The 111235-nt window shown below is 39.8% G+C and overlaps 6 protein-coding genes and 2 long non-coding RNA genes across 10 annotated transcripts; 5 read left to right on the top strand and 3 right to left on the bottom strand.

The window, feature by feature from the left end:
- The first annotated feature begins 46825 nt into the window (after positions 1–46825).
- Positions 46826–50333, top strand: baalcb (BAALC binder of MAP3K1 and KLF4 b). The gene is made up of 4 exons (XM_070849798.1): positions 46826–46911; positions 47164–47386; positions 49432–49631; positions 50130–50333. Exons 2-4 carry the CDS (start codon positions 47206–47208, stop codon positions 50292–50294), a joined length of 546 nt encoding a protein of 181 aa, XP_070705899.1. The 5' UTR covers positions 46826–46911; positions 47164–47205; the 3' UTR covers positions 50295–50333.
- A 91-nt stretch (positions 50334–50424) lies between these two features.
- nme6 (NME/NM23 nucleoside diphosphate kinase 6) lies at positions 50425–54302 on the bottom strand. The gene is made up of 6 exons (XM_070849531.1): positions 54233–54302; positions 53894–53989; positions 52561–52663; positions 52235–52274; positions 51572–51732; positions 50425–51468 (listed from the first exon to the last, which is right to left on the bottom strand). Exons 2-6 carry the CDS (start codon positions 53984–53986, stop codon positions 51317–51319), a joined length of 549 nt encoding a protein of 182 aa, XP_070705632.1. The 5' UTR covers positions 53987–53989; positions 54233–54302; the 3' UTR covers positions 50425–51316.
- On the top strand, positions 54034–57046 carry LOC139218005 (uncharacterized). The gene is made up of 3 exons (XR_011585640.1): positions 54034–54045; positions 56141–56300; positions 56585–57046. It is a non-coding gene; the product is annotated as an uncharacterized lncRNA (long non-coding RNA).
- Positions 57047–61454: 4408 nt separating this feature from the next.
- LOC139218197 (uncharacterized) lies at positions 61455–63788 on the top strand. Its single transcript, XR_011585649.1, has 2 exons — positions 61455–62029; positions 63353–63788. It is a non-coding gene; the product is annotated as an uncharacterized lncRNA (long non-coding RNA).
- Positions 63789–65408: 1620 nt separating this feature from the next.
- On the top strand, positions 65409–71646 carry eif2b4 (eukaryotic translation initiation factor 2B, subunit 4 delta). The gene is made up of 13 exons (XM_070849284.1): positions 65409–65470; positions 65964–66001; positions 66081–66252; positions 66426–66635; positions 66727–66809; positions 68139–68230; positions 68382–68496; positions 69785–69861; positions 69996–70098; positions 70197–70324; positions 70635–70812; positions 71014–71194; positions 71313–71646. The coding sequence occupies exons 1-13, from the start codon at positions 65449–65451 to the stop codon at positions 71510–71512; spliced, it is 1599 nt and encodes a 532-aa protein (XP_070705385.1). The 5' UTR covers positions 65409–65448; the 3' UTR covers positions 71513–71646.
- Positions 71647–72036: 390 nt separating this feature from the next.
- On the bottom strand, positions 72037–75452 carry atraid (all-trans retinoic acid-induced differentiation factor). 2 transcript variants are annotated; one of them, XR_011585632.1, is made up of 8 exons: positions 75354–75452; positions 75035–75168; positions 74193–74261; positions 73726–73797; positions 73503–73624; positions 73303–73403; positions 72290–73190; positions 72037–72257 (listed from the first exon to the last, which is right to left on the bottom strand). XR_011585632.1 is itself a non-coding variant. In XM_070849286.1 (7 exons), the coding sequence occupies exons 1-7, from the start codon at positions 75450–75452 to the stop codon at positions 73086–73088; spliced, it is 702 nt and encodes a 233-aa protein (XP_070705387.1). In that variant the 3' UTR covers positions 72037–73085. The 2 variants fall into 2 exon arrangements, 1 of the variants encoding a protein (XP_070705387.1); XM_070849286.1 differs by having other exon boundaries at positions 72037–73190.
- A 765-nt stretch (positions 75453–76217) lies between these two features.
- On the top strand, positions 76218–101883 carry snx17 (sorting nexin 17). The gene is made up of 15 exons (XM_070849442.1): positions 76218–76956; positions 81194–81268; positions 82994–83111; positions 84713–84777; positions 87200–87310; positions 88996–89086; positions 91582–91669; positions 94942–95011; positions 95612–95704; positions 95996–96199; positions 98573–98701; positions 98902–98979; positions 99335–99409; positions 99505–99546; positions 99666–101883. Exons 1-15 carry the CDS (start codon positions 76897–76899, stop codon positions 99783–99785), a joined length of 1419 nt encoding a protein of 472 aa, XP_070705543.1. The 5' UTR covers positions 76218–76896; the 3' UTR covers positions 99786–101883.
- Positions 101884–102870: 987 nt separating this feature from the next.
- znf513a (zinc finger protein 513a) lies at positions 102871–110884 on the bottom strand. Of its 2 annotated transcripts, XM_070849805.1 has the most exons (4): positions 110759–110884; positions 109491–109625; positions 105588–106358; positions 102871–105420 (listed from the first exon to the last, which is right to left on the bottom strand). In XM_070849805.1, the coding sequence occupies exons 1-4, from the start codon at positions 110796–110798 to the stop codon at positions 104465–104467; spliced, it is 1902 nt and encodes a 633-aa protein (XP_070705906.1). In that variant the 5' UTR covers positions 110799–110884; the 3' UTR covers positions 102871–104464. The 2 variants fall into 2 exon arrangements, with proteins under 2 accessions (XP_070705906.1, XP_070705907.1); XM_070849806.1 differs by lacking the exons at positions 109491–109625; positions 110759–110884 and adding an exon at positions 107249–107480.
- Between the last annotated feature and the right edge of the window lie 351 nt (positions 110885–111235).

Genomic DNA, 111235 nt, shown 5'->3' with positions numbered 1-111235 from the left:
TAAATGTAAATATTCTGTGGACTGCAGCTAATGTATGCTGTAGAAATCTGTACAGTAGGTGCAACAAGGAAGATGAAATTAATTCTTATGAAACATTGAAATGACCAGCCTCCTAAATGCATCACAAAACAATTAGGTCAGACCAGTCAATATACCAAGTGAGTATATGGTGAATATATGAATATATAAGTGATATGTATTATAAAAATTTAAAATAATGATATGAATTCATTTTTTGGACATATGATAGTAAATTAAGCATCTCAGGTAATGATATGACACATACAGTAAGTCAATCAGTGATAAGGAAGTAATGATATGGTGAAAAAAAAAAAGGAAAGAAAAGGAAAGCCACAGTATGTATTTTTCTAGTAATACTTAGCCAATCTAAACCTGGCCTCAAGCAGTAGAGATGGAGAACGGCAAGTACGGTTTCTCATTAGTTACGTGTCTTTTCCACAGTCAGTGTAAATGTAAATAAGGAACACTCTGGAGAAAAAAACTGATAAAATAAAAAATAATAATAATGAGAAGCTGAAATTGAAAATTGTTTTCTCAGTATCATATCGGTATTTGCCAGCACGGCATAGTGTAATATTGCAGACCATAAATTAAATATGTTTGACACTGGCCAAGGGTCGCAATCTCATCAACTGCGCCCTAGTGTAGGATTTTATTATTCTGTATCAAAACACGTTTTAGAGGGGAAAAAAAGCTGAATAAACGACAGTTCGTCCAAGGACAAACATCAAAGTGTTTATTTATTTATTCCTAAGCAAATTCACCTTCATATAGTAACTTTCATACTTAAGTCGATTGTTTTTCCATTGTATGTATGTATGACTGACTTCTCAAAGGGTTTTTCAAATGCAGCTATACTTTAAAATCCACTACCTTGTTGAAGTCCAAGATAACATGTTGATAAAGAAATGTGTAGCCTTTTTCAACCCTGAGCTCATGTTGTACTTTGATTAGTGGACCTCATCTGTGCAGCTTACATGTCCTTTCATGATACAAGGTCGTTGGTGCATCATTGAAGAGGGAAATTACAGTTATAACTAACCCCAGAAGACAGCTGATGATGTGTTGAGTAAAATTTATAGTAATTGGATGTAAAGATTATGCAAAGGATGAATCAAGAAACCAGATCTAACATGAGTGACAATACTTGTCATGTTGGGGTCTGTGCTGTGTAAAAAACGTAGCACATACTGGTTGGTTGTCTCCTCTATGAAGGGCTCATTGACTTTTTAGAGTAACAGCAGGTAATAAAGCATGGTTGTGCCTGAAATCACTACCAACAAAGTTCTATAAAATGTAATTAGCATTAACCAGAAGTCTATCCAAATGTAGCAGACAGACAGACAGACAGACAATATAACTTTGACAGCAAGATCATTCTTTTGTGATTCCAGTTTCCTTGTAGTTGTACTAGTTCAGTTTAAAGTTTTCATTTTTAGCCATGCTGGCAGTAAATGTTCATCTCATGCCATCATGACAAAATTTGAATGTGTTAACTATTTCAATATTTGTGACACCAGCACCATTGTTTTGAAGCCTGAGTGACGCAGACAGTGGAGTAAAATCTGTTTCTTACAGTCTTGGACTAAAAGCAAAGTCAAGTTTGCCCCAGAGCCTGAAATCCTGTGTCTGGATGAGAATGGAGGCATAGAGGCAACAACTGAGGTTGTGATAACACTTTATTTATCTACCTTTATTTAACAAATAGTACACATAACCTACCATTAATTTCACTTTCAGCTGAATGAGGTAATCATTCAAATCTGCTATTAATTATCAAAGTCATTTGTATGAAGTAGACACAGCTTAAAATTGTGATGTCTGTTCTCTCTCCCTTGCAATATTCAGATCAATTAAAAAGGCCATATTTTCCAGTCATATGGCCAAATGACATTTCCCAATTGATTTTTATGGCCGCAGTCAACACTGAAGAGTTTAGCCATTATTCTGAGTGCCATATTTGTCGGGCGTGAAGGTTATAATAGCTTTTATCAAATGGACTTCTCGCTTTAAACAGAGCGCAGGCTGCTAGCCTGCACACATACATCTTGTACTGCTTATCAATAACTGATTTATTTTGCGTCTCGAACAAGGACAGAATGTCAGCAGATATTTACTTGCCAAAAAATACTCATCAAATTAAAATCACTGTACTGTTGTGATCACAGAGGACACTTTTTATGCCCTCCTTGTGAGCATAGCTAGTGAGAGAAACCAAGAGGTCAAACGATACAGAGAGAGTGTGAATTATTGTTGCTTTTTTCCCATCAATTTGCAGTCTTTGCAGTAATTACACTAAACTAATTACCCAGGTGACCTGAAGTTGTACATTAGAATGTTTGCTCCCTCTAAAATATCTTGCACTGTCTGTGGGTGCATGGTGTCTTTTCAGGAACAATAGAACTTGCACTCTGCTGGCACATGAGCAGAGCAATGTCAAATATTTTTTATTCTCTCTGGCCTGCAGAGCCTTGAGAGAGAGGCTATCTCCTGCAAAATATGAGCATGATGGCAAACCTGTAAATGTCTGTGAATCACTGCATCATAAATCTCTTAACTTCAGATAGGAGAAGGAGGATGAGGCACTATCTCATGTGTGACATGTCAATTATTCCTCCCTCCCACCTCCACCTATTTCATATGTGGCTATTTGCCATAAACACAACCGACCAACAGCTATTTCTGACATCTTGAATCTAGGCCTAAATACATTTTTCAAAACACATGATTGATGTACAGTCCACCCATCCTCTTCACCTGGGGCCAAGATTACTCTTGATCTGAATAATTCATCCAACCTGTTTGTAATCTTCACCACTTTAACTTTGAGGCCCACTGTTAAATTGGAAAACCTCAAGTTACTAGCCACTCATTACTTCCTCTGCTTTCCTCTGACATGCAGACAGCTGTGATTACAATTAGATGTAATTGCATCTTTTTAAAATGGATGTGGGAGGCTGTCGATATTGACCAGCAGGCAGTTCATCAGGGTGAAATCACAGTCAGCCAGTGAGGTGACTGGTGTCGCAGCAACACACCACATCAAAACTGCCCCGTCTAAAGGCTGCTTAAAAAATTGCTGCTCTTTGCAGTTTGCTGTAGGTATGTGAGATGCTTGGCTGTCATTTTGTTCGCAATGCTGACAAGAGGAATGAAATTCACCAAGGAGAAATATAGTGACTTAATACTTCACCCACTCAACCTTGCCAAACAAAACTTTTGACGTTTATTCTTCTGTGATGCAATTATGGCATACATTTAAGCAGTGCTGTCAAGTCCATTTAAGACCATGTGTCACTTCCAATAAAGAGTTGTTGTTGGGGAGAAAATGAGTATTAGAGAAAATAAATTCTCACTTCCATATACTGTGATCAAAAAAATAATTCTGCAAAAAGAAATTTCTTCTCCAATGTAACAAAATTCCTTTTGATCACACTTATTTGGCTTAATATTAATCACCCCTGAAGCAGCTGCTTGGTGTAATTGATCAGTGTGACATTGTGTGATGTCCTGTGGCTGTGATATGACTTACTGCTTGAACAGGAGGAGGGCCATTTGGGATGAAGTATAATTAATATGTTGATGATCACATATTTTATCCCTGCACCCACATTTCTGCTGAGACAGTAATCAATGGCCTAACCAGAGGAGTCATATATTACAGGACAATCAATGAGTTTGTACCCTGATTCAGTGTCGCTATCATAGATAAATATTGTAGAGCAGTAGCTAGATTCACAAACATGCAAACCACCTTGACCTTTATGGCATCTGCAGTAGATCAAGACATCCATGTTTCTTACCTTTGATTTGTTGTCTCCACTTCCTGTTAGAAACAGGCCTTTGGTATGTATTATTATCTACGACAGCTAACACTAGCCAGCTCCTAATCTGTTGTGTTCCCTTAACAGATGAACAATTACAGGATATGAATGAATTCTAATGCCAAGTGTAAACAGATAAACAACCCCATTAACTTGAATACCTCAAGGGATGAAGACATATTAATAACAAGATGCCTGAGAGATGTAAACTGTACTTTATTTAATTTTTTTGTAAATTTGATGCCCCTTTTTTCCATTTTATGTGGATAGTATTGTTTAAAAAACCAAAAGCTACTATCATAAAATACCTTACCTAGATCCAGTGTATGAGTGGAACAGGTCAAAGCATTCCAGGTTGAAAAATAAGTGTCACAACCTGTCTTCAGACACAACACACTAACAACCCATCACATCAGTAATGCCTGGGTGACATGTGCAGAGGAGTGCTACTTAGCCCCAAGGTCAGGCCTCAGCCTTGAGTCACCTCTGTAGACCCCCCAACTAACACTTGTAATTCTTCTGCCAAGGGCCATGATTTAAGACCAAGCTGTCACTGCAATTCAGAAAAGTGCCACGAATGGTTATGACCACGGCAGATGCTGACCCAGTGTTTGTGCCTCAAAAAATGATGATAAAAGTCCCAGAACAAAAATGCAGGACTAAACGGCGATAAAGGTTTGAAATGTCTTGTATGTGAGTGTGCATAGTCTTGCCTTTGTGTGCATGAGTGCCCAAGCTCTTCAACGAACATGGTGCCAGTGGTGTAGTCCCGTGACCTGCATGTCTGAGCATTTCTATGAAGATATATTAGCAACCTTGTAACCCTGACAGCAGCCAGTCATCATCTGTTAGTGTGAAGCTCATCCCTCCATACATCTGTGGATCACATTAAATATTCCACTGAAAGTCCTTCTGAGCATCAGCCACTTATTCGAAGAGTTGTGGTTCAGGAAAAATTAACACGCTGAAAATAATGAGCAGCATAAAGAAGTCCACCCTCACAAAACTATACTGTAATCAGCTGTTGAATCAACATGGGGAAAAGGGCAGTATTTAGCCTAAATGTCTGCAATAAAAAAAAAAAAAAACATATCTGTCGCATAAATTAGAGGCTAGTTCCAGAAGAAATAAGCTTTCACGTTGCTTACAGATAATGTGAGGTCACAGTGATGGAAATTACTACAATTTAAACAGTCTGTTTGCAAATCCGGAGTACAGGTCAGATGGGCTGAACATCCATATAAGGCAAACAGTGAACCTGTAATGAGTTATTTTATGTCACTTGTGCGTGTAAAGTAAATACCACGACTAATTGGACTAAACCACCCACATTCCATTTATTTGGGGTTGTGTTTATATATATATGTAAGTCCAATATTCTCTCTATACATGTGACCCCTTTTACGTACATATAGTCATTTGACCTGTTGTTAATACTAGTACAGTGCTAATTGGGGGCATAGATATTTGTAGTTTGTGCCCGTTTGGAACGGGTGATTTTGGAGTGTGTGGCCAGTCGGCGCTACCAGAACTGCCTCTCACAGCATTATAGAGAACTGTTGATCAATCAAATGAACAGATGTTGAGAAAACCAAAGAACACAAACACACACTGGCAATCCTAGACTCTGGGAGGGCCTAGGCAAAGAAACCAGTGAGGCCCACAAGTACACACACATATGACAAATTAGTAAAGGAAGAGGAACATGTAAATACGTAACATCAAATGCACAAACACCAACTAGCAATAGTGTTCATTAGAAATCTTTACAGATTGGACCAGATTCAGAAAAAATTTGGGACAACTGGAGCCAAGAAGATGGCTGATTCCAATTTAGATGCAGTTTATAAGTCACTTAGAAGAAATCAAAGAACACACACACTTACCCACACACACATTCACATACAGACAAAGAATTCTTCATTTATAGTTAGATAAAAGTACTTCCTCTTCTTCAATATAGATCCGGACCTTCTCTTCTGTCTTATTACATCAAGGTCACATATGAAGTATGTCTGTGTTGGTTACTGACAGGCTCTAATTTGTCATTTCCAATCACTGATTACTGAGTGCGATCAATAACTGCCTCTAGCTACAGTAACTTCTTAACAGACTGAGTGCACCTGCATAAAAATGGAAGGCTTTTGTCGAGGCTCTGCATCAATAGCTGCTATTGATTTATTGGTTTTCCATTCTCTTTTTGGGTGCACATTCTCTCCACTCTAATAAGCCCCCCTCAAACAAACACACACACACACACACACACACACACACACACACACACACACACACACACACACACACACACACACACACACACACACACACACACACACACACACACACACACACACACACACACACACACACACTTTACTTAAGCAGTAGCCACCATGCTGAGTCATTTGACGTGGCAATCTTTCCTGAAGTCTATTAGGACTGCCAAGACGACAATGTCAAATAGGGGAAGAAGTTCCTCAAGGGTTGTTCTCATTTGTTCATATTATAAACACTCTCTCATTTTGCTATTTTTGCTTGTCGAAGTATTTAAATGTTTGGATGAAACAATCAAACAAACTTGAGCATGCATAAATATAAAATTACAAAATGTATACTGTTATTTGAGTCTTTTCAAATGACTCTAACCCAAATTGGAAACTACTCTGGCAGAGCGGGCAATTATCTTGCAGGAACCCCAAACATCAAGTTATTCATTTAAATTTCATACACACAACATACTTGCATAAAATGAAAGCTTTACCATCACTAAACTGCACCCTATGCTCTCAAAATGCGTTGGTGCATTTTTATGCCTCTGTGTCGGCCACAACCATGACCAGAGACATTATGTTTTCAGGTCTTCAGTCCCATTATCATGAACGCAAAATCTCAGGAACCCCTTAAGGGAATTTCTTCAAATTCCCCACAGAAGTCCATTTAGACTCAAGGATGAACTGATCAGAACATACTTTTGTGGGAAAGTAAATAGATGTTCTCCACAATCTTGAACAAATTAATCAATGTGTATGTAAGGTGCTAATAATGAAGTAGCATTATTTATTAAAGGATATCCATTATTAATTCCACTCAGGACTCCACTCATTAGGTATGCATAACAATACTGTACATCAAAGAAGGAATCACTTCTCATTTGTCTGTGCTGACAGCTGTTCAATACCAACATCCACAGCAATGACAAGATGACAAAGCATCAATGTTATTAATGGACAGTGCCAGTCTGGTTGTGGTAGTGAAAGACCTGATAAATCCACTTGTCAGCTTACACTACACTGCCCTACTGAGAAGCTTATTTCACAAATGAAATTCCTTGAAGGGGATCCTTCAGCATTACAACATCAGCCTTGCAGAAATCACCCCTATCTGTTTACACATGACCAAACCCACAAGCAGCATGCAGAGTAGGAGGAAGGCAACATATTTGTATCTGATGATATGAATGAATCAAGCCACTGTGTGTATGTATGAACAAATGTATACATCAGTCGGTGCACTCTGTGCTCAAAATGACTCTCCGTGTTTGTGAGTGAACTGCTTGCTTGCTTCATTGACTTCACCACCCTGTATGGAAAATACTGCAATTGCAAAATATTTTAAAGTACGCGGTCATCCATTTTCAAAGTCAATAAATGCATTTCATCTGCGTGTGAACAGATACATTTCATGCACTTCTGCAAAGTGAAGTTGCATTAATTACTGTTTGCAGCTTTTTTGAACAAACCACTTAATGATGGATTATGGCTGATAAATGTTAGCTTATTGCAGACTTAATGGTATCAGCATATGTTAACAAGACAGTACAGAAATGCCAAAGATTGTTTGAGGCAACTTGGACACAAAAATAAAGGAGGGAAGTTGTTGCAGAAAAGTAAGAAAATGTAATATTGCAACACAGCACACAAATATAACAAACGCTGATGACTTTATTTTTCCAACTGTAAAATATCTCATTCAGAGTACATTTTGTCATAATTCTTTAAAAGCTAAATTTATTAAAGAGAAACTTTCTCCATTACCATCTGGTTTCATATCATCGTAATGTGGGAAGTATATACAAATGCACAAGGTTATACTTTCATCCATGTCGCTTACAGCCAGAGCTCCCCAGTCGTCATCCAACTCATTGTCCACCTGATGACACGTTTTAACACGTTGGGCTGTTCAAATGAACGACTGACTTAACAGTAACATTTTAGTAACGTTTATGTTAAAAAAAGACAAAATATCCAATTTTTTTAAAACTCAAATATTCTGTATTGGTCAGGTTGAACCACTTGCTGTTTTTTGTACAAAATTCGTTTTTTTATAACAGGTAGGTGGAAAAATCCTCAGAAAGTTACCTTATTTTATAAACCTGGCATGTATTTTTTCTGGAGCAGCAGTGAAAGCACAGTGCATGCAGCCACCACACTTACATTCCCACTCTGTCTGAAAACTTATTTGTCCTGGAGAATCAATTTGAACCAGCTGTCTTCATGTTCTAGCCGACTTCCTGAAGCGAGAATAAATAAACATATTTAAAGTGACAACCTGCTTGCCTGTCTCTGAATGCAGTGGCTATGCTTGGATTGAATTGGCGGCTGGCAAATGAGACTGGCGCTCCAGTACAGAGGCCCCTGATTGGATGACAGATGGAAACTAAACCTTATTTTTTTTTACTTCCCAATCTGATGCCTTCTTCCTCACCTTCATTTGTCCTCTTTTCTACTTTATTATTTCTTTTTTGCCTTATCCTGTGTGTCCTCCAGAACATATAAGTAAAAATAGCTTGACCTTGTCATGTGTCACTCAGTTTAGTGTTTCTGAAGGTGATCTATCTATTGATCTCTGTGCTACTTGATGAATGTTGTAAACCTATACACGGGTGTTGAAGGTCAGTAATGACATCCGACTGAATGACTCTTTAATGGCGCAGACTTTACAATGTTTCATTTATCTCCTGATTCATTTGTTCAAAGTGGAACAAGATAAATCATGTTATTGTTGCGTCTGTGCTGTATGATGACTGCTGGGAATCACAGAATGAGCTTTTATGTACTGCAGTTTATCCCAACAAGGGAAATCAATGTAACAAGGAATTGCCGAGTAGCCTTGCAAAATCTCCCTGAGAATTCCGCTTTGTGATAATTTATCCTTGATCTTATTTACACAACTAGGAAATGTTTTGTAGAAGAGAAAACGTGCAATGCAACAGATTTGTGAAAATTACTTCTGACAGGTTCCCTGAATGTGAAAATTAAATTAAATTCCCGACAGGCCGCTTGGACAAAGACATTGTTTCCTCGAGTGTTAGCTCCCAGTTTTGTCTTTATTATTTCTTGATAGCCTCAGAAGAAAATATTACTATTCACACTTCAAAGCCACAGAGCTGTTAAGCGGACAGTGGATGCCAATTTCCCAAACAAATTATGCCATATTATCCATCCCCTGGATGAGGTAATAGCACCATTTGAAGTAAATTACCTGAATTGAATTAGATTGCTACCCCAAGGATGATATAGCTTTTACTGTTGTTTAATGAAAATTGTTCTGCAAAGCAAAAGCGAGGCCTGCTGAGGTGTAAATAATCATGGAGTGCACACTCATAAAACATACTGCTACTGCTGTGTACAGTTTCAAGCAATATTTCACCAAGACAGCATGTAAAATATACAATTTAATGCACATGTACTCATTAGATTGATTTAATATTATGCTATATCCAGGCTTCATAACACAACTTATCTCAACAGTAGCAGCATTGATTTAGATCCTAAATGTTTTATTTGATGAATTGACTCAACTCCGATAATTAAAATCATTGTGGAAATATATTCTCCCTGTCTCCAGTTTTTAACTCCTTACCAAGTCTGGGAAGCCAATTTCATGAAAATGTGAGTCACATTATTGATTATAGGATAATAATGAGATGTCTGGCTAATGAACAGTTGAGTCAGTTAGATCCTGATCCTGAGCTCTGTCTCTTTTTAAACTGAAACACAATTTTGATTAGCTTCAAAAGTAATATGATAACAGGAAAGACTTTGAATGGTTAAACATGACCTTATCTTTTCACCTCTTGAGAGACGGTGTGTTTATGAGAGGTGATTGCTTCAGACGTTGCTTGATAGAAGTACAATGAAAAAGAGATTAACTAAATTCAGCTCTTTTATTGCACAGCTGAGCCACCAATCCTCCGTGGTTATCAAAGTGTGCCAAAAGGATTGGCTACAGTTGGAATTCACTCTTATTCCCATTTTGTTGCTATTTTTAGGGAACAGGGTCACAGGAGCTGTTGCTTAAATGTACTGTATTGTTCCCTTGATGGCAGCAGTGCTGTTGTCAGTGCCTTTTCTGGCTTGGAAAGTTGTATTTAAAAAACTTTACTCTAAAATAAGAAGGCTGGTGAGACTTGAACATATATCCATCTTCATTATCAACAAATATGTAGTTATCACTAAGAGACTATATGTAAGTGAAAAGCCTGGTTAAATTCTTGCTTTTATCTAATTGTACAGCATCAGTGAGCAAAGCAGTGCAACACAGGAGTCTCTACAAACGATGTTATATATAATATGTATAATAACATTTTATGCAAAAACTGACACAGTTTCACACTATATGTTAAGTTGACAAAATAGTCCAACTTAAAGTTAAAGTCCACTTACTAGCTTTTTCCAGAGCTGTCAATCATACCCAACCAAAGACTCCTCTTTGAACAGAGGCAGGACAAACCTGTGTGAAACCTACATGATGAAAATTAACCATCTAGGTGTCATGCTGACAACTGAGCCATCTCCATGACAACTAAAAACACACATCATCTACGTAGGAAGACTTTGAGGTGAAATTGAAAGCTGGAGAAAATAAGTGTACCTTGAATTAAGTGTACCTTGGCAAAGTTGTGTTACCAAGATCAAAAAAGATCCCCTCACGACATGTTGTAAGACATTTAAAAATACTCAAATCTTTAATTTCTGGACATAACATGTCTTCTACTTAACCGAACAGTCCGTTCTCTGTGTATGTGTGCTGCAGGCTTCAAGTTTCCACATCAAATTTGTGTAAGTTACATATTGAACCAGGTTTGGTTTCTAAACCAGATGTGATGTTAAAGAATCATGCTTGTTCATGATTTTGTAACATCACATTCTGATTTAAAGTCAGTACAGAGAACCATTTTTCCTTCAACAGATGATTTGGAAAACAGCAGTCTAGTTTGAAGCTCTGCACATACGTCATTCTGCCTAGTGATGCTCAAACATCCAAATAAAGTAACATTAAGCAGAACACATTTCAAAGTGGAGGTGGACTCTTATTAAGTAAGACTTGTGCAGCTGTAGCTCCTGAACCTATGAATTTCATATTGTATTTCATTCTTTCATTCTCGTATTTCAAGTATTGATTTTTTAGTAGCAGTTATGCCAAGGTAAAAATAAAAAATGAACCATGCAGAGCCATGCATCGTAAAAGCCATGTGTAGGTCCTGTATTTACTTATTTATCTAATGCTGCTGAAAACAGGCAGGTTACTGTTCATTATAGTGATGAAGTGTCTTGCTCACTGAGCATCGATTATATTTCAATATCTGACACTAACTGTAGGAAAGCTCATACTTGTAAGTGTGACATATGTCTTCTCTTCTGGATGCTCGGGTTAGGAGGTGGACAAAACAAAACAAGCAGTCCCTTGATAGTAATTATGCCTCTTTGCATGATCAGTCACAGCAAGTTGATAGCCGAAGCCTCACAAACCCTGGACAATAATGGAGGTTGATTGAAGGACCCATCTCCTCCTCTGGGATCTAATTATTAATTATCATCTGTCTGGGAAACTTGGAAGGGTTCAGATTTCATGGATTCTAGTGACCTTGCACACTGATTGGCGGCTGCCTGACAGCGGCTGTTGGTGGTGCGTTAACTGTAGCTGATGTGTTTCATGCCAGTTGATGTGCTCAGACGAGGGACTTGTCACAGGCACTGACAGAGCTTCTCACCTGTGCCAACACAGTAAAGAACCATTATTCATAGCTGTGTCACTCTCACAGTCGCACTCACACAGGCAGCAATCAGTGTGAGTTTAGATTGTGATGCAACAACTTAGTGCACTATCTGGACTAAAGTTTAATAGTTAAACAAGAGGCACATAGTGTAATGATATCTTGGTCACAGGTTGAAATTCAGTACTGAATACCTCAAAAAATGTTGTACTACAGAGTTAGTACAAGTACAGATTCTGTGCAGTCTGTCTGTGCATTTGTAGTAATTTAGACCCAATTAATTCGCACTTCTGTAATCTGAATGTGATCTTGGTCACTTCTAAATGAGTATAATTATACCTCAGTATACCGCTGCAGCTTATGCAGATATCAGCTAAACTCATTTAGAAAAGGGGCTGCTCTGAAAGGCTGGTTACAATTTCATGGTAATAGAATTTAAATTTTTATTAATTTGATACTGTCCAGCAAAAACAGACGTGACCAACAGAAAAAGATTTCTGTATCAATTTGAATCTAAGGGGCAATTTTTTTTATTATTATTATTTTGACTATTTAATTATCAGGTTAACATAATGTTTTTATCCCATCTTCTGCTATCATATGCATCCACATCTCTTAGGCAAATATTGTACTTTTTATTGCACTACATTCGTCTGACCGCTTTAGATACTTTTCACATTCAGATGAATCATTTTTCATCCCCTTCCTGTCCAATGAAAACCATGTGTCTCCAAATATGAAGCACAAAGTGTTACCTTTTAAGCTGTATCTATTTAAAACCTAGAATTAGCTTGTCACAAAGCCAAACGCGTAGAATACGTGGTTCTTACAGGACACATGTTGATCTTACAGAATATAATGCATTGCTGTAGATAAAACTATCCAACAGTGTTTCATTTCATTCAAATGAGCACAACCTTAAACATCCACAAGAGTAAAAAGTAAGACTTTAAGGATACACACAATGCATTGTTAGGAGAAATATAAACTGAATTTGTGGACAATTAAAGCTCCACGTGGTGGCTTTCAGTTTAATTGGTCCAGAGTACAGAATACATGATGAATGAGTTTTTTAGAGGTGAGTCATCATCACATTTTTGTGATGGTCAACTGGTTAACCAGGAAGAGACTTCGCCTTTGACATGATCAACAAAGACCTCTGAAGTAGAACATGACTTGGCATTAACATTTTTGCTGATTTTTAGCTTATGTTGGTCCTCTCTCTCACTTGTGTACACAACTTAATGATGGAGCCAGATGTTCATTTGAAAGCACCACTGAGTTGTATCACAGAGCAGCCGCTATACTGGTAATTACCATCTGCTGAGGATCATACCACTATGTCGATCTTTAGAAAAATCCATATGGTGTTGCCATAGCAAACCAGATTGGTCAGTATAAAAACTTCTCACTCATTCTGACCAAATGGTTTGGGGCAGAATGGAAATATGGATGATGCATTAAAAAAATCAATGCAATTTTGCCAATATATACCCAACACAGCTTCAATATCCACAAGGTAATATTTAATGTATATTTCATAAGGCAAGAAAAAATGGGGAAATCTATATTGTAAACTAATTTGACAGTGATGCTGTGAGACTGACTTTAAAATCATATCATACAAGCAACACTTATTCTGTGCTTTTTGTGTGACTTTGGTGAAATCTCACCTGCACACCTGGCTCCTTGCATTGCCCATATTAAGGGTTTTTGTGGAGCACAACAGCCTCTAATCCACTTTTGCTTATATTTTGTTCTCTTGGGTCTTACATCACTCACATGCGCAACATTGCAGGCTTTTTACAAAATTTGCTTCATCCGTCAAATAATGTGTGTCTGGATTAGATGAGACAGGCGGTGTCACTGCAATAGCAAAAGCAGCTCTGCAGTATCAAAGCCCAACCTTGTGTGATTCACCAATAATATGATAATAATTATAATACAAAGCTTAAAAGTATTGTTACAAAAAGCCTTCTGCTTGCTTCACTGGTCCGAGAGATTGGCCCCAACACCTCAACAGACACCAGCACCATCATTGCAAAAATAATGGATAGCTCTATGCAAAGCCCCATTAGCGGATGCGCTCACACTAATAATGGGATCCTGTTACTTTCTATCCCAGTAGCTGTCATGTAATGCAGCCGGGTCTTTGATCTGAGCTCAGTGTTTGCACTGGACCCTCTAATTGGTCTTTGATAGGCCCCCAGCTTTGATCGTGTCCTGCGGGCAGAGCAGCTCCCAGTTTCTCAAAGAATTAAAATAACAAACCGTATCAGTGATTTTGGCAGCTATCATGGGTGTATGTGTCCTTTTTGTGTAATCATAATCATTGTCAAAGAATGTCAGACACCACTCTAACTTCACCAAAGTCTGATTTTGAAGTTCTGAGTGAAGGGAAGTCGGTTATGGTTGATTGTGGATGGTACTTCAGAGGCTGATATGGCTTCAGCGCCATCTCAAAGTGCCCGGCTGTCAGCTGGGTGCATCTGCCAACCTCTGGCCAAAGGAAAAAGTCATATTCATGCTTTATTGGAACCGTTAAAACAATGCATTGGCTCAGAGTGGCTCATAAACTGTAAAATATTTACAGGTCAACAGACTTTGGAGCAATTGTAAGTCATCCTTGGTACTGTTGCAGTTGATGTGAAGTAGAGAATATGAATCTGATTAACAATAAGCTGCTAAAGTTCAGGTCTTTCTTTCTTGATCCCAGTGCTTGAAAGTACACAAGAGAGGCCAGAAGCAGATACACTTCTGGTCTGTCTCATATAATATGTGGAATATGGATAAAATGCCAGACTGCCGAACTTTATCTGATTAAACAGAAAGGTTAAGGTGTCTTTTTCAAGAGTGGGGAAAAACAGGAACAAAGGTAATACCAAGTGCAATCCAGTCATATATTTACCATGTCAGGTTGTCAAGCGCATGCAGGGAATCGTTCTACATTCTGTCCGAAGGTTTGTATGAGGAATTAGTCTCAGCAAGTCCATAATTTACAGTGGAAGAGTGAAACCAGTCCATCATTTTGGTGCTACTTTTTAAAATTTATCACAAGACTGCAGTACAAAAGTACCTCCAGTACAGCCATAAAGACATCTATGGTGCAATTCATTTCCTTTGTTGTTGTTGCTGTTGAAAATCTGCCAACTTTTGGATATTAATCACAATGGTCAGTGTGAAATTTATCTTTTGTAATAAAAAGCAAGGCCCAGTGGTAAAATGCATCTATTGGCATCAAAGCAGAGGGAGCAGCTTGTGAATACAAATTCCAATATCTATTTTTTTTTTTTTTTTAATTCGTTTGTTCTGTCATTTATCAAAGAGAAACATGTTTGATTTCTGTAAAAATTCAGTGTTTGTCACATTCTATTGCGTAAGGTGTTGGATATTCTTACATGTGTCCTTGTTAAGAGCGGTGCGCAGAATAGTACCATCTAATACATGGATACTGAGATGTCATTACTGTTGGACTGTTTGAATAAGAGTAGACCAGCATCAACAAACACAGAACTGCCAATGCAAATCTGTTCACTCTGTTCCAGAAGGTTGTAGCTACTGCTTTGACAAAATCTTCACTTCTGTTTGGTGCGTTTCACTTAAACAAAGGCGCGTGGAGGATTAAGCAATGACAGGAATGCTTTACAACTTGATCAAAGGTGTTTACATTATTCATATATAATCAACTTATTGTATGCGTCTTACATTGCTGGAATCTCACCAGACATACAGTAAATGTGAATTAGAAATCAACCAAGGAGCTAAAAGCATACGATACCACACTAGCACTATGACTGGCTGCCAAATAATCTCATCAGAAATATTTGTGAATTTGTGACTAAAGGCTTTCTTGGAAAGTAACCTTGTTTTGAAGCTAGCATGAGTCTCGAGATTATGAAAGTAACCAACCAAAAATATCCAACCCCCTCGCCTCAGGCTTTCCTCTAAAGCCACTCCCCTGCAACATTCGTACAGCCTGACTGACCAGTTGCTGCTACCACGTCTTTTGTTTGTTCTGTACACAATCACTGACTGACAACTTCTTTCAGCTTTCCAGTCTATCACATTAACAACTCTGTCAAATACCACAATTATATAAACACAAGCAAAGTATCCGTCGCAAGCATAGCGTTACCTTTAGCTCAGAGTTACTGCTCACTCGGCTCAGAGGCTGTGCTTTGTGCTAACAAGCTCGACATTCAGTCATGGTATACAGATTTGGTAACCACAGCTCTTTCTTGTTCTTTGGCTCGGTGAATGTGTGCTTCACTGAACTCATTGGTTTTAGCCTTTAAGTCTTTTTTCTTTTTGTCAGACTATTTCATTTATTGTTTGCTGTCTGAATGTAATGAGAATTTCAAAAAAACAAATGCTTCTAAATGCATTGCATACCCTGGATTTAAGGATGTGGCAAATTTATTGAATTTATTGGATAGATATTATATAGAATTTATTTTGTTTCACCTGCTCTCTATACAACAATCTATATATAAAGGTCATCTACAGGGAACAGTCCTGTTTCCTGAAATGCTTCATCAGTTTGGGATAGAAGAAGGTGACAGTACAAAACTGGTGTGTGAACAAGGTGGTAATTCAAAAGCGTCATCCATGTTATTTATGATCCTCAAACTTTAAAAAAAAAAATAACAGTACTGTTGTTTAGTAAGAGGCTTAAGTCTTGAGAGAAGAGGGATGGGAGGAATGCCTTATTTACATGCATAGTTTACAATCTTCAGAGAAGAGAAGAGATGTTTGGTAAAACATCCTCTTAAAGCCCCATTGCCTATTGATGAAGGTTCTTGTATTTTGTGGCCAGGATGTCTAAGGAATGATCAATGTTCTTCATCACCTACAAGGTTTTACAGAAACATTTTTGATTTTCCAAGAGCCCTGCGTTGCCTATCAAATGGCAAGATGTTTGTATCCATCAAAGAAAGGCACAGGTAAAACTGCAGGCAAATTTAGGAAAACAGTTCCAGCCAATGAATTTTGCCTTAAAAATGAATTTAATGACACCATTTCTATTGATTTTTAGGTAAAACCAAAGTTGCAATAACTATCAACCAATCAAAATAGCAAAAATTTTAGAAAACAAATATTGTGTTCATTTATATGACACTGATATTAAGCAATAGTTGAAACTTTTAACTCTGTAAGTGCATCCTGTTAACAACTAAAAGATTTTAAGTGGAAGGGAAACTTAGCTAGAAATTCAGGGTGACTCTTAATGTCTTGTTCAGTAATCTTCTCAAAGTTATTGCAACTATCTCTCTTAAGTTCTCTTCAGTTTTGCTTTTACAATAACTTGACTGTTGCAAGAAATATAAAAATCCTTTTGATGTTGGCTGTCGCTGCCCGCAACTTACAATCCAACACAAAGAGTCAAACTGAGAACTGACTGTTGCAAACTTGCCACTAAAGTTAGACGACAGTCTCTCAGGATAGTTCACTTTGAAGTCATTGAATGAGTGGGCACATGGGCATGAATCAAATAGTGCTGCACATAGGCCTATAGTTATTAACCAAGTTTGGCTAATAATCTTATCAGGAAGGAAATCTTGTACAGCTTCTACTGTGTCTGCTGCCACTGCATTAGTGTTGACGTGATTTAATCTCAGTGGTGCAGAGATTTGTCAGCATTTCTATAGCTCTAATTCAAAAAGAGAAAATGGCTGCTTTTCCATCTCCAGCACTGCATGCTTCAATACCTTGAGGGCCGAGTGTTTGGTCAGTCAACTCAAACAATGTAAACAATCCCTCAGAGAGACCCACTGTGACCAATGGATAGATCAGAACCAGAAAATAAGCCAGAGCATGTTTATCAGAGAGGCTCTTTAGATCAGTGCCCTTTCAAAGCAGCTTTACTTTGCCCCCACTGGGCAATGGAGGGGAATTAGATGTCATTCTTTTTCTCAGAAATAAAATCCGGTTTCTGAGAGTTAAAGCTTTGTGGGCAAACAGTAAAATCAGCAGAAGCACTGAATGGAGTCCCTCGCTCCACAGTGGGGATTAGGGTGTGATAAAGTTGCAATAACACACATTGTTGTTTATGTTGTAGGGGTGGACGCAGTGTATAACAGACTCTGTAATGTATCTATATGAAGCTGAACGACTCCGCGCATATTCCACTAAGGCTTAACTGGAATGATGTTCCTTGACATTGACCAGGCTATATTTGTTGGAATCATTCAATTGAGTTATGTCAGTACATCTGCCCTATATACCACATACAGTATCTGTGCAAATCAAATGACAGAATTCATCTCAGGGATCTTAAACAAGAACAAGACGAACAGAAAGGTAGGCTCATCATTTTTCCAAAATTGAGAGGCACATACAGTATGCAGTTTATAATGACATTTACGCATAACTTACTACTCAAAATTAAAATTTTTGAGGCTATGGGTACTTGATTTCAGACAGAGGTACCCCTTAGCAGGCTTTTCATTTCAAGCCAACAACTGCAGATTCTGCCACCTGAAATAAGAGCTAGTGCTGACAGATTTTATCAGCTGCTGTAGCTAGCGAGCTAATTAGCTAGCATTATTGTTAGCTCCATTAGTCAGTCTCCAGTTTACTTTATCATGTTTTTGGTTGACTCGTTTGCACTTCTTGATGTCTTTTCAACATAATTATGTGTCCCCTTCTCCATCTTTCTGTAAATGTATGTGAAAACCCTTCAGCAGGCTAACCATCTTTTGTTTTGTTTCAATCAGTTTCAGTTTGCTGCAAATCTGGGGTGTAGGCAATTACTACATACTGTACTTATAACAATATATGAAATGAGAAAATCATTGAGACAACCCAATACATTTTCTGAGTCTTTAACTAAAATAGACAAATTCATTATGCATGATCAAGGTAAATGTGTATATTTGAGTGTAGCAATGTGGTTGGCACAACTGGTAAATGCTCCTGAGTTCCACTCAAGCAATTATTTGTTTCCTTTCTTGCTAGATGCTCTGTCCTTGAAGTATTCACTTTCATTTCCATAGTGAAATAGCATTGTCTACCATATCATTACAGTTATTCAAATTGTCCATCAGCAAGCACAAGGAGCAGATTCAATTTATGGAGGTTCTCTTAGAAAAATCCATTTTCTCTCACCCTTAACTTGTCTACGTGACCCTCTTTGGCCCATGTTTCTCCTTTCTTCAGTTTTCTTTATATTCATGTCTGAAACATTATATTTTGAAAATAATATGTCAATTGGAGATGGTGCCTGTGGAATTGGCTACAATACAACATTGCTGATGTTTCATGTTTTCCACTCAAAACAACTTGAGTGTCACGAAATCGTTTTGTAAAATCATAGGAGTTAGTATGAGTCAGTATGTTGATGAGTTTTCAGTTCAAGCTGTACTCTGGCAAGATACATAATGTTATTTTACCAAGAGCAAAAGAGGTACTAATTTTCAATATTATGGTTAATTTTTTGATATTCGAATTTGGCATATGGAAAATCCATTACATCAGTTATGGATACAGACTGAGCATTGGTATGTCATGCAGAGTCTATGTGGACAATTGTATCCAGTGTTGAGAACCAAAACCCATGACTGCTATGATAGATGGCAGCATTCAGTATAATGGTCAAACCATGAAGCTGCCAGTTCAAATGATGAAAGGTAATTATCTGACCATTCTTGGACATTTGTGGCTGTAGAAAATAAGAATGGACTGCATGACCTACTATACACTAATGGAGACTTTCTGAGACCTTCATCTTTGCCAAGCCTACCTGCACATGTGTATAGATTAAGACTCACAAGACATTAGACATCTCACAAACTTTGCCCTAGGAAACATTCCTCCACAAAATACCTGAGAGAAAAGTTGCAACCCTACTTACCAACACCATAAACTCAGCTCACACTATTACACGACAGCTGTTGAAATAAGGAACCATTTTAGCATTGGCAAGATAAGAAAAACACATGAAGATAGTCTAATTTCAAAATACTCCAGCTCATATATTAATGCCAGAGATAAATGTTTGACTTGATTCAGGGACGGATGTGAAAGATTTGAGTGTACTCATTGTTATCTCCACCTCAATTTCAGGCATGAAGCCCCTGTTGGGAGGCCCATTCTAAATTATTCACCTTTAAATTAAGTTTTTGATTATCTTTTGATATGAATTACATGAATTATTCATCAGTGGTAGTTTGAAGTCTGTTTGGTCTCTCTAGCAAATGTATTACTTTCTGTCATTATGAAAATCTGAAGCAGAAATGCACACAATGCTTCAAAAACGTTGACTGATTATGTAGATTATGAGAAATATTTACACAACCTTTTCAAACATTAACAGAGCAAAAACTACTCCCAGATTCAGCACAGATGGTACTATACCAATACTCATTTTACACTGGTTCTGGTTAACACTGTTGCTTCACAGCAAGAAGGTTGCAGGTTCGACTCTGCCAGCTGGCTGGTTTGCAGTTTGAACTTTGGGTCTTTCTGTGTGGAATTTGTAATTGGATACATTTTCATTCGATGTCATAGTAGGGGTTGAACTAAGACTGTCTTCCCAAGAAGAATGATCACAACTGCTTCCAGTATAGATACCCCAACTGTGGAAATTCATCGTAATATGTGTCTCCCAAAGAAGATTTTATTATGAACTTCATGGGAAACCCTCTCATTCAAAGGGTGTCAAATACCAACACTTTGTTGCTCCCTTTGGCATCTGATACCAGTGCACAAGGTACTCTTAATATATACTCTCAATACAAGATACAAGACATGCAGAGCAACTATTCCAACTGTCCCCATTCCCAGTATGTCTAATACTGACACCACTGACCGTCTAGTATTTCTGCAGGAATACCAGACCTTCATCATTGCTGATAACAATAAAAAACATGTGGTTAACATTCTGAAATTGTTGCATTTTGATTAAGCATAGACACTAAAACTATTTGGTAGGGTTCAGGAGAACTTGATGGTTTGGGTTAGAATAAGATCGTAGGGCGGTATTTGACGCCCTGGGAATGAGAACGGGAATGAGAACAAGCTGTGGAAAAAGACTGACCCTCATCTTCACACACACCCTCTAATTTTAAGGTGACACGTAATGAGCTCCAGTACCCTTGATTTCCCTTCTGATTGCTCCATAGCACACAGACACTCTGCTATTAGTGTAGTTTGGCCAAAAGTAATTTTGTAGTCTGTCAGAGAGACTCTTTTTTAAGGAGCCATAAATTGGTTAAGGTCAAGACAGAATAAACCAGGTATAGGAACTGAAATTAGTTTGCTGTTCCCAAATGTACGAGTTAGCAAAGATTTTTTTAGTTGAAATGATTATATTTAAGAACTCCTCTTTCCTTTTTATCCTTTTTAAAATAATACAAGTATAATATACCAAGTAGGAAACAAAGGGAAGTACTGTGAAGGGTGATTTCCTGCTACAAGTCATGTCTCATCATCCTACGAGCGATTTGACCTGTTACACTTTGTCACTCCAGGTAACACTAGGAGGTCACATCATACAGTACTGTCAGATGTGTAGCACCTGAAGCTCTCCACAAGCATTTCTGCCAGGAAGACGGGATGAAAGTGTCATATGGTGGCTGTGCTTTCTCTTCTGTTCTGAAAGAATTGGCTAACATTAAGCCCAAATATTATTCTCCAAATGACACTTTGTGTAAGCTCTTTAATTATCATAACGCATTCATAAAATGACACTGAGCATTCAATAATTGTAATCTTATTGAAAAAAACATTTCCCAAGCCCAGTTTATTAACCTTTTAACGATACTTAATATAATAATTAAGATTCAGCATATGTTTTATGCAAGCTACATAACATAAAATGAGGGTGTCCTCATGGAGTACTGGTTTTAAGATGCATGTTGTGTTATTCGCAACATCTCTGGTTCAATTCCAACTGGGCACCTTTTGTTGCACGTTATCCTTCTTGGCCTCGCCCAACGGTTCTTGGTTATCTTTCTTGTCAACTGTGAAATTACTGTCAAATGCCAAAAATAATTTTAAAAAATCTACTCACTGACCATTTGAAAAATAGCCGTTTTTTTGTCCTTTTATACAGTAATAATAAGCCCTATATTATGTGCATAGGAACTGATTGACACTTTTGCAGCTTGGGTGCACCACACCTCATTAAACCTGTATATATTCAGGGCTTGGCAGAAAATTCCTGTATCACACTGATATTGACACGTATTGACATTTGCTCAGCCTCACACGGGTTACTGTATGTGCTCAGAGTGTTTCTGCTTTGGAGATCGCTGCGTTGTCACTGTACATACAGGAACACATAAGCAGCTGCTTTGCACTTTGTTCAGTATTTATTGCTGTTTGTGTGACAGATGATTAGTATGCTCATGCCAGAAGTCTTTCTATTTTAACTTGGCATAGTGGTGAGATGGAAAGACTGATTATGTTTGAAACAATGGAAGCCGGATGTTCACTTTTGCACAATAACAATTCTTTTGAAGATAAGAATAGATCACTGTTAATGTAATGGATTATGTGGGTACCACGGCAACTGCTCTGTCCTGTGCAGACATGTCTGGTTAATTGAACTCCATCTCGCTGTGCTCTGTGCACATCTCCCCTGGCCTATTCCCCACCATGCATAGGTTAATTGAACCACACAGAGCTATGGCTCCTCTCAGATCTGCACGTAAATGGGCCGTATTTCACGGTCACATGGCAACTTTATAAGAGCATTCATGTCACAGGTGGATGAACCCAGTTTTTTTTTATAGAGCCTTGTAATTGTGGGACAGTTAACCAATGAAGTGACAATCTTTAGCCTCTCACTCTCACATTTGCATTTATTAAGCACTCCCAAGGGGCTTTAGAGAGCAGGTTGAATTAATATTCAGACATATTTTCGGTAAAACACTTCAGTGGATCTGGAGTGATCACACAGAGCTTTTTCAAGCCTTTAAAGTGGAGGCAGAGAACAATTCAATCAGTAACTAAACATTATTCTCAGCTCTCACAATTTTAAATGTGCATAATAGACAACATTTAATGTAAATGTTCAGCAATGTGTGTTTGAATATTGACCAAATCTAAGCATATGCAGTCCCATTTTTAGGAAAGTAAACTACTGTTTCACCAGCTATTAACTGTTGTAGAAACATTACAAGCAATCAAACCACTTATCTGTCTATGACGGCGATAAGGTGAGAGCATAATTTAAATCCCACAAGGGACCATTTAAGCATGACTGTGTCACAAAATAGAATACATGCCCTGCAAAAATCAGCGTGACCCCACAAATGATTTAAAGCTGTTTATGGAACGGGAAAGATCTCATTAAACTGTCACCTGACGCTCACACCGCAGTGAGGAATTCTGAGACATTTTGACACGTGGCATTTCAAACTAAAGGAAATGACTTCATTATATTCTGCTGCTGTGGGGAAATGTTTGTAACGGAGAGGGTGACTTTTGAGTTAAACAGCTACAGTATGTCTTCATAATGCTGATTTGTGCAGAGACTAAAATGTCAAGTCACAGGGAGTACTGAGAAATTATTTGTTGACCATAATTTGATTGACAATCATGTTATTGCGACAAAAATACAAAATAATGGGATCAAAGTATTTCGAAGAAAAGGCTAATGATTGTTATACAGTACGAGTTTAGACCGGTATTTAAACAGATATTTATGTTTTTAGAATAGAATAGAGTTTATTGCCACTTGCATGAGTATGAACAGGTACATTGGAATTCTTTGAGAAATTTCTTTTACATTTTGGTATTTACATGGAGACTTTAATAAGCTTGAATTACCAGACTTAAAGAAAAATCCTCACCAATGAGCATCCATTTATAACAAGTCCAGGGCTCAAGGGACGATACTGCTAAAACCACAGAACGGTCAAACAGAGGGATTGCGTGGAAAAGTCAAAAAATGAGACTTAGAGAGAAAAAAGGGGGATTTTAAGAGCAATCGCAGTAAATAGCTACACAATATCATCATACTAGATATATAAAGGAACTGCTGGACATTAGTGTTCATTGTCTGCTCATCTAAATCCATTCTGTATTTGTTTGATGCTCTGAGAGGTTTTAGACTTAATTTCCTGAGTTACTTCCCACAGTTTTTAACCTCTCTCTGTTTCTTTCTTCTAAATTTGGTCAAAGTAGGAAAGAATGATTTTCAGTCTCTGATGTTTGTCAGTCTTAAGTTTCCCACGTGTGCCTGACCTCTGTCATTTCAATCTCTGTCTTCACAGCAGGCTTGTCAGGCTTTAAGTATCTATTAAGAATCATGATTTATTAGTATCTGAATCAAATCCAGACCACTGAATGAGATTCTTCATGATTTTTTTTGTCACCTCACATTTATTACTTTGCAAATTAAGCATTTTCACTTTCAGAAGCCTCCATGAGATATTATTATAGTCAACTGTCTGAATGACTCGGCATTTTGTTTAAGTGGTGCCATTATAACGGCAACAAATGTGCCGACACATCTTGGCACGACGACGAAGGAGCTCGTTTCTGCCGCACCTTTGTTCATTACTGGAAAGGGCCGCTCTTGGCTTTTGTGCCACACCAAGCCGCCAGCCAGACGAGCTGAATTTATTTACGCACACTCAAGTGCTTTCATTCCAGGTTTAAAGACCAAGCATGGCCTTTTCTTCCTGCCCAGCGCTTTACGTATCTAGTACAAAGACTGTACAGTATAAATGTGGTGGAAATATCTTGTGGCTAACAGATAAAGCTCTTGTCAGGTGTAATGACCCGAACATGAATATGGTAAGTCACATATTTCTCTCAAGCAGTAAAGGTCAGTTAAGATTTTAAAAAGAAAGATATTGCATGCTCCCCATAAACTTGGCGGATCACTTAAAAAAGGATATATTTAAGACTGTCCTCCTAAGAAAAACAACAACATCAGTTCGAATTTTGACTCTTGTCTATTGGGACAGAAGAAGGAAGTATTGTGATGTAGAGTCTTCAGAGCGAGAAGCCTTGGGGTTTTGACTCAATGGCTCAACAAAAAGACAGACAAGAATAAATTGACATTTTGGGAAAATTAAGTCACTAATGTGCTTTCCGGTGGAGATTTAGATGAGCCGTCACATCTATCTATTAAATATCAGTCTAAAGTCACTGGTGAGCTAAGCTTAGCACAAACACCTGGACGAGAGGGAAACAGCTGGGCTCGCTCTGTTGATCGACAGCAAAACGGGTGGACACTCCAGGAAGCTATGCTCCCAACAAAGAAGTCACTCCATTGACCACGACTATAATCTTTTCTCTGACCCTAACCAAGTCATTTTTGTGCCTAAACTTAACCAAATCACAACCATCGTGGTGTCGCTTTCTGCAAAAGTGATTTGTAACACCAAAAAACAATTGAAAAACAATGTCATCCTATAAATAGGAAAAACTCTTATGTGTCATACTGGACTGCAATTACAAACTAAGTATTTTATCATTTCATTTGGACAACTTAACATCCTGCATCCTAAATCCTCTCACTTCAGTGAAGCTCTCTGTTGCTGCTCATATCCATTTTCGAAACCTTGCTGCTGTCAGAGGAGGTTACCCAGACCTACAAAGCAGCTTCAAGACCAAATTTAACCCTACACCGCAGTCTGTGTCCTGTCTCTACAGCACTCCTGCTAAAGGCCAAGTGAACTGGCCACCGTTATGCTCAGACTTTTCTTCCTTCCGGCTCACTGGAGATGGGGTGACCTCCCAACTGCAGTTATAATTCCCTGTTATAGCATGAAAAGCTATCTCTTCAGGGACAGGGAGCTCTTCACCTCACGCTCAGCCTTTTCTTCCTTCTCACTCATGCATGAACTTACACCTGCCAAATTAACTCTACTTTTAGTTCTCACAACATATGTATTGTTGATTAATCATGTATTATTATATTATTATTACATATTACATGGAAAGCAGCCTGTTGTTTTGCAGTAAGTCATTTTAAAAAGGAGTCTTTTTGTCTTATTACATGTTTCATGATCTGTTATCTAAAGAATAACCATTACCGTAGAAGTCTTACAACATATTCAGGCATCATGTTGGAGTTCATTTTCTTCTCTGAGGTTTATTTTATGTCATTTTCTCAGCACAGAGTGTGACAGTAGTCTTCTGGTCTGAAAGCTGCTCTTTCCCAAAGCGGGTTGTGTATTTGGCCAGCAAACATAAGTCTACAGACTCCTCATGAGACCCTTCTCTATCACGAACACAATATGTCCTCTGGCCTGTCGTGTTTGGGAAACGATAACCACAAAATGTTTGAGTAGGAAAAGAAAACAAATATTTCTGCTTCCACAAGTTTTTTTTTCTTTAAAAATCTGTCTTTTTCATGAAAGTAGCAGAAGGAACTGTCCTCTGCAGTAAAGTTGCTATTTCTGTATACTCCAAAATGAGGAAAAGATTTAATTTTGTAATTCATACTGAATCATAATCATAGAGATTTTTCTATCTAATGTTTAAAGTGCTCTGTCCTAAATTTAAAAACCCCAGTGACCTTTCTGGATTTTTTACCAAAGGGAAATTGAGCTATGATAAAAGCCTATATTCCTTGGAAAAGGTCAATGACATATCTGTGAGCAGAGTAGTGTGAATACTTTCCTCAACATTTACTTTATCTTCTCAAACAGAATGAGAAGAATGAGAGTTGGCCCCACCATTTTTCAGATATTTTCAGGAATACAGAGTGGTGCAGATAAAGACGAGATTTTTAGCAGATACTGCACTGCTTTAATAGATTGTGATTTCAGAAGGAGGTTTAACCTCTTGAACTCTCATCTGGTGGCTAACAGGCTACAGAGCCCTCACTCTCCCACCAAGTGCTCACCCACAAATTGAAGTATTATGATGAAATTATGATCCTGGATCATATCAGATCAGGATCTGATGAAGAAAGATAATAGAGGGATAAGTTTTTATCTACCCAGCAGTGAAACAACTATTTCTGTGCAACGAGGAGCTAGGAGCTGATAACAAAGTCAGAAATTGAGGGGCATGCTTGAAATGAAGCAATGAGGGGATTTTGTTTGACATTATTCTGTGTGAGTTTATCTTTATCTGAGTATAAAAGCTACTATGCAGTGTGTATTTACTACACAGCCATTTAAAAAACCTTTAAAAGATTTCTGAAAGAAAAACATTGTGGGGATAAATGAAAACTATTTCCAAAGAGTTCTTTGTGATGTTAGTTTATCAAACATTTTATCAACATTTATCAAATTTACTGTTAAAAACATACCCAGCATTAGCATTATCTTTATTAGCTTTATTCATTACTCTGGGACAGAGGAAGGTGTATCTGCATGTTTTACACTCCTCGGCTGGTGAGCCATTCAGTCCAAAGCAGGAGAGCGAATGTCTGTTAACTGGTCTATTAAAGGACACTTCGACAGTGATGGCAGGAATTGGCGGATTATGAGACAATGGGCCCCTTGGTAGGTATACATGCCCCAAACCCCACAGAGCACTTGATGTACCTCAAGGCCCTTCTGATTGAGCTTCTGATGTTGTTGTATTGCAGAGTTTAATGGCCCATATTCCACGGAGTACTCAGTACAATAACGTCATATAGATCAACTGAGGGGATAAAAACTTGCCCAAAATGTATCATGATGGTTTCTTTCTTATGACATCTTCAAAGTGAATGTTTTGGCTATTCCTTCAGTCTTTCAGTGGACTTATTGATGTGAATAAATAAGCCCTTTTAACTATGCAACAATAAGTGCAATAACAGTGACTTCATGCCAGTGGCTCCTCTGAGCCCTTGGGCCCCTGGACCTGGCCTGTTGGGTCAGTTTGGTAATCCACCCATGATGGCAGAAGAGAAAAGGTTGGTCTAACCTCACGTGAATGCTAAAATGCTGCTGTGTGACTGTTCGTTGCAGACTGTGGTATTAGATCTTGTAGCTCTCCCACTCGGGGCACTGTGGGAATTTCCTTATTCTGCACGATGTCACCCCATAGTGTAAACACACACATTAAAGCTAAAATACCACTGCTTCATGGTATGAACCACATCCGTCTGTATGGCAGCTTGAGGTCGAGAGTGAATATTCAACTGTCGGGATCATGTGATTTTGATGGCTTCATAATTCACAGCTGAAGGCAGGCAGGCAGGTACTTGGCGACAGATATTTAAAATTATATATTACAACACTGACACAGAAAAATGTAGCATGACATGAGCTGAAGCCATAATCTATGAGCAGGTACAGCTGGATAAACTTCATAAATCAGTATTAAAAGTCCTTGGCACTCCCATTTTCATTATGTTTAAAATCTTGAACCAATGTGGACCCGCTCAGGCACCAGCTGTGTAGCTAAAATGGAAAATGCCATTCTATAAATTTCACAGGGATATTGCAATATGTGAAAAAGATACCATTTTAGTTGTACTGTTGTAGAGGCAGTTGGATGAATTGTCTTGGCAGTTTTTTGACACTAGCGGCCTCAAAGGAATAAAATATAAACCCCGAGCACAGGTGAAATGCACCACTTTCTTCATTTTTATTCTGTTTACCTTGTTTAAGTTCAAAAGTTCAGCAAAGCAAATGTCTCTTTGTTTTGCTCTTCACTTTTGTCCTACATCTTCTGCACTAACCTGCAATAGAATCGAAGCAGAGCCATTTGGACCTTGAAATCTATAACACGGTTAGGATGAACATCCTCTGTCCACTGTATGACTAATTTGTTTTTTTGTTGTTTTTTTTTGTCAAGGCTATTTAAAGATAATACATCCAGTAGGGCAAGCAGTGCACTGGAAGTATGAAAAAGGCTGAGAAAAGTAAAATATGACAAAGTGGAGTCCAATTGATGTAGGGATTTCTATGCTCTTTCTTTTTTTCCCTGAAAGAACCTCTTTCTAAGCGGTACTATTGATTAACTGAATGTGTAATTATGTTGCCCTAAGTTAAAATGCTGTGTTACATTTTAGAGCTTTGTCCTCCAGAGGGAGAGACAGCCACCCCCGACTGTCAAGGATGTGAGAGTTTGACCTTAAACAGAGCCAAGAATGCACTTCCCAGATTTGCCAGGGTTCAAGGTTCACTACTGACTGTCATATAATAGGACAGAAAAATACCAAACTTCATTTAAATCTATGCAAGTTTTGACCAACACTTTATAGTATGTACGTGTGTGGAAAGCTTGTCTTCCACAGTCAAAATGTTCTCTCATGGTTTGTCACTATTTCAGTGTTTTATGTGGAAAACTCTTTATCACATTTATAGCACACACATTTCATCAAATGAACTAGGAGCATTATATTGTGCAGAATACAAATGTTTTAAATCAACTAGTCGGCTAAAATGCAAAATGACATTTTCTCTACTAATTGGCCTTTTGAAGTGAGTAATAATGCCCTTCGTAGGCAGAGTGAGGAGATGTAACGTGAATGAATGTAGTCACGGTTGTTTTGGTGTCAGAAGGTGAACACCACTGTGTGTTACTGTGTGTCTTGACTGGAGAGGCTGCTTAGTTGTTTTGCTCTGCTCACATCCACAACAAAGAAACAGTGCAACAAGTCTAGGACATAATTCATCCTTATTAGAATCAACAGTAGTGAGGCGTTAAAGTGAATTATCTTCACGGTCATCTAAAGCAGCCTCATTAAACCATAATAGAAACTTGTCTCTGACATGAGACAGTATTGGCCGAACTAACAGGAGAAATAAAACATTTATTACACGCTTGAGAAATTAGCATGCTTTAAATTTTCTCCCAAATAGTCCCAAATCTGCCCGATTCTCTGTTCATATTTCTGCCCTATTTTATTAATATAATTCTCTAATTAGCTGTAAGTTACTCTTTCCCAGTATGATGAGATGAGCTTTGCCGATTGCAGCTTCTGTCTCAAGTTCATGCAAATTAGATGAGTTGTGTATGAAAAAACTCACAGCATTTAAACACAGTTGTGTCACATAAACCCATGGGTGCACTTTGTATCAGCAGTAGTTGTCAAGTGTATTTTCTAGTATCGGATCAGTGCTGAATCCATACAAAACTGGCAAACTCTTATATTTGTCTTACATGTATTATATAGAATATTGGAAAATGTTTGTTGTCGGTCTCCAGAAAGAACACTGACAATAAAAAAATGAGATAATGTATTTAAATAATATACTTACTGTAGACAGTGATGGATTGAAAATATGTTGCTATCTCTCTCGTTGTCTTTCTTAACCTAATAAAGTGGCGTTCCCCAGCTTCAAGTGGTAGAGACTAAGTACATATACCCAGGAACTGGCCATAAGTACAGTTTTGAGGTATTTGTCCTTTACCTTAGTGAAGTAAGAGAATCTCTCCTACATTTGTCTGACGTCTGTGGTTCCAAGTAAAACATAAAAACACACATGATAGGCTTATAAAATATAGTGGCTCATTAGAGTTTAAACCAGTGGTTGGGCTTGTGACTGCTTATAAGAAAAGTGTCTAGCTGAGGGCTTTTAACACCTTTCAGATGTGTATTTGTTGTTAGCAGTTCACAGTAGAAACTGGCCCTTTTGCTAAAGTAAAGAATGTGAGTATTTCTCCAGTTATTGCTATCTGCCAGCCAACATCTTCTATTGTGTTGCATTGCGACTCTGCATTGCTGTCCTTGTTTGAGTCTGTGCTCCACCTTTGCCACCTCAGTCAAAATGATCTGAACGTGCCCACTGCCCAGATTCAAGTTTTAATCAATAAAGCTGACTGAGTAAGATAATCTCCGGCAACAGGGTTTGAATAAACAAGAGGTATTTCCCTTCGTAAATTCAGATTCACACGCACAGCTTTTAAACAGTTATAATCTGTGGTTAGACGAGTGAACTTTAACGAGCATCAAGGTCTTGTGTAATCAGCCACTCTTGTTTTCACTCTCGTCTACCTCACCCCTCCACAAGCTATTACCAAGAAGCAAGAACTGTTGAAATAAAGGTTCAGAAAGCCACTTCAGAACAGAGATGCTGCTCTATCTCAACTTTTGACAAAGTACCAGAGTGTGCAGTGATATTCCTGAATATGCGTTGATACATGCCAAGAAACTATCTTCACCAGATAGTTTATATGTATGAGGTGGCTGAGACTGAGGCCAAGTGAGCTGATTGCAATAGATCCGGATGTTGTTTAATAGGATTGCTGAATTACCTCATGTCACCCGCTCCTTTATCATATCCACTCTCCCACATCCTCTCACTCTAATATGCTCTTGTGCTGAAATCAAAACACAATTGAAAAGTAGTTGCGTTCTAGTTATGAGCTCGCCGCATGGGAGTGTATGGAGTAAATAATGCGCTGATGTTGTCATATCTAATAGATGATCTGATATTGTTGAAAGTAGTGTTATTATGGTTTTGTATCGAGCAAAGGGAAAACTTAATTAAAAGTAAAAGTAAGTAAAAAATAGTGGGCCAGAAATATTTATCAGATCTATTGAGAAATATTAATAAGAGATGTAAAATAGGCCGAAGGTAAAAATAGATCAGCTATAACAGAATACTGTCTTAAAGAGAATAACACATGTACTTGTTATTCCTGCTGCGAGCCTCAGTTCCATCTGCAGTTACAGAACTTGAAAGGAATATTTAAATGAGAAGATGGATGCTGCTCTCATGTACTGTAAGTATGAAGCCATCATAAGCTGCGATTTAACACAGAAAAAAGACTGAAAACAGGGGGAAATAGCCAACCTGGCTCAACTGTGTCTGAGGGTAACAAAATCAGCCTACCAGCACCTCTAAACTCACTAACTATACATCTTGTTAGTGTTTTTTTTTCTTATTCAGGTTTTTTTTTTACACTAAGCTAAGCTAATAGGTTGCCAGTTGTAGCTTCATATTGAACAGACAGTCATGAAAGTTGTATTGATTGTCTGATCCAACTCTCAGTGTATTTTCTATTGCATTACCTAGATGTTACCACATGACATTTAGCCTCTGCATAGCCAACCATTGTTGACCGTCATTAATAGTTACATTTTAGTTAATTTTTTTAGTACTGCCGCATGATATGGCTAAAATCAGATTCATTTACAGATCTGAAGTCCCAGAGTTATGAATGGAATGTCTTGGACCCCTTAAATGTCAGTGTTTCATCTGTCTCTTTATGTAAAGTCTACAGTATCTTCATTTAATTAGCTTGGAGATATTCTAAGTAGAGTGTGAATGCAAGGGCGAGTGGCACTGAGCGAGACTGAGACTGATCTGACACACATCACACCTCGTCAGGCCTCGGTTGCTTAAACACAAACCAAACTACGTTTCGGTGTCTCTTGAGGATTTTGACAAAGCAGCATAATTGGAAATCTAAATGTCCGACCACAAGGGATGTGAAGATCAACAGGATGAAAGTGAAAAAAGATGAAAGTGACTAATGGATAGAAACGAACCAGGAGAAGTGAAAGAAGACTGAATGGCATTGGATTCAGACTGAGACCACGGAACGTGTCAACAGTGTAAACAAATAGCATTTGAGTTGAGTTCACGTACGTTTGAGGTACATTAATTTGAACAGGAAATGATTGCACTCTTTGCATCCACAGGCTGTTAATATAGTCACTTCTTCAAAATCTGTTGCTCTAATGAGCTTCATCGTTAACTTAATGTTGTTCTCAGTGCAAAATGCAATGGTTCAGTAAAGGATTAAAGAAAAAAAACTTAAAATTAGCTCATATCCCCTTTTTGGTCAATGATTTGTTCAGAGACAGTGTTTGTTCCTGAAAAGGAAGTCTCTCACCCTCTGGTTGCATTGCAAAAGTTGCAATAAGTATTCAGCTTTTTATAGTTTTCACTGTCTAATATCATCCATGCTGACTTGGCTAAGTCTAATTAATCACAACACATTACATCAAGTCAATTATAAAAACCCAACATTTATTCATAACATTTTATAAGCATTAGAAAATCAATGTAATACTCACTTCCGTATGGAAAAAAGCAACAAAGCAGCTTTTGTAAACTATTGTAGAATCAGCACTACTACCAGAGAGTTTATTTGTTCCAAAACCACTTTGAAAACCAACACAGGAAACCACACAAGAAAATGTTCTAAATGTGACCAGTCATTTCAAAAACTGACATCTCAGTTTCAGTAGTTACACACAGTTCTCTGGAAAAGGACACGGAACAGAGAAAAGGCTAAGCTTTGTGTTTACCTTTCCCCAACTTAAGTGTTAAGTTGAAGTGTTTTTTGTGATACCACTTTTCAAAGGCCCAGATCACTGTTGTCCATAGTGTGAATCATGTGTGAGTGTGAATCATGTGTGCATATTATGCTGTTTGACACTATAATACAAGTGTTTCGCTTGAACTGCTGAGATATATATATATATATGTACACATGTACAAATATATATAGTTCTGCCACCTTTAGTAATAACATCAGAAGTAATGCATTCTTTTGGTAGGACATACAGTGGGCTGATGTGTCTTGTCTCAGTGGGTGACTTCTATTCAATTCTTTTTATAGTAAAGTCCACCCTAACAAGATGAGACACTGTTGCCACCAAGTGGTCTGAAAAAATAGTGCCAAGATATGTGATTAATTTGTTAGTAAGAGAAATGTGGAGGAGATGGAATAGCCTGCCAGCTGAAATCTCTGTTGTAGACTAAATCTTATGTTGGTGAGATTTTCAGGAACAGAGTGATACAAGGGAATTGTTTTCCCGGTGTGCCAGGTCTGGTGACACAAAACAAGACCAGAAAATCCCAGATTTCAAAGGTAAACACAAGGTCAGCCTTTTCTCTGTGTGAATCCCTGCCTCTGCTGCATTCTGTTAGGAGAGAGAGAACATTAAGTTCAAGCAGAACAGAAAACAAAGCTCATTAATCAGAAGTCAGCAGCTCTCAGTATACTGTATACTTGACTTAATGCACTTCTACCAAGTGCGTCAGTGCTCGCAAAGCTTCACTGTACAGTATAGCTGGTTAATGGGCTAAAATCAACACAAAGCCCCTGAAAACATTTCATCAGTCAGCTTCTTACTACAAGTGACAGGAGCCAAAGTAAGAACTGTCTCAGTTCCTTTTACATTGGAGATTTTACAGGTTTGAAGTGGGCAGAGCTAGAAAATGATGTCACGTACATCTGTGCACCAATCAGGGTTTAACAGCCGTCAAATCAGGATCTGATGACGTTGTTTGGTTGCTTTTAGTTCACTGTCAATCTGAACTGACATGAAGTAGATGAATAGATTAGTGTTAAACCTAAAGACAATTAAACTGTCGTGTTACTTCTTTAGCCATGAACATTTATTGCTATTGAGAAACATAATTAAAGCCTTCAGGGTTATTCAATGTACAAATTGCTATACTGCGCACAGTTGAATGTGTTAGGGTTGTAGGGTTATTATCATAATTCATCTGCTGATATTTTGGCAATTAATCATGCCTTGTTTTATCAGACCAGCACCCCAAACTCCTGACGATATTCAGTTTTAAATCCTGTTAAAAAGCTATAACAAGTTTTTGGCATTTTTGCTTGAATAATTACTTAAATTTACTTACTCAGTTACCAAAATAAAATTCGACTGACTGATTGTTTCAGCTCTGTAAAGTGTGTATCATTCATGTTCAAGAAATGTGATTGTGACACACATGTTTCTGTACAGGAGACAAACAGCAGGGAGCACCGAGCCACCCAGTGACCCCTAAATGAAGCATTTCCATGGTTGTCGAAGTTTGATGGACAGCTGAGGTCGGGGTGAGGTCTGAAGGTCATCCTCACTGTTCCCTCCCCCCGTGTTCCACGCTCACACTAATCCCATCCTCAGCCTTGACAGATCATCCATCTTTCTCATCCCGTACTGTCTTCATCCTTCTTCCTCTTCGTCTTTGTTACCCCTCAGAGAAGAGGTTACAACCTCACCAGACAAATGGAAACTGGGTCATGCATCCCTGGTAATTAGCTGGCGAACCATGTCGATGTTTTGAGGAGCAAGTCAGCTTCAGGGATCATTTCCTGCAGCATGGGGCAGACTCAACCTGTCTCATCAGCAAAGCATTAAAATAGACCTGCAACAGGTCAGTGTTGGTCCCCATGCATCTACATTATTCTCTCATATTAACATAGTTATTGTTAACAAATTGGGCCTGGATGAGGTCACACAGTGAAAATATTCACTGCAAGCAGGAAATAACATGTAAAGTTAGGATGGAGTTATAACACCTACTCCTAAACAGCTGACCCTGCTAATGAAAACAATCTTGCAGCCATCGCAACCTTTGCTGCATATCACTCTCTTTCCCCCACTTTCTCTTACATGTCTACCTTTACTGTCTCTGTCCAATAAAGGTGAAACCTGACAAAAAATAATCTTTAAAGATTCTCTATAGGATATCTCAGCATCTCAGACCAAAACAAATGTTCACTCCTCTTCTCCTAACTATCCATGACTGAGTATAACTAAAGATGCAGATTGAAGTTTAAGATGCCTCTCTAATCTGTATGAACAGACTGCAGTGGGAAATTCCATATCTGCTTTACTGACATACCCAATATCTCACCTAGATTGAAAGGTCCTTGTTCTACATTGTATCCTCAAATTTTTTTTTTAATCCAAAAATTTTGATTTGATTGTTCAACACTTGAAGAGCAAGCTAACACACTAAACTAAGACTGTCAACATGGTAATTGTTGGGACCTTAACAGCATGGTGGCATTAGCATTTAGCTCAAAGCACTGCTGTACAGCCTCACAGAGCTGCTAGTATGACTGTAGACTTGTTTTATGTTCATGTGGCTCGTCACTTCTGATGTTTCACTGTCAGGGTCTTTAAAATGATGGTGTGGCTGAGCACAAATGGCAAATACACTGAAATATACCAGTTTTTCTTGAATTATTAACTAAAAATCAGATTAAAAGTGATAATTCTGCCAACAAAATGTCATTATCATCCACTTGGGGTGCAGTTCATCACCACTGACAATGCGTCAGCATCATGTCAATTATCATCATCACCTGCAGTTAGGATCATCATTAAAATTAAGACTCAAGGCAGTGGTATTTGACATTGAACTGATGTGTGAAACTTGATTTTGTCAGCAGGTGCAAACTGCTCTGTAGAGAGAGACATGAATCAGCAACAGTGGCTGCCAAAATGACTGACAAAGTCACTCAATAACACGGTGATAGCTGCTGAAGGTTGACGCTTATGTCACATCAGATAAATGTCGAGTGTGAACAGCCAGGGAGAAAGTTAGCTCAACCAGACGGCTGACGTCAAACCTTGGCATCAGAAAATGGTTCTTTTCTTGTACGTTTTGTTGTTCATTTAGACCGAAGTAGTGCCCAGAATAGGCAAGAATATTCCTTTGTTCTCAGGGTTTCCACGCTCCCACACAAGAACATGCTGGCAGCAACACTGAAGGAGATTCTATTTTGCTGAATAAAAATGTGGAAAGCCTCTCTTAATAAGACACGGTAAAAATGTGTCACGGTGTGTGCCGCCTTCACCACATGATTATTCTCAAAATGTAGCCCTTACAGATGGTGATTCATCATCTACCAAATTAAATGCACATATTTATGTACGTCATAAAAAACTCAAAATCTTATCATGTGTGTCTAACACATGGTTAACACATATGCAGCACCAATGTCCCCTTTCATCAAAAATGTACACTTCCTGCACTGAGCAACACATAGTGGAGTGTCACTTTTTATTCTTGGACCTTTACAGTCCACCTCAGCAGTGTTGATATACTGTACAGTCAGAGACATAAGAGCAGAGGACCTGTTCGTCTGCCTGCACTTGAAATCATTTCTGACAGAGTCATGATTACAGGGTACATCAGCTCAGGCACGTATTTTCCTGACAAACACGTCTCCAGCCTCCTGCCTTTAACCTTATTTCACTTACTTTCCCTGCATTCACTTAACATGTTTCATCAAAGGTAAATGTCTGTCTAGGTTTTGTTTCTCGTACCATAAAATGGTTGAAAAATGCAAGACAATGACAAACAGACTTTTGTAGCATAATAAATGGGAATGCCTTAACCATAAGAGATTGTGCTAATGACCTGGCTTTATTGTCAGAATTCGGTTCACTTGTAGCCCTTACCTGTCCTGTCGGTTTGAGTTGTGAGGAGCATACATCAGACTATAAGCTGTGGATGTTCCCTGTTCCCATTACAGTGAATCAGCAGTGTATGAAACAACCCCATCTGGTGCACCGCCTGCTCCTTTTTATTGTTTTACACACATTTCTGCCCCTTTAATGTGCATCCATTTTGGTATGTATCGATTCTGTATGAGAGAGGGAGCTGTTTGTTGGCAGTTGTATCTCAGGAGAGGAAGCAGAAAGTGTCAAAAATCTGTCTAATGAGAAATATTATCTAAAAATCAGCACAGGGATTAAAATAAACAGTGACCTGAGATGATTTGACACACTCAAGTGTTGCTGGATGGTCCCCTGGTTCAGCAACAAATCATCGCTGTAACCTAGCAACGCCACCCATAGTTTAATTAGAGTGACTAGATAGCGAACAGCCTGGAGTTGTGTGGTTGCATCTGTGTAGTTTCATGAAAATACATGTTTTATGAATACTCTGATGATCTGAACTGATTTTTAGTTTTATTTGTTCTATATTTTTTGATACCTGTAATTTCATCATATATTTTTGAAATCTTTAAGAATATTTATCAAATTAGTTCAGATTCAGATTCATTCGTGCTGTTTGAGGACCCACTGCTCTATTTTACGTCTCTCTGATAAAAATAGCAAAAATGAATCTAAATTAGATCTTTGATCGATCCGATTGATTTTATAAATATCTCATTGCTCCCCTGAGGGAGGTACAGAGCGACTAATTAACCAAATTATCTCATTGGCTCATTAGGTTCTGATAGCAGGAAGCGCTCCAAAGGCACGCTCCACCAGTGGTAGAAATTATTCTGTCAAAATGTCACTCATGCTGTGAATAACTGTGCAACTAATCAGACTTGGAAAATTAAATCAAAAGTCACTCACCGCACACAGTTCAGTATGTGTGTATTATCTTGTGTTTCACATTAGATCTACTGTACATCCAGTAAAACCAAGTACTTTGCTTTATATTACTACCATTAAACATATTCAGAAATGTGAAAAAACAGTTGTGAGTTCCAGTGAAGCACAGCCTTTGTTTTCCATAACGTTGTATGGACGCAGTGTTTAGCACATGAAGTAGGTGATGGAATGTGTCATTTTCTTAGCTTGCTAAGAATTTGAAGGTCGTCTGGTCAAACTAATGGCTAGTGTCCAGTGCTGGTTGATTTTTTTTTTTTTTTGTGTGTAGCTATTTTACCGGTTTGCTTGGCCATCACCAGTTAACGCTCTCTGGATGTGTGAGTGTGAGTTGAGCCCTTATGTTCCTAGTTTTCCCAAATCATTTTATTTTCATACAGCTCCTTGCAAATCACGTGTGTCATACCCATGTCCTTCCCCCCTTCCTTGTTAAATAATGACAATAAGTTTAAACATGATTTCTTTCTCATCTTTGTTTTCTCCTTCACGTCCTGCTGATCTGCGACCTCTGCTGACCTCTGACCTCACCAGACCAAAAAAGTCAGCACCATCTAGTGGACAGAAAAAGCAATTGACTTTATTATTCTAGTGAGGCATCTTTATGACGTGCATGTAGATCTTAAGATATGTTAGTCTGGACCGAAGGAGCAGACAGAGAGACATTAGAGCCACGTCGCTAGTGTGGCAACTTTGACTTGGGAATTTTCTAGACGGTTACTCGGCACATTCATGCTCCACTTTGGACACTCCATCAGCCTCACTGCAGCTCCCCTCCTCAGCTAAATTGTGTGCATTCTTTGTGTGTGTGATATCTAGTAGAAATGTATGGTTGGTATTCTTGGTCATATTCAACCTCATTGATTGTGTGCTGGGCTCAGGCTCATATTTCCATATTTCCATGTGTGATCTGAACAGTAAAAAGAGGATAAGCATGACATTTTATAGACAATTTTCTATTTCCCAAAGGGCTTCTTTTCTTAGCCATTACATGATTTTAGTGCCACTCTTTGGCCAGTTATCTACTTTGGGCCCAAATAACTAAAGGCAGGATCATACCTATTGATTTTGGTGTTCCTGGCGCCTTTATAACTGATATTGCATAATATAACGGGTTTATTGCTATAGCATTTCTTGAGCATATTATTACTCTCCACAGCAAGAGCCTCTGCAATTAAGGAGATTTTGACTTTTTCGGTGTCATTCTGAGACAAGACTTGAGGCAGTCTATGTTTTAGCCCCCAAATTATTTGTGATGTGCAGCCTTCAAAAAATTCCTCATTCAGATTCACCCTCCCACTAATAAACAGTTCTCAGAAGTTCTGTCCTCAGTTCTGGTCAATCGAAACTTATCCTCTTGAATTACAAAAACAGAAAAGCTGACCTAGCCTTCACTTAAGATATACAGTAAAATATTCTTGTGAAACATATTATATATAGTATTTCTAAAACATATAAATGCAAAATATGTTTGTGCTGCAACAGGAACTCACTGAAGAATTTCAATTCAACTCAAATCTATACGATTTTTTTTGGTCATATTTTATATCAAATCCAATAACACAGTTTCACCACAGCAACAGCTCAAAAGCCAGAGAGAGACACACATCCCCACTTGACAAAATACAAGTTTTGTTTTCATTCTAAGTGCTTATTTATGCACTAAAGGAGAAGCAGGTCAGGAGTCTCAGGGGGGGCACCAAAATCTTTAAGGTGAAATACATAATGTTATTCAAACACTGCAAATGATAGAGCACTTCATAGTTGTTGTCATCCAGCCGATCAGACAAGTTTCATCTCCTATTAACTACAGTATTGACTTACAAAACACAGGCATTTGTTTGATCATTTCCATGTGACATTTAAGAGTAAGTCCTTTGAGTAGCCCTGGTTTTCCTCCAAGTATTGCAAGAAATGCAAAATGTAGACAGAAAAGGATAAAAATCTGGATAAGGGAGGCCACATCTGGCTCTTAGCTGCTTGAATGACATCAAGATGTAAATCCTGTCCAGTGGTTATTAAATCAGTACTCATGATGGAACCAGACGTTATCCAGTTGCACATCCGCATGGCTTGTGAGGATTTTAAACTTGAAACAGGAGCTCGGCAGACATTTTCCATCTCCTTTTCATCTTACGGATTAGAGCATGAACTATGTGTCTACTACTACAAACAATGCATCTCTTTAGTAGACAATCATGTGCTTAAAGTTTTACAGACGGCAGACAGCTGAGAGAACGGCCAGTACTTGAAAATAAAATGCCTACAGTTTTCATAATTTTTAAATCTTATATAGAAGAACATTTAAGAGCTTTTGTGACTCCAATGATGGACTTTTTTTTTTAAGTCATACAGGGAAAAATTATCCAGCTTACAGCTTATTGGCTTTTTTCTAGAGAGCCCCACATTGCATCACCCTTTTAGGCCCAAATGTTGGCTTCAACTCCAACATCCAGCGTGAGTCTTTATGGTAGTTCATAGTTTGATGTTTGCGTGACCTCCATCAGGGTTTCCCAAGATAATTTCCCTAAAACTAAGAGTCTGTCCCAAGAAATTCCATGCATACTAATGCTCCGCTCTCTCGCTTCGTAAGCCCCCACTAATGCTCTTTCTGGAATATTCCTTGCCTTTGATAGGATTAGAGTTGTGTGTTTAGGAGGATAAAACGAATGAAGCACATAAAGTGCAAAGGCTGCATTTATGGGCCAGTCCTCACCAGAATTTAAAAGGCGGAAATATCAATTGAGGCCAGAGGAGTGGCTGAAGATCGATTTTAGCACTTCCCCTGATAATGTAAATGACAGTCAGGGAAATTACATAAATCAGTCATGGAGAATGACTTTGTTATGGTGGCAATATTAATCATTTTTAAGCCAAACATCACTTTTAGTGCCTTTAACACATACTTGGCGGTCAAAGTCTGAATATTTTGCAGCCTCTTTATGTAAGTTGAAGAAATAAAAGGCTGTTTCGTCAAGATATGATGCAATATATAATTTTTTGTGCTCTAAAAACAAGACAAGAACAAGAAAGAAGATTAGTGGTTATTTGATTCAGATATCTGCAAAATTAAAAACAAGGCAAGAGTATAGAAAAAGCTAAATTCTTCAATGGCTGCACATTTCTGAACTGCTCATTTTGTTCTCCAAGAGTTTAATAAACTTAAGAGCAATAAACCCATCCACATCCCATTACCACTTCAGCCTAGTAAATACTATTGTGTTAGCCCCACTTGCTTACTTTGGGCAGTAGTAGTGCCTCTCCTCTGGAGCACTTTGCGCTAATGAAAAGGTGTCATGTTAGCTCGCACCATGATGGATTGAAAGAACACAACCTCTTGAGAGATCTCTGGCACGGCTCTGCATAGGGGGAGATTGCTGCTGCCAGTGCGAGGAGAGGAGGCGCGTCTCTGCTAGGAAAAGGCCGAGAGATGTGATTGATGCCGCTGAACCACAACCTCCAGAGGCAAAGCTCAATCTGGATAAGCAGCTCGTTGTACCGCTGGAAGCTCCAATATCAACAATTTGCTGATGAAATCTGGACAAGTGAACATGATGATATCTCTGTATCATTTACAGAGTGTTTTGTTTTTTTCCAAAATGTGCACAACTGTGTAGAAAATTGTTGTTTTTGTGATTTTTGATGTTGAAAATAGCATTTTGTTAACTATTGGGACAAAGTTTGACACTATGACAAAACTGCAATGATCACACCTGACATTTATGAAATTAATAGGAAAACCAGTCATCCTATGTGATTGGAGGCAACTTTTGCCCTTTCCAAGCCCAAATCATCCTAATTAGTTTTCCAGCGCTGTGACTCTCTGGCTGTCTCATTGAAATCCCAGTGAAAGTTTGGATTTGGCTGCTTCGCTCCTGCACATCGGCTCATTCACTCGCCGCCCGGACAGAATTTGCCAGGAAAGAGTTGTTTTCCCTCACACGAAACTTTGCAGATCAATGGAGAGTGCATATTATCCACTATCAACCTTGACCAGCTGTTTAAAATGAAGCAGTGGGGGATGAATGCTGAGGCCAACTGGGACACAGAGTTTGGTTTAACACACACACACACACACACACACACACTTCTTATCAGCATGAATGAACAAGTTTCTGTTTAAAAATCAGGGAGGTCAAATCTTGAATACTGAGCTGCTCTATATGGTGAAAGAGACAGAAAGGAGACATCATGATCACGTGTGGATTGTCAAGGTAATTGGCACATTTCACATAGATGAATAACTACCTACTGATTAAATTAGTCTAGACTTAGAAGTTATAAAAATGAGGACTTAGGATCTCACTTGTAATTGTCTGACATGAGACTTGACTTTCCTCAATAAGAAAAGATTGTGGATTGTACAGCCACACACAGTGGCTCTTTTTTATTAGTAATTACTCTCAGCTTATTAACACAGCTTTGTGAGTAAAATGTTCAGATTCTGTGTCATTTAATGGCATCCAGAGACATGAAAGTCATCTAGACCTGTAATTCCTTCAGACTTGCCCCCACAGACTTAAAGGAACAGGTCAACATTTTGGGAAATATGTTTATTTGCTTTCTTGACTTCGTGGTCATGTCATCACCACAAGGTTTCCAGACAACCAGTGGAAACGGCAAGCAGTCACTACGCCTGGCCAAGCTAAGCTAACTGGCTGCTGTCTGTGGCCTTATATTTAAAACATAGTTGTGAGAGTGGTATTAATTTTCTCAATGAATGTTACTAGAGAGCAAATTGCTGTATTTCCCAAAATGTTGAACTATTCTTTTAATTATTTGAGCTATGAATTTAAAGGCCTTGGGCTCACCTATGTTAAGTACTTTTAACATAGCGGATTTGATCCTTGTACTTTCAAAGCTGTCATTTAATGGTCATCATTCAGGGACATATAACACTTGTATCTGGACATAAACTGACTTGGACCGGCACCAAAACACTTAAAATCAGCTCTGCTAAGTGTGTCACAGACTTGCTCACACTCAAAAGAAGGCTGTTGCATGCATTACACCCCATGTTAACTACATCTTCAATATAACTCAGTGGCATGCATCCTTGTATGCAGCTGAAACCACTGAAAGCTCATCCATGATTCACTCCAGTGTAGCGTTTGGCAGCGTGCCACATTAATCGCCACGGTAATGGGAAGACAGGCCTATTGACCAGTAGTCCAATAGGACAGAGGGGCAGGACATACAAATCAAAGCTGCCCGGCCTCATATTGACCAGACTGTCCACAGAAAGCCAGATTCATTTGCTGGGTGACGGGGAAAAGAGACGAGGGCCGAGCGGAGGAAGTCACAGGGATTTTATTAAGCTCAGATGCTGTCAGACCTGCACGAAATAATAGTCTGTGTTTAAAGGGCAGGACATCAATTAGTGCTATTTGATAATCCCCCCCACAGTGAGGCAGAATTCAGAGTCTGCATAGATAAGAGTCTGTGCTTGTGTTTCTTCTTTTCCCATGAGTGCTTGTCAGACCATGCATATCGATATCTGTGTGTGTGTGTGTGTGTGTGTGTGTGTGTGTGTGTGTGTGTGTGTGTGTGTGTGTGTGTGTGTGTGTGTGTGTGTGTGTGTGTGTGTGTGTGTGTGTGTGTGTGTGTGTGTGTGTGTGTGTGTGTGTGTGTGTGTGTGTGTGTGTGTGTGTGTGTGTGTGTTTTGGGGAAGGCTCAGTGGTGCAGCACACAGCAGCGATGAAGGTGTCAGGAGTGTTGACCTGTTTGAGAATCAGTCTTTCCTATCACTCTCCATTACGGACTGTCCACCGATACCGCTCATAGCATTAGGAGACCTTCATCAGAGTTTACAATTTGTAAATCAGATTTTTTTTCACCTGGACTTTGAAGTGTTTTGTGCGTCACGACCATTCTCGGTACTTTCAAGGACCTTGTGAAAGAAGCCATGTACTGTGTATGCACTCATAGGAAGTGGCCATCAGTATATTACCTGCCATATTCTGTCTGTAAAAGTTTCCTCTTAGACTGTTGTGTGACAGGAACAAGCGAGTGTCCCCATTAGTGAATTGATCTTACAGTTTAAGCTCCATTCTTCTTCTGTTTTTTGTAATGTGCTTTATTGGCAGCTGATACATCAGGAGGAAATGACCTTCATCCACACGAGCAGATCTCTCCTTCAGTGCAGTTTTCACATGCTGACACTTCAGTAAAGCCGGAAGAGCTTGTTTATTTTGTCTACAGTTCATTGTGGAAATCAAAAATCCAAAGCAGAGACATTTGATGAATGTGCACTTTTCTTCCCAATGAGAAGTTTCACAAGCAATCAATGAACTGCAGTTTTGGGTATCAACTGCTTACGTGTGAATATTACCTCTTGCTTAATAGGCGCTACTTAATAGGCCTTTTTTACTGCAGACGTCAAACACAAGTCAAAATGTCTGCGGTGAGGAAGGACTATCTGTGGATGACTTGTTCTGTATGTCACATATACTTAAAAGAGTTTGCTGCTCTTCTGAATTATTACAAGCAAATAATAGTTAAAGACTAACAAAAGGAGAGTTTTTTTAATTTGAAAATGCTGTGATGTGTAACAGTGGAAGGCAGTTAATTTTACCTGTCTATATGTATACATTTACCTTTTTATGATACTGAATGATTTACGATTCTGAAACCAGAAAACGTCCTTATTCCAGTGATATTGATTTCAACAAAATGACCCAGTCCTAATACGTACTAGTGATCTTCGCTTTTGTGTTTTGATTTCAAGTTTAGCTGAAGAAAAAGTCATATCGACATATAAGATCCTGTGACTGAAGCGCTCACCTTTGTGTCTCATTTTTTTCACCTTTTGCACAGCCTATAACTTGATTCTTTTTGTATCTGAATAGCCTCTTCCTCATTTTTAGTTGGGCACATTGTCCTGCGACTGTACCTTTTCTACACACACACCTGAAGCTACTCTTTCACAAGCCCGTATTTAATAGCACAAACCTTGTCACATTTCAGCTTTAGAGATACACCAGCTCTGACGAAGGCCTGTTTGACAAAAAGCTTAAACAATTACCTTGATGTTTGCACTGCAGATAGGTGAGCAGATGCATTTGCTATGCTTGTGCGTCCCGCTCCGTCTTGACTTGTGATGGTTTGTCGTCAGTCTCAAAAGTTTTGCACAGATTTATTACTATACCAACAAAACAACCACCAATTGTTGGTGGTAGTAGTATTATTAGTATTATATAATACATCTCACTCTGAGTGTACATGTTGTTATATGTTATTATTAGTAGTAGTGGTATTATTTGTATTATTATTATTATTATTATCATTATTATTACTTTTGTGTTTGAAGTTTATTCTTATTCTTTTGGAGCTGTGTGTAACAAAAAGCAATTTCCCCCTGGGGATTATTAAAGTAATTCTGATTCTGATTCTGATTCTGATTCTGAATAACAACAACCATTTGCAATATTAACCCACTGATACACTCTAATTAATAACATGGGGGCTGTTTCTCATTCACCAGCCCAGTTTGTAAGGCACAGAAATGGGCCGTGACTGCCCCCTTGTGGACAAACTAGTGAACACATCATTGGTTATGTGGCCAGGAGGTTACAGGTTCCCAGTGCTGTCACACTGTCACACTGTCCCAATTCAATCACAAGCCCAAAGGGTCAAACATTATTATAGCCAAGCTTGTAAAGCACTGAAGGAGGATCCAGCTATTGTGTAGGCTGTAAAGTTTAGTAAAGCCCAGTGTTTAGATGATCTGGCCACAAATACAACTAAGTGAATGCCTATGAGGCAGAAATTGAATGTGTCAGTGTCAGTGACCACAAAGAGGAGCATTATGTTCATCTAAAGTTTAGCAGCAACAGCTGAAATAGCCCCTCATGTGAATTCATAGATGAGTTGTTACATTCACGACAAGAGTGATTTACGTTTGCTGTCTCCCCCCCGTCAGTCCTCCTTCGCTGCGGTGAGGAAGATGAGTGAAGGTGCGGACAGACACAGACTGGAGGTGGTTCACTGCTGACAACATGTCTCAGGTCTGCGCGGAGGAGCAGCGGAGCGACGCCAAAACAGGGAGTCTCCAGCATCAGTAAGTCTCCATCACCTTTCACTGTTCTCTCTGCAGTAGACGAGTCAAACTGCGTGTTTGCCGCCTCCGTCCGCGTTTTTATGTTCATTTCTTTCACGCTGTCGTTGTGTTTTGTTGTTTTTTCTCCTGTGGCCTGCAGCGATGTCACAGCGGTGTCAGAGCACATATCAGTCCGCTTTTAGCATCGCTTCCACCCGGCAGGCTGCTTCATGGCTGTGCAGTGTCCATTTGGATGCCTTTATGTGAGCCGGGGGAGGACAGTTGAATAAGTAAACCAGACGATTTAATGATCTATAGGAGGCCTGATCGTGGGCATCTAATCCAGTCAGTCATGCATCAATAAAATTCAAGATTCGCCAGCGTCCAAATGAAGGGAAACTCGGCTGAACTGGGCTCAATAACCCGTACTGATCAGTGATTAAGCCGTGGTGAGGTTAGATCTGATTGGTCTGTACTTGTTTTACGAGATGCATCGATCTGCAGTTCAATCAACTCATAGCAGGTCTCTAGACAGACATACAGATGTGTCCACAGCCTCGACAGTGCACATGAAATACAAGGAACTAGAACATCACATATGATGACAGTAGTACAAAACAATACACACCACAGTAGCCTTCACTGCTATGACTAATACCACAGAAGAGCTGGTTGTCTGTCACCAAGAGAGAGTAACTCACAGAGTGTCTTTTGTGGCAGAATAAATCTTTAATTCTAGTGGGCCAGTGTCTTTCAAATAAATGGACTTTGTCGTTGAAAATGTTGAAAATAGAAATACAGCGACAAAAAGTACATTTCCATCACTTCCGCACTCTCCCTCCCACTCTTTGCTTCTTGTAGGTGACCAGCTGGTTTGGATGATCAGCCAGCTCCTGTGCAACAAGGTCTCCTCGACCTGACCGACCGTCAGAAGATGCTGCCTTCAGATGGAGAAACGTAAACAAGCTAGAGTGTTCACAGGCGGAACCACTTATCCAACTCTTTGAAGGATAGAAGTAATTGGAGTCTAATCCTATGAGAACACGCGGTTCCTCCCACAGCTGTGTGCTGTGCTGTAAGTATTTAGTATTTGTGACGGTGTCATGTGGGAAATGATCTGCTCACATGTGCAGTATCATCAATGTATCTGCCAGTAATTTACTCAGTTAATTCTTTACCCTCTATAAGATATCAGAGCATTATATTAAAAAAAAAGGCTTAAGTTTCTGATTCATCATGTATCTTTCTGGCTAGGGGAGGAAAAACTGGGTCAGCACAGATTTGGTTCACCTGGTTTAGATCTGTGTCTGGTTTTATCCGTTCTGAGGAAAAGTCCAGCGGGGAAGTGAGCGTGCCCTGAGGCAGAGCTATGGGCTGTGGGGGGAGCAGGACTGATGCCCTGGAGCCTCGATACCTGGAGAGCTGGACCAAGGAGACGGAGTCAACGTGGCTGACCAGCACGGACGCCGACATCCCTCTGTCGTCCATCCAGAGCATCCCCTCTGAGAGCTCTGAAGCCGGCTTCAGCTCTGAGAAAACAATCAGCCCCGGTAAGAAGAATGAGTTACGGCTGTGGAGTGAATGGATGAATGAATACTTAATGGATCTCTTAACAAGAACAGGCAGTAATTTAGCAGCTGAACAAATGAATAATACATGTATGGTTGTATAAATTAGATCGCCACTGCAGAATGCAGGTTGGTTATTCCAGTCTTATATTTTTCCTCTTAATGCTCTCTTTTCATCACTTGCATCTTAACTGATGTGTTGTATTGTAGATACAGTAAAAGTCGAATGTATTTTCATTTTAAACCCAAATGTAATAACTGCTTATATCCACACTGAGCTGAGTTTGGACTTAAAGTCGTCTGAGTGGATTATCAATGGGTGGTCCTTTCATAACACCCTACACTAACCATCAAAGTCAAGTGTGGCACCTGTACAGTCTGTGTTAGCATGTCTGCTTTCCCCTGTAGCAAAAAAAAACCTATAGCTGTAACATAGTTTCTCTTTTCACATTAAAACTTTTTAGAGGTTTAGCTCATCTGATTCAAACAAGAACCCATTTTGCTTGTGGAAAATTGAAATAAAGAAGTAAGATGTATATGGTGACCCTGATACTGTAGCTTAGGTTTATGTATGACATAAGGATACATTAGAGACCTTTTGTCTCCTTAGAAACAGCAAAATCTGACTTTAATTCTGTTGCTTTGCATTCATCCGTTGCAATGAATTGTGGGTGCCCATTCTTTGAAGCCGGGGCAAGATGAATCAGTGAATGAGGATAATAGGCTACATCAAAAGCCACTGTGCTCTAACAGGACTTGGGTCTCATGGCAACAGACGCAGCTGCTGGCGAATGCAGGGCGAGGAGCCTTGATGTAATTGTGGAGACAAATTCAGTTAAGCTTCGCTCTGTGGAGATCAAACAGATCCAGAATTGTCCAAATTAATCAGCAGACGGCAACCGCGAGGCTCTTATCAACCGGCGCTTCCACCATAATGTAGCCTGCATGTACATCTGTAAGATATGGTGATGTTTTCCTCTTCTGTTTGTGTTGGTTCTGTCCCAGTAAATCCACTTTCACACTACATGTGCTTAACATCTGCAAAACGCCATCATTCAGCACACTTAACCCACTCTTGACGTGCACGCCAAGCACAGCTTCAGTCAGCGATATTCAGAGTGGTTTCCATCATTCATCATCACACTTCAGTGCTCCACACTGCAGCCACATTGATTCTGTGTATTCTGACCTGTGACTAATGCTGGTTGATTTACAAATTACCCACTTCTACACTGTGCAGATTATAAATAGTGGGATAATAGTTATATTGGCACTGACTGGAATACATCATTTTTGTGGCTGTTTTAAAAGAAAAATACTCCACCTGATGCACATGTGAACATGCCACTGTCTGCCAAATATCAAAGAGTACATTACAAATGCATTATTAACAGCAGTACTGACACAAAAGTTATGAGTAAGATATTGAAGTTTTTGTTCTACAGATCCAGTAACAATGAATCAGCTTTTATTATTTACTGTATGTCCAAAAATGACACATTACAACCAGTTTTTCGATTATATGGATCATCTCCAAAAGGGTTTATCTAATACAATCAAGATAAATATCATAAGCTTCCCTCTATTATCGGTTTTACAGCCTCATGTAATTATATGTTTTAGACATTAGATTTATTCTTTTGTTCCTTCAGGCCTCTGAGTGTTTGTTTTCCTGATACAATAATTTGGGCTGTTTTGTTCCCATGCACACGCCTGCAGTCTTTACCAGAAACACACAACAAACAGAGTAAACACAGACAGAGACTGCATGTACAGTCCATTAGGGGTAGTTTTATGTATTTTAGAGACAGTGACTGATTTGTTCGAGGGTCAGTGGGTCACATTCAGCAGAAAGACAACCCTCTTTGTCCTCACAACATGGCCTAATAAAACTGGAATTAGATGTTGATAGTTTCCAGTTTGCTCCCACACACTTTCAGACTTGTTCATTTGTGATTCAGTATGAGTCCAGTGGGGTTCTTTTTGGCTTAATGTGACAAAGCTGATTTTGTCTGGTTTTGTTACAGTTCCAGATTTCTTTGAGGACGGCCTCCCTCCACCTGCTCAGGCTTACCTGAAGGTCTGTTCGTCAGTGTCTGAGGCCAGTCTGAACGACGTGAAGCCCAGCAGCCCCCCTGCAATACTGGGCTCTCCACCCAAGGAGGCGGTGCTCCCGTCATCTGGCACCACAGTGCAGCGCAGAAGTGTTCTACACACTGAGGAGATTGTAAGACTCTCCCCTGGATATTTTTAAAGTCAGTTTAGAATATAAAAGCACCTTTTCTTTTTCTTTCTATTCCTTTTGTCTTTCTTTTATATTCATTTGTTCAGCAAAAAGCTATAACGTAACCCAACAGTGGGAGACATTGTTTTCATTTTAATGTCCTCTGGTTTGTTACATTTAGAGGAGAAACAGTCAAATAATTTAATACACAATTGTTTTAGTAATTTTAAGCAAAAATGTAAAAAAGTAAGCATTTTCAGGCCATTTTCACTATTTTTGTCATTTAAAAGACAAAACAAATCAATGAGGATATAATGTGCAGATTAATCAATAATGAAAATAGTAGTTAGTGTGCTTATGGATGTATTCCTATATGAATGAGGAAAAATCATTACGCACCCCCCTTTTTCATGCAGCAATCTGCAATCTCAACAAACTTTCCGACAACATTGGTATTGTATTTTTGTAACGCCACCATCTTTCGCTCTCCATCATCATCAGACAAAATGGCAGGACAATCGGATGTCAACCAAGCAGGTGACCATCACAGTGACGCAGAGCATCCATCAGGTGGACAAGAACGGGAAGGTAAAGAAGTCCCTCACCACCTACGAGGTCATGAAACCTGTGGAAACCCTCAAACAGGTGGCAACACAAAACACTTGAGCGCAGTGGGGGCTGGGAGAGGCCAAAGAAAAACGAGGATAACTGTGAAATTAGTGAACTGATGGTTTTTTGATGGAAAAACCTTTCAGGTCTTTCGGCAGATGAATGCACAAGGAGGACATGAGACTTGAGACTTGCGTGAAACTGTGTAATTTAGATTGTCATAATGAGAACATGGCTCCTTTTCTTTAAACTGTTTAATTAGGCCGTGTTGTACTTAATACTGTAAGATGTACTTCTATGGTGCCTGTTACATTAATGTTGTTCTGTACTTTGACACATTCAAAATGCTGACATGTAACGCTGTAGGCTGATCAGAGAAAATACAAAACATGACATTTTACAGTACTTACAGTACCAGAGCAAAAACATGGGATGCGTTCATAGTAAATCACAGCAGACGGCCGGCCTCAAAATCACTGAGAGGAAACCATTGCTTGGCACATTTAAAACTCAAAAGTAAATTACAATCTAAAAAGCATTTTAACCCTAATTTTGCTTTTCAGGATAGATGTGAACAGCTATTCTAACAGTATTATTTCACATTCACACAGTATACATACTTTATAGTTCTGTTATTTGACATTAATACACAAGTAGTTGCTGCTGTGCTACAATCTGTTTGGCTCAGGAAACTGAAATTGATCGTTATGGTTGCACTATTCACAGGAGCTTGTGATGACAATGTAAACACCTGTCTTACTACATCGTGTTGTTTTGTACAATGCCGTGTTAATCGTGTTTTCTAACGACAATAAATTCAACAAAAACATTTAAGGTCCTTATTTTTAGATTTCTTCATAAAATCTGAATATGTTAAACATGTTCAAGGAAATATTTTAATGAGAAAGACATGGGATAGACATATTGGCACTTCGAGGAGTTGTGGTGACAAAGAACATGACACGTGCACTTTTTTGGGATCATAAAACAGCATACATTATATTTCTCTGGCATGTTTGTATGAGCGATCGATGACCGGTGGTCCTCTGGGATCAGAGTCTGTAACAGCAGTTCTGGGGTCAGCTTTGCGCTGAAAGTGTGTGGATCTGTTTTTGATGGTCGTAATGCATTTGTCCTGATCTGAACAATGGCTCTTCCTTCTCCATCCACTCCTCCACACAGAAGTCAGGGAAGAAGAAACTGATTTCTCTTTGCGCCGACTCAGGAGAATCTGGAGAGATTAAAAATGTGACAAAAAAAAAGCACTCACTCGTCAGTACTCTGCGCACTAAAGAGCCTCACATACGTAGATATGTAACATTCAACATTTCTACCTGAGCCGTGAGTTGTGTTTCGTGTGTCTGTGAGTCCAAACTGAGCCCGGAGGGAAGCAGGCGAGGTGTATCTGGCTCTGAACACTTTGGTTGGTCCCATCAGTTCTCTCCAGTGACGGATGGCGTCCCCTCTGGCTAACACGTACGCTCGCATAGGACCACTGTGGGAAAGGATCACAGATAAATATTATGTACGTAAGCATACAGACATTGTAAGACCGTGTACTGCTCTGTGTGGCTGTTGCGGACAATTGATTTTAAACACTGGATGCTTTCTAGCACTGACAGCAGAAGACAGAGAAAGGTTGCTGTAGCAACTACCCATCCACTGCTGTGAGGAGACAGTGACAACGTGATTACAAGCACCTTTTGCAATCCAGTGGATGTATGTGGGGCTATTCTGAACAGGCGACATGATGACTTTCAGACAATTGCCTCAGGGCTGTTGTTCGGGCTGAACATGGCAGACCGCTAATAACTATAACTCCTGTTGGGAAGTTTCGGAAAATGATTTATTGGTAACTTGCTGTTGAAATAAGAGGTGTGCTTTTTCTGTGTCCGCCAGGTGCATCATGTTGTATGGAAATGTCTGTGTTATTCCACTTCAAATACGTCAGACAGAGAACAACATTCATCCAAATGTGTTCGCTCAAAGAGGCTTACCTCGACATGAACTCAACAAGTCTTTGGTAGAAAAATCGCCCTAAGAAGCAAAACAAAAGCAAGTTGAACAGAACTATAAAACACATGAAAACATCGACACAATCATTATTTTAAACACAGTTCTTCGTTGTCTGACTCATTATCATAAATGCTTGAAAAAGAACATTTTTAATCACTCTATTCAAGACAAGAGGCTGTTTTTCTCCCTCAAAGTGTGGTTGCTCTATCAATACAGGGAGAATTGAATCACTTCTTCGGTCAGATGGAGTCACTACAGAGAACTTTGTTCATTTAAACACATCTGAACACAGATGACGTGTCCGCACCTGAATGCTCAGCGTAAAACCTCTCAGAGTCCTGTCTCCTCCACATAAGATCTTTGCAACGAATAATCACAAAGTTGTTGTCCAGGATTCTCTGGTGAAGAGCCTGAAAGAAAATCCATCCAAATCAAAATCAATTAACCGTGTCAAAGCCAGAAGGAAGAGGGCAGGCATTTTGATGTTATTATATCATCCACCAGCATTAGACCTGCCAGAGGGCTGATAATTACAGCCAAATATTCTGACACAAAAGGTCATTCTCTTCCTCTTTATTAGGACGACAACAGACGTAAACTGGTCCACTTTATGTGGCTGCGAAACGGGACCTCTCACTAATGGAATATTTCATGTTTGGCACAGTTTTCATTGACTGTGAGGCCTCTGGGCTTGTGAATCTATCAAGACACCAAATGGAGCTTCTGCTTTACTGTTTGAATGAAAGTGAGAGTAGCAGGCTTGGGCCATGTCAGTGAACTATTTGGAATTATTTTATGTGACAGTGAGTAAAAATAATAAATGAATAGAAAGTTCAATTCATTCCACAGTCTAAATGTTATGGCATAACTTAACAGTTCACATAGAACCGTAACTTATTTTTAATCCAGCTGAGTTAAACTCTACTCATAGAAATGTTATTGAAATTCAGTTAAAGAAAGTGTATTTGTGTGTTCATATTTTGTAGAAATAAAAGGATTTTAGAGAGCATTGGCAGACCGTGTATGTCTGTGTCATGTATTTATTTTGAGAAGGGAAAGCCAATGTAAGATTTATCTTTCTCCTTTCAATACTATGTATAGAGCACACAGGTCTGTAGGCAGAGAGTGGGCCCCCTGATAAGTTCAATAAGTAAACACAGTAATTATAAAAATGAAAGGTCATTGGGCTGCTTGAACTACGACTCCCTGCTCACTCTGGAAGATTCACAGAATCAGAAATCAGTTTCTATCCAAGCAGGTTTTCACATACACAGATTTGGCCTTTGTATAGCAGTCACAATAACCACAGTAAGAGAAAAGGAAACAACAGGAATGCAAAAGTCAAGAAATATTAAAAAAAAAAATCGCAGTAACTGTTGGATGGAGGATGAAGGGTGCATAATATTGTTCACAGTGTGACGAATAACTGTGACAGATGAAAACAGATAAAACTGATAGAGTAGTGAACCTGAACACGTTTGAGACAATCTAATAGAGGCTAAGGGAGATGAGATCAGATATATATGTACAGTTAAAACGGTTACAGTTAAAAAAAAGATAGGGAGATATTAAAAAAAAAAAAGAAAGTATTGCACATTGTGAAGTGGATTTATGTAATAATTGAAAGGATGCGGACTCACCTCCAACATCACAGGATGAGCTACAGCATCTGGTTTGATGACCGCCAGGGTGAGCTGCAGCACTTTGGACAGACGGGCAGCTGTCAGTAACATCGTCTGCACAAAACACAGAAACCACAACTCATCACCAACAGAGTCCACTGACAGCTACGGTATGATGAAGCTAATGAAGCTAACTCTAGCTAACTGTTGATACACAGCTCAGGCTAATTGTTTCTCGTGACAACCAAAAACGCCAAACAAGAGCAGCTTAACAACACAAGCACAAAAGGTGAGACCTTGGACAGAGAGGTATTTTTATAGTTAATATAAACATATGTATACATAAATGTTTCCTACCGCGCTAGTTTCAGACACCAGTGTGTTGTGTTTAGTTTCTAAAACACAGTTCCGTCTGAAGAAAACAGCGCAAGCATTCTGCAGCACTTCTACAATATACACTTCAATGTGTTACTTTAAGTCTCAGTTCAAAATGTCAAAACATTTCAGTTAGTTTATGTCACTGCATGCTGTACATTTTAACGTAATTTTAACATTAATACACGCGTATTCTCTGAGTGTGTCCTGGCACCGGTTAGTCCGCTCGGAAAAACTGTCCCCAGAAACTGAGCCAGCACTTCACGTTCCTACTGCGACAGTGACAGAAAATGAAAAACTCCTAACACACTATTATTTGTCTTTCCAAGCTCTGTTATATTATTATATAAAATATGATTCTAAAAGATTATCACATTAAAGTGTTTCTTAGACAGACAGATTAGCAAGAAGACGTGATATTAATGTGAGTGCAGCTCTTGAGCCTCTGATTAGAGGAACCTGCTCATGCTGTGCGTATAACTTTATGTTTCCTGACAGGATCAGGTATTCTGGTGGCACACCAGATTGAAACACCTACAATTATCTTGTATTGTACCATAAACTCCTTTAGGTCATGCTCTCTTTACAGTGAAAATGAAAAAGAGGAGAAAAGGGAACAGATCACTAGAAAGCAGGACTATTGGAGCCAAATGGGATTCAGTGTGTTGCACAGCAGCACTGCAGCAAAGAACTCCCTCCACATCAGTGCTTGAATTTCAATCCACTGAAGTGTTGTCCACCTTTGCTTTGTCACTGTTCACAAATACCAAATAAGAAAGAGCAGAAATTCCCTCATCATCTGCCAAAAAGACTGATAAAATGGGTCTTTATTTTATTTATGACTTTTAAATAAACAAGTAAATGACTATGCTTTCATTGTAAATATAGAATCATAATAAAAGAGAAGTGAAATTGAATTTTTCTTCTCTATCCTCTTAAATCAAATTCAAAACAGTTGAAGACGCAATATTCTCAAACTGTCTCATTGTGGCACTGGACTCCTCAAACAGTATGTCCTGTCATAACGTCACTATATTTAAACATAGAACTGGAGATTTTAGATTTTGGACTACTGATGAGTAGATGCTTTCTGGTTGCTGATGTGACAGCCACAAGCAGGGACAGGAGAGGGGGGGATTTTTGTCTGCGGAATTTCATCAATGTGGGAGATCAGACATACAGTATGAGTTACAAACACGGAGCACATTCCTGCGATGCAAAATGACCACACCCTTGCAAAGAGGAGGTTGCGTGCATGTGTGTCCATGTGTGTGTGTGTGTGTGTGTGTGTCTCCATGCGTGTGGGGTTTGACATTCAGAGCGAGAGAATAGGAGGGAAGAAAAGGGGAATGGATGTCCCACATAGGTTTCTCCCACCTGCCCATGTCACGTGACTTGGGGTGACACCACAGCTGTTACCACCCATGAGGGGGATGGAGACGAGGAGAGGAGGTGCTGGGTGGGTGAGGGGCTGAGTGGAGCTAATTCTTTAGCATAAAACCCATGTACCTAAAGCATATTCATACCCTCTACTAAGTTTTGTATTATTATTCATTATGCAATTATTAGCATTTGTGGAGGAAGTACTCAGATTTACTCAAGTAAAAGTGCCAATACCACATTTTAAAAGTACTCCATTACAAGTAAAAGTCTTGCAGCCACAATCCTATTTAGGTAACACTGAATGACGACGTGTAATCTAGCCTAGATTAAATCATGTGTCATCATGTGTCACCTTAGAAAGTGTTTGGACTCATCTGTTCGGGGCCAGTTACAACCTGTCACTGCCTGCGTAGATTAAATACTTTTCTAAAACTATTTTTGGGCCCTTTAAGAATGTTGCTCTGCTTTTTCATTATTTCTTTTTCAGCATTTTATCCTTTATTACAGAGTTAACAGTAGAGAGATGGCAGGGGGCGAGGAGAGAGAGAGAGAGATGGCGAACAACATGCAGCAAAGGACCCCCGATGGGCTCATGTTGGGAACGCTGTTGATCGTGATCGACACCTTAAACCCCCTGGACCACCAAGACGTCCCAAGAATATTAAAGGTGTTCTCATTTGAGAAAAAAGTAAATTTTGTGACACAGTTGTGGCAGCATTTAACCATGTAGATAGTTTTGGCTATGGAGATATCTGTCACTGAGATTTCTGCTTCTACCCCACATCAATGGATTAAATGGATTAAATTTTCTGAAGAAAAACACATTTAGGAACTTATAATGCATTATCTTCGTCAACGCCTTCTTTTTCTTCCAACAATGCATCTACTAAGTATCTCTGTAGATTGAGGAGCGTCTAAACTGTAAACTAGCACTGTGTATTGTTTTAACAGGAACGACAGGTTTCAGGATGGATAGCAGACAAGTTGGACCGAACAGATACTACCGCTGATCACCGCTGACTCTTTCTTCAAACATCCTCAGCCGTTGGGCTGATTCAGCTGACCCCCCCCCGCTCTCTGCCCACCATAAACCCCATCTCTGTTTCATCTTGGTGTCACCGCTGCTGCTGACTGCTGCTGCTGCTGCTGCTGTTGCTGCTGCCTCTCCTGCAGTTGTCGTTCCCTTTTGGTGGGGAGTCGGGCAGCTGACTGACGACCCCCACAGGCACTTGGGTGTCCATAGGCTGCTCCGTATTCATTCATCCACCAGGAGCCACATTAGATATGTTGCATATAGCACAAGTGAGAACATTCTCCTGTGCTTGGAGAAAAGTTGGAGTTGTATGATATAAACCTTTAAGAGAAAAAAATGTTAATAATTCAAATTTCACAAACTTACCTTAAATGAGTGACATAAAAGAGGGCTCAGAAACATTCAAACATTACATTTAGTAACTTAAGCTAAAACATGTCAGTTAGAGAAAAGCAATCATGAATGCAGTGTGTTACAAGTGGGTAAAAAAATCAATAAATGGTGTCTTTCTTGTGACATTTTCAAAGTGAATTCTTCAGCTACTCCTTCTGTTTTTCAGTAAAACTCTGTTATTGACATGAATAATTGATCCCTTTGACTAAGAGACAAAGCAGGCAGACTCATGAGTGTGTAGATGAGTGCAAACAACCATTTTAAAACATCATTGACATGATTAGCGCTCGCTTTATGCATCTTTACACAGAATGAGGATTTTATCATCACTTACATCAGAATCACTTTGTGTCCAGTATGAATGGATGATTACAAACTATTTCAAGTTTCAATACTAAATGAATAAATGTTGACATGAGTTGTAATGAAGCAGTTCTATAAAGGAAATTCCTCTGAAAATTAACAACTTCTCATTGAGCCAAATTGAATGATTTTTTTTTACAATTATTTTCTTTTCAGTTACAGACCAGTAAAGTGAAGCAGTATATATATATATATTCTTATATATGATCTTACACAGTCAGACATGTAGATATTCAGTTTACCACTGCAGATTGTTGCACATATTACTTTTCATCTGCTGCATCGCTTCCTTGAAAATTATTTTTACTGCTTGTAAACATGTTCATATGGCTGTGTGTGGAAAAAAAATGAAGTAATTTATTATGAGGTATTACAAAAGGGCTTCTGCAGTAACAACCACAGCATAGATTATACGCAGAAGTTTGCCTAATTTGCAGAAAATTACCACTTACTCTGGTTTGGCCTGGTACACTGATCCACCACATTGCAGCTCACCTGTCACCCTGTCACTCAGAGGCCACCTGACCATTACAACAGGGTCATTTAAAGGGGGACACGGGCCCCATGTAACACCCAGAACCCTTTTATGTCCTAATTGTTTGGTTGGTGAGAAAAGTCAGAGATGTGTTTCCTGTCGTGACACCTTTTGGGTCTTTAGTAACAGACCAGAGCCTAATTAAGAAATCTATATGAGTGAAACTTAAATGTATTCAAGGGTGGCCACCCTTTGTTTAACTACATGGGCTCCACTGGTCATTAATACCCTGATGCCATTGTGGTTTGACAGAAGAGATTTGACACGGAGTCTGCTCGTATTTGTTTTCACCGACCACCAGGCTTCCAAAATACCAATTTATTCAACTATATCTTAAGAGTTTTTTGTGTTGGGATGCATTTTCACATTGTTTTTTAGTGAAAACAATGAGGACCTGTGTGTTCGGTTGTAACCAAACATCTAAAGAGAGTTTCTTCATCAGAAGACCTGCACTGTATCATTAGATTAAGCGGTCCTTCATTCTAGTATCTAATGACATCAAAGCATCCGTCTAAATCCCTCTGTCCCCTCTGTGAATCACGGGAGCGAGTTGCCTTCACCTCTCCATCACCTGTTCTCTCTTTTAGCCTAAATGCCGGTAACCTTTGACCTTTCTGCTCCATTGCTTCACCACACGGGACCAGGCTCCCTGCAACAGCTGTGTCAACCTCAGCCCTGGCAACTGGTGTGCCCAGGGAAGGACAGAAAGTGGCATTAATGTCAGAGCACTTAATGAGTCAGCAACATGCTGCTGTCTTATTATCTTTGTTAGGACATAACCTCACTCTACATCATCTCAAAGTGCAGTTTTCAGTCATACTTTTACAGAACAATTTATAAAAAGCATCAAATCATCAAATGGATAATGCTTTGTAAAAGATATGATATTTAAATGAAATTTCAATGGATATTTAACGTTGACTCTCCACCTCCTGCAGAGAGTTGCCTCCATAGAACAGGGGGTTAATCTGCGAGGTTGTCCCATACTGTGCGTGTGCAGGCTCTGGTCTGATGTCAGCTGCCAGTTTATTTATACCAATAGAAATCCATGCTATCCACTGTTGAAGAAACTGCTCTGGAGTTAGTCGGCCTAACTCCTACCTGCTGTCCCGAGGGAAATTATTTCCTCCTGCCAAGAAAAGTGTGTTGTGACCTCCCCAGAAGCAGTGGGACATTGGCAATGGGGTAGATGAGTATGACAGAGGGGAACAAAGTGATTAGCAAACGGGGGCCCCTGTATGTGAACACAGGTTAAAAATAACCTCACTGACCCAATTTGTAGATAACATGCAACACAACCGCTGAGCTCCTGCGCTGTCTTCTTCCCATTTTGGCGTAATTGTTCTTAAAATTTCTAGATGCACTTGTAAGGGAGTGAAATCTTACATTTATAAGCATGTTTTGTAAATGTTTTATGGGAGTAGATGAACAAATGATCACCAGACTCATGATGGGAATTCAAATAAATTAAACAGAAGAGGGGTTGACAGGTGAAAAAAAAATCACAGTAAGACGAGATCTTTCGCATGATGCATGACACATGATGAAAGAGAAACAGATGATTAGATGAGAGACTTTGGCTGATCTGTTGGTTGGCAACCCCTCAGCCTATGAGCCAGTATGTGACAGCGATCAGCTGTCCCATTAAGAGGAACAGCAGGATTATGGTTTGTGTCTTAACCATTGTGTCCGGTGTGATGGCCCAAGAATTCACTCAACAACAAAAGTTATCTGATATTCCTAGCACCCAGATATATCTGGCAAGGCCTTGGCGCATAGCTGACATTAGTGGAAATGTTGCATTTGTGATACACCCTGGCTCGGGGCCATGGGAAATATCGAACAACTGTCGAATTTAGACAACATCCTGTGGTGGAGAAAAACGGGAGCTACAAAGATGCAACTGGGTGGCTATTTGTGGACAGCGAGTGCCTCGAAAATAGCGAGACTATTTGGTTTCAATATAAGCCCCCCTCTCTGAGCTCGAGCTTTCTGTGAATGAGGCCCGGGTTCCTATCACACCCAACCCCAGTGCTGATTTTAGAACACAGGTGTTGACCTTAGTGGAGCAGCTTGTGCTTGCAGCAGAGGAAAATGAACCCCCGAGCTCAAGCCTGTTTGCCTCTACAGTATTGGTCACTGTGTGGTCACACAGATGCTTCAAAACAGTCATATAAGGAACCACAGATTCTATAGGATTACTCAGAAAATAATACCAGCAAATACGATGAAAGAAATCTGATACTCACTGGCTAAATGGTTGGTTATTGCTGATGAGAAATTGTTGCAACCCTTTGATTAGTAGCTCACTCTTTTAACCCATAGATTTTTATACATTTTCAGCAGTTTATCTTGATTTTCCCCTCCCACACATGCAGCTTATATTACATTCAGTGCTGTTTTGTAAGTGTCATGGCGGCAGGATGGTCACCTTGTGGCCACGGGAGAATTTATAACTTGTTTTTATGATGCCACAAAAACACCCATATAACTTATTCACACTCCTCACATATCACTGGCTGTGCTTCATTAACAGAGGTTTACATTACAGGTTATCAAAGGATTCACCACATTTGGTTGACGGTGAAGCAGATTGATTTGTGACCACCTCGCTAAGGTAAACATCTCAACCCGTCATGTCATCACATAAAAATGACTTTTGTCAGTGGCGACTAAATGCTTTGAAAACAGCGGCCGTCACTTTTTCCTACACTGTAAATGATACAATGAAACTAAAGTACAGCGCAGAAACCAGACTGGGATGAAACTCAACCTTGGCTTCAGCTGTGACTCATGGCCGGCTGTAACTGCTGCTCGGACTGTACCCCCAAACCCAATAAAACACGCCCATTGTGCAGTTGCTTCCTTGTTTCTCTGTATCCTTCTCTTTCTCCCTTTTTCTTTTTTTTTCTTCAAAAAGGAGCCATTGACATTCAGTGTAAAATAGAGGCAGGGTGGGGTGGGGGCTGAACAGAGGAACGGCAGGGGTGTAGGGTGTCTCGAGCCCAGTGTGAACAGCTGAGAGGTGTGATTTCACAGGCTGGCTCCCCCCTGTCAGGGCCCTGATTGGGCCGGACAGGAGGCGCAGGAGAGGCCCGGGCTTCTAAAGGACACCAACAGGTGGGAGGCCGCTTTGGAGGGGGGTGCTCCTGGCGGGATAGAAAAGGCCGATCTGCAAGGCCTGTCGTGGGCACAATCCACCGGCCAGATACGGAGGAGGATGGTTGATCGTAGGGGAGCTGAGGTGAAGAGAGGAGAGGATCAGGACGAAGTTGGGGAATGGTTCTCAGGAAGCAGGGGGATAGTTTGAGATGAGTTTTGGCCTTAAAATGTGTGGAAAGGACAGCTTAAGGGACAAGGAGTAAGGCTGGTCTGAGAGTTAGGTCTTTTCTATGGTAACAGAGAGAGTTTTTAGTCATAGAGCCTCTTTTTAAATGTCTTCTTCAGTAGGTAGCTTTTCTTTTAATGAAAATGGACGAATAGGGAATACAGTGGTGAGGTTTCCTGTTGAGTCAAAAGTCTTCTTGATTCAGATTTTGCAGACTTTTAGTTCTTCTAGTTTCCTTGATTTGCAGCACTGTGTGAGTAAAATCAGGTGTCAAACCAGTTGGTAGATGTTTTCTGTAAGTTTTACGATAGAACACAGCACACCGTTGCAGGGCCTGACACCTCTGTCAGGTGAGGGGAAGCCTGAGGTGTGATACAGGAGAGAATCAGGAAATTTGGTGATTTGACATGCGTCTCTCAGAGGAGCCATCGCCGTCGGATCAAAGAAGAAGGGCTAGTCTTTCTAATGGCCATTTGCTTCGGAGCTGGTTGACTTAGCAGTGGTTAGATTTAGCAGGAAAGTCACCACTAGACAGTGTAGGAGAACCCAATGTGGCCTCCAGCTCAACTCCAGCTACTCTCCACAAGAAAAAAGACTTAGACTTAGACTTAGACTTCTTTATTTGATCCCCCATAGGGGGAAATTTTCTTGTTACAGCAGCAACAATATAAACAGGGAGAGTGAAAGAAACAAACAATAGAAAAGAAAAAGCCACAAGAGGAGACGCAACAAGGCTCAATGAAGGTGAGTAACAATTTAGATATTCAAGCTCAATTTTGTTTCAAATGTGCACCCTTTTAACATTAATTTTACTACTATTTCTGCGCTTGAAACTGTTTCATAAAGAGCATTTTTAAATCAAAATGATCTGGCATGGCATACACACACATTGTGACCTTTGTCTGCTGGAAGTCAGAGTTTGCTTCGTCCTCTAGAGTTATTTCAGCTCCAAGGAGTTCAGCATCATCACATTGGCATTAGCCATCAAATGGCTACACAAGCTGGTTTTGAACAATATTAATCTTAAATCTTTTAATATTTAAAAGTCAGGGGGAAAAAATGTAGTTGATAGTTTTCTTTTACTTTTGTAAGCTCCTACTGCTTTTTATTAGAAGACTAAAGCTGCATTTTCAGCACAGATGAAACTTGAAATTTCCCCCTCAATCAAACAAACTTTTAATTTTCTTTTAAAGTCTGTGGCGCAGATGATCTCCAGCCCCATCCTCTTTAGCTCGCTCTGTCACAGTTAACCATTGTTAAGCTGGTTGCTCCTGCTACTCTGCAACTGTGACTATGAAAGGGTGCTTTGTGTGCGAGCAGCGGTGAATCCAGTTGTTGCCCCTTGTGAGTACATGCTTCCTTATATCCCCATATTAATACACCACTTATGGAATGTAAGGAAGTGTGTGGTTTCGAGGGGACTTGAGCACCAACCACGCCGGGAAGAGGAGACCTTAATGATTTTATTCTTTATTTAGCAGTTATAAAAGAGGGAACTTTGTTCGGCACAATTGTCTGAGGGTGCCTTTGTGTGTTTTATGGGATGGGAGGGGGATGTCAGGGTTCATGAGCATGTATGTTTGTGCGTGCGTGTGTGTATGTATGTGTGTGTGTGTGTGTGTGTGTGTGTGTGGCAGGACAACAGGTGAAAGGCCTGTTCCCTCTCCTTCAGCTCAGGCACGTGTGCAGTTAGCATTACTCTCAGGGCCGCTGATAGGGTCTCAGGGACTTCTTGAAAAATTCCTGCCCTGCCCCAACGGCTGACAGTCAAGGAGGATTGACAGACCACAGCTGTCACCCATTATAGCAACCGCAGGACTCTCAAAAAAGGAAGAGCGGAGGGAGGGCAGAGATGTGGAGCTGTCACTGAGGGTGAAGGTTCACTCCTGTAGGCTGGGTTTGGAAGGAAATAGGGCGATGTCACCGGCTGTCAGGGTTCCCAAACCTCTAAATAGGAACTATCTGCTTGGTAACATGGAGACACTTGTCTCTATGTTGTAACTATGCCGGATATGTTTGTATCTGACTCACTGATGATATTCTTTTTCTCTCTCTCTGTTTCATCAGGTAAGATTGAAGAGGACATGACGGCCTGACTGCTTGCAGATGATGCCCACCTTCTATTTCTGCTCTGTCTCCTCTACTATTTCCTCCTTTTTCGACGTCCTCTACCCCTGTTACCCTCTCTCTCCCTGCTCTCCCTCTCTCTCTCTCGCTCTGGCTCTTGCAGCTGAAGCAACACGCCTTGCTGTGGCTGGTCAAACGGAACCAAGTCAGGTGTTTCTGTGAGGTTTGGTCCCCTTCAACCAGCTACTGCGTCGTGAATTCAGTCAGCAGACACCAGCGTGGAATCAAAGACACAGTGGCGTTGTGGTGTATGCTGCATATTTTGGAGGTGGTAGATAGAAAGATTGTGATAGATGATTTCTCTTCTTTATTAGTTTGGTGTTGGGTGTTTTCTGTACGCATGTTTGAAAAAGCAAATAAAAGATTGCTGACCACACACAGCGGTGAATTAAAGTTTCTTATAATTGTCTAAAATTTCAAAGAAGAGTCAGATGTTCTTACACAAGCCCATTTCAAACTGGGTGAGCCAGAGGTTTTTCCTTCTTTCAGATTAATTATAGAATGGTTAAAAATATATAACTGGCCTGATTGCATACATGTATTAAACAGAGATTTTTCCATCCTGAAGATTATTTTGTGAGAAGCTGCATTCTTTGTCATATGTCCTTCAGTCTGTTCAAATACATAACACAAAAATAAATAAGACAAAAATGTTATTTACTTTGGCTTCCTTATCACCATACATGTATAAATAACACTCAAGATTTCTGTTCTCCTAAAGCAAATATTTCATCCTCTTTATCTATTTGTTTAATCACCTGTTTATTTATTTTACATCAGGGTGACAAGATTTGTCTAAGGTCAAACTACATAGCAGTTCAGAGTCTGGACACCCTGAGTCTTGGTCAGAGGATTCAGAACTATTGACAGCATCCCTGATACCTACAATATATGATAGTAATCATTATGTTCTGCAGTTCTGCAGTTTTGATAATAATGTTTCATCTATCTAATGTAATTCTATCAGAATTAGAATCATGTTTATTGCCAAATAGGTTTTCACATTTGCCTTGGTGTGCTTTTGCAACAATAAGCATAAACATAAGTAGCAAATATAGCAATATATAGCAAAATGTATAGAAACAGAAAATATAAAGAAAGATAAAGCAAGTACTGATAAAGCTAAGCAGTATAAATGTATAATAGAAACTGACAATATATAAAATATTGTGAGATGAAATGAAAGAGCTGTACAGTTTTGTTTTCTGTACGAGGGAATGTGCAAAGGTTCATGATATAAGGTAGAATATTGAATACTGCAGCCCGTAGGTGTGTGTGTGTGAGCGTGAACGGTTGTTCATCTTTATGTGTCGGCCATGTGATTGACAGGCAAACAGTCCAGGGTGTACCCCCCCTTTCACCCAGTGTCAGCTGGGATTGGCAACCCTTAAGGATAAGCGGTATAGATAATGAATGGATGGATTGAATACTGCAATGTGCAAAATAGTAACCAAAAGATGTGCACCTGAAGACCAACAAGACTGTATGGAGGTCACAGTATAAAGAAACTGCCTGTTACTATTTCACACCCATCGCCATTAGCCTTCCACATGTTGACACATTATTAAGAGAGATGCAAACATGTCAGCCAATCCTAATGATGTACATAAAAAGAGTCTTTGAAGTAGGTTACGCTTCCATTTGTTACTCGTTCGGTGCAATATATTGCATGCTGTTACATTAGGCACATTTTCAAAATGTAATCTTAACAGAGAATTAATGACGGCATATTTAGTATGGACCCTGAAAATATCATAAAATGATGCAGAAAAAACATGCAGAGATCCTCTGTAGATATGGATAAAAGTTCAAGGTATTGCTATAAAATTGGGACAAACAAACAAAGGTTTTATAAGAAACAACGGTATGTAAGAAAAATAAATGATGACAAGCTAATTAAATCCTATCTACTTTTAACAGAACATCAATAGAATATAGAGCGGTGGCAACACCACGTCTCTCCACAAGGGGGCGATGTACATTTCCCGGGGTGGTGGTTTGTGCAGCAGCAGAGGAAGTGAAGCAGCATCGTAAACATGGCTGACAGTGGACAGACAGGTGAGTGCGGGAGTGTGTGACAGCTGGACTTTATCACTGTTTTCAGGAAATTTTAATGACTTTGCTTTGGGCGCAGCGACAGAATCGTTTGCGCTTTTATTTCGTGTTTTGTGGACTTTGAGTTTGGCTTGTAGCAGAGTTAATTTCCTCATGCTAGTGCTGCTAACGTTAGCATTGCGAGCAAGTCAACGGTACCATAGCGCTGTACTGTAGTAGTTTAACGGCAGACATCATGATGTTATTGCATCATCTTTTCGAGGAGCTTTTTAGATTAAAAGAACAACTTAAAATGGCTGTTTTAAGCTGTCTCTTTGTTGGGCAGAAGATGGTGGACAACCAGCTCTGACACTGGTGTCGTTAGCATGGTGCAAACCTATGAAGTCACATAGCCTAACAGCTAACAGCATCCCCAATAAAGGCTGGTCCTGTTATTACTGTGTAAGTGTGCCATAAACTGATGTACTCATATAATCATCCTCTGGGTGTTTTACAGATGAAGTTGTCAAGACCGAGGAAATTCAACGAGCAAAGGTTAGCATGTTCTTGACATAAGTCACAGTCTCACATAAAGCTACGTGTTTGGCTTAATTGTAATGTTTTTCTTTGACAGGATGAAGGCAAAGAGCTGACCAAAGAGGACAAACAGCGGCTGAGGAAAGAGAAGAAACAGCAGAAGAAAAACAAAGAGAAAAAAGATGAGAAGGCTTCTCAGGAAAGCGAAAAAGAAAAGAAGCCTGTCAGCTCAGGTTCCCAGCCCCCAACCCAACCCACAACACAGAAAGGTGCATTTTATGTGGACAGCACAATATGGACATTAGGCACATTTGTATTAGTTTGTGTCTTTGTGTCATTAATTTCTAGTAGCAGATAGTTACATCTGTGATTTTTCTAACTGTAATCCATGACTATAATTGATCTTTACCCTGACCCCTCTAACTATCTGTGTCTCCCCCAGCTCCTTCAGCAGTGCCTCCTCCGGTTCCTGTGCCTGCCTCAGAAAATCCTGCTCTGGCAGACAAGCCAGCTAAGAGTAAAGCAGAGTTGAAAGCTGAGAGAAGAGCTCGGCAAGATGCCGAGAGGGCCTCCAAACAGGGCAAGAAGGGAGAGGTGGGACAGCAGCCCGCCACGGGCAAACCTAAAGCACCGCCTAGTGAGCTGCAGCCAGGTACTGTAATAGACTGAGGGTCAGCATAAGTCATCATACAGTCTGAAATTTTACACAGTGGAAGACCGTCTCCCTTTTTATGTGTTTCCAGTGGTGAAGAGGCTTCCAGAACATGTCCAGGTGGACAACCCAGAGGTTTTAAAGAAACTGGCAAAGAAATTGGAAAGACAACAGGTTAGCTACTTTATGTCTCCAAAAACCTTGAACCGTGAAAGCATGCTTTGTATGATGCATGATTCAGGACAGCTTGCCGTCACATGACGAGTGTTGTGAGTGTGTTAAATCTTGAGCACAAGTACTAAATTTCCTGTAAACACATTGAAATGAGGAAATGTAAGTAATGAAAAACTGATCAGATTGATCAATGAAAATTGTGTGATCAATGTCTAAAGCTTATAAGGAATTGTCTGGATCTTGGTTGTTATTAATCGGGCATTTACTGCCAATATTATATATAATGTCTTTTAATATATAGTAAATAGGATAACTGGTCCACCTTTTTAATACTCCTGCTTGTAAGAAATCACAAAGGCTGTTGACAGTTTGTTAGAGAGAGGCCAAGGAATTACATTTGTCAGAGAAAACGCTAAATCTTGTATGTTGTGGCCTACACTATCAAAGGTATCTTGACATCTTGGAGGAACACTGAAAGAAAAATGTTTGAAATATATTATGATCTCAGCTACAGGAGCCTAATTAACGTGATCAGGAAGATTAATGCCATTGTCACTCACATTTGGTCATTTACAGTAAAAGTGAACGTCAACTTAAAATTTGTCTTGTAGGTATGTACAACAAGGACAGTCCTCAAACTCAATTTTAAAACACAGTGGTGAAAACTGACAGCGTGTTTATCATGAAGTGTGATTCAGTGTAACCTCACACAGCCATGAGTCAGAACTGCATGTGACTGTACCTAACATTTCTTTCAGACACCAGGGTACAATGCCGCTACAAAGGTCAAGGTCTGACTTCCTTAAATGTGTGCCATTGACATTTGTCTAATTTTGTTTTGTTTGCTAACCTGTACTCGTTATTGTGCTCCAACACCACACATTCTATGAAAATGTATTGTTTGGTCCATTGAGTGAGAGGTGGTACTGTACGTCGATGGGATGGGATTGTTGGAAACTTGTTTTTTCGTTCTTTGTGTTTACCTACAACACTGAGCTGTTTGCTGTGCAGGTTTATGGTTGTACTCCGTGCTACTCTGTTTACCCCTGGAGAGTATTTGGTAACAAAATCACACCTATTAAGTTACACATGAACAAGTCTGGGTGATATTTATTTTAGAGGAGTCTTTCAATAGTAATATAGGAATTTGGCTCTAAAGTAACCTTGTTTCTCCTCGTCGCCCATTGAATTTTACTTAAAGACTTTACCTGCAGCCATTTATTGAATTGTCTATAGGTTGTGTTGTGACTGTGTGTTTACCTTGTGATCTCAGTTTTAGTTTCAGTTTTGGGGACTGATGGCAGTTGACTCTAATCTGTTTCATTTCAGATCCCACTGCGGTCAGACTACGGCTACAAAGTCAGCCTGTTTTCTCATCTCCACCAGTACAGTCGCAAAGCCCCTCTAACACAGCAACTTGGGTAAAGTGACAATATACCATATAGTGCAATACATCGTCCAGTTGCATTGTCTTAGAAGAGTTTGATTGATGTAGTGGCAATAATTTGTCTTAATCCCTTAAAGTGACTTTATATCTCACTGGTTGTTATTGACTGTTTTTGTGTGCTGCAGCATTCCCTCTACGGTGATCCATCCTGCTATTGTTCGACTGGGTCTCCAGTATTCACAGGGCATTGTGGCAGGTTCCAATGCTCGCTCTGTCGCCCTGCTGCATGCCTTCAAACAGGTGCAGTACACAGACAACGGGCTATTCAGTCTGAGTGCTTTATACTATACACTTAGTACTGGAGAGGGATGACAATGGGACGCATTGTCATCCCTCTCCAGTACTTAGACCAACCGCAACGAAAAAAGCAAAGTTTAATTTAATTCTGTTGGTGATCAAGTACAATAAAAGTGTGAGATGTAACCAGATATTGGACACACTTCTCATAGACTTATATGTTGTTACAGTGTTACTATTTGAAAAAATAGTTACCTCAAGCACATGACTACAGAAACTGAACATTACTACTCATTAACTAAACAAGAAGACAAGCTTTTCAAGTGATTTGACAACTGCCTTATTGGTCAAAGCCATGTTCACAAAATGCTTCCTGCTCAACAGAAACAACACATTCTTTTTCCCATTAGATGTTGTCATGCACACATGTACACAGGAAGTTATTTGAATAAAATCAATACATATAATGGAACCAGTACGAAAATATCACATCAACAACCTTGTCTTGATACACATGCTCAGTTTAAACTGAGGATGGGTTGTATCTAAACTGTAATAATAATTGGTGGGTTTACTGAGCAATTAATTATGTTCTTCTTGGTTTTTTTTTTATTATTAATAGTACTCCTTGGTTTTTTGCCACCTGACAACCTCAACGTCACTCAGTGTAGAAACTTCATTCATTTGTATTTGTTTGAATCTTTCATACTTTCCAAAGTATTTATAGCTTTTCTGGAATTTTCTAATTATTGGGCAAAATGTTTAAAGTTAGAGTGGGTGACATTACATGCAGAGTGTAGTTAAAATCTTCACCTAGTATCAGCAGGCTTCATGTGTGCTGAAGGCATTCAAAATAGACTTCAGCTGATGGTTTACCCTTATTCCAACTAAGACACTTGAATGACATCCGAACTCCTTCTCCGTACACTTCAGCTCATTAAAGTCCCTCCACTATCATTTTCAATTCGACACTTTCTATTGCTGACACAATATTTTGCACCCTTTATCCCTTTCCTATTATTACAGTTCTCCATACTCCTTCAGCTTCTCCTTCATACAAAGTTAAGCCAGCAGTGCTGTTCAGCTCCTAAATATGAAGCAATACAGTCCAGCTTCCAACTTATTTCCTGGCTGTCCATCCATCAATGCAGCTCAGCATCAGCTTTTCAGGCAGCTAGCAATCCCACCCCATTTCCTCAGAAAAGGCATTTCCTAGTGTGAGGTTGACACAGTTCTTATTGCGGGTAGATTCAGAGTAAACAAACTCAAAGCAACGTGTTTCCCCCCCCAGGTAATAAGGGACTATACCACCCCCCCAAACGAGGAGCTTTCTAGAGACTTGGTCAACAAGCTGAAACCTTATATCAGGTACAAAAAATGGATCTAATGTTTGTTGTGTGTTAGTTCAGATTCTCTTAATTTGTCACTTTATATAAGAAATATGCAGCCAGATTTGGGAGTTAAACACAAACTGATTCCTTTTTGTCTTGTTTTTCTTGCAGTTTTTTGAATCAATGTCGCCCCCTGTCAGCCAGCATGGGTAATGCAATCAAATACATCAAGAAAGAGATCTCCAATATTCCAAGTCAATGCAAAGAAGAAGAGGTTAGCGGCACACTTGTATAGGTCAAAATTATCATGAATAAACATCTCTTGAGCTTAACATGTTATCCCCCCCCCATTCATGTATTTTCTCTGTTTAGGCAAAGGACAAACTGCTGAGCTGTATCGAATGCTACATTAATGAGAAGATCACCCTCGCTGCTAAAGCTATTGCCAAGTCCTCCATAGAAAAGATCAGTGATGGAGATGTCATTCTAGTTTATGGATGGTAAGCCACTTAATGTTGACAAGCAAGGAAATAATTCATGTTTATTCTGTGTGTAATTGAGCGTTTTTAGTTTCTAGCTGTTGAGTCTGCAGTTCCCTGTTACTAAGCATTGCGTAATTGTTTGTCATGCAGAATAAAAGCAACGCTTATGTATCCAGATCTAAGATCCAATTCTTCAACCACTCATCACTTTCTCTTCCCATTTCTTGTCCCGCCCCTTAAACTCCCTCAACCTCCCCCCACACACACATTCTCTACTAATACAACCACCTCTCATTTTCATCTCTACTTTCCGCTTCCCTCTGCTCAGCTCGTCACTGGTCAACCACATCCTGTGCGAGGCCTTTGAGAAGGGCAGGAAGTTCCGTGTGATCGTGGTGGACAGCAGGCCTCGTCTGGAGGGCCGGGAGGCCCTGCGGCGTCTGGTCCAGAGGGGCATCAGCTGCACCTACGTCCTCATCTCGGCTGTCTCCTACATCCTTCCAGAGGTAATTACAAAACAGTTGCAAAGTAGAGCCTGACCAGGTCAAGCAAAGCATTAATATTTACTTAAGGAGCAGCCAAAGGTTGTTGTTGTTTTTTAAAGCACATAAAATTTCTTTTACTGTATGTTTATTTGTGTATATGTGTGTGTGTGTGTGTGTGTGTGTGGACGTGCCATAATAATGTCTTGAACTCTGACCTCAAAGGTATCGAAGGTGTTCCTTGGTGCTCACGCTCTGCTGGCCAACGGTTACGTCATGTCTCGCGTGGGGACGTCACAGATAGCTCTGGTGGCCAAAGCCTTTAACGTGCCTGTGCTGGTGTGTTGTGAGACTTACAAGTTTTGTGAGAGGGTGCAGACAGATTCCTTCGTGTCCAATGAACTAGGTACGGGAAAAAAAACCAGACAGAAATGTTAAAGTGTACGTATGTATTCATTAAAATTCTTTCCTCACATTAGATAAACTCTGATTCTGTCATCTTTATCTTCCTCCGTCCTTTCCAGATGACCCCGATGACCTCATTGTGACTCGTAAAGGAAGGACCCAGCTAGAGCACTGGCAGAAAGTGCCGTCACTCGGGCTGCTGAACCTGGTGTACGACGTGACGCCGCCTGATTTTGTGGATCTAGTCATCACAGACCTGGGGATGATCCCGTGCACCTCGGTCCCTGTGGTGCTGCGAGTCAAGAACGTGGACCAGTGAACGACCTCCTGCTCACGTCGTCTAGAGGCTATTGCTATGTGCCCTGATCCAGGAGTTGTGTGCTCCAGTGCTTGCGCACAACACAAAATATCGTGCTTTTAGCATGCAATAAATATATATCTGAAATGGAATAAGCTTTTTTAAACAAAGTCCATGTGTGTTTTTATGGAAGGATCAGATAATTGGAGAAATTCATGACCCTGGGCAGATTGACTGAGGAGGGCAGTTCTGCCTTTTCTAATATTGGTTATAGGCAAGATGTTAGAAGATCCATGTTATGAACTGTTTGGTTTTTTTTAACAACAAAAGATTTAATTGCTAGTATTTAGAGCAGAGCAATCCCACTGGGGTTCACAACACATTCCCACATTCAACCACAGTCTGAAACTACTTAGAAATGGTTCCCTAATAAGAATTACAGCTGCAGTATCTTAGAGGACTTTTAGGGCTCACACAAACTCTTCACATTAGGTTTTAATGACCTGAACACTCGAACAGGATAGAGACGACTAAAGACATGAACAAAGTAGTAAAATATTTTTATGGCAAAGGAAGTCAGATTCTTTATTATGTCATTGTCAACAAGTGATCCTCATGTGCTTCAGATTTCTTATTGGCACAGATGTTGATGTTTAAAGGAAAAAGGAGAAAACAAAACATGGAAAAAGCAACATTTTATCCACAGATACAGTTTATTTCTCCTCTACAGAGGTCATTTATTAGTTAATGTCAAATCTCATATTCACTCAGTTGATTTGGCCGTTTATTTATTGTAACACACTGGGACCACTTGTGCTTGTACATACATGATGTCACAGTGGCAACTCAAGCAAAACAATTAAATGTATTGTCTTAGTATTTCATTAAAACACTGAATCTCATTTGGAAGAAGCATCAAAACTACTCAAGCATCCACATCGAGATATTTTCCTGTTTATGTCATGTGACTGATGAACAAAGGATATAGGGAGTGCAGTTTAACAGTAAACATGTTTGTTTCATCTTGGAGGTAAAAACTTGTGGTAAAAAAAAGAGGTGATAACTAAATAACATACTTTAGTCAGTATCTCATCATATCTTCTATCATCTATCATCTCATATATCACTTCTAAAGGCTCAGTTGAACTTGAAATTTTAAATGAATAATTTAATGATCTTGGTTTTTGCTCTGAGTAAAATACATATTCAGCATTCAGTAAACAATTAGCCAAACGCACTTCAGCACATCTTTGGCACAGTTAACAGCAAGCAAATCAACACAATCTCTTCTTGTGTCTAATATCTTGTGCCAGTTAATGACATTTTCTAATTAAAGTGTTAAAAGTGGTCTTATTGCCAAAAACTATGAACAGTGTGTTCAAATAAAGTTTCTCTCTAAAATTGCACTGATAATGCCAGTCTTAAAAATGTCCCTGGATAAAATGAAGCTGCCCCTCAAAAGCTGTAAAATGACATAAAATAATGTTTTAAAAAAAAGGAAGCCTGAGGTCACCTCAGACTGTGAGTCAGCATTTACCCTTTCAGAACAGTCAGTTTCAGCTCAGTGCATCATTGCAGATAAAGCAGCTCAGCCTCAGAGTGACTTGGCCTTACGTCTCTGGGTGACCCACAGCAGGAGGGAGATCACAACTGTAGATGCTCCAAGAGGCCCAAACACCTGGACAGCTGGGAACTGCCCCTATTGGCGAAGAAAATAAGTGCATAACTTTAAATAATGAAAAGACTCAAGTCCGCCAGTATTAAACTTAGTCATGAAGTGCACCGCAATGTGAATTATGTGCAGAACTGACCTCACGAAGACACTTATATCCATGATAATTGTCGGCACAGTTGCACTCAAAGAGGCCGGGGCCATAGGGGGCACAGAGGGAGTTCTCTGGGCAGTTAATGGCTGAGGATTGTCAATAATGACAAGAACAGATGCCATGAGTTACAAGAAGGCTACTGTGGTTTTATTCGTCTCAATGGAAGATCATCAGAGGGAACTTACACAGCTGTCCAGTCTGGTTGCACATATCTTTCTGGCCTTCACAAAGACGGTTTCCCACTTTGATCTCCACCTTTTCCCAAGAAGTGTTACCGCCTGGACAGAATATGTCTTGTGGCAAAATCCTAAAATAGATATACAAACATGAGAGTTACAAAGAAATAAATCTTCACCCTGTGGTGCTGCTGTCATAGTTTAAGCTCAGTTTTAGTAACAGAATACTCACATGTAGTGCAAATCAATAAATCCTTGAAATGCCGTGTCACTGATGTTGACAATAGGATTGAGTGAGAGGTCTCTGCAAAGCAAGAATTCATGAAGTTAAAAACTTTCAGAAGGGGAAAGACAAATATTTCCACATGGATGAAAAAGACAAGGTCATACGTTCTTTAGACCAGAAGTGATCTAATGATATACTTTTCTGAGATTAATTTGCTTTAGGTCTGTTTCTTATTAGAGTAGTTGACGAGTTTTGATCCTTGCCAGTAAGATGTACATTTTTTTATTTGCTGCTAGAAATAAAAACTTTCTTAAACCCTTGTTAACTAAGAAAGGTCTTATGAACACCAAGATCAAAGACACATCTTCTTTGCCTTAAAAATAACCTCAAAGGGTAACTGATGAGGGGTGTTCTGCCATTTTATCTGCACACTGTACTGTATGTCGTGTACAAAGGTATGAAAGTGCACACACATCATTAATGCTGATGATGCTCCCTGAAGATCCTCCACTTGAGTCAGTGAACAATTGGACAGATCCAGCCTGACACAAAGGAAAAGACGTGGAAACATTAATGTAACAAATAGAACGTTATGTTATGTTAGAAGTTGCAGACTCATTCATCTTGTAATAGATAGATATTCCTTTATTTATCCCACAATGGGGAAATTGGTATTTAACAGGGACAAAGGCTACATCATTAGCATTAGCAGCCTAGAATACACAGTAGGAGGGTGTGACTATATACAAGTTCATAACAAAGCAGAACACAATCTGTCTTACTATCAGTGCTCCTTTCAAAATTTCTTTGAGAGGGAATGAGGATCCTAATTGAGACCGAAAAGACCAAAAAGACCAAAGGTATTCAGACATGAGATAAGTTCTTTATTTATTGTAATAAATAAAATGATTTAATATATAAAATAATAAAATTATTTAAGCTACACCCCCTAATTATTGTATAAACGAAGATAAACAAATAAGACATGATAAACAAAAATTACAGAAATTACAAAAAGTACAGCAAAGGATATATAAAGACAGATAATATTACATGAAAATACATGAATCAATTCTGAAATGAATAATTACTAAAAACTGTACTTGTATTTACTTATTATGCCTAAAATCGTATTTATTTTTAACATTTAATTAATTAGTTATTTATCTATTTCTTTATCCATAGTGTTTTGTAGACAATTTTGTTACCTTGCACCACACCTTGTTATCCACAGGCCACTTAAAACTTATAAATGTGATAGTAAATACACTTTCTATATTTCTGATTGACCCTGAAGGCAACACCACAGTCCTACCCGATGATGCGTTCAGGGTCGCTGGTGTTGTCTCCTCTCAAGCAGCAGCGGCTGTCTATCCGACCCGCGGATGAGGAGCAGAAGCGGCCCACGGCGGAGCCATTCTGGACTGTACCGCTGCAGAGCTCACATACCTGCGATGACAAGTGATTACCAGTGAAAAACATCGTATAAACAACAGGACTCTCAGTCATCTTCGCTGCCACAGACAGCTGCTGCACCAAAACAAGCTGTTTTTCATTTACATGTGGACACGAGGTGACATTTACCCTCTCTGGTAAACACCACAGCTGTTGCTTTGCCAAACACCAGGTCTTACCTGCAGCTCGGTCAGTTGATAACTTCCGAAAATGCACAAATTAAAGATGAAAATAAGCACTACAGGTTTTCGCTGGCAGCACCCAGCTTTCATTTTCATCGGCTGGAGTCATATGATCCTACTGTATAGGACATGTGACAGGAAGCAGTTCCAACACTCCGTCTGGAGGACCAACTAAATTTTGCGCTGCAATTACGCATACACTCAATTTGAAGTATTTAATGTCATATTATCTGCGTTATGCAGCGAATAGAATAAACAGCAGCACACGGATACATACAATAATCATCTGACTTGTTTAGTTGTGCAGGGAATTTCACAGCATGTGCGAACAATTCATTTTGCACCAAATTAAAAAACCTGTGGTTTAATTTAACGTTTTACTGCAAGAAATATACTTTAATGTAAAACCCTCAACGCATTCGAGCATTTCTTCCGATTCAAATGATATTTTGTGCAATAAAGCCCACCAGTCTAAATATTTTAAAGCATTTACAGTCTTATTTTATCAAATTTCTAAAATTGTCCACCAAATCTGGACGCATCTTTTCTCTCACTGTTATGAATTTTGACTGCGATTTCACTGTCACTTTGGGTTGCGCCAAATGAAGTGGGGGGTTTAAAGTTACACGATTTTACGAAATGAAAAATGTAAGGGAAAACATACATGTAGCAGATTTATTAAATTATACTACATTGTAATTTCCTTAACTGTAACATATGTAATGGAAATTATGCTAGCAGTGTTATTGTATTTAACTCGTGAATCGTCTGTGACCCCCGGCTGAGAGTGAAATGGTTTGTCCCAGAAGGACTGTTGCAATGCCTCTTGATGGGCCACCAGTTAGACTGAGCTCAGACTGGCTCGACGGCCCTGGTTCCTGTGCTTTCTCTGCCGTTTCTACAACATTTTATCTATGACTTTCCTCCGTCGCCGTGTAGATTCCTCTTCAGCAAACGTCGGAGACAGGAAAAACAAGCCAAAACCACCAACAAGTTCAACTGTCTCCCCTTAATATCTCGAAAGGTTTGCCAACGGCTCTGCGACGCTGTGTTGTTTGCAGGAACCATCTGCACCTTTTATCCGGAAACTTCATCTGGTTACGCTGATGAACAGAGTTACCTGTAGGCGTTGAAACTCAAATCTCACAGTAGGTGGTTTTAAGTCATCGCAAATTACTTAAAAGCTGGTGGGAAAGGACATTTTAACGCCAATACTGGAGGTGTAATTACTTAACACTTGCAACATGGCTGCTGCGGGAACGGCAGTGAGAAAAGTTTGACACTGACGTGGGAGAAGTTTTATGTGAATGCTAGTTGGTATATGAGTTGTTGGCCGGATAATAAAGTCGTCAGCAGTCTCCTCCGCCGTCCCCGGACTTCCAAACCAGTGGATGAACCGTGTGAGAGCCCCCTCCTCCTCTGTGGTGCCCGCCGACAGTCACTGCAGTGGACTTTGTGGGGAAACTGTGGTGCCCTCTTCTCCATCGTGAGCTGTGGTGGCGTTTAAGGACCGGTCGTCAGGCTGTGTTTGGAGCTAAAAATGCATTTTTCCATTCCCGAAACGGAGGTTCGTTCGGGAGAAAATGGATCAACATATGTGGTGAGCATGATAATTTGTGTTGCTGTTTTACCCGTTTTCACTGAGCCTGTGTTAAACCCGGGCTTCAGATGGCCACAGGTCTGGTTAATGTCATTCCAAAAAAAAAAAAAAAAAGGTCTGATAGCCTGGGCACTGATGTATCACCACACAGCTCCCCAGACTGCAATAAAAACAGCTACACCCAGAGTTAGACCACAACATGCTAATTTTGCATCACATGCAATTACTGTGTTTCATAAGGATGCAGTCTAGATAGGTGAATACACTAGATTTAGAGAATTACATTGTGGAGAAGTTGAGTAAAAGTGTTTTTGACCTTGAATGCGTCCTGCCTAGACATGCTAAGGACTGAGTGTGATTCAGTGAAGCTAATGAAAGCAACAACAGGAAAGTAACCCCTGGTCTTTATCATGATTCAACATTACACTTGGCTTAGAAATTCAGCCTGTAGATGTTGTGATGTGGCCACATGTGTTGCGTTGTTGAGGTGTGTCTTAAGTCGGCATCAAGTGTCATGTTGTCCCTTGCTGTCTGAAGCCACCTGAAGAGACTTGAGTGCGGCCCGATCCTTGATTCCTCATCTCTGATTCCTCACCTCAGGCACAACAGAGTCCCTTTTGTTTCAAAGGTTTGAGTCAGCACTTAAATTCTTATTGAGATTTGAGGTTCGCCACCACGATATCACAGTCCTTTGCTCTATTTAGGGAGAAATACAACCAACGTTGTTAAATATAGCAGGTCTGACAACATATCAAGAGCAGCAATGATCTGCAGCTCCATCATCTTTCTTAGTTTTTGTACAGCGTAGCCTAACTGTGTGCTCTGTTCGATTCCATTCTGCTTCCCATTGTCTTTTAAATGTGGTTTTATTCGTCTTCCAAAGCACTTTGAATTGCTGTTGCGTTTGAAAGGTGCTACACCTTGTGTTGCTGTTGCCCTGACACATTAGCTGAGTGCTCAGAGAGGATAATTCATGGAGGTTGGACAAGGACAGCTGTAGTGAAGTGTGTAACAACTTTTTGTGGACGTTTCACACTTTTTTTTTTTCATAAACCACGAGGATGAATTGTGCCAAATGTTTGGCAGAGGCAGTATCGTTTAAAATACTTACTGACAGCTCAGAATATTTTCTCCTCCTCTTGTGTGGCTTGATAATTTAGACTACAGCACGGGTGTGAATGTGTCTGTTACCATGCCTGTACACAAGTCCTATCCATGAACACAAGTCATTATGTTGCTAGGGAACAGCTTGGGTTCAAGGTTATTTCCTGTTTGAAACAATCAATACAACAACAAATAATCTTGGGATCCTTTTTATAATATTAAGTCTACAGTTTTCAATAAAATAATTTTTGTATCAGATTTTTTTTTTTTAAATAAAAGAGCACAGAAAGTCTCACATTCACCAGATGCTTTGAAATAACATCTGCAACATCTGATCTCCATGTGACATCATAGCTGTTCTCAATGTCACACACACCTGCGAATGACTATTTTCCATCTTGACTGTGTGTGCTCCAAAGAGGGAAAATAAAACCTTGAAATTAGCTCATTTATATTTGAACATGTCACTGTTTTTGGAGTCCTCGCTGCCTCAAGAAGTACAAAATTAGTTTTAGATTACCTTTTTATAGAATTTGTGAAGACAGTATTATGTGTGTGCACAAATCTGATTTTGATCTAATGTAGCTTATTCCCATAAACATTGCTCTGAATACATCTACTTTTGATGTTGAAAGTCAATAAGTTTCTAAATTGAGCATTTCAGGTGCCATCTCTGGCTCGTTTCCACCTGGCTGAGCACATTTTTAGCTTGTGCTGCAGTGGGAACTTTAAAGCGACGGTTTTTCACCTCTTTGCTGGCAGCCCTGTGACTGTCATTGTGACCTTCCTGTAACCAGCCCACAGGAAGGGACTTTGCTTGATTATAATGCTGAGAGATGGGCTGTGTACCTTGGAACCAGTAGGCCACTGAAACTGCCGAGTCTGCACAGGGCTTTTTAGAATAACAAGGGCTGCAGTTTTTAAAATATGGTGCGATTCCGGTGCAAGCGCAGACAAAGCTTTATTTTTGAAGCTCACACTTCCTCTTGTCCAGCAGACATGCGTCTTCCTCTCTGGTTCACGTGGTATTTACAGTATGTTTTTGAGTGTTTCTGGGTGTGGAAAGAGAGAGTTCAACTTTGGTGCTACTCTTAAGTAATAGTGACTCATTTACTGTAGATGGGGGTTATGGCTTAAATATGAACAAGCATCTCTTTCTGTTTATAGTTTTGCAAACCGTGGAAGTCATTCTCAACAGCAGGCCTGTATCTGCCCGATACAGAGGGCTTTTTTTTTTTTTTAAATGAGTTCAAAGTCACACTGACCCCAAACTATGAATCTATTTAAATAGATAATGTTTCATTCCCAGTTGAGCCTTCATCAGGCCAAAAATATTTGGATAATGTTTTGATCCCAGTTGGACCTTCATCAAGCCAAACTGTTTTTGACCCGACAAAGATTTGGATGAGAACAAAATTCACAGTGTTTAAATACAGTTTTGATTGTGAGTTGTGGGCAGAAAAGAGCAATCAATCATAGTGGTTAAATGCAAGAGAATTCACTCTGTTGAACTGTCCCTGAGCTGAACTGCTTGCAATTCACACAAAAAAAAAATTACCCTACATTTTTTTGTGTGTTATCAAACAGAGCCAAGACATTCTGCATACTCATTCTTCCTTCCTGCCTGGATACTGCCTACATTCACATCTTTGAGTTTATTTGTTGGCCTTCCTCCAAATTCTTTAGCTTTCCTCTCTCCCTCCAGAAGTTTTGGTCTGAGCATACTTTGTTTCTTATTGATTGGCCGTGTAGGTCAGCAACGGTATGTGCAACTGCATGCAACAGTGTGGTCAAGAGTCTTTTTTTTTTTTTTTTTTTGTTTTGACAGATGATCCACTGTGTTATAAATATACATTGAGACAGAAGGGGAAGGAGATTAAAGCTCGGACAGTTTGTGCCTTGACACCCAAATGGGAACTCTCTTCAAGAAGCATACAGAACGCACCTCCTCTCATCCCCAGCCAGAGCTGTACACAGCCTGCTGGGAACTGACATTTCTAAGCAAAGGAAGGAGCAAGTGCTTTTGTTAGTATTATTGTCATAAGTCGTTTTTTTTTCCATAAAAACTGAAAATGTATGTTTATAAAATCCAACTCAGTTACATGTGTTAGCCGAGACCATAGAGGTGATCAGTCATCTTCATAAGTTGTGTATTGATTTTTGTAAAGATGTGACAGCAGCTGCGGATTGCTTTTAACCACAAAATTGGCCAAACACTGAGCAGTTTTTGACTATGAGTTATTGTCAATAGATTCTGTGGCGTAAAAGTTCCTGTGTCATGTTTTTGGGCCATTCTCTCTATCAAATTAACAGTTTTAGTGTTTATAGTGGCAGGGTTAACTGGCGGAGTTGTGTTATCTTGTGAAAAACACAAATTCCTTCTCAGTTTAATGTTGCTCTTGTGTAAGTGAGCCCATATTTGGACAAAATTTTAAAATGTTCCTTTCCTGAGGGCATAACTGATGTATCACTTTGTTGTTTTTGTGGTTTAGTACCATTCCCAACACTTGATGAGGCATCTGACATGAAAAATTGATTTGCTCTCTGAGACTGGCTCTAAACATGATGGCAAGCAGACGTAGTATTTGGATTGCTGATTCCAAATGGTGGTTTTGGAGTATCCAGTGATATATGCATGTCTGTCTTTCAAAACAGACATGGGGTGTTTCAGAGAAGGAATCAAACCTTCCACATGCGATCCTTTCTTTTTCTATTAGTTAGCGTCTGCATAATGCAAAGAGAGGCTGTTTTGATTGGAGGGCACCGGGTTCTGTTTTCCCCTTGTTTAGTCATCCTTATGAAAACTAAGAATGAGGAAAAACCCTCATGGGTGAGATGAATGGGGGTTGAGGTTGTTTTTGGTTCAGTAGTGAAACACAGGATGTTGTTTATTGTTGCTTCTTTCTGCAGTTGTGGTTTTATTTCTACAGTGCATTTATAACCTGGTACCTTGGGAAATGTGAAGATATCGCAGTCAGCTTTGGATGATCCATTGAAAAGTATTTAATGTCCACCTACAAGCTTGTCAGACAGATCGATAGATACAAGCTACTTATAAGTTTCTCTGCAGTATGTCAGATCTTTGAACAGTCTTCCTCCTCATATTTTAATTCCCCCCCAATCTTTCCCACAGGCCTACAACATCCACGTCAATGGTGTGCTGCATTGTCGGGTACGCTATAGTCAGCTGCTTGGCCTCCATGAACAGGTAAGTCTTCAACCATCACAATATACTGTCACATATTGCAGTCAGTGTGCTAGAGTGGGCCAGAATTGACCGGTCTGCAATGTGTAGCGCGCTGAAAGCTGTTTAAATGCCACCACATCCATCCAGTGTGACCTTTCTCTCGTCTTTGTGTCGTACGGTCGATACGCCAGCCTCCAATCTCTGTGAATCACGACCACGGTGGCTTGAGGTCTTGTGCTTTTATTCCTCCCAGAGTTCAAACTATTGCATGCAAATTGGCAGGACTGTGGAGAAAGAAAAAGCAATGTTGTTGGAAAGTGTTGAGTTGCCTGGTCTTAAGCATTTTTGGTCTCTGCTTCAGTGATGCTTTACACAGCTAGAGCTGTTAACAATTAGTGTATTCAGCATCTACTTGTTTCCTATACTGCTGTGGTGGAAAATTGTGTAAGAAAATTATTAACAAATTTTTTTTAAGCAAATTATGTTGCAGGGGTAGATGCATTGTCTGTAGTAGGTGGATGTATATGCTGGATTTCTGGCGGACTACCTGTGAGCTCTTTGTGATATAAGAGGTACACCACAGTCTTATAGAAGTGCCCGGTCTCCTGATTCCACACATTAATAAATAAGCAAGCAAGGGCCAAACTTTGCTATCTCCGTCCTCAAGTCTGTGTTATCCAGTCTGACAGTTGCTGTTGCCTGGCAACAGGGTGTGGGGAAGACACTCGAATCTTTAACAACCAACCCCACAAGGCTTCCTGTGGCGTACGCGCGACCCCAAAACACTCTGGTGATTGCGGGGTACACTCTACCTCGTTATTGCTGAGAAAATTTAAATGTTATTTGTTTCGCTTGTTTTCTCTTCTATGAAGATTTGTAACAAGGTCACACTTCTGCTAGATAAGGGGCATGTTGCCAACAAGCCCCAAGCCTACAGTGAAAACAATTTTACTAAAAAGAAGCTGTATTAGCTCTGACTTATTTCAGATTTTGATGACTGATGCCACTGTAACCTGTGCTTAGTGTCTGTGGCTCAGAGAGCTGGTGTTTGTATAACCGGCGCTGCAGTATACAGGTTAGAATTAAAGCACGTTTAATGTGTGATTTTAGATCTGTGAAGGCTTAGTTTAAGACTTCCACGGTTCAAAGCTACCAGCCCCGATGATAGAAAATGGGAAGAAATGAGTCAAGAAGCTGGAAGACAAAGTAAACTTGGAATGACGAGACATTCAGGGTTCCAGATGTGTGTGTGTGTGTGTGTGTGTGTGTGTGTGTGTGTGTGTGTGTGTGTGTGTGTGTGTGTGTGTGTGTGTGTGTGTGTGTGTGTGTGTGTGTGTGTGTGTGTGTGTGTGTGTGTGTGTGTGTGTGTGTGTGTGTGTGTGTGTGTGTGTGTGTGTGTGTGTGTGTGTGTGTGTGTGTGTGTGTGTGTGTGTTATGCACGGAAACTCCACTAGCTAGTCGATGAAACCGGGCTTAAAATAAACCTGTGATTCATCTCAAACTGCATGAATCCACAACTCTTAATTTAAGAGACTGCTACTCTGTACTGAAGTTAATTGCTTTAGGCCTATGAACTTATATATCTGGTTTCACAGATGTTCTAAATTCGAATAAAAAAACAAAACACACCAAGTCACCTTACTCTTCCCAAATTCCATTAATTCTCAAAAGAATTAAAGAAATAGCAGGTTGTATAGGCTGCTTTCCTGCAACCTGACCATTACAACTTGCGTTTTGTACCAACAGATAAAGAAAGAATATGGCAGCAATGTGGTTCCTGCATTCCCCCCAAAGAAGATCTTCACACTGACTCCTGCTGAGGTGGAACAGAGACGAGAACAGCTGGAGAAATACATGCAGGCTGGTAAGTTATTCATGCTGAATGGACTTTTTACAGATGGCTTGTATTGCATTTCACATCATTTCTGACTGAATTCAAATTCCAGCTACAATGTGGTTGTTTTTGTCAGGTTTTAAATTAGACGCTATTCTTCTCTGGATTGCTGTGCAATTGTTGTTTTAAAGTAGTGAGAGAAAGAAGGAAAAAAAACAGAACAAACTAAGACTTTCCGGTACAGACACGATTTCCTTGAAATGTTTGCCTCTCCACAACAATCAAAAGAATGAGTTGGCTTGGAGTCTGCGGGGTGTCCAGCCATGCACTGGCCTCTTCATGCCATATAAAAGCATAAACGTGTCTCACTAAAGAAGTGATGATCTCACACAGAGTGGGCTGAGACACTGAGCCAAAGCCTTAATAGACAGAGATATGCTGACACACCTGATGAAAATATAAATCCCTACTCAGGATTTCAGACCTGGAAGGGTTTTTAAAAGTTTTCTGAGTTTGGATCCTCTAGTGATAATGTGCCACCTTAAGGGATAAATACTTTAAAAACTGAATGCCATGAAGAATATTTCATACTTTGTGGCATTTACACCAGGGGATAGACTGGTTGTTTTTTTAGTAAACATGACTCATGGCAGTTTTAAAAGCTTTCTTAAATCCCAACCGGAGTTTCATATCTCAGTTTGGGAGGTTATCAGCATATTGTCCAAATTTTGTGAACCGTTCGGGGGTGAACTTTCTGCATACACACATGAATACGTGGAACTGGCAGCAATGCAGAGGGTTTGTTTTAATCCTCTCAAGCACTGGCAGTTACAGCAGAACAAGGAAGCGTTGTTCGAGTGTGTATTTGCTCATAGTCTGGGAGCATACGCACACAGGGTGTTCTTGGCTACAAGTTCACTTGGTTACATCATGGCTTTTTACATAGTTATGGAAAATGAACAGCCACAAACACAATCTGTTCTGACGCAGATGGCTCAGGACTTTGACATTTTTCAAAGGGTTAGACTAATTTGTAAAAGGACAATAGTGTACATGCTGATACACACACACGCATTCAGTCATATTGTAGACATACAGGGTTGTCAAGCAGATAATTAAATGCACTGCTCTGCAACTGAAAATGGCCTCAATAGAAAACTAGAAACAGAGTTGCTCATCTTGTCTATTATTTACTAAATCTGGGGACCACATTATGACAAAACTGGTTTGTGATCATTTGCATTTAATTGAGCCTATGCCAGATAACAAGTTAATGCATTTTTTTTTTTACTGCCCCCCTTTATAAAGTGTAGTTTTGCATTTTACACTAAATTGCCTTGACAAATGTCTTGAAAGGTCGGACCCATATCACAAGAACAAAATTTAATTGCATGATAAGAGGAAAATACAGAGGAATAGGGAAATAGCTCCGCCTGAGGCAGCTTATGTTTGCATAACATCCAGCTAAAGACCGTTAACTAATTGCTGAGGTATCAATTCAAATCAAACATATCTCCTCTTCACGTCCGCTGCTCCTCCCATTTCACTGAACAGTGAGCTGTGACTAATGTTGCACTCATGTTCCAGTTTTGGTTTCTCTAATTTCTCTCCTATTCTTTTTTTTTTTACAGTGCGTCAGGATCCCTTGCTTGGAGCCAGTGAGATGTTCAACAGCTTCTTAAGGAAAGCACAGCAGGTTGGCACTGTTGTGTTCTTTTTTTAATCCACTGTGCTGTACCGGCATTAGGCTGTTCTCTGTTGTGTTGCGTCAACATGGTCAACAAGCCTAGAGGCAGGGCGTCCTCCTTGACCCAAAAGGCTGATGCAGTAATTTCTGCCTGGTTAGCACTTGCTTTTGGCAGAGTGGTTGAGTGAGGTGGCTGAGCTCTTACTGATTGTTGCAGTTTGTGGCAGCATGCACTCTTATCTTGGCTGTCTCATCTCTTCTGGTAAAATAGTTGGTTAGATGTGTCGGATTAGGTTTGGCATGCAGGTAGAAACGTGAAATGAAGGCATGAAACTGGGCTGCCTACGCCGAAGGCTGCCTATGCCAAATGTAGCAACACAGTTGCATTGTGAGCGAGAGCTGTATTGTTTTTTAACCATTATATCATAAAAAAGGAAAAGTGAGCCACCTAATGATTCATCCCGCCAGATGTGCCATAAAGCTCTTCCTTCAGTACTAAAAATGCAAGCCTCTATTAGCTGCATTGAACGATGCTGTAAGGATAGAAGCTCATGACATGTTGCTGCTGCTTAACAGGAAAGTCTGTTTCAAATGGATGGCAGGTCAATAACTTATTCAGACTTGGTAGTGAGGTTGATTCGTCATCATTCAATCTGTGACCTGCGTGGCAAAGAGGGCTGTAAATTCGATAACCTTCATGGACAGATTCATCTGTCTGCAGCCACGTCACGCCCATTTGGCCTCTCCTCCTCCGTCTTCGTCTCTCATTAGAGTCTGTGTTCGTCTCTCTCCCCTCCCCCCAGCGCCTTATGTACTGTGAGGACAGCAGGTGCAGAATAGGAGATGAGTTACCACCCGGCATTGTCATTTCATCTGCACCTCCAGTGGAAGGGATGTGCTCAGAGACCCCCCGCTGAGGGAACGGGGAAGATCAGAGATGATTTAGCTGAGGTGCTGAGAGACTGCCTTGGGACAGGAGAGGCTGGGGCTTTCAGTCCAGTAATATCCGCTCTAAAGCTATGATTTAGAGTCTTCAAATATTCATAGGTTTTGGCAGTTCAGTTTATTTTCCCTACTGATTATTCTTGATTTTTGTAGGTTTTTGTTTCACTTTCTGCCTTGTTCAGTTAAGGAACGAACAGAGGCGCAAATACAGCAAAACTAATGAACACAGTTTCCTAAATATCTGTGTGAGCTGAGGGCAAATGGAATACATGAACAGGACTGCTAGATCTGCAACACCTAGTCAATTATTGATTTACAGAAAATGTATTTGCAATACTTGATACTAATACTGATAATTAACCATTTAACAGGTAACAAAAAGAATAATGTTGCTTATAGAATGCTATACAAAGAACAAACAATATTAAGCAGCATAGTGTTAATTTAACTCTTGTGTTCCTCAACATATAAGTTAAATTAACACATGAGATATAGGGCACAATGTGGATCTGTGCTCCTCATCACAGGATCATTTCTCTGTCAGACGCTGTAGTAGATGGAGCTCTCCATCCTGAACAGTGCGGACTAACCTAACCTTTCCAGACGCTCAGGGGACAAACCCACAAACTCTGGTCTGTCTGTGGAAAGTTTAGGATCGAGCCGTCCAGCTGGGAGAACGCGTCTCTGTGCAATGGCAGTTGCCATGGTTACCCCGACAGCAGCTTTATCATTCTTGGACATCATGACATCATGACAGTAGTACGCCGTGGAGCCTCCACAGTAATGGCTAAACCCTCCTCCTGAATGCAACTAAAAGTCGAGGAATCGGGAGAACCAGAGCGTGCGCTGGGCTTTTTCTGTGAGGCGAACAGATCCGTTTCCACCCTCACAAACTTGCCCCACTACATTTAAATAACTGTTCAGCCTCTACCAGTTTGAGTTTGTTTTTAGATATTTTGATATGAATTTATTGTTGGTTAACGGTTAAACGGTTGATTATTAACATCCCTAGTTAATTTACATTTCATATTAAGGGTTTGTGTGGTGCACTTTTGCTTTTGACATGGTGCTTATGATTTTGTCTTGCCTTAAAATTAATCCTCAATTCCTGCCTAACCTGTCTTTGCTAGGTTTTTGTTTGTGACATAAAAGTAGTCCTCATCATGTAGCCTGTTTATTTTAGTGTCTTCCTCATTTTTTTTTTTTACATTTGATGAATGGACTACAATCCATGCAGTTGCATTCATTTTTAGTGTCAGAAGTTGATCAGACTCAAACTGGATCAAAGTGTCAAGTGTATGGAATGGGTAGCTTGTATGTTTTATTTTTACCTCCATTGCTAATTTAGCTCCTCTGGCTAGCCTACATTTTTTATTTCTGCCCATGTGACGTGGTGTGATTTTGTTGTTGATCTATAGGAATGAAAACATGCAGCTTACCCATGAAGCTGAAGGAAAGCCTTTTATGTTTTGTGACTTTCCCACAGGAGACGCAGCAGATTCCCACAGAAGAAGTCGCTCTAGACATCTGCCTCTCCAACGGTCAGAAGGTTACCGTCAACATTTTGACCTCAGACCAGACGGAGGATGTCCTTGATGTAAGTGCTTGAGTGAGCTCTGCTTAAGAGTGCATAAACAAACCATTTTCAGCCGGTACTCCACCAAGTACACAACTTGTAGAGATTTGCAATTCAATTTGTTGATAAAAAGTTACACAAATGAAACATTTGTAAGGAAAACAAGATTGTTAGGGTGTTAGGGGTGGCTGAATGTTTCAGTCCAGTGACTGACGGTGCACCACTTATTATGAAAGATGTTGAGATTAGGTACATATGATTAGCATATAGTGGGATTGTAATTCTGTTTATAGCTGGAAATCTTATGATTGATAGATGACTAACTCTCCTAGTGGCTAGATGTTTGTTAGTATTGTTTGTATTTTATTGTTGTTAGTATTGAATGATTTGATGTCTTTTACTCTTGGTTATTAACCCTCGCAGTGTGTGTGTCTGTTTATCTAGAGGCATTTGATCTCTGCCGTTCATAACAGTGCTGACAAACTCCTGGGACTTCCCTCAGGCAAGCTATATTGCTGTAGCCTCTTCTGTAAGCACGGATGCTTTTACAGATGCCTCTTACAATATTGTAAAGCAAATCAAGTCACATTTATATAGGACTTTGTGCCAGGGCTGCTTCGATCCAACTAATCAAAAATCACAAAACAAAATAAGAGTACACACGCCTGAACTAAGAGTGAACTAAACCTTGGACAGATGAAGTCAAAACAGCTGGGTTGAAATAACAAAATGTATTATTATATAGAGATATAATGAAAAACAGACACATTGACCAATTTCGACATGTATATTTTTATACTGTCACCAAATGTTTTAGTGAATCCACTACACTCCTGCCTTTCCTTTTCTTGGCCATAACACACACAGGCCACTCGTCACAGTAAACATGCTGATGTTTCATCATGTTGTCCTTTGGCACTCTTGGCTGTAAATCAAGCATATTAGAGCGCTCTTAAAGTGCTGTTCTAAAAGTTCAACCACAGTTAACCTCTGTTCACCACAGCAGGTCTCAAACCAGATTACTTTCCGTCACAACAGAGTTTCGTGTGTATGTGTGTGTGAATATCCGATTTTCGCATTTGTGTGTTGATCTCAAGCAAACAGCAGTTGCACTCAGAGTGGTACCATTTGTGTTTGACCTGCTTTTCAATGCCTGTAATTTAACTGCAAACAACGTAGACATGGTGGCACTGAACACATATCAGCAAACACTGATTTAGATCACATAGAAATCCTTTGTTCTGTGTGAGAATGTAACAATAATGCATTGTGCAGGTCTTTGAAAGAGTTTCATTATTCTAAAATGTTGTAGTTTATAGTTAGTTATATATTTATAGTTGGTTAGTTATATTTATATTTTGCTAACTAAAGGCTCTTGATAAATGGAATCAATAAATGGAACAATAAAGGAAATAAAATTACTAAACAATCTTAAACCTAAAGGAGTCAGTATTGGTTGTGTTTAAGACTACAGCATAAATTGCTAAATCATCCATTTGAAATCTGCCACTTCAGGCTTCATAAAAGAGATGCTAAAGTATGATTGTGGTTATTTTCCAGTTTTTGATCTTCTGGGTTTTTCAATTTACTTCATGCTGAGCTGTTTTTTTTATCCCATCTGTTTTTTAACACTTTCATTTCTCATAAGAGTCAGATGAAGGAATGAGTTCATTGAATTTGAATCTGTCTTTCTCATCTCTCCCTAGGCCGTCGCAACAAAGCTTGACCTTCAAGATGACCTTGTCGGTTACTTCAGTCTCTTCCTCGTCCGTGAGGGTGCGGACGGAGGGTTAACATGTGAGTCTCAATCCATTTTCCTAAAGAACCAGACGAAGGAATGAAAGGAATGATGAAATGAAAACATCTAATATTTCCCTGTCACTACTAATGGAAAGTATTTTGTGCAATGTCCCATTTATGTGATTAATTATTGGTTAAGAAAAATGGCAGAGAGCAAGCAACGTTATGTATCTGGACATCTATAATTTATTACAGCTGATTATTTAGAGGCATCTGAAGGATTTCAGCTTTTGCAACACCAAAGCTGGAAACGGATAGCCATTGCTGTTTATCAAGACAAACTTAATGTGCAGTATACTTAGCACTTTAATGAAATAATGTACATTTAAACATTTATGTAAGCAAGCATTTTTCTCAGAGGGCACACAAATCCCACAGAACTTAGAGGACAAATTGCTCTGAGTCAGGGAAACAAGGCAAATTAGGCATTGAAATTAAAACCTATAATGTTTATGTTTCTCTGAAGAATCATTTTCTAACCAAAAGGGGAATATCTATTGTAATGTCATGCTTTTCATTTAATTTTTTTCAACTCCAAATTCCTCTCTGTGAAGTTAACCCTGGTAACAGTCTGTCTCACTGTTTAGAGACATTCTGTAGTTTAATTACAAAAGAAGAACTGCATCCTCTCATGAGAGTTGTATCCTGTATCTGACTTCTGTATCTGTGGCTAGAATGCATAATTAATTTAGTAGGTGCTCAGAAGCTCACCGAGATCCAGGCTCTCTGTGTTTGTCAGCTGGTTTATATAAAACCGTAGTGTGCAGAGTCTAGAGCAGCATTAGCTCGCACACCGAGCCGTGTGCAGTGTTTTCAGGTTGAGAATGTGTTTGTGGAGGTCTAAGCTTTCAAATCTGACACTTGTGTTGGCTTCAAAATGGCATTCACAAGCCAACTTTCTGATTGGTGAAGTGATTTTTCCAGACATTCAGCAGACTATCCACTAATATTCACATTGAACATGCAAATAGGAGCACATACCTATTGGTTGGGCTACCCAAATGTGTGGTTTTGTTATAATTAGTTTCACCCATGTTCTGTGTGTGTATTATAACAAGGCCTTAAAAGTGAGTCCTATGAGGCTGCATGTCAGTTAGCTGTATTTGTTAACTCTTAATGCGATGCATATAAAGGCAGCTCAGGTTGTCGTATTTTACGATGACAGTGTTTGTATTTGTCATTACGTCACTTCCATGATAAATAATTTTCAATCATGTTCTTACATGAAAGTGTCATGTTCTTGCGTGCCTTGTCACTTCATCATGTATTAACTCATCACACCAGCAATCAAAAGATGCTGACAAATTTCTTTGTACTCACTTTTTATACTAATCAGTAACGGTGTGAATGGAAATCATAGCAGAATATCCCTGTACAAGGAATACCATAGTGGCACAGGCATAAAGCTTTCCACATCAAGATGTTTCAGTTTTCCAGTTCCTTTTTTCCATTTGATCACAGCCCTGTCGGGTCACATCCCCCCTCAGTCTCAAAGGTTCTCTTCTCTCGTTTTTCATCTGCCAAATGCTCCCCCAATTCCTCATGCCAAATCCATTCCAGGCTGAAAGTGGTGCCAGGTGAACTTGGAAGAATCTGTAAATATTACAGGCATGTTGTATATTCCTGGCACGATTTAAATCTGAAAATCTGATCGGTATTAAAGGGCCATGTGTTAAATATGACTCGACTACTAGAATAAATCCAGCACAGCAGGACGCGGATCAAACAAAACTGGTGGGTGTATTGACATAACAGGATGGCTAGAGCAATTCAATTCCTCTCTGACAAGCAGTAAGTTTCCCAGAGGTTTGTGTGTAAATCAATATATGCTGTAAAATATGCAAAGACATATCAAGAAGAACCAATATGTATGTGGTTTGAAATAGCTATGCTGGTCTATGAGATTTTTTTTTCTTGCTGTTTCCCACTGATAATTTTGCCCAAGAATGTTCCAAAACATTTTAAGCATTCAGTTTGTATCTGTTTCTTTATTCCTGCAGAGATTTCCTTCTTCAAAGTAACCATCACTTGTCTCTGCTTCCTGTACACAGCATCTCAACCCATGAAGGAGTAAACACATTTTTACAAACTGGCAAACGAAAGCACTGTTCAGTCATCGGATTTGTAGTGTTGTGCACATTTATTAATGCCTGAAAACCCAGCAGCAGCAACAGCATCATCAGCAGCAAGCACCTGAGATCTCCTTCACTCTCCTTGGGGAACAGGTTGCAATGAAACAGCTGCAGAATAGGGACAAACACACACATTCACACACGTAGAGCCTATTATCTATTGGCACATTTGAATACTCATACGCACGCACACACACACACACAAAGTTTTACCCTGCTGGGACCTGTCCAGATGGAGTTCTCCCATTCCTCATTGTTTGTTGTTACCATCATCATCCAAATGTCCTTGGAGCTGGAGCTGCGCCTGTTCTTTACACACTCTCTCTCTCTCTCTGTGTTTTTGTGTGTCTTTTCTCTCAGTTGTGCGGAAGCTGCAGGAGTTTGAGCTGCCTTATGTATCCATCACCAGCTTGCGGAGCTCTGAATTTCACATACTCCTACGGAAAAGGTACCCACCACCTGCTCACGTCATGACTTCGAATTCTATTATGTCCTCCACATGTAATTATGCCTATGATTCATTGTTGAAAGTATTCTTTTGTTATTAATCTAATCGTGTAAAGAAGCAGGTCAGATATTTCTGTTTTTGTAAGTAGTACATAAACTACATCTGCTGTACTTGGTGTAATTTAATTCAGTCAGCCAGTAAGGCACTTTCATTTTGCATTCTGGGTGTTGCTCCTTTGCCTCCTTATCTGCAGTGAAGCACTTGCTCTTAATGTGTCAGAGCACCAGTTAGCCTAACCACGGGCTGCTTATCCGGCTTTTCTATCTTTTACAAAGTGCCAGTTAATTTGGAAAAGAGACCTGCGTCATTTGTTTTAGGATTTATTTTGCCAGAGACAATAGCTATCATGCCCGGACAGGGGGTGCATTTGACTGTCACGCCAGAAAAGTCAGGGATTAGACGGGGACATGAATGTGATGTTGCTGCAGAAAAGAGCACGACAATAAACAGAAATAATCAGATTACATTATTAATTCCCTCGTAACCTAAATTTACTCATACTGCATATTTCAGTTACTGTACAACCTGAGCTAACTCCGCAGTAGCTGTTACTGGTCATATTGTAATTAAACAGGACAAACAGGAACCAGAACTGAGAACCAAGATGATGAAGGAAATATGTAAATATGATTATTTAGGTCATAGTATTCAGCCATACCACATGCCTCCTGCTGCTCTTTGGCCATAGCTGAAGATGCTATAACTTGCAGAGTTATGGATCACTGAAAAATGGGCACCTTGGAATCAGAGAGATCATTTACTCTCATCATATTTAAACTGGTCTTTGGTGATGATTGAAAAGACTGACAGTGCAATTTTTCAGTTCTTTTATAAATAGGACGTTATGTTAGAAGACTTGACACGGAGCTAGCTTGAAGCTTAAAGAGAAAAGAACAGCCTCAAACATTCCCATAAAATTAAACCACCACTTCTCTGTTTGACTAAATTTAAACACTGAAATATTCACAGAAGCTGTATTTCTTGAGGACTGTTGTATTGGATTATGTGCAATGCTCATTATGCTGAAAATTTACTGGTGGTTGGCACTGGAGGGAGGAGGGCGGGTGGACTAAAACTAAAATTTTAGTTTTTACACATGAAGCACCCCCAGCTACATGGAGCAGAAACGTTCTTTAAACTTCAGTATAGAACAGTAACCAACAGCGTGTACTTAAACTTTACCTCAGACCTTAAACTTTACTGCCCTCCAGCAGTGGAGCTCACTTGGTGTATCTGGACAGTATTTCCTTTGGCTTTATAAACTCCTCTGGGTCTGGTCTATTTATGGTTCATTTATTTTTTCTGAAAACAGTTTGGAGTTACAGATAAAAATGAAGTGTTGTGAGAGGGAAGGTAGTCGGGGCTGCTTGTGCAGTGATATGAGCATCTGTCATCAAGAGCTGGGTGTAACAAAAAAATGAAAAATACCAATAATCTTCATGGATGGACCACCAAAACAAATTTTAAGCACGCAAAATACTGATGTTGCTTCCCCATCAGGCTTGGAGTTTATGCCTGCTCCCCTCTTCCACATAACATTTTTCTGCCTTCTCATGCGTCCATTCTTTCGTCACCCTGCCTCCCGCTGACTGAGGTACACAGGATGTTTACTTTCTTTCTGCCTCAAGGAAAGTCTTAGTCCTCCTGACCTAGTTTCTCTGTGGAGTGGAGTGCAGCGAGGGAAGAATGAATGTAGAACTAACAAGTTGAGGTAGAGGAAAAACAGACCCCCAGTGTATGAGATCCAGGGGAGGATCAGAATGAACTGAAAAGCTCTTTTTGGCTAAAAGTGCATGAAAAATGGAGGAAATCTTTGCCCCTGTCCAGTCAAAACATTGAATCTATATAATGTTGACCTTTTTGCATCAGAATGTGTTACAGAATTCTCCGAAGCACTCATGAAATATAAATAAGGTTTTTGAGGTTTTTTGTAGGTCAGCAGCAATATGCACTTGAATATTTGTAATCCTAAAGTGTGGCTAATTGACATTTTAATCTTTATATGCATTAAGAGAATCCAAAGATGAAACGTCTCAACAGGGACTTTCAGTGCACTTTTGATAGAAACTAAAGCAGCTAAATAAAAGCTCTCATCTCTCACTTGCACGTCTTGATTCCACTGCTTGTATTCTCTTATTCCCTTCCCTCCCCTCCCTCCTTTCACTGTCTCTTAATCTTCTTCTCCCTTGTTACCTGCTTTGAATTGCTGATGTGGCCAGGCAGCATGCTTCACATCTGTTTCCACAACCCCTCCATCTACTAACACCCCTTGTGTCATGCAATTACAACTGTTACTGTTAAGACGTGTTAAATTTCATGCCTGTAGTAAAATGTTGCGAGACATTATCGCAGTGAGGTTTTTTGCCAAAGAGCAAAAGTGGATTAAAAAAAATTAGTGTTCTTGTATGAAATCAATGTGAGCTAAATAGAAAAAAAAAAAAAAATCACATCCAGAGGCTTAGAGATGAACACACACAGATGTGAAGAATCCTTAATAACACGAACGTATCCCAGATTTGATCCCTCTCCATAAACTGAATTTATGCATTTTTTTTAACATCTCGCTCAATTCCTCAGGCTGCCCTCCAGCACCCACACATCTCTATGCACAGAAGCATCACCAATAGCCTCTAATACAGAGCTGAAGTGCTGCCTCAGAAACATTGTGCTATATCCCTCACATTCTCTTCAGGAGGACAACTGTCCTTACGCTCTAGCTCATTGGCATTGAAAGGAGGAATTTAGTCACTCTTGTTTCACAGTTTCAACAGTGTGTCAACTGACCTTTCTATCTAACATAATGGTATTGTACACAGGCCAATTTGAGGCAGTTTAGGACCTTATTGTCATCGTCCAAAGTGAACAGTGTATCTCCTAATATGGTGATTTGGATTCAAATAATTCTTAAACTAAAGAAGTTATTTTGTCATTAAGCCAATTACAGACATTTTTCTGTTTACTCATGAGAGGTTTGAGCTTTTTCACGCATTGATTTCATGCAGGACAGCCTCACTATGAAGTGCTACGTGATATGCAGACAGTCCTAGGAAATGATATACTATGTGATTGCATTTTTATGGAGTGTGTTTCAGGCTTTCTGAGTCTCTTTAAACCATTCAAACAAAGTGGAAATTGTAACAGTGCCGCTGTTAATTCTGTTTTATGTTTGGATATAGATTTGTGCTGAGTGACTGTGTCTTTTCCCTCTGCAGCTACTGGGACATGGCGTACGACAGTGATGTCATGGACAACAGGGTTGGCCTGAACTTGCTATACGCCCAGGTAAGAGGTTTCATTGCTTAAGTAAACCAGACAGTTTATTTTCAGCTGCAACAGTTGATCTTGCATTTTGAATTCAATTCCCTGTAAGGTGTGGAAGCAAATAGAAAATCCAATTTAGACGAGATCGTGTTAGTTTACATCTTGCATCTAGAAAACTAAATGAAGCACTGCTACATTTCTGGGCTTTCCAACTACTTTTGTCCATCCCCCAGGCCCCTATATTATCTGACAGCCATGTCGGCACCTTGACTCCTGTACTGTATCTTTGTGTTCCTCTGTGATCCTATTAGGAGTGGATTCCCTTTGCTGCAATCTGTTGTCTTAAGCATTTTTGGGACTGTGAGTTTGAACACAATGTAGAACTGCTGAGTGTTGCCTCTGTGTAGCCGAGAGGAGGTTTGGGGGGGAAAAAAGGAAATCAGAGAAACTTAAATGGTGTTTGTGCATGTTCCTGTGTAATTATTTGCTGACCTGCACTGTTTACATGAAAAGCGTAGGGTGCGATCTCTCCCAAATGTACCAAAGGAAGCACATAAACCTGCTTTGCTTTGTTCATCTGTGCAGAAAGATGAACTTCAGTTCTTGTTTTTGCTTCACCAGACAGTGTCTGACATTGAGCGAGGCTGGATACTCGTCAACAAAGACCAGCAGAGGCAGCTTAAATCACTGCAGGAGAAAGGCTCCAAGAAAGAAGTAAGCAAGGGCATCTATTTCAGAGGATTCTGCCTCTCATGTGTCTCACTTGAATCCAGCTGATACTTGGAAATGTCTTTGTCCAAGGATAAATCTGTAGACCATAGAGAATACTGCCTCTAGTGCATTCTGTGACGCAAGTAGCCTAGTTTTCCCCCTGATATGAATTTTTAATTACACCAATCCAGTAGAAAATTCTAACTGATTTTCTCCAGGGATTAGAGAAATACAGATTTTTTTTCTTAAAGTTTAATCGTCTAAAAATTGTTTTGTTATGCCCCCCCCCCCCAGTTCATCCATCTAGGTCAGACTCTGAAATATTATGGCTATATCAAGTTTGACCCTTGTATCACCGACTTCCCTGAGAAAGGCTGCCAAGTCATCGTCAGTGCCGGCAACAATGAGCTCAACTTCCATGTCAAGCTGCCCAACGAACAGATGAAGGAGGGGAGCTTCAAGGTCACACGCATGAGGTGTTGGCGAGTCACGTCTTCTGTAAGTACGATTGTGTGTATGCGTGTGTGAATGAGGATGAGTGAATTCACCTTCTAGCATGACTATATCTCCGAAGCTCTGACATAATCAAATTGGAATCCCTCCATGTTATTAGGAGCTGGCAGAGTAGAGATGCAGCAGCTTTGCCTCTCAAACCAACAAGGGCTCCTGTGCTCCCAAAGTCGCCTGCTTACAAACCTCCTCTCACCACTGCAGCAGAAACAAATGTCTTTAGTCTTGCCAAGCATTAGTTTTTACTCCTACTGCTTTCTAAATGTGCTGACCGCCACACCATCCATCTTCATCAGTCCAATTACCCAAACACACAGCTCTCACAAGGATCGCGCTGCATCGATCCACCAGCCCTGCACATAGAGTAGCATTCTTTCTTTGAACTGATAATTGTCTGTTGGCGAGAAGGGAATCTGGTGGCACAGCACGAGGACGCACCGACAAAGTCTGCTCTTTACATCCATACAGAGCTAATGGCTCCATTGACGCCATAAGAACATGAATAGACTTTATAAAGCAAAACCTTAGAGACTTTCAGGCAAAGGAAAGAAAAGCTGTAAACACATGAGGCCACTGTTTGGACTGTCAGCTAGGACCTGAACTGATCAGTAAACATGAGACACTGTCAGGATCTGTCAACAGATGACAGTGATGGATCGGTTCTTCATCGCAGGTTCGATTCACAGTAATTAATCAAAGCAATGCGTTTCACTGTCATTTGGAAAGATTGCAGTCAGGTGGGCATTTTTGTGACCACACAGGAAGGCAAAATTAGCGCTCCTGCCAAACTGATATGTAAAATGAAATGAATAACAAAAACACAAATAAATATAAAAAACCCCAACAAATTTTAGACATAAAGATTAGTTTAGTCATATTGGGTAGTACTACTCAGCCTGTGAAAACTACCTTATATTATCTTCTGTGAAGGAGCTCCCTTCTGTCTGAGAAAATAACTGATGATATCATCTGGTCCATGGGGAGTGTATTACCAACTGGTTTTGGGGCTTGGCCCATACTAGACACTAATATTCAAGATTTCTCTGCATGTGCTCTAATAAGTCCCCCAACTTTATGGAAATTCAATACTAAATCACAGGAGAACCCTATAAAGAATTAATCTTTCAAATAGTCATCCTAAATTTTGCTCCCTTATTAAAGGTATTTGTTTTTGTACATTTGAAACTGCTGGCAAGAAACCCAGAACAAATTCCTTGTCTAAAGAACAAAAAATCTCACCCACAGTCAGCATAAATTCCCATCATTTACCACACACTTGATCTGCATGTTTTATCCTGCTTCCACCCAATCAGCCGTCTTGACAAGAGACAGCCGACATTCACTTCTGTGAATAGCTGAGAAAAGCATTACATGCAGCTCTACCCACATCATTTCAGCTAGCATTTTGAAAGATGAACATTTACATACGCAAGCCCTCATTTAAATGGAGATGTGGAAAACAGTTCATTTTTTTTGCACCGCATTAGTGTTCAAGCAGCACTGCCGCTATTAAGCTCTTATGATTCTCCAAAAGTTAATTTGCACAGAGATCTGGACACATGGCAACACATCTAAAATTAAAATGTGACTCGGCTCGTCTGATTGCAGACTGAGCCCCCGCGCTGTCCAGCAGGGTGGTTAATTCCTCAGCTCATTCTCAGAGGTCAAAGTCATTTTAATGAGCCCTTTCCTCTCCAACAAACTACTCAAAACATCTCATTTGGTGCAGCGCTGCAACCCCCCTCGTCGTCAAATCTCAGATTGCATCCGGAAGAATGCGTATAAACAGTTGCCGTGTGTGTATGTGTGTGTGAGACCTTTATTTTTTTTTGTCTGTATTTCTTCCTTATGTCTCAGTGTGTGGTTAGCATGCGCGGTACAGCTAGTTTCTGACCCAGAGGAAATAGTCTCAGTAAAGAGCACAGGCTCCATTAAGGAGGAATGAGGGCTCGTCTCCGTGGAGCTGCCTGTGTCTCTGAGCTTCACATGTTCTTGAAGGCATTTGAAATTCTATATTGGCACATATTCCTTTCCTTTTTTTTTTTTTGCACCCGTGTTAATCTCTCAGTGTGTCTCTTAAGATTTGGCTGCCTGTCAGTAGTGATGCAGCAGTCTAACAAGAAGAGATGCAGGATAGGGAATGTGATTTTGCTTACATGGCCCTCCAGTCATGGAGGAGAATCGTAAGCTTATCCTCTACTTAAGAATGCAAGTTGGATGTTGGTTTAGAAATCTGTTTCTTTTTCACGCACTTTAAACAAACATACTTGAGAACTGTGGGAGGGAAACAAGTCTGCAATAGAATAAACATAAATATTAAGTACTTAATGAAAACAGTTCTGTTTCTGCATCTTTCCGCAGCAAGTCCCGATAGCCAACGGCACCACCAATCCCTGCAGCTCATCCAAATGCGAGGTCAAACTGGAGCTGGCCTTCGAGTACCTGATGAGCAAGGACCGCCTCCAGTGGGTCACCATCACCAGTCAGCAGGTGAGGTGTCGCTGACGGGGTCAACGTGGGGGCAACGAGCGTCAGGCTGAGTGCAGAACGAAATTGCTGTCTGAGTAAATGAGAATTGCAGGAACAAATTGCTCTAACTGCTCTAGTGGGACTCTTTAATGTCTAAATAAATCTGTACTTGATACTATTCAGTGTTCCAGATTTTATTGTTTTCCATCATGCGATTGCAGGCTATCATGATGAGCATCTGCCTTCAGTCTATGGTGGACGAATTAATGGTGAAGAAGTCAGGCGGCAGTATAAAAAAGGTCTGTGTTGAGAAAAGCCAAATACTTCATAACTGTGTTGATCCATATACATCAACAAAATGACCACATCATTTTGACTGTGTTTTCAGGTTACATTCAGATTAGCCGAGGATGCTAACTCAGCTCTCCCACACTTGATGCGACATTTTACATTATAAATACACACGTTAAAGCACATTCCAGCATCATTTTCTACATCTGTTTGGTTTTTATTTGTGATTGTGGTAATTTGATTGCTGCACTGAAATCACAACACATGTAAATAAAAAGCAAATCTCACAAATGAAAGGATTCCTTCTCAATACTACATATGTTGCATTGTTCACTTCTTCCGCCGGCCTCGCTCACCCTCTAGATGCTGAGGAAACGACACAACGGCTCCATCCACCGGCCAGACAGTCAGCAAGCTGTGAAATCTCCCCCTCTACTGGTGAGAAATGAGACAGTGTGCTCTAAGTTTGAATTTGGTTTGGATTCCCTGTAGATTTATGGATTATTTGACTCTGCGTGTTGTTTTGGTCACAGGACTCCCCTGACCCGAACCGTGAACAGATCGTCAAACTCTCAGTAAGTATATTATGACATTCAGTGCAGCACATGACTGATGGGATCAGAACCTTAAACGCATCCTGATGAATCAATGTCAGTCCAGTGTGTTAACAATACCATTGATTATTCAATTTTAGACCAAGCTGAGCTCGGTGTCCCTCCGGGGGATCAGCGCCTCCAACTCGGCAAACGACATCAGTGGCAATGATTTCCATGGCAACTACGCTTTCGAGGGAATCGGGGATGACGACCTGTAACCGCCGATTCGCCCTCCTCCCCTCATCATTCCACTGTCAACGACTGGGACGACAAAGATCACAAGCTGAGCCGAGCCGAGCCGAGCCGAGCTGGGCCGAGCGGACCACACAGGCGTCCGATTCTGCAAGATTGTAGCTTCTTCCTGGGGAAATCGCTGCCTTAAGCTCTCATTTAATCTTTGACAGTGTCCGTTCTTATAAACCCTAAAAGCTCATCGTCATTCGTATTTCAGTTACAATCGTCATATTCAGTTGAAACTTTGTCCCTATGGTATTAAACTTGTGGCAACATACAGTAAATAGCATGTAAGGCTACAGGTACTCAAATAGGGAGGCTTTCTGTGTGTAACTGTCTGCTTCTCTTTTACTCACATGGATTACTGTTTCATCTACAGTGTATGTCAAGTTCTATAATGCAGTTTAATTCTCAAGGTACATATTAAATTAATATATTATAAACTACACAAAGAAAACCTGCTAGTTCCTGGATTCTCCCCCCGGTGGCTGCATGTTCCCTCCAACCAGAGAGCCAAATGTTTAGTTAGACCTGGCACTAGTGATAATACAGCAGGACTGGACATGGATAGTTCTCAAAACGGAGTCCAGCGAATGTGTTGAAATTGATCTCAAAACTGTAGACCATTCAGAGCAACTGCTTACTTCTGTGGATGATCGATGTTCGGCTTGGCTATATACCAAAACGTCACGCTTTTATACAGTTAGTGGTCCTCCCGTGTGTCATGCTACTCATGTGCCAAGTCAGTAAAATATCTTAGCAAGATACCAGCGGTGTTTCCAGCGTAGGTTTGAGGCACAGTCACTCATACTGCCTTCAGAAATAGTCTGATGCCTTAACTTTTGCTTTGTTTGACTTATGGGTTGTCATTTTCACTAAACATTGGTTGAAACTTCGAATAAACGCCAGCGTCAGCCGATGTTACCTAGAATCTTGCAGAACTTGACAGATGGTAGATTTGGCCGAGCTGCTTGCACTTGCTGAACCCATCATTTTGCACAGTATTACAGGCGGAAATGAATGTTTGAGTGGAAGCTTGAGCATGATTTCAAACATTGTGTGGAGATTGTTTTTTTGTTTTTTTCCGAGGGGCTCTGTAGATCCATCAATAATTTTTTTTTTTTTTTTTTTTTTTTAGATCAATTTTTTAAAGGTTTCTCATAAATGCCAAATTATAGTTTACTAAAGCATTTTGCACAAAATAAACATAAAAATTATGACAATGTCACTTTTTATATTATGTACATGCAATTAAGTATTCTGAACATTTACTAATATCTTTATCATCAATAGCTTATTGTAATCAAATAGATCAAATGTAATCTAAGCTGTATAGAACAAAAAGTTTAAATGGACTAACATTTATCATTGTTTACATAATGTTTAGGGGACTTTTAGTTAAAATGGAAAGTGTTTACAAATTTTGCAACTGATTTTCTTTGTCTTGTTCTTTTGGGGCGAGTGACGGTGTTGTGTGGAGCATTCCTCTGGGCTTCAGTTCACTGTAATTTGTATGTACTTTGTGCCAATCATCTCAGAGAATTTAGATGAAAAGGTGCTTTGGTGAAGTGAAATGTGATCACAATTGCTGGAGTGAACAGAGTTCATGCAGAGCAGGCAACAAAATGAACATATCCCGCTGTTTTATAAAACATGTCATTCCATTTTTATTGCCATTTCCATCTGTCAGCGTGTTTTGAAGCCTCAAAGTGTAAATCAATGCCAGCCTATCAACAGCTTTACTCTCACTGGTAGCCACAACTGTAAACAAAATGTTCTCAATATAAATGTTGTGTTCTTCCACCGCTGTGCTTCTTCTGTCTTCAGTTGTATTTACAGTAGGGGGATGTGGACACAACCATTCATTTTTATTTTCTCCTGTCAGTATCGAATACAAGGAAGCTGCAGGGTCCTGGTTGTTAATAAATGTTTAGGTGCCAAATTACATTTCAAAGTGCGTTCGTCATCACCATCACTTTTACAGAAAATGTTAAATTTCATGAAGATTGTATCTGCCACTTTTCATTTTGATTTTAGTGGTAAGGTTGTCATGATGCTAAAATAAACTCTGAAATGAGGTGATCCTGTGATTCTCAGTTGTCAGTTTATGGTCTAGTTCATTCATGTTTTTATCATTGCTAATCATTCTTTATCAGCAGCAGCGCTGGTTCTCAGATGTATGTAATATGCCAAGAGTCTCTCAATGTAGAGCAACCAACTGATATGAATCAGTACATGACAACAGTTTTGAAATGTAATTTTAAGTTTCTGTAGAGGAGGAGCTCATGTTTAATTTACCACGTTCACCATCTGAGGTAGTGTGTTAACATGCTAACATTTGCTACCTACATTACCACTAAATGCAACGTGCAGCTGGGGCTGAAGGAAATGCAGCTTTTGGTCATCAACTAAAGTTGATGGACAAATGACAATTCTGGTCTAATAGTGGTACTAGAAAAAAAGCTAAGGTGTCACCAATGTGATTATTCATCTTGAGGGGGACATGAATGTATTTTCTAAATTGTATTGCAATCTATTCAATAGTTGAAGATATTTCACTCACAATCACAAATGTTTACCTTTTGGTGGCATTCGAGGATCATCAGAATTCAACCTCTGGGGATTATGTAGGTCTGTTCATAATGTCACCAGTCTCACTTTCTTCTAAAGTTGTTATTGGACAGTGGATAAATTAGAGGGGAAGACCTGCAGCAAAGGGCCACATAATGTCACTAATCTCAACTGACCTTTTTCACGCCAGAAACTTGGACATGTCACAGTAGAAAAAGCACAGATTACTGAGAAACTTGAATAGTACAGACCCATTGTTAATGTTAGTAGAAACTTGCTTTTTCTATTATGACAAGTCAAAATGTCTGCTGAGAAAAAGGCCTGTCCATCCTGTAGATGTTCAAATATTTCAGTCAGGACCAAAGTGGAGGACAAACCAACTGACGGACTGGCATCGCCATCTTTAGAGCGAATGTCTAAAGATGGGATTTACCATCTGTAAGTGAAAGTACCACTCAAGAGTTTTGAGGGGAAAAAAATGAGATCCAGTCTGCTGGCTGACATTCAATGAAATGATTTTCATGTGTTTATTTCAAAAATCCTCACTTAAGGCATTTATGAGACACTGCATAAAAACAAAAATGGACACTTGGGGGATGTCAGTACTAATCAATGGGTTCAATTCTCCATTGTGTCATGGCAAGTTGGCAACCTGAAAAATATCTCACTTGCATATAATAGTAATTCAAAAAGAGTAAACTTAAATCACAGTCCCTATTATTTTTCCCATTGTAACTAAATGACACATCACACATTCAAAAAAAAAAAAAGATTCTATATATTAAAGTATGCACTTCTAGCAGTGTGTTACAGCCACATTAGAAAAATAAAACAACCATTACACACTCACATGCTTACTAATAGTGTCATCTTTTCTTCAAGTAAAAAACACGAGAATTGGCTAATTTCACAGTTAATAGTAAACAGTAATCAAAAGGAAGGTGAAAAAACCGTCTCCATCAAAATGAACAAATTTAAAGATTGAAATTTAAAGACTAATGATAAATCATTTGAAGAACATTCCCTTTTATAATTTAGGCTAGCACTGAATCACATAAGCCTTTTTTCCCTCCACAACTAAATCTTAAACCCTCCAAATGCAACTGTGTGTGTATAATTGTGCTTTTCTTTAAGCACACACCGATGTAACTGCATGCAATTCAACTAGAAACTAAATCTTCTGAAACATTTTAGCCTTCCAAATCACATTTTATAATCCTGAGGGGTCTGGCAACGATTTACAATACAGTTCAAGATACTGGAGATTATTTAGGTAGGTTAAGACAACCTAATTCATCAATATAGTTTATCATGGGTAAGACAATTCCAGTACTATTAAATAGCACTTTGTAAGTAGTAAATACATTAGTAAATAAATCTGAAGGCATGCCATTACCAGAGACTGTGCCCCAATGCATCAAAGCACAATACTGGTCCTTATAAGGACCCTCACGTAAAGCTGCAATGTGTAGTCCAGGTTTTCTTCCTATCCTCCCTTCAGTAACATTAAAGTTGTTTCATTTGATTTTTGGTTAAAAAATAAAACAAACAAACAAAAAAACACAAAAAGGCTTGAGCTAAAATGTGATTAAAAATAGCAACTGTCCCTTATTGATTAAAAAAAAAACAAAACTTAATATAAACTACACAGTGCAGCTCAACAGTTCAGGCAAAGATGTGCATGAGTTCCATGTATTGAGGAGTATTTGGTAGTGTTCTCTGTCCTACAATGGAGGAGGAGATATGTGTTGTAATATGAGTGGGAAATGATAGAATTAGCCTTGTGTGGTGTACATACAGAATGAGTCACAGGACTTTCACAGATGGCAAAGTCCATTAGTCTTGACACAAACAGAGTAGAAGACAAACTCTGACTCAACCGCCTTACTTTATCCAAAAAGAAAAAAAAAAAAAGGATCAAAATATTCTGGACAATTGTTTTTCGTAAATGTGCGAGATTCTACAAATAAACAATTAGCAGCCTCTGAAGACATCTGACAAAACACTAAAAGACTAATACACACTAAACAATATAAAGGCTCTGAAAAACAAAAACAAAGTTGCTGGTAGCTTAATTTTGCTGAGTTATATTTTATACAATCTCAAGTTTGTAGCATGAGTGTATTGTCTGGCCTGCCTCCCTAGACATATACTGCATATCGACCTCCGTTTCTTTTCTGTGAGTCTGACCGCCAACTCCCATCCCTTTCCTCACTTCCACGTCTTCATCGTTCCCAGTCATTGGAACTTTGACCCAGCCATCCGTGGCCAGGCCGTGTTTTTTCTGATGTCTCTTGTAATTGTCCCAGTGGCCCGTTGTGTAGCCGCACTCCTGACATTTGTACGGCTTCTCTCCTGTGTGCCGAAGCATGTGCCGCTTCAGGTTCATGCTCTGGTTGCAGCTGTAGCTGCACACGGCACATTGGAAGGGCTTTGCACCCGAGTGCACCCGCTGGTGGCGCTTCAGGTTGGCCAGGTTCCCGCAGGCGTAATCGCACAAATGGCACTTGTAAGGTTTCTCGCCTGTGTGCACTCTGTGGTGACGTTTGAGGTTGTCGAAGTGCGCTGAGGCATAGTCGCACTGTGGGCACTTGTATGGTTTCTCTCCGCTGTGAGTTTTCATGTGGCGTGCCAAGTGGTTTGGGTAGTGTGTGAGGAAAGGGCAGGCAGCGCAGGTGTACACCTTGTCGCTACGCTCTCCGGGGCTGTTGGGAGACGATGAGTCTTTAGTCAGCATTTCAAGGGTGCACTTGGCGCAAATCTGGGCCGAGGAGCCATCCTCGTCCTCCAAGACGATGCCACACAATCGGCAAGTGAAAGGGAAGAGTGAAGGGGGGAGGGTGGCCCCGTCTGCTACGCCCCCTCTGGTCACCCTACTGCCACCGCTGCCTGTGTTCTCCAGCAGGGGTGGAGGCTGGTGGCCAGGAGCTGGGTTAGAGGCTGGTATGGGTGGTGGTGATGCACCCTTTAAGCCATCAAAGGCTGATAGGTAGTCATTGTTCTGGGCTCCCAAACTCAGGTTTGAAGTCGGCCTTGCAACTTCTGAAACTTCACAAATGAGAGAGAGTTGAGAGAGTTATTACATACCAAGAGACTGATCAAAGCTGTCAATATGGTGTAGTATATTTGAAGATTGGGTATCATAACTCGATACAAAAAATGTAAAAAGTAATTATGAAGATGATGAAATCGTTGATAAAGGAAATAATACATACCCTTGGCCGAAGCACCAGGTACTTCCTCACTGGGTCTCTGCCCAGTCACAAGCCTCTTCAGGCTGTTTTGGCCACTGGCAGGTCGTGGCGGGGTGTCCTGTCCCACCCCTGCAGACGGCACATGCATGCGCTGGTGCCTCTTTAGGTTGCCAAGGGAACTGCAGGCAAAAGTGCAGCTGTCACATTTGTAAGGTTTTTCCCCAGTGTGAATGCGCAAGTGTCTCTGCAGGTTCACCAGCTGGGCTGAGGCGTAAGTGCACAAGGGACAGTTAAAGGGTTTCTCCCCGTTGTGTGTCTTCATGTGACGCTTCACATGGTTGGCGTAACGCGAGGAGAAACCACAGAGGTGACATGAGTGCAGTTTGGCCAATTTGTCCTCAGCTGTCAGTGCTTTGTCACCCATCCCGTTTCCCACCCCTTCACTATCAAGCTGCAAATGGGAGCCTGAGCGAATCCCGCTGATGCTTCCAAACGCTGAACAGAAGTCCGTACTTTTGGCTTCCCTGGAGGCTTTGCAGCACCTAAGGCAGTATGGACCAACTAGGTCTATGCCAGGTCCCAGAGGTTCATCACGGAGCTGTCCGCAGCCCCTGCAGGACAGATATGGAGGGAAACTGGGCTCAGACTGGGCTGCCCTGCTCTCGTCTTCCCTACCATTGTTAGTTGTGCTGTGTGAATTGTCCGTTTCACTTTCCATGCTGAGCTGGCTGTAAGCAGGGCTCTCCTCATCACCCAGAGGATACACAGAGAAACCGATCTCAGCAGCTACTTCTGAACAGGGAAGACAAACAGAAAAGGAAACTTTCTTAACACAGCACATTTTCAGTATAAACACAATCCAATCTAAATGTCATTACAGACTTTGACACACTCACATTTCTGCATCGCTGTACAAGTTTTATATTAGCAACTGTCCCTTCTCTCTATCTTATTCTGCATTATACTGTATATTTCATCAGATAATGTCATTGAGATCAAGATTTCTTTTGCAAGAGAGACCTGAGTACAGCAGAGGACATAAGTACAGAGAGAAGGCAGCAAACACAGCCAGTTGCACAAAAGCACACTCACAAACAGCATTAGAGACATCTCTAATAATATATCTAGTAATACCATTACAGTATTCAGTCAAATTGAACTACAACTATTACAGATGTTGAGCACAGATGTATGGAAGTCCAGATTTACCAATTTTGAATAAATGAATCAGACATTTTGAACATACAGAAAAATATATAACTGATGAAATGTATTGTGAAATGACTCAATACTAAACTCACTACAATGACATGTGACTCCATCACTCTTATTTGCATAGTACAAACCCACCGAAAAGTGACATGGTGAAATAAAAGAACATGCAGATGAAATGTTTAGTTTTAAAAAGGGCACCCAGAAATAATGATGACCCCACATTTTACAAGTTTTACTGGGACACTCTGGACCTCCATACAAATGAATCAAAGTCACACTGGGTTATAATGAAACTATGCTTAAAAGTCAGACACCTGAAGGCATCCAATGCCAACAGCATCTTGTAACAAATCTTACTGAATGACAGACAATGCGCCTCCATTTTCATCACACCGAGTGAGATAACTTCAGTGCAGTCTCTCTTCTCAGTGAGAAATGTGAGTTTCAGAGAAACGTGTCATACTCACAGTGCTATGAGCAAGGTCAATTGCGTTTTAGCTGTTGTTATGCCATCTGAGGTTTTCAGGCAATAAAAAGACAAAAAAAAAAAGAGACACTTTTCTCAGAGGGTAAGCAGAAAAGCTTCAAGACGCAGAACTCTTCAGTTTTAGTCAGTGCTCCTGAAAGCTAGAAAACCACCTTCCTTCACAGACGCCGAGGCACAATGTGAGGAAGGCGAGAGTCAAGACTGCCCTTTTATCCTGCCCCGTGCAACCCCCTCTTGGATGATTACTGAGCCTAATGATAATGATGATGACTATAATGGTGAAGCTGCTGCTGCTGCTGATGATGATAATGATGATGAGGGTAGATGATGATGATGATGATGATGATGATGATGATGATGATAAGGGGGAAACGATAATGGTAGCGGGGTAGTGGAAGCAGAGGCAGCAGATGATGATGATGATGATGATGATGATGATGGTAGTTGTGGTGCTGGTGATGATGATGATGATGATGATGATGATGATGAATAAATGTCCTCTTATAATGGTGTCCTTGATGGTAATGGTCCTATTTTTATGACCATTATATAATAACGGTGCCTCAGCTCCTTTCTCTATTTTTCCATTTTTCAGATCAGTCTCACTGACAAAGAGCCATGCTGGGAAATGTGAGCCGGTAGTCCCAATTCTCTTACTGCTGAACAGAGGGGCTACACTTCATCACTGACAAACAAACTGTAAAAACCTACGAGTCCCTTTTGTAGTGCAGCTACTTTAAAAATGATGCCCCCGCTTTCATTTCCTTTAGTGGAAAAAAAACAGATTCATTCCGTGTTTTCATGCTAATGATAGGAGGTGAAAACTAGGGCTTATACAAAACATGCTGATACGATCATAATTTCACCAAGACAATGTAGCTCAAACTGTGGAGTGAACTGAAATGTACTATGATGACCAGACTGTGTCTTCTTCCAATTACCTTTATTGTATAATCTATCGCCATAGATGGGATAAGATATATAATGTATAGAGTATGAAATATACTAGTATACTAAAAGAGAAAAACTTGATAGATTTGCCATAGATACAAATAAAGTGACAGATTCTGTGTAAAAGACTGACAAGCTAACAGACTTCAATAGCACACTCCACATTTAAAGCTACAATCCTTAAGATTTAAAACCTTCTGGAATCAGACCCTGTTTGGATCCCACTTACGGTCAACTTCTTTTCTGCAATAGCTATTCAACGTGTTTAGATTCTGTAATTATCTTTCTACGTGGTAATTTCAATCATTAGTGGCAGAGACTGCCATTACTGCACTGGATTAAAATTCCTTACTTAGACATGGGATTCACAAGAAACAATGGAGCGTGTAATCCATCGTTTTATTATTAGCTATTTTTAATGTTATCTAACTGATATTGGCAACACTGTTTATTTCTCACGCTCCTAACATTATATCAGAGCTGTATTAAAGGGCAAATACCCACTCAAACTTTGCTAGACCCCTCCCTCCAAGCATATTAAGAGAATGCAACAGAGCAGTAAGAGGAGGCGTCGCCTTGTGGCTATGTACCATTTTCTGTGGAGGACCAGGGAACACAGGCTGACTGAGCACCACACAGTGTAGCATGAGTAGCAACATAAAGCTAGTACTCAGAGCTAATCAAGCTAATCATGATCAACTATTTCCAGACTGTTTGTGGGGCGACAGAATTTGGCTGAACCAAACTTTCAAAGCCAAGCACACACATCCAGTTTTTTAGCTTATTTGGAGCAGAATTGACTAAATATGTTTTATGGTAAACATCCTCTGTCTTAACATCATTTGTCAACAAGAATCTATGTGAATGTGTTCACAGCAAAAAATACATAAAAAATTTCCTCTTTAATTATAGTTTTTCTACTGCAAACCGATTCTACCCTACTGCTTTCTTACTGCTTCACATTTAATGTGACAGATAAATGTGGTGGCCTTTAATGTGAAGCACTCGCAGAAACCCCGATGTAGTGATGCTGTTTTAAATACTCTTTACACCATGCATGACAATTCAATTTGTGTTGCCTATATTTTTGTCTGATTTCCTTGTCAAATGAACAGATACACCCATAGCTCTTCCGTTGCATTTCTAAAAAAGTAACTTGCCAAGCACTTGTTGTTACCACGGTAACCACGGGTGTCGCCAAATCAAGCAGGACTGAAATCTTAAGGATTGTAACTTCAAACACCTAATTATAAAAACAATGGATTACAAACCTGAGAACTTTTCCAGGCCTAGAATCTTATTGTCATGATCAGGATCACCAAACTCGAGGTCTTGTCCCAGAAGGAAGTCTGTGTCTAAGGTGAGGTTTCCCGGAGCTTCAATGGCTACACCATCTTCAGAATCCACTGCAGTCACAGAAAGGAGCCAGTAAACAACAGATGATGACTACTATCATTATACTGGAAGATCAGATGAAGTCTGTTTGCATGAACACGTCACTGTCATTGGTAAACAAAACAAATCAACACTTCTTTTTTTTTTTTTTGAACAAAAGCTTTTAGCATATCTTGGCAAGCCATATTATCCATGATGGAAAAGTGCTATCGCCACTAGGAGCACACAGAATAATACATGCATATTTAGATTAGTCAGGCATACAAACATGGGGTGTAGGGAAATGCAATTAGCCACGTCATTAGTAATTAATCTCCATTTCTCCTGGTTAAAACCATTTCTGTTCTACTACAATATTAATTTGTTTAACTGTGGCTATAAAAGTGAAAATACAGACATAATCTAGTGGGAAAATTTAATTTACTACCCTACAGTATACAAACAGCATTTTATGAACAAAACATTAACTGCTAACACTTGACAGATGGGGCTCTTTTACTGCAGTAACAGCTAATGACGCCTGAAACTCTCACTTGGTCTCTCGAGCTTGATGGAATCCAAACAACTACCGCACAGCTGTCACAATTTAGAAAACCAAGCCAATTCAAGGACATCATGCTCAGCAGCCCTTTTTGGCTACATGCTACCATCTACTGGTCGTTTTGGTGTTTGAAGTAATGACAATAATGATAACCGATTGAGACTGTGTGGGATATTTCTCTTAATTATAGGTTAACAGATGGCAATGGGTGAGTGAATGAAAATGTTGGGCTCTCCTCAGCTATGTATGTCATTCTAAGAAGCTGGTTGATCAAATACTGACACTGGTAACATTGACATCTAGCCATTCTTTTGTTTGCATGCCTGGTATCGGCAGCATATGTGCTGTGCACATATGCTCTGTATTAATGCAGAATGTGACATTACATTTAACCGCATGACTAGTTACAGTACTGTGGGTCAGAATGATTGATGTGAAACATTTCAAGTACTGAAACAGCAACACCTGGTGTCCAGATGTGAGCAGAGAAACAGGACACGACCAGGCCAAATAAAATATATACTGTCTAAGTAAAGATGGGAGGTAGGATTTCTGGCATGAAGCTAAGCTGTATATCAGCTTTCCAACATTAAAAAGACCTACACTTGACTGGCTGTGGATTCTGTTGTTTTTTTCTTGGCATCTTCCAGTCAGCCTCTCTCTTGTTTGCAGCGTCTTCTTGCAGACTTCCACAACCATCAGCTCATTCTTAGTAGTCTGGAAGAAATTATTTGGTAGGTCTATAGATGCAAAACAGAAACAATTCAAATAAATCAGTGTGCGATTATTTTTTGCAATTAATAGCTTAATTGTTTGGTCTTGGTCAGTTTGATGTTTTGACTGACCACATGTTTAAAACCCATACAGATATATTCTATAATCATAGAAGAGTAACAAAAATAAATAAATAGTTGACCAACAAACCAATTAATCAATAAATAATTTAAGCTCAAAAGTCACCCTACAAATAGAATATCACATATTTCAGTTACCTTACTGCTTACTGAAGAAACTCAATTTGATTAAGTTACTCGAGCTGAAGAACAGTGACAAGTCTGTAGTCAACAGTGATCGTCTTCC

The sequence above is a fragment of the Pempheris klunzingeri genome, chromosome 18 (assembly GCF_042242105.1).
Source record: "Pempheris klunzingeri isolate RE-2024b chromosome 18, fPemKlu1.hap1, whole genome shotgun sequence".
Lineage (NCBI taxonomy): Eukaryota > Metazoa > Chordata > Actinopteri > Acropomatiformes > Pempheridae > Pempheris > Pempheris klunzingeri.
This window is presented reverse-complemented; position numbering and strand designations above follow the sequence as displayed.

What these genes read in the sequence shown, in the direction of transcription:
- baalcb (XM_070849798.1), top strand. Translation starts at nt 47,206, where the DNA reads ATGGGCTGTGGGGGGAGCAGGACTGATGCCCTGGAGCCTCGATACCTG. An exon ending in TGAGAAAACAATCAGCCCCG is followed by an intron (nt 47,387 to 49,431) that starts GTAAGAAGAATG and finishes GTTTTGTTACAG; the next exon opens with TTCCAGATTTCTTTGAGGAC. An exon ending in TTCTACACACTGAGGAGATT is followed by an intron (nt 49,632 to 50,129) that starts GTAAGACTCTCC and finishes CATCATCATCAG; the next exon opens with ACAAAATGGCAGGACAATCG.
- nme6 (XM_070849531.1), bottom strand. Translation starts at nt 53,986, where the DNA reads ATGTTACTGACAGCTGCCCGTCTGTCCAAAGTGCTGCAGCTCACCCTG. An exon ending in GTTTTACGCTGAGCATTCAG is followed by an intron (nt 52,275 to 52,560) that starts GTGCGGACACGT and finishes TTTGCTTCTTAG; the next exon opens with GGCGATTTTTCTACCAAAGA. An exon ending in AAACACAACTCACGGCTCAG is followed by an intron (nt 51,469 to 51,571) that starts GTAGAAATGTTG and finishes TAATCTCTCCAG; the next exon opens with ATTCTCCTGAGTCGGCGCAA.
- eif2b4 (XM_070849284.1), top strand. Translation starts at nt 65,449, where the DNA reads ATGGCTGACAGTGGACAGACAG. An exon ending in CCAACCCACAACACAGAAAG is followed by an intron (nt 66,253 to 66,425) that starts GTGCATTTTATG and finishes TGTCTCCCCCAG; the next exon opens with CTCCTTCAGCAGTGCCTCCT. An exon ending in AGAAATTGGAAAGACAACAG is followed by an intron (nt 66,810 to 68,138) that starts GTTAGCTACTTT and finishes GTTTCATTTCAG; the next exon opens with ATCCCACTGCGGTCAGACTA.
- atraid (XM_070849286.1), bottom strand. Translation starts at nt 75,452, where the DNA reads ATGAAAATGAAAGCTGGGTGCTGCCAGCGAAAACCTGTAGTGCTTATT. An exon ending in ATCAACTGACCGAGCTGCAG is followed by an intron (nt 75,169 to 75,353) that starts GTAAGACCTGGT and finishes TTGTCATCGCAG; the next exon opens with GTATGTGAGCTCTGCAGCGG. An exon ending in GATATAAGTGTCTTCGTGAG is followed by an intron (nt 73,191 to 73,302) that starts GTCAGTTCTGCA and finishes CTTCGCCAATAG; the next exon opens with GGGCAGTTCCCAGCTGTCCA.
- snx17 (XM_070849442.1), top strand. Translation starts at nt 76,897, where the DNA reads ATGCATTTTTCCATTCCCGAAACGGAGGTTCGTTCGGGAGAAAATGGA. An exon ending in CACATACTCCTACGGAAAAG is followed by an intron (nt 91,670 to 94,941) that starts GTACCCACCACC and finishes TTCCCTCTGCAG; the next exon opens with CTACTGGGACATGGCGTACG. An exon ending in AACAGATCGTCAAACTCTCA is followed by an intron (nt 99,547 to 99,665) that starts GTAAGTATATTA and finishes ATTCAATTTTAG; the next exon opens with ACCAAGCTGAGCTCGGTGTC.
- znf513a (XM_070849805.1), bottom strand. Translation starts at nt 110,798, where the DNA reads ATGCCAAGAAAAAAACAACAGAATCCACAGCCAGTCAAGT. An exon ending in GAATCCACAGCCAGTCAAGT is followed by an intron (nt 109,626 to 110,758) that starts GTAGGTCTTTTT and finishes CTGTGACTGCAG; the next exon opens with TGGATTCTGAAGATGGTGTA. An exon ending in ACCTGGTGCTTCGGCCAAGG is followed by an intron (nt 105,421 to 105,587) that starts GTATGTATTATT and finishes TCATTTGTGAAG; the next exon opens with TTTCAGAAGTTGCAAGGCCG.